Source organism: Cornus florida, unplaced genomic scaffold (genome assembly GCF_030987335.1).
Source record: "Cornus florida cultivar Cherokee Brave unplaced genomic scaffold, ASM3098733v1 CherokeeBrave_3.0.0_Hap2_Chr02, whole genome shotgun sequence".
In the NCBI taxonomy this organism is placed as follows: Eukaryota; Viridiplantae; Streptophyta; class Magnoliopsida; order Cornales; family Cornaceae; genus Cornus; species Cornus florida.
Window position 1 is genome coordinate 51,674,524 of NW_026775572.1, and position 144,179 is coordinate 51,818,702.

General features: G+C 35.8%; 3 protein-coding genes, 1 non-coding gene and 1 pseudogene across 4 annotated transcripts; 3 read left to right on the plus strand and 2 right to left on the minus strand.

Moving 5' to 3' along the window:
• The first annotated feature begins 4,977 nt into the window (after window positions 1–4,977).
• LOC132297850 (small nucleolar RNA R71) lies at window positions 4,978–5,084 on the plus strand. The gene has a single exon (XR_009479431.1). It is a non-coding gene; the product is annotated as a small nucleolar RNA R71 (small nucleolar RNA).
• Window positions 5,085–9,584: 4,500 nt separating this feature from the next.
• Window positions 9,585–10,867, minus strand: LOC132296234 (uncharacterized). The gene is made up of 2 exons (XM_059794446.1): window positions 10,859–10,867; window positions 9,585–9,893 (listed from the first exon to the last, which is right to left on the minus strand). The coding sequence occupies exons 1-2, from the start codon at window positions 10,865–10,867 to the stop codon at window positions 9,585–9,587; spliced, it is 318 nt and encodes a 105-aa protein (XP_059650429.1).
• A 16,614-nt stretch (window positions 10,868–27,481) lies between these two features.
• Window positions 27,482–75,737, plus strand: LOC132296235 (uncharacterized). The gene is made up of 2 exons (XM_059794447.1): window positions 27,482–27,937; window positions 75,576–75,737. The coding sequence occupies exons 1-2, from the start codon at window positions 27,482–27,484 to the stop codon at window positions 75,618–75,620; spliced, it is 501 nt and encodes a 166-aa protein (XP_059650430.1). The 3' UTR covers window positions 75,621–75,737.
• Window positions 55,232–55,330, plus strand: LOC132297747 (small nucleolar RNA R71; annotated as a pseudogene).
• A 1,547-nt stretch (window positions 75,738–77,284) lies between the features above and the next one.
• On the minus strand, window positions 77,285–78,606 carry LOC132296236 (transcription factor bHLH168-like). The gene is made up of 2 exons (XM_059794449.1): window positions 78,262–78,606; window positions 77,285–77,353 (listed from the first exon to the last, which is right to left on the minus strand). Exons 1-2 carry the CDS (start codon window positions 78,604–78,606, stop codon window positions 77,285–77,287), a joined length of 414 nt encoding a protein of 137 aa, XP_059650432.1.
• Window positions 78,607–144,179: the final 65,573 nt, after the last annotated feature.

Genomic DNA, 144,179 nt, shown 5'->3' on the forward strand with positions numbered 1-144,179 from the left:
TCTCCTCTATCTCGAGCTCCTCAGCTGCTAAAATTGCCTCCTCTTACAAACTCTTGATAAGAGTATTGTAGTTCTTATCCTAATCCTGCTTGCCAAAGTGGCAAGCTTCTACCTCTGCACGCTCATCCGTACGGATAGGATAACGCTGATCTCTGAGGATCTGAGTGACAAGATAGCCAAATAGTAGAAAAGTGGCTCGCCTAGGCTTAGCCTTGCTAATGTAAGTGGAATATAACTTCATCATGACACTCCAGTAGAGTGCTGGCATAGAAATACAATGGCCTGTGTAGAATCCATATAAAGCAACTAGAAAATCAGGCCACATCTGGATCTTATGGCCTACCATAAATACATTTCGGTATAGGACCGAATCGTAGAACCACAGCTCATCAGGCAGATAAGTTCGAGTGGCGAAAAGCTCGCCATCTGCATAGTGGCCTGTGAGTGCCACAGCTATGTCTGCGTAAGAAGGCCTCCTATCTAAAATAGGATAATGAACATCAGGAGGGAAGACATGAGGACATCGAAATGATCTCGCTAGAATATCAACTGTGATCCGGATGGGGTAACCATCGATAGTGGTCTGCAACTCTGATAAGTTACCCGGGGCCGGACGGAGATACTGGTAGAATAACCAAACAAGCTGCGGATAAACTGGATAAGTGACTGGGGCAAATATAGCTGAAAGACCCCTCCGGTCAAGATCATCGTAAGCTGGCCGGGTTAGTAAATATCGGGAGAAGAAAGAAATTTCGAACACCGACTCATGCGCCACCTGAAGGCGTGAGTATCTCCTGTCAGGTCTCTCAGGGACCAGGTTTGGCTATACTGATGGTGGTGAAGGAGATGGTACATGCTCAGCCTTAGCTGATGAAGATGATGCGGCAACCAAAGACAGTAGTCTAGAGTCAGCGGATGGGACTGAGTTGTATCTGCCTCTGACTGGTCCTGTATCTGCTCTGGCTGCTCAGCCTCATCCTCTTACTCTGGCTCTGGCTTAGGAATGGAGTCTTGGACGTGAGATGGGCCTGCCTGGTCGTCTAATCTCCGCCTGACTCTGTGATGATAATGTCCACGGGCAACAGTCTTGACCCTAGCCATGGCCTGCAAAATAAAAGGAAAGCTTGCAGAACAGGTTAGTAGCTGAATAAGGAAATAAGGCATAACATATAGAAATATGAATGTCAAATAAGATAGACAAAATAGAATAAATGACATGAATCTATGCAAGTCATAAGAAATAAGTGACATTAAGTGACTCATGCTTAGACAGTATAAGTATGGAATGCATCCAATGTGGAAAACACAGGTATTAGGCATGTATGAGATAGCATGGAATCACAAAAGATGGTATGTAAAGTGTATATGCAAATCTATGAAGTTCGATCGATCACAAAAATGTGAGATCGATGCATTTTCGATTGATCTGAGAAATACCGAGATTGATCAAACTCTGCAACTGATGCAAACCGTCACAGATCTGTGACTTTGATGATACGGGGGCACCTAAACAAGTTTGTGGGACCCACAACACAACAACCACACATGAATAAACAAGCATCTTGGCCCACAATCTTAAAATTGAAATCAAAATTCAAATTTATACAAAAATATATACACATATATACATATATATATACACGCATGCTCAAAGCTTCAAATATGGAAAGAGATTAAGCATGAAACTTCAGATCTAATATAGTAACATCAAAATCATGTGATTTGTAACTCGAATCAACATTAAAAACTCAAAACTCACCTTACCTGAGGAGAGAAGTGGATCGAAGGAGAGATAGATGAGATCTGAGATGAGGGAGAGGGAATCGAAGCTCGGGAAGCTTGCCGGAGTCTTGCCGGAAGTTGGGAAGATTGGGTGCAGTGGCGAGAGAAGGGATGGGTCTTAGTTCGATCTTTGAAATCGATCTAATGACCTTAGGGTTTTGTTTTTAAAAACTGGTCCTGACAAGTTCAATCGATCTGAAAAAAAATCTCAGATCGATCGAACATAAATCGATCTTGAAGAAAGAACAAATCGATCTATGCTTCGAAAGGAGAAAATATTTTTGAAAATTTTGGAGTTTTAACAATAAAATAAAATTAAAAACTTTTTGGAATTTTTGAAAACATTTGAAAAATAAAAATAAAAATAAAATATTTTTGGATTTTTTGAAAAATTTCCTAAAATTAAAAATATTTTTGGAATTTTTGAGGTTTAAAATAAAATAAAATATTTTTGAGGTTTTCTCTCTTTTTAATTAACGTAACTTAAAAATTAAAAAGAGTAGTCAAATCATGGTCAATAAAGGATACAGATCGATTAATCCCAGATCGATCTGAAATACATTTCGATCTATTGAACAGGTGAAAAACCTGCAGACAATTTGAATGATGCATAGAGAGGCCTTTTTCATGGATCTCAAAATATTTTCTAAGTGTGGAGTGAAGATCGATCTAAGAAAAAATTGGATCGATCTAGGGACTTTCAAGTCGATCCAAGAAAATTTTCGATCGATGGAACAGATAGATGATTGGATGCAGGAATGGATGTTCGATCGATCGAACATCTTTTGAGATCGATCGAACAGGAACAAAATGCCTATTTTTAACATGAAAGTGCATGCATTCTCAATCATAGTTCCTATCAATGTGTGTGAACCCTAAAACATATCTAGACAACGCAAGAAATGAAATTTAAAATAGAAATGAGGGAGGAATAGGGTTGTGAAACCCTACGAAATGCACTAGTCTTTAACGTCTTTAGTAAGACATTGGGCTCTTTTAGCCTGGATCAAATATCTTGTTATGCATCCCCTCCTTGACGGGGTGAAAAGCACTTTGAATCCCACCCAACGAATGGTTCCATAAAGAACTCATTGGATTTGATTCAAGCGATGTTGATAGTCTTTGGTTAAAACAACTCTTGGGCTTCCATGCCCTTGGATAATTTATCTTTGAAGCAACTTTCTTTGAATTCTCTGTGGTAGACAAAGCATGGAAATGCTCAACATCAAGTAAAGACTCTATTCTTCCACATTCATTATCAAGACATTTTTTTACAACACAAATATCTTCATACTTATCCATTGAATTCTGGGTTGGATTGAAAATATTCAACTTCACCTTCATGTGGCCAAAAGAGATTTTCATTATCCCCGTCCTACAATTGATGTTGGCATTTGCGGTTGCTAAGAAAGGACGGCCAAGGATAACAGGAATTTGGCTCTTGGGATTGGGATCGGTTCTGTGTCAATGACAACAAAATCAATAGGGAAGAAGAACTTATTAATCTTAATCAAAACATCCTCTATGATACCCCTAGGTTTTTTGAATGATCGGTGGGCAAGTTGCAAAACTACCGACGTCGGTTTCAAGTCTCCTAAGCCTAATTTGACATATATCGAGTGTAGAAGAAGATTAACACTTGCTCCTAAGTCTAAGAGAGCTTGATTGATGATATGGTCACCAATGACACAAGATGTAGTAGGTGAACCGGCGTCTTTGAACTTTGGAAGAGTGTTATGTTGCAAAATAGAGCTCATTTGCTCGGTCAAGACCACTTTCCTAGGTGTTTGGCTTCTGTTCTTCCTCTTTTGGGTGCAAAGATTTTTTAAAAACTTACCATAAGCTGGAATTTGCTTGATTGCATCAAAAAACAGAGGGTTAACCTTCACTTGCCTAAACACATCAATGATTTCATTTGTCTTTGTCTTTTGCTTGTCAAGATAAATGGATCCTTTTAAGACATCCGGAAATGGAGCTCTTGGCTTAAAAACTTTTTCAAAATCCTTCTTTGAAATATCATCAACACAAGAATTTTTCAAATCATTTTTCAAATCATGCTTTGATTCATCTTTCAAATCATTTTTGAACTCACTTTTCAAATCACTTTTTGACACTTTCTCACTTGAATGATTATGCATATGCAATGAAGGAGGAATATGATAAGAAACGGGACGGGTGTCAACTTTTGGTTGCACCAGTTCACTCTTTTTATTGGACACACCTACTTGGTTGTCAGTGATTCTCCCACTTCTCAAGGTTGTCACCGCATTGACATGCTCTATTATAGGACTTTCCGATGAGGAATGAGTCTCCACAACACATTATTGCTTTGGTGGGGCATTCAAAGGCATTTTCCCTTTCTCTCTAGCATTTAAAGGACTAGCTATTTGTCCTACTTGGGTTTCTAGCTTAGCAATGGATTGAGAAAGAGAATGAAGCAATTGAGTGTTCACCTCTAGAGTGCCTAGAGCAGTCAAAATTTTCTCTTCAAAGGCGGGACTCCTAGAGTTTCCTTAAGAATAAGATGGTTGATTAAGAAAATGAGAATTAGAAAACTGATTACCATGGGATTGAAATGATGATCTAAAACCTTGGGAACCTTGGCTTTGCAGCTGAGGTGGAACATACTTCCTTTGAAAATCACCTTGGGGAGGGTTTGAGCCTTCCCCTTGGCTTTTCCAAGAAAAGTTCGGATGGTTCCTCCAACTTGGATTGTAATGATTGCCATAGGGATTACTCCCTTGGTTAGTAAAAATAGCATTGGCTTGCTCATGGTTGTCATTTTGCACATGTCCATGGGGACAATTAGAAGTAAAATGCAAGACACTTGAACAAGTCATACATGATTCATTAAATACACGATGATGAACATGATTTGGGGCGGAAGATACTTGATTCGCCGAGTTTTGGTTAATCAAGAATTGATCAAACATTTGAGATAAGGATTTCATCTCGGCGGCTATATCATTGGAGTTGTCAACTTGATACAAGCCAACATTCTTCCTTCCTCCTAGATTTTTACCATTTTTAGAAGACAGAGATCTATGCATGGAATTTTCACTCATACTTTCATACAATTGCCATACATCATTTTCATGCTTATCAAGATAAGAACCACCCATTGATGCATCAAGCATACCCTTATGATTATCTGGTAAACTTTTAAAGAAATATTGAAGTAGTTGCCACTTAGGTATGTCATGATGTGGGCATTTTCTTAGCAAATCATTAAACCTTTCTCATGCCTCATGAAACATTTCCCCATCCCCTTGAGAAAATTCACGAATGGAATTTCTCATGGCGTTAGTCTTTGAAATCGGATAATACTTTTTCAAGAACTCTTGTTGCATTTCAGCCCAAGAAGTTATCGAAAAAGGCCTAAGATTGTCGAACCAATATTTTGCCTTGTCTTTAAGGGTAAAAGGAAAAAGTTTAAGCCTTAACACTTCTTCCTGCATGTCCATGTATTTCATGGTGGAACACACTTAAAAAAACTCATCCAAAGGCTTATAAGGTTCTTTACTAGGAAGTCCATGGTAATTTGGAAGCATTTGAATAGTTTGTGGTTTAATTTCATAGTGATGTGTTCTAAATGGAGGCAATTGAGTGCAAGTGGGTGCATTACATTCATTAGGCACATAATGGTCTCTTAATGCAATGGGAGGATTCACAATTGGTGGTGCTAGACAAACACCTTGATTAGCTTGAACTATGGGGGGTTGTGGAGCAAATATTGGCCTAGGCATTCCCAATGGAACTTAGTCTTGTTGTTGTGGGTGAATGAATGATCTAGGTATGCCTAATGGTACTTCAACATTTTCATGATGCATATTAGGGTGGAGATTGCCTTGTTGGTCTATGTGACCAAGGTCCTCCACATGGTCGTCATTCAAATCATCCATTGGTGAAATAGAGTGATGAGAACTCCCCCTTCCCTAGGATTATGAACAACCGATTCAAGATGCAAATTAGGAAGGACCAGAGTAGGATTCAATGACCTACGACCATGCATACACTAGAAAAGTAAATAACAAGCAAGTAACAATTACTTCACCCCCGTAACAAATAAATCACAAATCTCCACATTCAATGATCCCATACTCCCACGCTTAAACAACATGCAAAGAAAAGTAAATTGCCTCCACGCGGGCTCACGATTTATCTAAGAAATGGAAAACAAGCCTCCATGCGGGCCAACGATTTAACTAGAGCTTGAGTTAGAAAGATCTTACAAAGGGTTCTTAAGCAACTTCAATTCATTTTCTATTTCCAAGCTTTGTTATGCTTCGCATTTTTTAGATTTTTAGTCCTTTTTGTGCTTAGCTTAGCTCCTTGTTTTGAAGTCTCCTTTGCTTAACCTCCTTACTCAATTTCACCTAGCCAAATAAGAACAAACACAATAAGTAACCAAAAATAAAATAAAGAAAAGACACGATCAAAAGAGTAGTAATCCCTAATTGTTTCCAAAACACGACGTTGCCAATTTAATCCCCGGCAATGGCGCTAAAAACTTGGTGTGCCATCACACCAACGCTTAAAAGATGTTCGAAAGATAGTGAATGTGCAATGTGGACAAGTTTTAAATTTATAAATGCCACTACTACCTCTTAACTAAAAATATAGCAAGGGTGAGTAGGGATCGTCCCAAGGGATTAAGGGTGCACTAGTAGTGGAAACTAGGCTTAGGGTTAATAGGTCGAGTGATCAAAGGTAGGTTGTTTGGTTGATTAAACTACAATTAAAACTAAATAAGTTCAATATCAAGCAAATAATTAAAGGATAGAGAAAACAAGAGACAAAGGTCTTGGGATTTAGAGATCACCACTAAGCATCACTTTTCTCTATACTCAATTCACAATTAATGAGGGGAAGGCATATGTTGCAACAAGAGTGAGTGTGTGTGGTTGTTTCAACAAATATGGATGACCAATTAAGTGTATGTTGTCTAGAAAACACAATGAATAGCACAATATATCAAAGTAAGCCATTAATCCTTCTTTAAGCTCACAATCCAAACATATCACAAAATTAAAGAAATATACTACTTGTATTCATAAGTATTGAACATCAAACGACAAACATGGATTGTCCTCCTATTTAACAACTAAGGTAACTACACTACATCTAGACTAATGACATGAAAATTAAACTAATTAGACTAAGGGAGAGGCACAATCCATCAAGAAATGAATATAAACCATCAAATAAATCACAAGAGCATTATATTAAGTACTATGTCTTGACAATCTCTAGATCTATCGCATTAATACATATAGACATGCATCAACAATACAAGAAATAGAGATAAACACATGAACATCTATTCTAGCATACATAGACATATGGATAGAATGAAATGGTCACTTGGAAGAATTAAACCACACAAATTATTGAATAAATGAGATCTATGTGTATAAAGATATCTAAACATGTATTACAACACAAATCCCCTCAAAAATACATGAATCAAGATAAAAAAAAAAAAGCATGTTTGGCTAACTCTAGCCCCAAGAAGATGTCTAGCCACTCATGAATGGTGTCCTCCAACCCTCAAGGGCTATCTCCATGGTAGAAATTCTCCTCTTCTTTAATTAGATGGAAAACCTCTCAAGAATGTCTCTAGCCTGCTCTCCAAGAATATGTTATACAATATGTAAGTTTTGTCAAGTATGCTCTCAGGAATGGCTCATATTCCTTATATGGGTAGGTTAAAATATCACACCCAATAGTCTGGGCTCACACATCAATATTCCTCCAATGATTACACCACGAGCCAACCTTTAATGAGCTGGATTTTGTCTTTTTTCGGGCTTGAGGAAGTTCGGTTGATCGAACTTGTGGTGAGATTGATCGAATATGGCTGAGATCTATCAAACTTTGGCTGGATCGATCCTCCCATGGCGGCGCCTTTTTGGATAAGGACAGATCTGAGATATTTTGGGGAAAGAGACAAAAGTGGTAGGTGGGGTGGTACAACAGGATAAGATGAAATCTTTTCGATCGATCTAAGAATTGTTGGATGGATTGAACTTTGTGGGATCTTTGGATAAGGACAAAAGAGCTTGGATCCATCTTGAAATTTCTTAATCAATGAACTTTCGATCGATCGAACCTGCTGAATTCCATACTTTGCTTCAATTTGCTTCCACTTTGCTCCTTTCTTCCATCCAGCTTGAGTTAGCTTCTTTTAGGCTCTTATTTGACTGAATTAGCTTAATTTGGGGATAAGCATCTAAAAAGGGCTATATCATGAAATTATAGTTCTAAATTATTAAAATATCTTATCAAAAAGAAAAATAAAATCAAATTCTTCTATGCCTTAATTTGAAATTGTGTAATTTTATAAATTCTGTTATTTAAAAAAATTATTATTTGTTGACATGCATCTGTATATATAGCCTTCTATATTTTGATAACTTTTCACTTCTCAAAAATTATATATATAAAGCTTTCTATACTTCAATTTCGGCCAACATGATTTCAATTGACTTGGATTTTTAAGCAACAATTATACTACACTGAGTTTAATAATTGTAATTTGAACAAATCTCAGAAAAGTGAACTTATTTTATCCATAAATATATTATTATGAAAATTTTGCAATTTTTCTCTTACAATCAGAAGTTGGAAAATACAGATCTTTCGATCCATGAGTGTGGACAATAACTAAACACAAAAAAATTATATAGTAAACCAAGTGACATCTACATATCACATCTCTCACTCTCTATGCTGCTAAGTGAAGAATGTGAACAAGCAAAAATAATACATAGTTCAGTACACAAGTTTCTCTAATTTTTCTTGCAGTCGTGAAGTTTCTATGCCAATTCTTGGCCAAATAGCCTGAAAAAGTATATATAAAGTGTTATTACTCTTGTAAATGAGATATGATAATAAATACATTGTGATTTGTGAGAATTTTGATGTGATTTTGATAAGAGGTAGTCTAAGTGTGTACTTCAAGGAATAAAATAATTCACCCTCCAAAGAGCTGAAGAAGTCAACCTAGTGGACATAAGGAGTTTAAATAGAAACTTCTTAGAACAACAAACCAAAAATAGCACTTGCAATTTTTTTTTTTGTTGTTTACAGAACTGAAAAGATCTTTCCAATAAGAATAATCAACTTTAAAGGTAATAAAAAAAAATGTGTCGAATTAAAAGAAAATTAGGGTGTGCCTGATTTGTCATTAAAAAAATATTTCTTTAATTTTTACAGAACTGAAATAAAAAAGATTGTACAAAATGTTTTCTTGGTTTAGTTGTTTGGAAACTGAATTATAAAAAAAAAAAAATAAATAAATAAATAAATAAAAATTATTTTGAAAAAATTATCTTTTATAGTTATTTAAAAGTAATTTTACTCTTTTCTGAATGACAAATCTTGCCGTTCCTTAAATTCTTCAAATATGCATGTTATTTATGGAATAAAAATTTTAATCGAATCAGCATAAACATCATTTTACTAAAAGGAGATGATAAATGCACTCCTCTTAACTAAATATACTTCTTTTACTGTACTTTTTTAATAGAAATAACAAATATACATTTAATTTTTGATTTTGTAAGAACACTTAATCATTTAAGTAAAAATTTTAAATTCCACATCATTTTATTGTTCAATGTATTGCTTCCCAGTTCACTTTAAGCCAAAGTTGCCCTAGCTAGTACTTTTTTTAAAAATGAACAATACTTCTATGAGGATGAACTTCATTTCAAAACACGTCATCTATGGTAGGAGTCATAGTAGTGTATATGATGATTGTGTGAATGTATGTATAAATATACCTGTGAATGGATGCTTTATAAGATCTTGTCACCCTTAGTAGTGTAGATTGCACTCAAAACTTCAACACATTCTTCTTCGAGAACATCTAGAACTTCATGCAACATGAAATTTCTGTTCATACCAGTAATCAATTTCACCTCCAAAGTTGATCCCATTTCTTCAACTGCAAGTACCGGTAACACCGGCGAGGCTTCCAAGCTATGCTCAATCTGATCACCACCCGTGAGTTGTTCCTTCCTTCTATGCAGTTCTTGTATGCTTTCCTTCAGTCCTTTTATGTAGTTAGTCGCTTGCTCCAACAAAACAGGCAATGCTATTCTTTCCTGATCACAAAACAAAAGGCATTAGTTCATTTTGTTTGTGTTTTCATTTTTGTGTGTTTGTGTGTGTGTATATATATATATAGAGAGAGAGATACGTTGGATGTTTGGGTAAAAATGAGAGAGGAAAGGATGGAAAAAAGATTATTCATTTGCATTCTTCTCTTTTTCTCCAATATTGCATTTCTGCCTGCTTTAAGGGAGCCGTAGCCGGGCTGCATTTTCTTTTTCCCTCGAGAATTAAAACCCAATGCTTGCTTGAAATACCGTTTACATATATATATATATATATGTATATGCTTGTATGTGTTTATGCATGTATAGGACTTGAATTCAATTGATTGATCAAGACGCACATCACAAGTTGCACCCAGCTGGTCAATTTTTTGTGCACCTATCCTTTGACCTTAGGAATAAATTGAATAATCGTGCATTAGCTGCGTAAAACTATAATCAAAGTCAAACAAATGTTCTTGCATCATTAAATGTTTGTGACTCAAATTCTTTTTCATAACAACTTTTAGAACAAATATTCTACGTCATTAAATGTTAGTGACTCAAATTCTTTTTCATCACAACTTTTAGAATTTTATGACGGACCTATTTATGTGATTAATTTGAAGTTGAATATCATTAAATTCACGTAAAATTAAGCTCATCAGACTCTTTATTAGTATTACTCTTTCACTACAAAATAGTGAAAATTTGTAAGCAAAGAAGATTTTGATTCCAAATGCTCATGTAATTACTCTAGGCAATATATATATATATATGTGTGTGTGTGTGTGTGTGTGTGTGTGTGTACATATGTATATGTGTATTTGGTGAAAAAACGTTATTTTGGGTCAAACTTTTTTGGGCGTCTCCCCATCCATTCCCATATTCAATTACTTTATTATGTGGTTGGCTACAAATTAGACAATCTCTGCCTTCAATAGGTAGCATTTGCTGTAGCGTTCTTGGTGTACCTTGTTCATTACTGACCTAGAGTCTCATCATCACTTATTTTTCTCATGTCATTTCTCTCCCGAACCTTGTGTTGGAGAGAGAGAATTTTGCAATGGTGGAGTTGGGATCATTAACTCCCTCAAATATTTAATTGAATCCATCATTCACATTCTCTTTGCATAACTCAATAAAGGACATTAATTGTCACGGCAAGGGTGGCGTATATTAATTGAATTCCATCATTCACAATTGTGGGTATTTTCTTTATTAAGAAAAAATAAGTCTTTTGACCTTAATTATCGGCTCTTTTTCTGAGTATAACGTGATTGGATCACATTGGAACTCTTAAAAAAATTCTGTAAATATCTCTTTCTCTTCGACTCATTCCCAACCACGTCTCTTTCTCTTCGACTCATTCCCAACCACGTTGTCTTCAGAGAAAAGTCGGCAATTGAGATCAGAAGGCCTATCACTTCTCTTTTCTCTAATATTCTCTTTGCATCTTTCACATTTGTTGTTATTTTCTCTCCTATTCTTTTTGCATAACTCAATAAAGGACATTAATTCTCACGGAAAGGGTGGCATATACTAATTGAATTCCATCTTTCACGTTTGTTGGTATTTTCTCATACATGTACACCAGAATTACATATACTTTCCTCTCTCCTCACAATATTCACCTTTAAATTCCGTTTATCTTAATTTTCTCTATTTAAATTAGGGGTGGTAAATTACGACACGACACGACACGAGTTAAAAGGGTTTGAGTTTAACATAAACGGGTTTAAGTCATAAAATGGTCGACACGATTAACCCGTTTACTTAACCGTATTGGATTAGGGTTGAGATGGTCAACCCGTGTAACCCGTTTATGACTCATTTAACTCAACATGTTATAACCGTAAATATGACCTATGTAATATTTTACCTGTTTAAACTTAATTACTATAAATAGTTAAGTCATTTCAACATAAACCTTATCTATACTTTATAATTTTCTTTTTATTTTAAATATTTGAGTTAATTAGGACAATTTTTTTTTTATTATTCAGTATTTGATTAAATATTAAATGTCTCGTTATGATAAATAGGTCATTAAATTGGTTAACCTGTTTAATAAATGGGTTGGGTCAGTATTGAAGATTATTGACACGATTATTAAATGTGTTGAGTTTGGGTTTACCTATTTAGTATAATACTTTACCTTGACACGACACAAACACGACTCACGAACATAAATTGCCACCCCTATTCCAAACCTATATCTATTTACAAAGTCTTTAAAACTCAGTTCTTGTCAAATTTTATTATTTGACAAGAATTATACCACTTGCCTGCAAAAAAATTACCAAATTAATGTCAACGCTAAAATAGAAACCGAACAAGATCATTTCTCTTAAAAATTTTGAACCAAAAACCCATAAGGTGAATCTCACCCGTTAAATAATTAAACAGCCGGAGACTTCAACGGTACAATATGGGGTGGTGTTGGCATAGTTAACGTACTCGCTCAAATATTTAATTGAATTCCATCTTTCACATTTGTTGGTATTTTCTCTCACATTCTCTTTGCATAACTCAATAAAGAACATTAATTGTCACTTAATTTGCGACACTTAATCCCTTTGGGGCGTGATGGTGGCAACCTCCATTGCTATTGATGGTTTTGCATGCCTGTTATACCAAACATTTATGGTGTTTTAATTAAATGCGTTACATATATAATTGGTGAATTATATTTTTCGTGGATTCGGAATTTGAATTGCGATTACGCATGTGATTTGTATTTACATGAAAGGTTCTTATATTGGAATATAAAAAATTATAGAAATAAAGAAAGGACCCTTTATCAATAATTTAATAAATAAACTGAAAAAATAATAAGTTAAGCCGATTCTGATAATCATTGTAACAATTGCTCTTTATCATTCTCAAATGATTCTCGATCATCAAAGCCATATAGATTATCGTATTAATTAATAATTAGTTTGATTTATTCGGTAGGTCTCAGTAGGTGATGGGCTAATTAAATTGAGTCCATGGAGATTGACCGAATTGGCGCTACGAAGAAATAGACCTAATTAATTACAGAAGGTGAAAGCAAAGATGAAATCGACAAGGGCAAGTATTTTAGGTCTGCATCTTCATCTCTATTGTTGAACAACAGGTGCTGATTTATTATTATTATTTTTTTTAATCTTTGAGGTTTAGGTTTCTATATCTTATACAAATATATCATTTATCATAAATCTTAATATATAAAATTTTCATTAGACACAAACAAGGGTGTCTGAGATATTTCAAGCTTTAGAAAAAAAAAGAAATTTAAAGTCATTAATTTTAAAGTAAATAAGAGTTAAACTCTCTCCTCTTCTTTTCTATCAACTTCTTTAATCTTAATCCAGTAATTGTTAAAATTGAAAGTAATATTACAGCATATGGAGTGACAATATATAGAAAAAGTGCCATGTATATTACTAGCTACATGCAAGCATGAGAACACACATTCAGTTCAAACGTAGTCATAGTTTACGCAAATAATGTGAAGTTTAAGTTTGTAATCACCAACGTTTGTGCTAACATTTTTTCTTTTGAAAGATCAGATTTTATAAAAAAGGGGACCAACCAAAGGCTAGCCCAATGCTAACCAAAGCGGCCAAACAATACAGCCCAAAAACATTTGTGCTAACATGAGAACACATATTGGTGTTCAAAAGTGATCTTTGTTTATTAAAATAATGTGGGAAACAATTAATTAATTAATTATTATTATAATTATTTTGTGTGTCAAATTTCCAGTAATTAATTAATGTCACCTTCAGATATTGGAAAACAATACCATTTGTGGGGCTCGCCAATTATTTATAGATAAAAGTCGGTTCGTTGAGTTCACATTCTACAAGCTGGGATTTATATTATCACATTTTGTTTTGACAAAAATAGCATGTTGGTTTTCAGTCATGCACTGATATTTTTTCTGTCACTTATTTTGGGACCGCAAGGTATTTTTTTTTCTGTCCAATCAATTTTTTGGAGGGTAAGTTAACTGATGGGGCCGGTGGCCACAGCCCAGCACCACACTATCTAGTACTCATAGACGACTAAAAAGTGGTCGCTTTCCAATGGACTGTATGGTAGACTGAAGTGTCTGTCACAGCAAGGGTGGCATATATTAATTGAATTCCATCTTTCACAATTCACATTTGTTCGTATTTTCTCTCACATTCTCTTTGCAAGTCAAAATCGTGGCATTAACAGTCAAAGTATCAGTCCTTCTGCTGATATACGAAATGGGGGACCGTGGCCCAGAGATGGGAATTTTAGTTTTCAATGCTTCAAGTGCAATGTAGCAAGATGACAATCTGCCCAAATATGTGAGTTACGTCATTGTATTTTGGCTAATTTCGTTATAAAATCAAGTTCGATTGACTTGTAAATTTTTAGTTTGATTTGTTAAGATTCAAGATCAGAAGCAGAATTGAAGTTTGATCATGTTCATAATTCGATACACTCCTTGATGATGAGAATAATACATTTTATTTGAAATGAACAGTGTATATGTAATAGTAATAGTGGAAATGTTTTTGCTCAACAGTATCGAAAATATGAGAAACACTTTTTTTTAATTTTTTATTTATTTATGTTTTCTCCTTTCTTCACAAAAATGGAAAACGTTTTTTGTTTTAGAAAAACAAAATTATATTATTAAACATGTTTTTTTATTTTTGTTTTGCCTTTTTAGGAGCTGACAACAGAAAACAGAAAATAGAAAACGTTTCTAGTTACTAAACGCAGCCTAAGGTAAGTGAGTGTGTGAGGACATTTTCATGACTTTGAAAATTAGGTGTTGAGTCAAAAAATTTCTAAATATTTTTCAAAAGTTTAACTCACCAACTTGAATTGGTTGAGCCCTTTTGAACCGGTTTAACTTTCATAAGTTAATTTTCAAAGTTTTGCTTCTAGCCAACTTGAATCGGTTGAGCCCGGCCCTCTGAACCGGTTCAAGTTTTGTAGACACGTACCTTTTAGGTTTGGCTTTCTATTTTGGATAGACTTTTTCCATAATAATCATGCACAAAATTGACTTTTTTCTAACTAAAATTAGAGTTTCTAAAGTCTATAAAAACATGTTTTTCTCACTTAGGTAGATACAGCTTTTTGCATCAAAATTCTAATTTTATTTGAAAGCCTATTTTGTGAGATTTTTCTGAGAGTATATATACACACTATACACATGAGTGATTTTGGGTGTCATTCTTATTTTGACCGGAATTTGAGCATTGAAAATTGCATCAATATCAATCAAAGAAAGCAGATTTCATTCTTCTATATATTTTGATTTGAAGGGCGATCACACTTTGTAGGGGTTAAAGCATTCACGGAGTGTTGTTGATCTACCAGTAATCTTTCTATAAGGTTCAAGGAATAGTGTGAAGTTGAGAACTGTTGGACGGGAGGTTACAAAGCAAGGGATGTTCAGCAAGTTGGATCTTGGTAGAATAAAAGGGTGTGAGCTTAAGTCAAAGTTCAGTGTATTTTACTTCAAATATAGTGGATCGTATGTTTACGCTCAGGATAGCGCAAAAAGTCTCTAAAGTTTCCAATTGGTTTCTACGCTAAAATTTGGCACCACTGTAACTTTACTTGCTTATTATTCTGTTGTGTGATTGTTAATCAATTGGTAATTTTAATTGAGTAAAATAAAATAAAGAAACACGTGATTAAATCCCTCTAAAAGTATTTCAAAACAAAAATATACCCAACACAAAACAAAAATATACCCACTTGTTCAAAAGCAACAAGGATGAGAAACAAGAGAGCCTAAAGGCTAAGGCAAGGGCCATAAATATGAAATAGGTTTAGAGAAATGGCTGCTGTGTAGGGTCTTCCAGTATAGTCAACTAAGGGCATTTGCATCTTAAGAAAGTAAAAACATTATTTTACTTTCAGAGTGAAAGTAAATTCAAAAATGACGTTTATAAACTTATATCATTGCCACAATTTTATTGTTTAGTAATAAACGTTGAAAAAAGTAGTGTCTATATGTCGTAAAACAAGAATTCACATGTAAATTTACCAATAAGACTCAATCGATCCGAGCCGAGTTGAGCTGAGTAAGGGTTGGTTTGGGCTCTGCTTGACCATATAACAAAGGTGTCCGAGCTTGACTCGAGCTTCCTCATGAATGTTAGAGCTCGGCTCAACCATGCTCGAAGAAGATTGAGCTTGGTTGGATAGCTTTATTACGTAAACAACCTAAAAAAGAAGGTGATTGTGTGCGTAAACTATGAACTATGTATATCCACACACATACATAGTGAGAGAGGGCAAGACATTATGTGTGTAAATATATAAATATATATCTATACACACACACACACACGGGCAATACATTATGTGTGTAAATATATAAATATATATCTATACACACACACACATACATATACACTGGAGAGTATAAATTCATACCTGAAACGATAAATATATATCGCAACTATCTTCCACTCAATTTGATTATTGCTTCAATATATTCACTTTTGGTTCAACCATCCAAATGGATAAATGGAGAGAAGCAATATAATCGAAAATATGACAAAGATAGAGATAGAAACTAGAAATAGAGAGGGAGAGTTAACTATGTGTGTCATCGTCGTCTTTGCTGACGTTGATGAACAAGTTGTTAGCATGGCAGTGCTCTTCTCAACTGCGTAGAACGCTGCCATAGACACGCAACAAAGGTTAAGATTTGATATGAGATAAGAAATGAGGGTTAGAGTTATTCTGGTGGGCTTGAGAATATAGGCCTAGTGTCACAGGCTTAGAGTTTTAGCACCACTCTAGCTGCTCCCGTGCGGCACCAAGAAGTTGCTTCTATTCTCGCAAGTACTTTGTCAGCCTAACTCCCGTGCACACCTTAGCCAACACACTCCCCTCGTGCGCTTACTAGTGTTGTAATTGCCCTCGCCCTCTCCTCACTTGGCTTGCACACTCACATACATTAAGGCACTTCAGTTGGCAAGGATAGAACACTTCTATTACTTCAAAGAATGCTTTGTACAAGGCTAGCACTCAAACTCTCTACAAGGCTCTCAAGACTCACTCTAGGACTTGTTGGCTACAAAATGAAGTCCTACTCCTATTTATAGGCATCCCTATCCCTAATGGATGGCTAGGATGCATTCTAACCAACGGTAGAGATCGATTCTCTAGAATCTTCTCCCACCTTCTTCACACTTCCATACTTATCGACAAGTATCTACAATATTCTAGAACTCTCTATACTACTCCACACAATTCTGGAGAACTCTGGAATATACTACACATATCTAGAATCATCCACACAACTCTAGACAACTCCGAAAGACTCTAGAAACTCCACTCACCATGCAGTTGCCATATAGCGTCCTCCTCAGCGTCTGCGTGTCGCCTGCATGGCACAACCTCCATAGGCGGGGCGTGACACTAGGCTATTTTATTTTGTAAGGGATTTATGTTATATTTTATATGAATTGGGTTGGGATGGGTTAAAATGGGTTTTCCTTGAGGTAAAAATTAAAGAAATGGGCCTATTGCATACATACACATGAAATATATATATATATATATATATATATATTCATCTTTACGAACTCAAAACGAGCCAAATTACAATACTTTCACTTCGATTAGATCGACGGAACATTTTCTACTATAGTCTTTTCATATTATTTTATTTTACTTGAAAAACAAGTTCTCAAACTTAGAGAACAAGTTTAATTGGAGACCAAGATCATTACGTGGGAAGCAAGTAATGTTCTCTATATGTACAGGGTTTGAAAATGTAAATTGTGTGCTAAAAAGTGTCACGAAGAATCCAAAGTGGTATCTCTAAAATACTATATCCCTAGAGTGTGTATACAACTGCATAAAAACATTCTTTGTTTATTTATTTATCCAGGAGTGTTCTGTGTGAGAATTTTACTTGTGTGTATCCATAAGAGAATCGATGTGAGAGATTATCTTATGAAAGTTGAGGGCACCATACTTAATACTTTATACCTTGTGTTATTTTATTTTGTGCATCTTATATACATATCATTCTACATTGGAAATGTTGATTATAATGTTATCCTTGTGTTGATATATATTATTGCAGTATGAGCTGAACGATCAACATCAACATAAAGCCATAAAATGCCTACAAGCCAAATCAAACCATACTGTGAAGTGGTGGACATATTCATTATCGAAACGATTCCAAAGTGAAGAAGCAGTGCATAATGGAATTGATGTGGATCAATGGGATTCCGTAGCTGTTAGATGGATTGGCTGGAAGACACCTGAAGAGATCCTCAAGAGTGCGTCTAGTAGAGCAATTGGGTTGAAACTGACCATGGAATAAATCAATTATGGTGAACCAACATTGAAAATTTGCTGTATTACTGATTCTGGAGATAGATTAGAGTCTATCGTGTTGATCTAGACTATTTGTAATCTCTTTCTTTATAGTGATTTTTTTGGCCGAGCCAAGTCCCATGGTTTTTTAATTTATGGTGTGCAAGTCTCTTTTCCTTTTTACTTTACTGCGCGCACATATTAGTTACTTATTATATTATGTGTGATTAATGAATGCTTAGATGATTATCACGTTTAAATCAATTTTCATATGTGCTCAAGTGGGCAAGCAATTAACTTGATATTGTTAACCACTCAAGCTAGTAAAATCAAATAGGGGTTGAATGATTATTTAATATATTTAAACAGATTTAATTTTTTATTTGATTAAGGTTTAATTATTTTAAATCTAATTTTATTTATTTGGGACATACAAATAGAATTTATAAATGAAAACGGGGTAATTAAAATTCACCAATTGGTATCCTAATAAATATATCAAGTTGATATATTACCTTTCGCACATAATTGAATTAAGTATTATGTATATTTTTAATGAAATCCAGAATTGGAAATCGACCTATTCAACTCCAGAATTGGGAATCGACCTATTCAACCCCCTCCCCCTTAGGTTATATACCAAGGTCATGTTCGCTGCATTTTTTATTGCAATTTTAGTTAGACTCATTTATGAGCTATTTGATAAAACCAGTTTTCTGATCAAGTGGCATCAAATCAGATTATATTTATTTACTGTTAATCTAGTTTGCTTTTTTGAAGTATTGTCTTATTGATAGACACTTTATTAATTAGTATCAGAAAGGGTTAACCTAGTATTGATATACACATTTCAAGTGATATCTAAAGGATTTTTATTTAGCGAATTGCTTTTGCCTATTTGCTATATTTGTTTATTTGTGATATATATTTGTTTATTAGAGCATAGGTTTCTTATATTCAATGAATTTTTCACAAGAAGGAAACTTTATTATGAGACCCATTAGGTTCGATGGAACGAATTATACCTATTGGAAAGTAAGAACACGTATGTTTTTGAAATCCATTAATGAAAAATTTTGGCAGATGGCTGAGGAAGGATTTATCCCTCTTACAGCTAAATCTGTTATTAGAAAACATATTTCTTACCATATTAAGAAAGAATTGTCAAAAAAAAAAAATGTTAATTCTAAATCCTTGAAATCCATATCTTCTAACATATTACCTTCTGAATATAATAGGATCATGCAACCATGAAAGAAGCATGAGACATATTAGGAAAAAACACATGAAGGTACTAAATCGGTTAAAATTGCTAAGGTACAAATGCTCACACATAAATTTGAAAATCTTAGTATAAATGATAATGAAACCCTTAGTGCTTGTTATTCCAAAATAATGAAAATAGTTAATAATTTTTTCATGCTTGATGAACCAATTCCCAAATATAAGGTTGTAAGAAAAATTATAAGATCCTTACCAAAAATGTTTAAAACTAAAGTCACTATGATTAAAGAAACCGGAGATACGGATTCAATAAAAATAATTGATTTAGTAGGTTATAAGTGTCGAATGTTGCACATTCAAACCATCTTATTTATGCATGTTAGTTAGTTTTATTTAATTTGTTCCTTTTATGCCATTTGTGTGTTTTCACCATTTTCAGGCACTTATCCTCAAAATCAAGTTAAATCTGAAATTTCGGAACTTCAAGCAATGCATCCAACCAAGCGAGTCCTCGTTGAAGGCTCTAAATACTTTTTCCACATCTATATTCAATGCCGAGCCCAAGAGCAAAGTCGGAATGGAGAAAGATTGAATTCAAAAAAAGTTGAGCAAAACACCAAGGATGGGCAACTGGTCGCCCACCCATAGCCAAGTCTTGCAAAGAAGAACCAAAGAGTTAGATTTTGGACGACCAGTCACCTGGTCACCTAGTTTCTGCCGCCCAAGTCAGCGCCCACCCCCGTGGCACCTGGCAATTGGTCATCTTTTTGTCTGCATTTTGGCACTAAGTGGTTGAAAAACAACCTACTTTCCCTATTTTGGTGGATCTTGTAGCAGACCATGTGGTCACGAAATTAACCTCTTGGAGGACCACACAAAGCATATATTTGAGTTTGTCTTGCATAGGAGACCTTATCTTCAATTAGAGATAAAAAGGAAAGAGTTTTAGAGAGAAAAAAGGGCTTATTCTTGAAGCTTAAAGCTCATCCATATATTATAGCTTGGAGATGATGTCTTCTTCCACCAAGGAGGTCTCCACCTTGACCATGAGCAACTAAATCTCTTCCTAGGGAGTTGATGTAGCCATCTCCAAGTAAATATGTCTTGATTTATTTGTACTTTGGGAAAACATTATGTTAATGCATAGCTTGTTGTATAAATTTGATTTTGCAAGTATTTTATACTTTGTAATGAATTTCAATGTTTATATTCTCTCATGATAAAACTCTTCTCTTGTGTTGGAAAGAATTTATTATGTTTAAGTCAAGATCATCTTCATAGTGACAATGGAAATGACAAGTTATACACGTGTTTATATGGCATACAAGGCAAGAACTTTGATATATCATACATAGGGAAGACAATTCATGCTACATATGAGCTTAATTTAGATAGGTAGATGGGTTGTGTCAACCAAAGATGAGCTATGCTTAGTTCTTGAATTGTTTGTGCATTCATATTCTTGAAGAATTTGTTGTGAGTGTAACCCACACTAATTCATTCTATGCTTAATATAGTTTTCCCTAAAGTAAATATAATCGAAAATAGTTACAATGGGGTTGGTGAAGTCAATTCCCTAGCCGCCTCTCCATTTGGAAGCTTAATCATTATAATTTCAAGTCTAGTATTTACTTTCAAGCAATTTAGATTACACAAAAATCACCATCCAATCATTCTCGAATTAAACTGGAATTAATTTTGAAAAATTAACGGCCATAAACTTTGCAATCCTCATGGTTCGACACCTTATGTAGCCGTATCCTACAAGGACTCATGCTATTGCGAGTGATTTTAATTGAAAAGAATATCATGTTTTAGAACACATCAGTAGGATCACAAGAGACTTATAAGTAATCCTCCATTTAAGAAAGGCAATAGTCTTACTCTTAAAGTTTCAAGAAAGGATAGTGATTTGAGTATTGACTAATGACGAAGCTTCCAATAAAGATCAATTGTCTAGGCTTATAAATTTAGAGACATTACATGCTTAAATTGTGGAGATTAAGGTAATGTATCTACAAAATGTCTAAAGATTTTTTTTTAAAAAAAAAGGAAAAGAAAAATGAAGAAGGATAAAGGTAAAGCCTTAAGAGCCTCACTTTTTGAATCCTCAATCAATTAGTGATTTTTCTTCTAGTGATGAGGTCAATCAACTTGCTTTGGTAGGAATAAAAGACCTTCACAACACTTCTAAGACTTATACTTCTGATTTAGACACCGATACAGAAGATGATCCCGAAAGTTATATTGAAAGTAAAGTTGAGAATGATTTACATGCATTTTCTAAGTTGCAAACTATTTTTAATATTGAGTTGTTTAAAGAAAATGTTCAATCTAGGAACGCAAATAATGCTTTAAAAAATAAAATTGTTAAGTTTGAATAGAATTTAGAAAAACTAAGGAGATTTTAGCGAAGGAAAAAAATTTACTAGAAGAATTTGAAAGATTAAATACTGATATGAACGGAAAGATAAATTTCTTAGTTAATGAATAGTGAAACATATAATCTATTAAAGACTTTGAGTCTGAAAATTTAAGGTTTAGAAAAAAATCATAAAATGTCTAAATAAGTAGCTACGAAATTCGATTCTAGTACATGCCAACTAGATAATTCGAACTACGCTAAATCTTTGTGTTCTTTGTATGTGACGTGTTTATTTTCTATTGTGTTTTCTTGGTTGTTTCTTGGGTTCGTTGCGTATGTTGTAACAGTAAGCTAATTCAGACAGACTTAGTTCAATTAGCACAATTGTGTTTCTAATTCAACTTCATATCTATCAGTTGAAGATATGTGGTTCAATTACTACAAAGTGGACAGAGTGTTCGCAGAGTATTTGTGTTCTTCTAGTAACCTGTCTACAAGAATTAAGTAGTACCCCTAGCTAGATTCTATAGCAACTGGACGAGGAATCATTAGATAGTCATTGTGTAACACTGCTTCGAGATAGTAAATTGTTTCGCATGAAAAAGTTAAGTCTCTATGTTTTTACTTCATGTTTCCACGTAAAAATATTCCTAGTTTCATCTCTCACTTTACTTTATTTATAGCTCTGTATGGTTGATTTAGTTTTAATTTGGTAAAATTAAATTAATTTAAAAATTAATCAAAAGAGCAAGCTAAACATATGGACAAGATTTGCCTACTTATCGGTGTGTAGGTTAACCTTACTGACTATTGATTTTATCCAATCATAATTGCATAAATAATCTGTAATTACAAAATTAGGAAAGTGATAGATGCGAGTGTGCTTGGTACGGGACTACGTGTCCAGTGAGGTTCAGTAGGTTGATAAATGGATCCTTGGATTATGTTTAAGGGGTTATTTTTTTAGTACCTGCTGGTACATTTGGCGGGTTGGATGATTTGTCCCAGTTACGGTTGTTGGTTGGTCGTTCTTCCTTATCTATTTTGGAAGGCAATGAATGCTTGGATTGTTTGACCATGCGGTTGACTACCACTGGTGTGGTTATGTGTCGGTGTATCTGTGCGGTGGATGACGAGACTAGTGTTGTTGGGAACCTGCTGTCTCGGGTTTAGAATGTGTCGTGTCGTGGTTAGGATTCACTGTCTTAGATTATACATATTCTCTTAAGGACTAAATGAGGTTTAGTATTGACGTGTTGAGCGGCTCTGTGACCTCTATCCTTGTGAATTCTCGGTACATTTTGTACGATTGTGTAGAGTGCATTCGATGTCAAAGCCAAACCTGGTGAGAAGTCCGTTGGTTTAATGCTGAGATGTTATATGGTAAGCACCTGTGTGGGTTGATGAGTGTTGCGCTGGTGGTGATGGAGGGCTGAGGCCGTTTCTTATTTTTCCTGTATGCTGGGCAACGATGTTTATGAGGTGTTGTCTTTAGGGTTTTGTGGTGTGTCCCTTGAGCAAGTGACCGTTGGGTTCCTTTCTTTTAAGGAGGATAGATTTTGGTGAACAAATCTTTTTAAGGATGATAGATTGTAACGTTTGAATTTTTTTTGGATTTACCCGTTATTTTTATTTTATTAATTTGACGTATTTCGATTTACGCACCGTATGGGTCCCGATATTTTCCTCTACATTATTCCATTTATTTATTTATTTTACTTGGGGATTATATGTGAGATATTCGATGTTAAAACAAGTCGTAGTCGAGTTGTAATTCAAGTTACCATATTAGGATTGACATCGACTTTGGAATTGGAAAGTTGTTCGTCAGAAAAATACTGAGATCATTGCAAAAGGAAAGAACAACTTTTTAGGAAGTCGTTTCTTACTTAGGACAAATACCTACAAGGTATATTTTTCAAGTTACCAAAAACAGAATTTTTCCACATTCTATTTGGATTCTATCAAGTGGGAACCGGTACCACAAGTTAGGAACCGGTTCAAGAAGCTAAGATTTGAAAATTCAATATTGTTCTTTGGGAACCAATACCAACATCCTGCTACCAGTACCACTGTTGTTTCAGTTTTAGGAAACTTTGTCCTAATTAGTTTTGAACTTCCTATTTGGTTTCCAAAAGTCCTATGCACGAAATTTCTTTTATTTTTAGAAGTATAAGGTCTTTGAAAATTCTATATAAACACTGAAACACATTTAGGTTTATTCATGGCTTTATCACTATAACTTCATTATTCATAAAAGCCTTAAAAAGATTATTTTTGCAGAAAATCTAAGAGATTTATCTGTCATCTTTCTAGAATATACATATAAACACATAATGAGTTTAGAGTTGTGTTGTTCAAAATCTTGATTGTGACCATACAGTCGCATCTACATTGATCAGAGAAAAGCAGATATACTTTTACATCGAATTCAGATATTGAATAACAGAATTAAAAGCGATCATACTTCGAAGGGCCAAAGCATTCGAGGAGTGTTGTTTAATCTACCTGCTACTTTTCTACAAAGATCAAGCATAAACCTGAGGTTAATTTGCAGTTGGACGAGACGTCGTAAAGCCAGATGATTATCTGCAATTGGTATTTGGTAGAATGATAAGGTGTGAGCCAGAGTCAAAGTTCAGTGTACTTTGTTTCAAACATAGTGGATTAGTTTACTTAGGACTGCACAATCCACGAGGGTTTTCCCGGAAACAGTTGACATATTTTATTAACTGGGGTTTCCTTGCTAAAAATCCTAGTGTCATCTCTAACTCTTTACTTTGTTTAATTTTATCTTGCATGATATTAATTTATTAATTGCTAAAATAAGAAAAGTTAGAAAGATACAGATTTGTTTCAAAAAATACAAAACTTTCTAAATATTCCGTTGCGTATAACTCTCAAATTGGTATCAGAGCCAATCTCTACATAATGAGTTGATCCTTGTGGAAAGTTTTGATTGATTTCAAAATTTTGTTTTAATTATGTCTTATACATTGAAAGAAGGTGGTTCTAATCAACGTGGTCCTTTACTTGAAAAAAATAATTACAATTTTTAGAAATCAAGGATGAGAGCTTATTTGCAAAATTCAAGAGGTAAAACTTAGGTTATTGTTGAATCTGGCTATACACCACTTACAGAAGATAAAACTGTGAATGGTGAAGAAGTCAAAGTTTAAAAAAATATTTTTGCTTTTACTGCTGTTGAAACTTAGTATAATGATGCTAATGGAAAAGCTTTATATGCAATTATTAATTTTGTTGTTCCATCTGAATATTTTAGAATTTCTTATTGTAAAACTGCTAAAGACACTTAGGATAATTTGCAGGTTACTCATGAAGAAACTTCAAAAGTGAAGTTATCCAAAATCCAGATGCTTTCTCATAACTTTGGGAACATCGTGATGGAAGAAGATGAATCATTTTCTAATTTTTATTCTAATTTTCTTGAAATAATTTCTGAACTACGTCACTTAGGCAAAAGGGTTAATGATAAGAAAATCTGTGAGAAAATTTTAAGGTCTTTACCTAAAAGATTTCAAATAAGGGTAGAAACTATCACTGAATATTGGAATTTGTCTAAATCTAAAGTTGATGAAGTTGTATGTTCATTGAAAAATATTGAGATGCAGAATTTTGGTGTGGTCAGTACCTAGTTGCACAAAAGTGGTAAATGTAGTGTGGCCAAGTTTGAATTTATAGAATGCCACTACCACTACTAACTATTAATGTAGTTAGAGTAAGTAAGGATCGTCCTAAGAGAAATGAACGACACTTTGGAATTAATGTTGAATTAGTAGGCCGAATGATCAAAAGAGAGTTTGTTGGTTGAATTATACTACACTTTAAACTAAAGAAATGCAATGTAAAAAAATTAAAACAAATGAGGTATAGAGAATATGAAAGAGGAGTCTTGGGTCATAGAGTTCACCACTAAGCATTACCTTCCTAGACATTTAATATTTGATGGATTAGGGGAATCGTGTGTTGTAAATGAAAGTGTGTGCCATTAATTGAAATATTAAACATGGATGGCTAAGTAAACATGCATTGTCTAGTCAATCTAGTAAATAGCACAATATATCAAATTAAGTCATTAATCCTTCCATAAGTCTACAATTAATGCACACTCATTAGGTTAGAGAAATATACCACTTGCATTCATAAGCATGAAACATCAAACAATAAGAATGGATTGTCCACCTATCTAAGAAAGTAAGGCAATTATACTACAACTAAGCTAGTGACATGAATATTAAATTAATTAAACTAAGGAGGTGGCATAATCTATCAAGAAATAAATATAAACCATCAAATAAACCACAAAAGTAATCCATTGAAGCACCCTGCCTTGACCATCACTAGATTCATAATATCGACACACATAGACATACATTAATGTCACAAAATCTAGAGATAAACACATGAACATTCATTCTAGCATACAAAGACATATGGATATAATTAAATGATTAATTGGAAGTATTAAGCTACACAAATCATTGTAGAAACAAGATTTATATAAATAAGATGTTAAGATAAGAAATACAACACAAATCCCCATTAATTACAAAACATCAAAGTCTAGGAGGCATGCTTAGGGCTATCTTTAGCCCCAAGAGAATGGTTTAGCCACTCATTGATGTTGTCATCCAACCTTCAAAGGCTATCTCCATGGTAGAATTCATCTTCCTCTTCTTGTGTTCTTGATAGAAACCTTAGATAAGTGGAAGAACTTTCCCAAATTGTATGTTTGTCTCTTTAATCTCTTACCAAGTCTCTCTTTCTAACAAACCTTCTTTACTAAAAATAGCCAAAATCCTTATATAGGTAGCTCAAATGTCACACCCAATGGTCAGACCTCGTGCACTAGGACCTCTAAATGATTGCACCACGAGCACACCTTTAATTTTGCTTGAACTTTATTTTTCACATAATTTGAGGTAGTTCGATCGATCACATGGTTGCTCGGATCGATCGAACCATGGCGGCGCACTTTTTGGATAAGGACAAGGTTGAGATATTTTTGGAAAAAGGACAAAAGTGGTAGGTGAGGATAAGATCAAAACAGTTCGATCGATTGGAGGAAAGGTTGGATCAATCGAATAGGAAATTTTCTTGAGGATAAGGACAAAGGGCTCGATCCATCATGGCAGGGTTGGAACGATCATAGTGTGAGCAATCGTAGGTTGGTTCGATTGATCAGAGAAGGCTTTTTCACCACTTTGCTTCCATTTTGCTCATTTCTTCCACTAGGCTTGAGATTGCTTCTTTTAATGCTCTAATTCAGCTGAATTGACTTATTTTGGGGATAAATGCCTGAAAAGGGAAATAACATGAAATTAGACTAAAACGGGAAAATAAGATAGAATAAGGTCCTAGAATATTTAAGATTAAGGGATTTAAATGCGCACTTTTCAGCGCTTATCAAATTTTGATTTAAATCAGAAGGAGAAGAATCCTATTTTAAAATCAACACAGGTTGAGAATTCTGTCGATGACAACTTTGATGATGATTTTGCTTTTCTATTAAGGAAATTTAATCAGATCTTACAAAGACAAGAGAGGAAAAGGAATGGGAACATGGCCAATCCTCAAAATTTTGACAAGTTGTCAAAATTTAGGTTTAATGAAAAGAAAGTAGAAGAATAAAAAGAAACTGAATTCACTTATTAGAATTATGGTGGCGGCATCCAATGTTTATCTTAGTCTTAGGAAAAAGCAAAAGGATAGGAATAAAGGAAAAGTAATAAAAGTTTCTAGTGCTGAAAATTCTGTTTTAAGTGATAATGATTCTCCTCATGATGATTGCAATGATTTATCTTATGTCGCTTTTCTCGAAAAAGGTCCTCATATTGTTACTTTATCTGACTCTGATATTTCAGTTAATGAAGACAATGAAGTTTGTGATGAACATGTACAAGAGGATGAAAAGGATAATGAAAGATTGAAGAAGATGGTCGAAGAAACCATTGAAGTCAAACAGGCTATCAAAAAGTTAACAAAGGAAATTATCCAAGCAAAAGGGGAGAATGAAGATCTAAGAAAACATATTAATGAGGGAAAAAGAAAAGCTTTTGAAAGCAATTCAGTCATCACTGAGCTTAATGATAAGATTATTATTCTTGAAGAGAAGGTAAGTAGTTCTAACTATATGAAAGAATATATTGGAATGAAAATTGAGGATCTTCAAACTGATTTGAAAATTGCATAATATAAACTACGGGGGTTTACTTCAAGTCAAGGTAGTTTGAATAAAATTATAAACATGGGTAAAGATGTGAATGACAAAACTGGGTTGGGATATGAAAAAAGATCATCTAGTAAACAAGGTAAAACAATATTTGTTAAACCTGCTAATGTTTGTATGCCTAAACTATGTTTGCCTGATGTATTACATTTTGATATGTCATATGTGTCTAAACTGTTGCATTACACCTTTTGTGGTAAGAATGGACATAAATATCATTCATATTTTTACAGGAAAAAGAAAGATTTTTCTAAAATTCATTCTCATGATGTTCATGCTAAGAAGAATGTGTATTCTAAGAGGAAAAAGAATTTGTGTCACCTAAGACTTCTAGAGCTTAAAATTTAACTAAGAAATAGGTAAAATATGAAATAAATTTCAAAGAAGTGAGAGTGAAAACTGTATGGATCAGAAAAGATGATTTGATCAAGTATGTGTCTGTTGAGTCCATGGAACTAAGTTCCAACAGGACTTTTACCTTTAAACTGAGTCCTAAGATAATTAGTGACCATGGTTTGTGCTTAAATGAAAATTTTGTTGCCATTGGATCACAAGTTAGGGTTTGGTTAGGGTTCTGAATTTCTGATTATATTCTTCATGATATATGTGTGAAAATTCTTTCAAAGAATTTATAATCTATGTTTGAATGTAAATTGTGACACATGATAAATTGATTAAAATTATATTCTTGGTTTGTAATTTATTCAATGAAAGTTAATTTGCATTGATTAGGAGATTTTTATATTTGAATCTTTTAAGTTCATAAGTTTTTTATACACTAGTCCATATCTTAGAAATTTGATTGAAAATCATTGAATTGTTGACTAGGGTATATTGATTACAAAAGCTATAAAGGTTATTGTCTGAAAATAATAGGAGCTTAAATAAATAAATAAAATGAAAATATTCAGTTTAAAAAGAAAAGAAAGTTTTGAAAATTGCTGAATTCTTAGTTTAGGAAAAGGCTATCTATTGAGATGTGACCAAAAGCTCCCATTAGACTTTGAAGAGGAGTTAATGAGTAAAAAGAAAGGTGGAGAGGAGCTAAATGAGTAAAAATAAAGGTGGAAAGAAAGGTGGAGAAAAGTTGAATTGGGGAATTTTTATTCATAGACAATTTTATCTTGATGTTTCGATCAATATGGTCTGGACAATGATTTAGTAAAAATTGATGAGATTGGATTGCACACACACACATGAACTTACTAGATTGATTTCTAAATGTTTCTATAATATTTGCAAGTTAAATTTCGTGTTGTGATAATTTTTCTAAGAATTGAAATTAATTGAATATTCTAAGGAGTCGAATTTTTTTCGTTCACAGATTTCTCTAAATTCTTTTAGAAATTTGAACATATGTGGACTTGAAAGACTTTGGTTAAACTGCTTAATGATATGTTCTTTTTTTTGTTTTAAAAAAATAAAAATAAAATAAAAACTACAAAAAAAATTCGAAAAGATTTTTTATCTTAGTTTATAGTTTTTATTTGTTTCTAGCATTGATCATTGAGTGATTCTAAAAGTTTGAAAGAAAATTATTTTTCTGAAAAATTTTCAAGTCCTAAAAAGTAATCTGACGGTGAAAGCCGCTCCTATACGCCAAAATAATGTAGTGAATGCGCGGTTCAAGAAAAGCCTTTTGGGTCAAGTTTAAATTTAAAAAAACCATTACCAACACTACTACTAACGTAGCAAGAGTGAGTAGGGATCGTCCCAAGGGATTGAGTTGTCGTACTAGCTTGTGGAATCACTATTAGGGTTAGTAGGTCGAGTGATCAAACAAATAGTTGGTTGGTTGATTAAACTAGAGAGCAAAATAAACTAAATAATTGAATACAATAAAGAGTAAGTAAGAGAGAGAAATCTTGGGGTTTCGATGTCACCACTAAATAATACTTTTCTACACCCTTAACAAGTGACTAATGAGGGAAATGTGTATTGCAATATTGATGTGTGTGTGTGTTTGGTTGATTCAATTAGCAAAGATGACCAATTAAGTATATATTGTCTAAGCAACATGTGAAAAACACAATATATCTAACAAGTAAGTATATATTATCTAAGTAGCATGTGAAAAGCACAATATATCTAGCAAGTCATTAATCCTTTCATTAAGCTCATAAGCCAACTACACCACAAGGTTAGAAACATATGCTACTTGCATTCAAAAGTATGAAACATCAAACAACAAGCATGGATTATCCATCCATCTAACAACTATACTACCACTATACTACAATTAAGCTAATGACATGAAATTAAACTAATTAAACTAAGGGAGGGGCACAATCCATCAAGAAATGAGCATGAATCATCAAGAAAATTACAAGAGCATTCCATTAAGCACTATATTTTAACAATTTCTAGATCTATGGCATTAATACAGATAGACATGCATCAATAACACAAGAAATAGAGACAAACACATGAACATCTATTCTAGCATACATAGACATATGGATAGAATGAAATGATCAATTGGAAGCATTAAACCACATAAATCATTGAATAAACAAGATCTATATATATAAAAATGCCAAAACATGTATTACACCACTAAACCCTCAATAATACACAAAATCAAGATGTAAAAAGCATGCTTGGGGCTAACTCTAGCCCCAAGAGGATGTCTAGCCACTCATGGTAATGCTTCTCCAACCCTCAAGGGCAAAATACATGGAATAAATCTATTCATTGGTTGATGAAGAGCTCCCAAGCTTGTGTCTCTAGCCTTCTCCTCATTTCTTCCTCCCTAAGAATAGGCTCTATTGTGATGGATGGATCTCCCTCAAAAAGTGTATCATATTCTATATATAGGTAGGTCAGGTAACACACAAAATGAGCTGGGGTCGTGCACAAAATATTCCCCAATGATTGGATAAGGACAGTTTTCAATGAGCTGGAAATTTAACTTTTTCGCACTGAAGGAAGTTCGATCGATCGAACTTTGGACTTGGATCGATCGAACATAGCTGAGATCTATCGAACTGAAGTTGGATCGATCCTCAATGGCGGTGCCTTTTTGGATAAAAACAAATCTGAGATATTTCGAAGATAATTTTGGGAAAAGGACAAACGTGGTTGGTAAGGTGGTACAACTGGATAAGATCAATCATTTGGATAAGGACAAGGTAGTTCGATCGATTGAAGAATGATATTGGATCGATCGAACTTTTGAGATCTCTGAAAATGTTATCATGGCTCAGATCCATCTTAAAGTGCTGAGATTGATTATGTTGGATCGATTGAACTATGATATGAGATCGGTCGAAGATGTTGAATTCCATCTTTTGCTTCCACTTGGCTCCTTTCTTTGATTCATCCTAGAATTGCTTCATTTCTGCACTTATTTGGCTGAGTTAGCTTATTTTCGGGATAAGTGCCTAAAAATGGAAATAACACAAAATCAATCTAAAGCGGTAAAGTAAGATAGATAAAGGTACTAGAATGCCTAAGCCTAAGGGGTTTAAATACGCACTTTTCAGCGCTCATCACACCTCTAAACTTAAATATTGCTAGTCCCTAGCAATGAACTAGAAAGTAAAGGAATGAAATGAATAACTATACAACTATGAACTGGAAAGCAATAAATGGATAACGCCACTTTCGTAGGGAACACGATTGCACTTAGCATATGTAACAAGCCTTTTAAACCCCTAGGTTACCCCTAGTGGACGAGTGAAGTCTCGTGAGGGTTTCCAGAATTGATACCCACAAACATTAAGCTCATTCTTTCAAAAGAGACACCAATATTGCAACTAAGCATTGGGAGAAAACTACTTCAAGTATGCAATTTTTTAAACATTTCCAAGCAATCTCCCAAAATTTCAACACCAAGCAAGCAAATATGATCCTCCGCACATCAAGAAAATGATGCAAATCAAAACAACTCTAGAATCCTTTTTGAGTGGACCGGCATCAAATGTGTTGCTATCTAAGCCAATTAAAGAATTAATCACATCCTTACCCTCAAACTAGCACACAAGTCTAGTACCGATCATCAAGATAAAAAGTGAACCTTTTATTAAAGCTTTATTGTTCTAGGTGCGCTTATTCTTTTCACTCGATTTTTTTTTTTTTTTTTTTTTTTTATAGGATCAAAGATAGAGGTATGGTGCAATGTGTTGATCTATTAAGCTTTCTAGTGATTCATGAGGTCGAGCGTTAGGCCAATGACTCCCAAACCAGACGGCTTTAGGGCATTAGGTGTTCAAACACCCCTACAGACTTACAAGCTCAAATCAACAAGGCTACAAATCAAGACAACCTCCATCTAATCATTTCCCACTTCTCACCTTTTGGTAGAAATCCTCACTTTTTTATTGCTTTTGCAACTTTTTCTTTTTCTTTTTATTTTTTATTTTTTTAGATTCAATTTTTTTTTTTTATTTTTTATATTCAATTATTAACCTAGAGTTTGGGCCCTCCACCTTTCGGCGCGAGAAGTTCAGTGCTTGATGAGGCTAGAATCCCGGTTACTTAGTGAAAAGGGATTGTTATCCACCTTTATCAAGAATGAAATTTTTCAATGCACTACTAGCTTAATTGGGAAATGACCAATTCAATAGTCAACAAAGCATATACCCCACAAATGAATGCTAGTGTGCGCCTGTGCTAGTGTAGAATCCTAGAGTGAATCTCAAAACAATCACAAAATCATGATGATGTGGACCACAAATGTAAGCATGATATCAATTTTTTGAAAAATTTACTCCTAAATGGTATCCACAAGGCATACAAGGAGTATTGGACTCTCAAGTCAAGCAATTTTTAAATTTTAAGCAATAAAGTCCTCAAAAGATCAAAATCATAGCTAGATATGGACCAATCATGGAAAATTTCTCAAATACACAAGTCATGCTCAAAATTTTGAATTTAAAAGCAAACACTATAACATACACTATTACCCCCAAACTTAAATGGCACAGTGTCCTCAATGTGAAAAGAGAACAAAGGAAAGAGTATATCGGTGTAATTAAAGCAAATAATGGCTAGGACTGAAATATCCAAAGTAGGTGGCATAGCCCCCCCCAAACTTGGGATTAACTATGGTCCTGAAATTTGGCACTCGGATAAACTTATCAGATAACAAAACGGGATAATCAGTCCACAGTGGACATGTAAGTGTAAATGAAATAAAGCAGTGAGAGGGGTATAAGGGTGGTCCTGAAAATTATGTAGCATTCTCTCTCACTGTAGTCATGGGATACACCAGATGGAGTCAAATAGATAGATATAAGAACAAAATAGATGACATCCATAGCAAAAACATATATAAAGAAAATAAAGTATAGAGTACATCAAAAGATCAAAGCCGACATATCCGGCTGTAAATAATATACAGTGATGAAAGTAACAGATATGAATCAGAGAGATGGAGTACAGAAAGATAGAATGAGTGAGAATCCTAAGTAGCTGGGGTAGGACTTGGAGGGCGAGCTCCGCGAATATCATGAGATAAGTCTCGAAGTGCAGTCATGACATCCGTGCGAAATGTAACAAAATCAGCTCGGTAGGCCACAACATCGGCTCGAATGGCAGCAGTATCAGCTCTGATAGCAACCACTGCATCCTTCAGAGCCTGAAGACGCTCTTCAAAGCCGGGGGTCTGACTGGGAGCGTCAGGTACATAAGAATCTGAAGAATGAGAATCCTGAGTCTGCTCCTCCATGTGTACTACCGACCCAACTGGAGAGTGCTGCTCTGCGTCATCTACAGGTCATTCTAAATCAATGTCCATACGCTCGACAGCCGGATCAACTAGTGCATCATCCGCTGCCGGGTCTGCTGCTGCTGCTGGCTCCTCAGCCTCTAAATCCTCTAAATCTAAGTCTTCTGCCACCTGAGCTGCATCCTCTGTGATCGGGCAATAATAGCATTATAGCTCTTATCCCAGACCTTTTTCAAGAAGTAATAGGAACCTCTCTCAGGGTGCTCCCGAGGATGGAAAGGATAGCGCTGATCAAGCAGGATATGGGTTATGGGGGTGGCCAAATGGGAGAGACTTAGCCCATTTGGGCCTCTCTTTGCTGATATGCTCATCGTAAAGCTTCCTCATCATGTTCCAGATAAGCGCGAGGATAGATACCCAGTGGCCCGTGTAGAATGCGTAGAGGGCTGTCAGATAGTTTCCTCGCCGCTGAATCTTGTGCTCGGCCATATATATGTTCCGAAAGAGAACGGAATCAAAGAACTATAGGTCATCTAGAAGATAAGTGCGGGTGGCGAAAGTCTCGTCATCGGCATAGTGACCTATCAAGAAAACTGTCATGTCGGCATAAGAAGGCCTGTATAGCCTAGGATAAAGCTCTTGTAGCTCCAGAGGGTATCAGTGTGGACAATGGCATGATCTGGCTAGTGTGTCCATAGTAATAGTAATCTGGTGGCCATTTATGGTAGTGACCAGCTCTACCGTGGTACGCGGGGATGGCCGGAGATTCTGGAAGAACACCCAAACTAGCCGCGGGTAGACTGGCTCAGTAATTGGGGCAAGAATAGCTGCAAGGCCCCTCTAGATAATGTCATCATAAGCGGATCGGGTCATTACCGATCTGGAGAAGAAATCTGTGTCGAAAACTGACTCGTGGGCCACTGACATCTGTGCATATCTAGGCAATGGCCTGTCACGCTCTCGAGCTAGCTGAGGTGGCTGGTGTGGTCGAGATGGTGATGGTGTAAACGCAGCCTGAGCCTCATCCTGTGATGGAGTTGGAGTGAATGCAACCTGAGCCTGAGAAGGTGACTGAGGTGGAGTAAGCTCTACTGGCTCATCCTGTATATGTGAGGGCTCTGCTGGCTCCTGTATCCTATGTCTGATACGTCTCTGAGGCCCGTGTCACCACCTGGCAACAGTCTTTGTCCTAGGCATGGACAGTCAAAAGAAAAAGAAAAACTTGCAACGGGAGTTAGTGCTAGAATAAAGAATTGAAAGCACAAAATAGAGACATGTATGTCAAATAAGATAGACAAAATAAATATGACATGAATCTATGCAAGTGAGAGGATGTGAACATGCTAAGCAGTGTAAGTGTAAAATGCATCAAATGTGGAAAATCACTAGCATTGGGTATGAATGAGATAACATAACACCAGATAAGATGCATGGAATGTGTGTATAAAATTTGTGAAGTTCGATCGATCACAAAAATTGTGAGATCGATCTCAAAACTTTGATCGATCTGAGAAACTAAAAAACGGAGTTCGTTCGATCTCTCAAGATCGATCTGAGAAATAAGTTCGATCAATTGAACTGTACGATGTGAAAATCGAAAAGTCACAGATCTGTGACGTGGATGACGCGGGGCTTTCACGACATGGTCGTGGGCCCATTAACACAACATACAATCAATCCTACTCACTTTACAAAGCCCATACTCCCAAAATCAATTCAAAAATCAAATATACAGAAAACATATATATAAATATATATACATATATGTACACAATGTTTCAAGCTTCAACAATGGAGGAAATCATCATCAATATATCATGGATTCAACATTTAAAACATGTATTTAACAACTTAAAGCTTGAAATCAAAGATGGAGCTTGGATCTTACCCAAAATCGAGGAGAGAAGATGAGATGCGAAGAGGTGAAATCCGAGAAAAGAGAGAAGAGAGAGAGAGAGTCGAAGCTCACTGGATCTCGCTAGAGCTTCGCCGGAGATGGAAAAGATGGATGGATGCACAGTGGCGAAGATGAGGAACAAGGGTTTTGAGAATGAGAGAGGGTGAGATCGATCTAATGAATCGATATTGAGACCCTCAGTTTCTATTTTTAAAAACTATTTCCGTCCAGTTCGATCAATCAAACTGAGATTTCAGATCGATTGAATTGTGATGATCTCTCTTCAAAGTATTTTTCGAATTTTTGAAATTTTTGAAAAAATTTAAAACTAAAATTAAAAATTGAAAACAAGAAAATATTTTTGGATTTTTGAAAAATAAAAATAACAATAAAAATAAAAATAAAAGAAAATAAAATCTTTTTGGATATTTGACATAAATGAAGTAAAATCTTTTTTTTTTTTTTTTTTTTTTATTTGAAAAATTAAGTAAATAAAAGAAAATAAAAGAAAATCTTTTTGGTATTTTTGGAAAATAAAATAAAATAAAAGAAAAATATTTTTGGATTTTTGAAAATTAAAAAGTTAAATAAAGTCAAAGATAGTGAGATGAAGAACAGAGATCGATCTGAACAAAATGTTCGATCGATCAAACAGAGAGCAAAAATATGCAGTTTTTTGGGTTCAAAAATTTGTCTAAGTGTTGTAACTCAAGATCGATCGAACTTTAGGTTTGGATCGATCGAAAAAGTTATGATCGATCTGAGAACAAGTTCAAACGATGGGACATAGAGGTGATTTGGATGCAGGTCGAAAATTTTTCCAAGTGTTGGATGCAGGTAGAAGTTCGATCGATCGAACTCTTATTTGAGATCGACCAAACTAATGCAAAAATGCTCAACTCCAACATGAAAGCTCATGCAATCCTAACCACAGCTCCTAGCAATGTATATGAACCAAAAACAAGCATCTAGACTTCGCAAGAAATGAAATTAAAGATAGAAATGAGGGAGGAATAGGGTTTTGACACCCTACGAAATGTCGTGCTAGTCTTTAACGTCTCTAGCAAGACATTGGGCTCTTTTAGCCTGGATCAAAGATCTTGTAATGCATCCCCTCCTTGTTGGGGCTGATAAATGCTTTGAACTCCACCCAACAAATGGTTCTTTGAAGAACTTGTTGAATTTAGCTCAAAAGAAGGTTTTGATCCCTTGTCAATGCAATCACAATCTTTGGGCTTCCATGCCCTTTCAAAGCAAGAATTTGAAACAACACTTTGAGAATGCAAGATTGGAGATGATCCCTTTGAAGTTTTGGTCTTACACAAAAGCTCAATTCCTTGACATTGAAGATCATAGCATTTATCTACAACATTAACCTCTCCTTCATATTTACTAAATGAGCTAGGTGTGGGATTGAAGATATTCAACTTCACCTTCATGTGGCCAAATGAGATCTTCATTATCCCCTTCGTACAATTGAAGTTGGCATTAGCGGTTGCCAAGAAAAGACGGCCAAGGATAATAGGAATTTGGCTTTTCGGATTGGGGACCGGTTCCGTGTCAATGACAACGAAGTCAACGGGAAAGAAAAATTTGTCAATCTTTATCAAAACATCCTCAATGATACCCCTAGGCTTCTTAATGGATCGGTCGGTAAGTTGTAAAACTGCCGACGTCAGTTTCAATTCACCTAGGCCCAATTTGACATAAACCGAGTATGGAAGAAGGTTAACACTTGCTCCTAAGTCAAGAATCGCCCAATTAATGATATGATCACCAATGATTTGTGATGTGGTAGGTGAACTGGGGTCCTTAAACTTTGGTAAAGTGTTATGTTGCAAAATTGAGCTCACTTGCTCGGTTAAAACCACTTCTCTTGGTGCTTGGCTCATGTTCTTCCGCTTTTGGGTGCAAAGATCTTTTAAGAATTTGGCATACGCCAGAATTTGCTTGATTGCATCCAAAAGTGGAAGATTGCCTTTCACTTGCCTAAACATTTCCATGATTTCATTGGTTTTTGCCTTTTGCTTGTCTTTTGAAATGGATCCTTTTAAGGCATCCGGAAACGGAGCTTTTAGCTCAAACACTTTTTCAGCATTTTCTTTTGAAAACACTTCAACATAAGAATTTTTCAAATCACTTTGTTTCAAATCATTTTTCAACAAAACCTTTTCAAATTCATTTTTCGGCAAATCTTTCTTCAAATCATTTTCAAAATCATTCTTCAAATCACATTTTGACGTTTTCTCATTCACAAGATCTTGTATATGCAATGAAGGAGGAATATGATATGAAATGGGATGGGTGTCAACTCGTGGTTGCACCGGTTCACTCTCTTCATTGGACACACCCACTTGGTTGTCCACAATCTTTCCACTTCTTAAGGTAGTCACCGCATTGCCAAGCTCAATGGTGTGGCCTTCTGATGAGGAATGGATTTCTACAACACATTATTGCATAGGTGGGGCATTCAAAGGCATCTTTCCCTTCTCTCTTGCATTAAGAGTGCTTGCTATTTGCCCTACTTGGGTTTCTAGCTTCGCAATAGATTGAGAGTGGGACTGAAGCAATTGTGTGTTTGCCTCAAGAGTGCCCAAAGCATTCAAAACTTTTTCTTCAAAGGTGGGACTTCTAGCATTTCCTTGGCAATAAGATTGGTTGGGAAAATGAGAGTTAGCAAATTGATTCCCTTGTGATTGATAAGGTCTATAACTTTGGGATCCTTGGCTTTGAAGTGGAGGTGGAATGTATTTCCCTTGAAAACCACATTGGGAAGGGTTTAAGCCCTCTCTTTGGTTTTTTCAAGAGAAGTTCGGATGATTTCTCTAATTTGGATTATAATGAGTACCATAAGGATTGTTCCCTTAGTTCTCAAAAGCTATATTGACTTGTTCATTCGGTTCATTTTGCACTTGTCCGTGAGTTCAACGAGAAGTAAAATGAAGAACACTAGAACAAGTCATACATGATTCATTCGATGCACGATGAGAATGGTTAGGGAAGGAAGATACTTGGTTCGCCAAGTTTTGGTTAATCAAAAATTGATCAAACCTTTGAGATAAAGACTTCATTTCGGCGGCTATTTCATTTGAGTGGTCGACTTGATGTAAGCCAACACTCTTCCTACCATATGAATTTCTACCATTCTTGGATGATAATGTTCTATGCAAAGAATTTTCATTCATGCTCTCATAAAGACGCCACACGTCATCATCATGCCCATCAATGTAAGAGCTACCCATGGAAGCATCAACCATGTCCTTATAATTTTCCGATAAGCTCTCAAAGAAATATTGAACTAATTTCCATTAGGGTATGTCATGATGTGGACACTTCCTAAGAAATTCATTAAAGCGTTCCCATGCCTCATGAAATGTTTCTCCATCCCCATATGAAAATTCTCGAATTAAGGTTCTCATGGCACTGGTCTTAGAAACCGGATAGTTTTTCTTCAAAAACTCTTGTTGCATTTCTGCCTAAGAGGTTATTGAAAAAGGACTAAGATTGTTAAACCAATATTTTGCCTTGTCTTTTAATGTGAATGGAGAAATTTTGAGTCTTAAGACCTCTTCCGGCATGTCCGTATATTTTACGGTGGAACATACTTGAAGAAACTCATCCAAATGCTTGTAAGGTTCTTCACTTAAAAGTCCATGATAGTTAGGAAGTATTTGAATGGTTTATGGCTTAATCTCATAATGATGTGCTCTAAATGGAGGCAATTGAATGCATGTGGGTGCATTATATTCATTAGGCACATAGTGATCTCTTAAAGCAAGTGGAGGATTATCAATTTGAGGTGCAACATGGACACCTTGATTTTGATTTCCTTGAATGATGGGAGGTTGTGGAGCATACATTGGCCTTGGCATTCCAAATGGAACTTGGCCTTGTTGTTCTTGTGGTTGGTGAATGAATGACCTAGGCATGTCTAATGGTACTTGAATGTTCTCATGATGCATATTTGGATGGAGGATACCTTGTTGGTCTATGTGACCAAGGTCCTCCACATGCTCTTCATTATGGCCTTCCATTGATGTAATGGATTGGGTAGAACTAGAACTTCCTCTTCCCCTAGGATTTCTAACTACGGATTCAAGATGCAAATCAAGAGGGACAAGAGTTGGTCTTAGTGATCTACGACCATGCTTGCACAATGTCAAACACACAAACACAATGAATGAACAAGCACTTCGACTTCACAACAATTCAATGAAACTTCCTCCACAAACACTTAACCTTTTTTTTTCCTGAATGGGGTAATTTTTTTTTTTTTTTCCATAAATAAAAATCAAAACAGTACAATTACAAAAAGAGTTAAACTCCAAAACATAAAAGTAAAATAAAATAAAATAAAATAAAATAAAAAAGGAATGGATAAACTCCACTTCTAGCCTAAAAACTGAACAACCTAAATAAAAGCTTATTAACTAACTAAATTGATCATCACAGTAGTCTGCAACTTCTCTCTAGTCTTCAAAAAGACTACAACATCAAAGAAATCTGTTATCACATCTCTGAATGTGCAACAGGTGAATTGCCAATTCAACCAAGCTTAAAACCAAGCAGATATCTTCATTTTCAATCACAAATAAGTAACAAATCTTCCATTCTAAAATTGAGGTATGCAAGCGCATCCCAAATTATTGTCTTGACAGTATAAGCAAAAGAGTCCTTTATTCCATTATGTAAAGCTGAATTTATGCTTGATCGGATTTTCCAGATTGTAACAGCAAAGAAGGCACCCAGCACCTTTGATTTTGTGCTTTTGACATTTGTATTCACAGTGAACCAATCTGTCAATTACAGAAAAGAAGAAAATCTAGGCAATTCCAACTGAAGAATTGAGTTTATCTCATGCCAAATTGCAGCAGCATAAGCACATTCATAAAAAATATGATCATTAGAATCAATATTTGCCCAGTAGTTATGATAGATGGAAGGGAGAATCAAACCACGTTTCTGTAGATTAACAAAACTGGGGTTTTTATTATGTAAAATTATAATAACTCCCACAACAATTTGAGGTCTACAGCAGCCCCAAAATAACTTACTCCGTGTTATTTGCTGTTTTCTAACCCTACAGATGCTCCAAGCTGACTTCAGAGAGAAACGACCATGTTTCCAAACAATTGTATCAGCACCTGCATGTAGCTCCAAATTTTGAATAGTAAGACAAACTTCATTAGGCAAATCAAGTTGAAAAAGTCAAGTACCATTTTGAATAATTTCAGAAACCAAGATACTTCTGTCAATGTGCAAAGAGAACAAAGGAAAGAGTATACCGATGCAATTAAAGCAAAGAATGGCTGGGACTGAAGTATCCAAAGTGGGTGGCATAGCCCCCCCCCCCCCCCCCCCCCCAAAACTTGGGATTAACTGTGGTCCTGAAATTTGGCACTTGGATAAACTTATCAGATAACAAAACGGGATAATCAGTGCACAGTGGACATGTAAGTGTAAATGAAATAAAACAGTGAGAGAGGTAAAAAGGTGGTCCTGAAAATTATGTAGCATTCTGTCTCACTGTAGCCATTGGATGCACCTGATGGAGTCAAATAGATAGATATAAGAACATAATAGATGACATCCATAGCAAAAACATATATAAAGAAAATAAAGTATAGAGTACATCAAAAGATCAAAGCCGACATATCCGGCTGCAAATAATATACAGTGATGAAAGTAACAGATATGAATCAAAGAGATGGAGTATAGAGAGATAGAATGAGTGAGAATCTCAGGTAGGTGGCGCAGGACTGGGAGGGCGAGCTCCGCAGATATCGTGAGATAAGTCTCGGAGTGCAGTCATGACATCCGTGCGAAATGTAGCAAAATTAGCTCGGTGGGCCACAGCATCGGCTCGAATGGTAGTAGTATCAGCTCTGATAGCAACCATTGCATCCTCTATAGCCTGAAAACGCTCTCTAAAGCCGGGGGTCTGACTGGGAGCCTCAGGTACATAAGAATCTGAAGAATGATAATCCTAAGTCTACTCCTCCATGTGTACTGGCAACCCAGCTGGAGAGTGTTGCTCTACGTCATCTCCAGGTTGCTCTAAATCAATGTCTATACGCTCGACAGCCGGATCAACTGGTGCATCATCCACTACCAGGTCTGCTGCTGCTGCTGGCTCCTCAGCCTCTAAATTGTCTAAATCTAAGTCCTCTACCGCCTAAGCTGCATCCTCCTGTAATCGGGCAATAATAGCATTATAGCTCTTGTCCCAGGCCTTCTTCAAGAAGTGACAGGAACCTCTCTCAGGGTGCTCCCGAGGATGGAAAAGATAGCGCTGATCAAGCAGGATCTAGGTGATGAGGTGGCCAAATGGGAGAGACTTAGCCCTTTTGGGCCTCTCCTTGCTGATATGCTCATCGTAAAGCTTCCTCATCACGCTCTAGATGAGCACAGGGATAGATACCTAGTGGCCCGTGTAGAATGCGTAGAAGGCTGTCAGATAGTCTCCTCGCCACTGAATCTTGTGCCCGGCCATATATATGTTCCGAAAGAGAACGGAATCAAAGAACCATAGGTCATCTAGAATATAAGTGCGGGTGGCGAAAGTCTCGCCATCAGCATAGTGACCTGTCAAGAAAATTGCCATGTCAGCATAAGAAAGCCTGTATAGCCTGGGATAAAGCTCTTCTAGCTCCAGAGGGCATCGGTGTGGACAATGGCATGATCTGGCTAGTGTGTCGACAATAATAGTAATCTGGTGGCCATCTATTGTGGTGACCAACTCCGCCGTGGTACGCGGGGATGGCCGAAGGTTCTAGAAGAACACCCGAACTAGCCGCGAGTAGACTAGTTCAGTAACTGGGGCAAGAATAGCTGCAAGGCCCCTCCGGATAATGTCATCATAAGCGGATCGGGTCAGTACCGATCTGGAGAAGAAATCTGTGTTGAAAACTGACTCATGGGCTACTGACATCTGTGCATATCTAGGCAATGGCCTATCATACTCTCAAGCTGGCTGAGGTGGATGGTGTGGTAGAGATGGTGATGGTGTAAATGTAGCCCGAGCCTCATCCTGTGATGGGGATGGAGTGAACGCAGCCTAAGCCTGAGAAGGTGACTAAGGTAGAGTAAGCTCTACTGGCTCATCTTGTATATGTGAGGGCTCTGCTGGCTCCTCTATCCTAGGTCTGATACGTCTCTGAGGCCCGTGTCGCCTCTTGGCAACAGTCTTTGTCCTTGGCGTGGCCTGTTAAAAGAAAAAGAAAAACTTGCAACGGGAGTTAGTGTTAGAATAAAGAATTGAAAGCACAAAATATAGACATGTATGTCAAATAAGATAGACAAAACAGATATGACATGACTCTATGCTAGTGACAGGATGTGAACATACTAAGCAATGTAAGTGTAAAATGCATCCAATGTGGAAAATCACTGGCATTGGGCATGAATGAGATAGCATGACACGAGATAAGATGCATGGAATGTGTGTATGAAATCTGTGAAGTTCGATCGGTCACAAAAATTGTGAGATCGATCTCAAAACTTCAATCGATCTGAGAAACTGAAAAACGGTGTTCGATCGATCTCTCAAGATCGATCTAAGAAATAAGTTCGATCGATCGAACTGTGTGATGTGAAAATCGAAAAGTCACAGATCTGTGACGTGGATGACACGGGGCCTTCACGACATGGTCGTGGGCCCATCAACACAACATACAGTCAATCCTACTCACTTTACAAAGCCCATACTCCCAAAATCAATTCAAAAATCAAATATATACAAAACATATATATAAATATATGTACATATATGTACACAATGTTTCAAGCTTCAACAATGGAGGAAATCATCATCAATATATTATGCATTCAACATTTAAAACATGTATTTAACAACTTGAAGCTTGAAATCAAAGATGGAGCTCGGATCTTACCCAAAATCGAGGAAAGAAGATGAGAAGCGAAGAGGTGAAATCCAAGAAGAGAGAGAAGAGAGAGAGAGAGTCGAAGCTCACTGGATCTCGCCGGAGCTTCGCCGGAGATGGAGAAAATGGATGGATGCACAGTGGCGAAGATGAGGAACAAGGGTTTTGAAAATGAGAGCGGGTGAGATCGATCTAATGAATCGATATTAAGACCCTCGGTTTCTATTTTTAAAAACTGTTCCCGTCCAGTTCGATCGATCGAACTGAGATTTCAGATCCATTGAACTTTGATGATCTCTCTTCAAAGTATTTTTGGAATTTTAGAAATTTTTGAAAAAATTTAAAACATAAATTAAAACTGAAAATTAAAATTAAAAAATAGAAAATATTTTTGGATTTTTGAAATATAAGAATAAGAATAAAAATAAAAATAAAAGAAAGTAAAATCTCTTTTTTTTTTTTTTGTTTAATTTGAAAAATTAAGTAAATAAAATAAAATAAAAATATTTTAGGATTTTTTAAAATTAAAAAGTCAAATAAAGTCAAAGATGGTGAGATGAAGAACAGAGATCGATCTGAAAAAAATATTCGATCGATCAGACAGAGAGCAAAAATATGCAGTTTTTTGGGTTCAGAAATTTGTCTAAGTATTGGAACTCAAGATCGATCGAACTTGAGGTTTGGATTAATCGAAAAAGTTATGATCGATCTAAGAACAAGTTCGAACGATGGGACAGAGAGGTGATTTGGATGCAGGTTGATGCAGGTCAAAATTTTTTCTAAGTGTTGGATGCAGGTAGAAGTTCGATCAATCGAACTCTCATTTGAGATCGATCGAACTTATGCAAAATGCTCAACTCCAACATGAAAGCTCATGCAATAACCACAGTTCCTAACAATGCATATGAACCAAAAACAAGTATCTAGACTTCGCAAGAAATGAAATTAAAGATAGAAATGAGGGAGGAATAGGGTTTTGACACCTAACGAAATGTCGTGCTAGTCTTTAACGTCCCCAGCAAGACATTAGGATTTTTAGCACAGATCAAAGATCTTGTAATGCATCCCTTCCTTGTTAAGTGATAGATGCTTTGAACTCCACCCAACAAATAGTTCTTTGAAGAACTTGTTGAATTTAGCTCAAAAGAAGGTTTTCATCCCTTTTCATTGTAATCACAATCTTTGGGCTTCCATGCCTTTCAAAGCAAGAATTTGAAACAACATTTTGAGAATGCAAGATTGAAGATGATCCTTTTGAAGTTTTGGTCTTACACAAAAGCTCACTTCCTTGACATTGAAGATCATAGCATTTATCTACAACATTAACCTCTCCTTCATATTTGTCAAATGAGCTGGGTGTGGGATTGAAGATATTCAACTTCACCTTCATGTGGCCAAATGAGATCTTCATTATCCCCTTCGTACAATTGATGTTGGCATTAGCGGTTACCAAGAAAGGACGGCCAAGGATAACGGGAATTTGGCTTTTAGGATTGGGGACCGGTTCCGTGTCAATGACAATGAAATCAACGGGAAAGAAAAATTTGTCAATCTTTATCAAAACATCCTCAATGATACCACTAAGCTTCTTAATGGATCGGTCGGCAAGTTGTAAAACTACTGACGTCGGTTTCAATTCACCTAGGCCCAATTTGACATAAACCGAGTATGGAAGAAGGTTAACACTTACTCCTAAGTCAAGAAGCGCCCGATTAATGATATGATCACCAATGATTCATGATGTGGTAGGTGAACCAGGGTCCTTAAACTTTGGTAAAGTGTTATGTTACAAAATTGAGCTCACTTGTTCGGTTAAAACCACTTTTCTTGGTGCTTGGCTCTTGTTCTTCTGCTTTTGGGTGCAAAGATCTTTTAAGAATTTGGCATAAGCCAAAATTTGCTTGATTGCATCCAAAAGTGGAAGATTGACTTTCACTTGCCTAAACATTTCTATGATTTCATTAGTGTTTGCCTTTTGCTTGTCTTTTGAAATGGATCCTTTTAAGGCATCCGGAAATGGAGCTTTTGACTCAAACACTTTTTCAGCATTTTCTTTTGAAAACTCTTCAACATAAGAATTTTTCAAATCACTTTGTTTCAAATAATTTTTCAACAAAACCTTTTCAAATTCATTTTTCGACAAATCTTTCTTCAAATCATTTTCAAAATCATTCTTTAAATCACATTTTGAAGCTTTCTCATTTACAAAATCTTGTATATGCAATGAAGGAGGAATATGATATGAAACGGGACGGGTGTCAACTCGTGGTTGCACCGATTCACTCTCTTCATTGGACACACCCACTTTGTTGTCCACAATCTTTCCACTTCTCAAGGTAGTCACCGCATTGACATGCTCAATGGTGTGGAATGGGTTTTCACAACACATTGTTGCTTAGGTGGGGCATTCAAAGGCATCTTTCCCATCTCTCTTGCATTAAGAGTGTTTGTTATTTGCCCTACTTGGGTTTCTAGCTTCGCAATAGATTAAGAGTGGGAATGAAGCAATTGTGTGTTTTCCTCAAGAGTGTCTAAAGCATTCAAAACTTTTTCTTCAAAGGTGGAACTTCTAGCATTTCCTTGGGAATAAGATTGGTTGGGAAAATGAGAGTTAGCAAATTGATTCCCTTGCGATTGATAAGGTCTATAACCTTGGGATCCTTAACTTTGAAGTGGAGGTGGAATGTACTTCCCTTGAAAACCGCCTTGGGAAGGGTTTGAGCCCTCTCATTGGTTTTTCCAAGAGAAGTTTGGATGATTTCTCCAACTTGGATGTTTATGAGTACCATAAGGATTGTTCCCTTGGTTCACAAAAGCTGGATTGACCTGTTCGTTAGGTTCATTTTGCACTTGTCCGTGAGTTCAATGAGAAGTATAATGGAGAATACTAGAACAAGTCATACATGATTCATTCGATGCACAATGAGAATAGTTAGGGAAGGAAGATACTTGGTTCGTCGAGTTTTGGTTAATCAAAAATTGATCAAACCTTTGAGATAAAGACTTCATTTCGGCGGCTATTTCATTTGAGTGGTCGACTTGATGTAAGCCAACACTCTTCCTACCTTGTGAATTTCTACCATTCTTGGATGATAATGTTCTATGCAAAGAATTTTCACTCATGCTCTCATAAAGACGCCACACGTCATCCTCATGCCTATCAATGTAAGAGCCACCCATGGAAGCGTCAACCATGCCCTTATAATTGTCTGATAAGCTCTCAAAGAAATATTGAACTAATTTCCATTTGGGTATGTCATGATGTGGACACTTCCTAGGCAATTCATTAAAGCATTCCCATGCCTCATGTAATGTTTCTCCATCCCCATATGAAAATTCTCAAATTAAGGTTCTCATGGCATTGGTCTTAGAAACCGGATAGTTTTTCTTTAAAAACTGTTGTTGTATTTCTGCTCCAAGTTATTGAAAAAGGTCTAAGATTGTTAAACCAATATTTTGCTTTGTCTTTTAAGGTGAATGGAAAAAGTTTGAGTCTTAAGACCTCTTCCGGCATGTCTGTAAATTTTATGGTGGAACATATTTCTAGAAACTCATCCAAATGCTTGTAAGGTTCTTCACTTAAAAGTCCATGATAGTTAGGAAGCATTTGAATGGTTTATGGCTTAATCTCATAATGATGTGCTCTAAATGGAGACAATTGAATGCATGTGGGTGCATTATATTCATTAGGCACATAGTGATCTCTTAAAGCAAGTAGAGGATTAGCAATTTGAGGTGCAACATGGACACCTTGATTTTGATATCTTTGAATGATGGGAGGTTGTGGAGCATACATTGGCCTTGGCATTCCAAATGGAACTTGGCCTTGTTATTGTTGTGGTAGGTGAATGAATGTCCTAAGCATGTCTAATGGTTTTTGAATGTTCTAATGATGCACATTTGGATGGAGGATACCTTGTTGGTCTATGTGACTAAGGTCCTCTACATGCTCTTCATAATGGCTTTCCATTGATGTAATGGATTGGGTAGAACTAGAACTTCCTCTTCCCCTAGGATTTCTAACTACGGATTCAAGATACAAATCAAGAGGGACAAGAGTTGGTCTTAGTGATCTACGACCATGCATGCACAATGTCAAACACACAAACACAATGATTGAACAAGCACTTCGACTTCACAACAATTCAATGAAACTTCCTCCACAAACATTTAACCCTTTTTTCTCCTGAATGGGGTATATATTTTTTTTTCCATAAATAAAAATCAAAATAGTACAATTACAAAAGGAGATAAACTCCAAAACATAAAAAAAAAAAAAAAAAAAAAGGAATAGATAAACTCTACTTCCAGTCCAACAATTGAATAACCTAAACAAAAGCTTTTTAACTAACTAAATTGATCATCACAGTAGTCTGCAGCTTCTCTCTAGTCTTCAAAAAGACTACAACATCAAAGAAATCTGTTACCACATCTCTGAACGTGCAACAGGTGAATTGCCGATTCAACCAAGCTTAAAACCAAGCAGATATCTTCATTTTCAATTGCAAATAAGTAACAAATCTTCCATTCTAAAATTGAGGTATGCAAGCACATCCCAAATTATAGTCCTGACAGCATAAGCAAAAGAGTACTTTGTTCCATTATGTAAAGCTGAATTTCTGCTTGACCAGATTTTCCAAATTGTAACAGCAAAGAAGGCACCAGGCACCTTTGATTTTATGCTTTTGACATTTGTATTCACAATGAACCAATCTGTCAATTACAGAAAAGAAGAAAATCTAGCCAATTCCAACTGAAGAATTGAGTTTATCTCATGCCAAATTGAAGCAGCATAAGCACATTCACAAAAAACATGATCATTAGAATCAATATTTGCCCAGTAGTTATGACAGAATGAAGGGAGAATCAAACCACGTTTCTGCAGATTAACAAAACTGGGGTTTTTATTATGTAAAATTATAGTCACTCCCACAGCAATTCGAGGTTTACAGCAACCCCAAAATAACTTACTCTATGTTATTTGCTGTTTTTTAACCCTACAAATGCTCCAAGCTGACTTCAGAGAAAAATGACCATGTTTCCAAACAATTGTATCAGCACCTGCATGTAGCTCTAAATTTTAAATAGTAAGACAGACTTCATTAGGAAAATCAAGTTGAAAAAGCCAAGTACCATTTTGAATAATTTCAGAAACTAGGGTACTTCTGTCAATATGTAAAGAGAACAAAGGAAAGAGTATACCGATGCAATTAAAGCAAGGAATGGCTGGAACTAAAGTATCCAAAGTGGGTGGCACAGCCCCCCCAAACTTGGGATTAAATGTGGTCCTGAAATTTGGCACTCTAATAAACTTATCAGATAACAAAATGGGATAATCAGTGCACAGTGGACATGTAAGTGTAAATGAAATAAAGTAGTGAGAGAGGTATAAGGGTGGTCCTGAAAATTATGTAGCATTCTCTCTCACTGTAGTCATTGGATGCACCTGATGGAGTCAAACAGATAGATATAAGGACATAATAGATGACATCCACAGCAAAAACATATATAAAGAAAATAAAGTATAGAGTACATCAAAAGATCAAAGTCGATATATCCGGCTGCAAATAATATACAGTGATGAAAGTAACAGATATGAATCAGAGAGATGGAGTATAGAGAGATAGAATGAGTGAGAATCTCAGGTAGGTGGGGCAAGACTGGTAAGCTGAGCTTCGCGGATATCGTGAGATAAGTCTCAGAGTGCAGTCATGACATCTGTACGAAATGTAGCAAAATCAGCTCGGTGGGCCACAACATCGGCTAGAATGGCAGTAGTATCAGCTCTGATAGCAACCACTGGATCCTCTAGAGCCTGAAGACGCTCTCCAAAGCCGGGGGTCTGACTGGGAGCCTTAGGTACATAAGAATCTGAAGAATGAGAATCCTGAGTCTGCTCCTCCACGTGTACTATCGACCCAGCTAGAGAGTGCCACTCTGCGTCATCTCTAGGTTGCTCTAAATCAATGTCCATATGCTCGACAGCCGAATCAACTGGTGCATCATCTGCTGCCGGGTCTGCTGCTGCTGCTGGCTCCTCAGCCTCTAAATTGTCTAAATCTAAGTCCTCTACCGCCTGAGCTACATCCTCCTGTAATCAGGTAATAATAGCATTATAGCTCTTGTCCCAGTCCTTCTTCAAGAAGTAACAGGAACCTCTCTCAGGGTGCTCCCGAGGATGGAAAGGATAGCGCTGATCAAGCAGGATCTGGGTTATGAGGTGGCCAAATGGGAGAGACTTAGCCCTTTTGGGCCTCTTTTTGCTGATATGCTCATCGTAGAGCTTCTTCATCACGCTCCAAATGAGCACAGGGATAGACACCCAGTGGCCCGTGTAGAATGCGTAAAGGGCTGTCAGATAGTCTCCTCACCGCTGAATCTTGTGCCCGGCCATATATATATTCTGAAAGAGAACAGAATCAAAGAACCATAGGTCATTTAGAAGATAAGTGCGGGTGGCGAAAGTCTCACCATCAGCATAGTGACCTGTCAAAAAAACAGCCATGTAGGCATAAGAAGGCCTATATAGCCTAGGATAAAGCTCCTGTAGCTCCGGAGGGCATCGGTGTGGACAATGGCATGATCTGGCTAGTGTGTCCACAGTAATAGTAATCTGGTGGCCATCTATGGTAGTGACCAGCTCTGCCGTGGTACGCGGGGATGGCCGGAGGTTCTGGAAGAACAACCGAACTAGCCGCGGGTAGACTGGCTCAGTAACTGGGGCAAGAATAGCTGCAAGGCCCCTCCGGATAATGTCATCATAAGCGGATCGGGTCAATACCGATCTGGAGAAGAAATCTGTGTCGAAAACTGACTCATGGGCCACTGATATCTGTGCATATCTAGGCAATGGCCTGTCACGCTCTCGAGCTGGCTGAGGTTGCTGGTGTGGTGGAGATGGTGATAGTGTAAATGCAGCCTGAGCCTCAGCCTGTGATGGAGATAGAGTGAACGCAGCCTGAGCCTAAGAAGGTGACTGAGGTGGAGTAAGCTCTACTGGCTCATCCTGTATATGTGAGGGCTCTGCTGGCTCCTCTATCCTAGGTCTGATACATCTCTGAGGCCCGTGTCGCCTCCTGGCTACAATCTTTGTCCTAGGTATGGCCTATCAAAAGAAAAGAAAATTTGCAACGGGAGTTAGTGCTAGAATAAAGAATTGAAAGCACAAAATAGAGACATGTAAGTCAAATAAGATAGACAAAACAAATATGACATGAATCTATGCAAGTGACAGGATGTGAATGTAACGACCCTCTCCCTAGCCAGATACAATATTGTCCGCTTTTGGCTCACCTGGACCAGAGACTTCCCAAGGGGTCACCCATCCTGGTACTACTCCAAGTTAAGCACGCTTAACTACAAAGTTTTGATGGGTTCACGGCCATCACGGCTTTAAAACGCGTTGTGTAATAGAAGGGTGTTGAATCTACATATGGCACTTGCCCCATCCACACCCAGACGGTGTGGGATTGTGCACGTGTAAGTCGCCCAATGTGGTAGCCTACTGGTGCCACTTGCACACGCTCACACACACCCACCCACAAGGTCACCACAATTACCCCCCCCCCCCCTTTGGGGCCCAACGTCCTCGTTGGTCACACTTCCGGCTGAACTTGGCTCTGATACCATTTGTAACAACCCACTCTACGACATGGTATGATATTGTCCGCTTTGGGCCTGAGCCCGCAAGTTTTTGCTCTTGGGCTTCACCCCAAAAGGCCTCATACCAATTGGAGGTGACACACTTACATATAAGCACTTCACATTTCCTCTACCCAGGCGATGTGGGATTTGTGCACCCGTAGCTCGCCAGCGTGGTAGCCTGACAGTGTCTGTCGCACCCGCCCACGACACACCCTCCCACAAGGTCATCACAGTGAATATGCTAAGCAGTGTAAATGTGAAATGCATCCAATGTGGAAAATCACAGGCATTGGGCATGAATGAGATATCATGACACGAGATAAGATGCATGGAATGTGTATATGAAATCTGTGAAGTTCAATCGATCACAAAAATTGTGAGATCGATCTCAAAACTTCGATCGATCTGAGAAACTGAAAAACGGAGTTCGATCGATCTCTCAAGATCGATCTGAGAAATAAGTTCGATCGATCGAACTGTGCGATGTTAAAATCAAAAAGTCACAGATCTGTGATGCGGATGACACGAGGCCTTCACGACATGGTCGTAGGCCCATCAATACAACATACAATTAATCCTACTCACTTTACAAAGCCCATACTCCCAAAATCAATTCAAAAATCAAATATATACAAAACATATATATAAATATATATACATATATATACACAATGTTTCAAGCTTCAACAATGGAGGAAATCATCATCAATATATCATGGATTTAACATTTAAAACATGTATTTAACAACTTGAAGCTTGAAATCAAAGATGAAGTTCGTATCTTACCCAAAATCGAGGAGAGAAGATGAGATGCGAAGAGGTGAAATCCAAGAAGAGAGAGAGAGAGTCAACGCTCACTGGATCTCGCCGGAGATGGAGAAGATGGATGGATGCACAGTGGCAAAGATGAGGAACAAGGGTTTTGAGAATGAAAGAGGGTGAGATAGATCTAATGAATCGATCTTGAGACCCTCGGTTTCTATTTTTAAAAACTGTTCCCGTCCAGTTCGATCAATCCAACTGAGATTTAAGATCGATCGAACTATGATGATCTCTTTTCAAAGTATTTTTGGAATTTTTGAAATTTTTGAAAAAAAATTAAAAACAAAAATTAAAAATTGAAAATTAAAATTGAAAAATAGAAAATATTTTTGGATTTTTGAAAAATAAAAATAAAAATAAAAATAAAAATAAAATAAAATAAAATCTTTTTGGATTTTTGAAATAAATAAAGTAATATCTCTTTTTGTGTAATTTGAAAAATTAAGTAAATAAAAGAAAATCTTTTTGGTATTTTTGGAAAATAAAATAAAATAAAAATATTTTTGAATTTTTGAAAATTAAAAAGTCAAATAAAGTCATAGATGGTGAGATGAAGAACAGAGATCGATCTGAACAAAATATTCGATCGATCAGACAGAGAGCAAAAATATGCAGGTTTTTGGGTTCAGAAATTTGTCTAATTGTTGGAACTCAAGATCGATCGAACTTGAGGTTTGGATCGATCGAAAAAGTTATGATCGATCTGAAAACAAGTTCGAACGATGGGATAGAGAGGTGATTTGGATGCAGGTTGATGCAGGTCGAAAATTTTTCTAAGTTTTGGATGCAGGTAGAAGTTCGATCGATCAAACTCTCATTTGAGATCAATCGAACTTATGCAAAATGCTCAACTCCAACATGAAAGCTCATACAATCCAAACCACAGTTCCTAGCAATGCATATAAACAAAAAATAAGTATCTAGACTTTGCAGGAAATGAAATTAAAGATAGAAATGAGGGAGGAATAGGGTTTTGACACCTTACGAAATGTCGTGCTAGTCTTTAACATCTCTAGCAAGACATTGGGCTTTTTTAGCCTGGATCAAAGATCTTGTAATGCATCCCCTCCTTATTGGGGTGATAGATGCTTTAAAGTCCACCTAACAAATAGTTCTTTATTGAACTTGTTGAATTTAGCTCAAAAGAAGGTTTTGATCCCCTGTCAATGCAATCACAATATTTGGGCTTCCATGCCCTTTCAAAGTAAGAATTTGAAACAACAATTTGAGAATGCAAGGTTGAAGATGATCCCTTTAAAGTTTTGGTCTTACACAAAAGCTCACTTCTTTGATATTGAAGATTATAGCATTTATCTACAACATTAACCTCTCCTTCATATTTGTCAAATGAGCTGGGTGTGGCATTGAAGATATTCAACTACACCTTCATGTGGCCAAATGAGATCTTCATTATCCCCGTCATACAATTGATGTTGGCATTAGCGGTTGCCAAGAAAAGACGGCCAAGGATAACGGGAATTTGGCTTTTAGGATTGGGGACTGGTTCCGTGTCAATGACAACGAAATCAACGGGGAAGAAAAATTTGTCAGTCTTTATCAAAACATCCTCAATGATACCCCTAGGCTTCTTAATGGATCGGTCGGCAAGTTGTAAAATTACCGACGTCGGTTTCAATTCATCTAGGCCCAATTTGACATAAACCGAGTATAGAAGAAGGTTAACACTTGCTCCTAAGTCAAGAAGCGCCCGATTAAAGATATGATCACCAATGATGCATGATGTGGTAGGTGAAACGGGGTCCTTAAACTTTGGTAAAGTGTTATGTTGCAACATTGAGCTCACTTGCTCGGTTAAAACCACTTTTCTTGGTGCTTGGCTCTTGTTCTTCCGCTTTGGATGCAAAGATCTTTTAAGAATTTGGCATAAGCCGGAATTTGCTTGATTGCATCTAAAAGTGGAAGATTGACTTTTACTTGCCTAAACATTTCCACGATTTCATTAGTTTTTGCCTTTTGCTTGTCTTTTGAAATGGATTCTTTTAAGGCATCCGGAAATGGAGCTTTTGGCTCAAACACTTTTTCAGTATTTTCTTTTGAAAACTCTTCAACACAAGAATTTTTCAAATCACTTTATTTCAAATCATTTTTCAACAAAAACTTTTCAAATTCAATTTTCGGCAAATCTTTCTTCAAATTATTTTCAAAATCATTCTTCAAATCACATTTTGAAGCTTTCTCATTCACAAGATCATGTATATGCAATGAAGGAGGAATACGATATGAAACAGGACGGGTGTCAACTCGTGGTTGCACCAGTTCACTCTCTTCATTGGACACACCCACTTGGTTGTCCACAATCTTTCCACTTCTTAAGGTAGTCACCACATTGACATGCTCAATGGTGTGGCCTTCCGATGAGGAATGGGTTTCCACAACACATTGTTGCTTAGGTTGGGCATTCAAAGGCATCTTTCCCTTCTTTCTTGCATTAAGAGTGCTTGCTATTTGCCCTCCTTGGATTTCTAGCTTCGCAATAGATTGAGAGTGGGAATGAAGCAATTGTGTGTTTGCCTCAAGAGTGCCCAAAGCTCTCAAAACTTTTTCTTCAAAAGCGGGACTTCTAGCATTTCCTTGAGAAAGATTGGTTGGAAAAATGAGAGTTAGCAAATTAATTCCCTTATGATTGATAAGGTCTATAACCTTAGGATCCTTGGCTTTAAAGTGGAGGTGGAATGTACTTCCCTTAAAAACCGCCTTGGGAAGGGTTTGAGCCCTCTCATTGGTTTTTCCAAGAGAAGTTCGAATGATTTCTCTAACTTGGATTATAATGAGTACCATAAGGATTGTTCCCTTGGTTCACAAAAGCTGCATTGACTTGTTCATTAGGTTCATTTTGTACTTGTCCGTAAGAACAATGAGAAGTAGAATGAAGAACACTAAAATAAGTCATACATGATTCATTCGATGCACGATGAGAATGGTTAGGAAAGGAAGATACTTGGTTCGCTGAGTTTTGGTTAATCAAAAATTGATCAAACCTTTGAGATAAAGACTTCATTTCGGCGGCTATTTCATTTGAGTGGTCGACTTTATGTAAGCCAACACTCTTCCTACCTTATGAATTTCTACCATTCTTGGATGATAATGTTCTATGCAAAGAATTTTCACTTATGCTCTCATAAAGACGCCACACGTCATCCTCATGCCTATCAATGTAAGAGCCACACATGGAAGCATCAACCATGCCCTTATAATTGTTCAATAAGCTCTCAAAGAAATATTGAACTAATTTCCATTTTGGTATGTCATGATGTGGACACTTCCTAAGCAATTCATTAAAGCGTTCCCATGCCTCATGAAATGTTTCTCCATCCTCATGTGAAAATTCTCGAATTGAGGTTCTCATGGCCTTGGTCTTAGAAACCAGATAGTATTTCTTCAAAAACTCTTGTTGCATTTCTGCCCAAGAAGTTATTGAAAAAGGCCTAAGATTGTTAAACCAATATTTTGCCTTGTCTTTTAAAGTGAATGGAAAAAGTTTGAGTCTTAAGACCTCTTTCGGCTTGTCCGTATATTTTACGGTGCTTCAAGAAACTCATCCAAATGCTTGTAAGGTTCTTCACTTGGAAGTCCATAATAGTTAGGAAGCATTTGAATGGTTTGTGGCTTAATCTCATAATAATGTGCTCTAAATGGAGGTAATTGAATGCATATGGGTGCATTATATTCATTAGGCACATAGTGATCTCTTAAAGCAAGTGGAGGGTTAGCAATTTGAGGTGCAACATGGACACCTTGATTTTAATTTCCTTGAATGATGGAAGGTTGTGGAGCATACATTGGCCTTGGCATTCCAAATGGAACTTGGCCTTGTTGTTATTGTGGTTGGTGAATGAATGGCCTAGGCATGTCTAATGGTACTTGAATGTTCTCATGATGCATATTTGGATGGAGGATACCTTGTTGGTCTATGTTACCAAAGGTCCTCCAAATGTTCTTCATTATGGCCTTCCATTGATGTAATGGATTGGGTAGAACTAGAACTTCCTCTTCCCCTAGGATTTCTAACTACGGATTCAAGATGCAAATCAAGAGGGACAAGATTTGGTCTTAGTGATCTACGACCATGCATGCACAATGTAAAACACACAAACACAATGAATGAACAAGCACTTCGACTTTACAATAATTCAATGAAACTTCCTCCACAAACACTTAACCCATACTCCTATGCTTTAACAACAATGATGTAAATAACAATTAAGAATGCCTCCACGCGTGCTCACGATTTATCGAAGAATTTAAAAACAAGCCTCCACGTGAGCCGACGATTTAACTATGGGATTAAGTAAAAAAAAGGTCTCACAAAGGTCCTTTAGCACTTCAACTCCAAATTTTTAGCTTAGCTTAGCAAATTTTTTAATTTTTAGCCTTTTTCCTTGCTTGCTTAGCTCATTTGCTTGAATGCTCCTTTGATTGCTTCCTAACTCAATGCTCCTTGTCAATCAAGAACAAACACAATAAGTAACAAAAATTAAAAATAAAGTAAAGACACGATCAAAAGAGTTCTAATTCCTAATGAATTCCACAAATACGACGTTGCTTAATCCGCGGCAACGGCGCCAAAATTTGACGGTTGGAAGCCGCTCCTTGACGCCAAAATAATGTAGTGAATGTGCGGTTCAAGAAAAGCCTTTTGGGTCAAGTTTAAATTTATAAAACCACTACCAACACTGCTACTAACGTAGCAAGAGAGCAAATTAAACTATTAGGGATTGTCCCAAGGGATTAAGTTATCGTACTAGCTTGTAGAATCACTATTAGGGTTAGTAGGTCGAGTGATCAAACAAATAGTTGGTTGGTTGATTAAACTAGAGAGCAAATTAAACTAAATAATTGAATGCAATAAAGAGTAAGTAAGAGAGAGAGATCTTGGGGTTTAGAGGTCACCACCAAACAATACTTTTCTACACCCTTAACAAGTGACTAATGAGGGAAATATGTGTTGCAATATTGATGTGTGTGTGTGTGTGTTTGGTTGATTTAATTAGCAAGGATGACCAATTAAGTATATATTGTCTAAGCAATATGTGAAAAACACATATAACTAACAAGTAAGTATATATTGTCTAAGTAGCATGTGAAAAGCACAATATATCTAGCAAGTCATTAATCCTTTCATTAAGCTCACAAGCCAAATACACCACAAGGTTAGAGACATATGCTACTTGCATTCAAAAGTATGGAACATCAAACAACAAGCATGGATTGTCCTCCCATCTAACAACTATACTACCACTACACTACAATTAAGCTAATGACATGAAATTAAACTAATTAAACTAAGGGAGAGGCACAATCCATCAAGAAATGAGTATGAACCATCAAGAAAATTACAAAACCATTCCATTAAGTACTATGTTTTGACAATCTCTAGATCTATGGCATTATTACACATAGACATGCAGTAATAACACAAGAAATAGAGACAAACACATAAACATCTATTCTAGCATACATAGATATATGGATAGAACGAAATGATCAATTGGAAGCATTAAACCATATAAATCATTGAATAAACAAGATCTATAAATATAAAAGTGCTAAAACATGTATTACAACACTAATCCCAATAATACACAAAATCAAGATATAGAAAGCATGTTTGGGGCTAACTCTAGCCCTAAGAGGATGTCTAGCCATTCATGGTAATGCTTCTCCAACCCTCAAGGGCAAACTCCATGGAAGAAATCTACTCCTTGGTTGATGAAGAGCTCCCAAGCTTGTATCTCTAGCCTTCTCCTCATTTCTTCCTCCCTAAGAATAGCCTCTATTGTGATGGATGGATCTCCCTCAAAAAGTGTATCATATTCTATATATAGGTAGGTCAAGTGACACACAAAATAAGCTGGGGTCGTGCACAAAATATTCCCAATGATTGGATAATGACAGCTTTCAAAGATTTGGAAATTTAACTTTTTCGCATTGAAGAAAGTTCGATCGATCGAACCTTGGACTTGGATCGATCGAACATCACTGAGATCTATTGAACTGAAGTTGGATCGATCCTCAATGGCGGCGTCTTTTTGGATAAAAACAAATCTGAGATATTTCGAAGATATTTTTGGGAAAAGGACAAAAGTGGTTGGTAGGGTGATACAACTGGATAAGATCAATCATTTGGATAAGGACAAGATAGTTCGATCGATCAAAGAATGATGTTGGATTGATCGAACTTTAAAGATCTCTGAAATTGTCATCATAGCTCAGATCCATCTTGAATTGCTGAGATCGATCATGTTAGATCGATCGAACTTTGATCTGAGATTGATCGAAGATGTTAAATTCCACATTTTACTTCATTTTGCTTCCACTTGGCTCCTTTCTTTGATTCATCCCAGAATTGCTTCATTTATGCACTTATTTGGCTGAGTTAGCTTATTTTCAGGATAAGTGCCTGAAAATGGAAATAACACGAAATTAATCTAAAATGGTAAAGTAAAATAGATAAAGATACTAGAATGCCTAAGCTTAAGGGGTTTAAATACGCACTTTTCAGCGCTCATCATGATCTGCCTAGTTCCTACAGGTACAAGAACCCCCTACCAGTTCAGAAATGCTGGGTAGCAAGGCCAACTTCACTGGCCATGTACTACCGGTACCATAGATTTGGTACCGATTCGAAAATCTTCACCGTTTTACGACTAAGGCACTGCCTTGTGGGAACTGATTCCTAAATGGGCTACTGGTTCCTGGCAACGTAAAAATGGCTTTAAGAAACCCATTTTTGCATTGTTGGGCATTGATACATACTCTCATTCTCTCTTTACAATATCTCTCTATATTGTTCACATAATTTCTCACATCTCATATACATCTTCAAGTGAAATACTCTCTTAATATTGTTCCATACATTTAATCAAACATTATGATCATTGTATTAACATCAAGAAGTGAAGATTGAGGATCGGAATTTGAAGAAAATTTTGAAATTGAAGAAGAGTTTGGGTTTTTGATAAAAACTTAGAGGATTTGGTTGAGATTGAATCTTTGGGTTACCTTGTTGAAGATTGAGACTTGTTTGGGTTGTGATTGAAGCTTTGAGCTATATTTTTGTTGATTTTTGGGGTTTTGAAGATTCAAACCAAGTTTGTTCAAGAATAAGTGTTGAAGCGCACACCAAGTGTTCGTGAAAATTACCAAATGAAATTCGGGGCTTCAAACCAAAATTGTTTGAACATCAAATGGCTCTAAAACTATCCAAGAAGGATAAAGGAAAAGGAATTATGATTCTTTTACCTCCCAAAAGAGCAAGAACGACGATTTCCATCCGGGAACCACAAGAGGGTTCAAATGTTCCAAGGAACGAACCGACTTCTCCTATGAGTTCTAGCTCACCTTCTATTAAGGTACCACCTGAGTATCCTTCAATTTCTGATATTGGTAAGGTTAAGTTTGTGAGAGAACACTTTTACAATGACCATGCGTGGAAGGTGTACAACAAAGTGTACAAGGGCGGTTTGATAAAGTCGGAAAGGAATGTTAACTTGAAAAAGCTAAGAGATAGTCCAGGTAAAAAGCTTGTTGACTACATCAAGAAGAAAAACTGGCTTTTCTTCACAAGGATGGAATGTAGCTACAGTCCAGAAATGGTACATTACTTTTACTCTGATATCCGGAAAGTCTATGACAGTAGATATTTCGAGGTTTCTTTATTTGGCAATGACTATATTGTCAGTGAAGATATTCTTCGGGATGTTTTAGGCGTTCCAAAGAGAGTAAGCAGTACAGGGTATTGGCTTCCACTTGACAAGTCAGGGCTGAAGTGGGAAGAAATTTGCAATACTTTATGTGTTCCAGACTCACCAAGATACCCCGATCACATTCCTTCTTACTATCTCACAGATGAGGCGGTGTTTCTGAATTTCTTTGCAATAGCAAATCTTGGTTACTTCTGGAAGAAGGACGTCATATCTTCAGACCATGCAAAGGTATTATTTCTTCTATCTACTGGTGCACAGATTTATCTTGCAGCTTTTATCTATGGTTTGATGGTTGCATATTATAAGAGAGATGAGGTCCCAAGGACATTGACCTAGATTGTTACTGTGTCAAAAAAAAATTAGATTTTTTAATGTATCGTAATGCATCCTTTTAAAAAAAAAAATTAAAATTTTTTTTAAATACTTTTGAAGTTCAAAATAATTTTAAATCACTTTTATATTCAAAATCTTTATTTTCAAAAAGTTCAAGTACTCATTTTTCAGACCAGCCCCTCCAAATCGAGCAGTCACTAACAATCTAGGTCAGAGTAAAAGATAGGTAGTACATCAAAGGATATCTACAGACCAGCCCCTCCAGATCGAGCAGTCACTAAATACTGAGGTTAAGAGAGATGAGGAAGATAAGACAGATGATGATGTTGAGGATGATGAGGATGGTAGTGGTAGTGACAGTGATGGTGGTGATGATGAGGATATATCAACTACTAATGTTCCTTTTGAGGGCAATGATGCTTGATATTTTGGATATCATACATACATGCATCATATTTTGTTCAGTTTTTACTTGTCATTGATATTTTTGGATATTATCTTTTGATTTGTGACATGTAATAAACTGTCTGACTGTTTCTCTTTTAGTTATTTTTCTAGTCTATTGACCTGTTTAATTACTTGGTCAATTTTGTTCCAAAAAAGGGGGAGAACAATGGTTAATTTAAGGGGGAAAAATACTGAAAAATTGGATAATTTATTCAGGGGAGTTTTTAAATTGTTTTATTAAACCTTCATTGGTAGTTTTGCTTGATACATGTGCAGGAAATCAGGTGAAATTTTGTCCAAGAGAAGAAGAGAACATAGAAGAAAAAATTCAGTGTTTTCTTAAACAATTGTAATTTACTTTTTTGCTTGGGTAGATTATTTAATTATTTTTTAGGGTTTTGTCATGAAATTGCCAAAGGGGGAGATTGTGGGATATAAAATTGTAATTGGCAATATTCAATGTCAAAACAAGTCCTAGTCGAGTTGTAATTCAAGTTACCATATCAGGATCAATATCAACTACGAAATTGGAAAGTTGTTCATCAAAAAAATACTGAGATCATCGAAAAGGAAAGAACAACTTTTTAGGAAGTCGTTTCCCACTTAGGACAAATACCTACAAGGTATATTTTTCAAGTTACCAAAAACAGAATTTTTCCAACTTTTATTTGGGTTATGTCAAGTGGGAACCGGTTTAAGAAGTTGAGATTCAAAAATTCAATACTGTCCTTTGGGAACCGATACTAACATCCTGCTACCGATACCACTATTGTTTCAATTTTAGGAAGCTCTACCTTAATCAATTTTGAACTTCATAATTAGTCCCATGCATGAAATTTCTTTTATTTTTAGAAGGATTAGGTCTTTGAAAATTCTATATAAACCCAGATACACATCTAGATTTATTCATGGCTTTAGCACTACAACTTCATTATTCATAAAAGCCTAAGGATTATTATTTTTGCAGAAAATCCAAGAGATTTATCTGTCATCTTTCTAGAACATACACATAAACTTATAGTGAGTTTAGAGTTGCATTATTTAAAATCCTGATTGTGATCATACAATTGCATCTACATCAATCAGAGAAAAACAGATCTACTTCTACATCGAATTCAGATATTGAAGAATAAAAGTAAAAACGATCACACTTTGAAAGGGTTAAAGCATTCGAGAAGTGTTATTTGATCTACCTGTTACTCTTCTACAAAGATCAAGCATAAGCCTGAGGTCAAGTTATTATTGGTCGGGATGTCACAAAGCCAAAGGATTGTCAGCAATTAGTGTTTGGTAGAACGATAGGGTGTAAGCCAGAGTCAAAGTTCAGTGTATTTTATTTCAAATATAGTAGATCGGTTTACTTTAGAATACACAGTCTACAAGTTTTTTCCCACAAACAATTGACGTATTTTATCAACTGGGATTTCCTCGTTAAAATCCTGATGTCATGGTGTGTCACCGCACCAACGCTTAAAGATGTGCAAAAGATAGTGAATGTGCAATGTAGCCAAGTTTTACATTTATAAATGCCACTACTACCATTAACTAAAAATATAGCAATGGTGAGTAGGGATCGTCCCAAGGGATTAAAGAGCTACTAGTAATGGAAACAATGCTTAGGGTTAGTAGGTCGAGTGATCAAAGGTAGGTTGTTTGGTTGATTAAACTACAATTAAGATTAAATAAGATCAATATAAAATAAGTAATTAAAGGATAGAGAAAACAAGAGAGAGAGGACTTGGGACTTAGAGATCACCACTAAGCATCACCTTTTTATACACTCAATTCACAATTAATGAGGGGGAAAACATATGTTGCAACAATTGTGAGTGTGTGTGGTTGTTTTAATAAGCATGGATAACCAATTAAGTATATATTGTCTAAACAACACAATGAATAACACAATACATCAAACTAAGTCATTAATCCTTCTTTAAGCTCACAATCCAAATACATCACATAATTAGAGAAATATACTACTTACATTCATAAGTATGGAACATCAAACAACAAGCATGGATTGTCCTCCCATTTAACAATTAAGGTAGCTACACTACATCTAAGCTAATGACATGAAAATTAAACTAATTAGACTAAAGGAGATGCACAATCTATCAAGAAATGAGTATGAACCATCAAATAAACCACAAGAGCATTCTATTAAACACTATGTCTTGATGATCTCTAGATCTATAGCATCAACACACATAGACATGCATCAACAACACAAGAGATAGAGATAAACACATGAACATCTATCTTAGCATACATAGACATATGGATAGAATGAAATGATCAATTAAAAGAATTAAACCACACAAATTATTAAATAAACAAGATCTATGTATATAAATATGTCAAAACATGTATTACAACACAAATCCCCTCAAAAATACATAATCAAGGTAAAGAAAGCATGCTTAGGGTTAAATCTAGCCCTAAGAAGATGTCTAGCCACTCATGAATGGTGTCCTCCAACCCTCAAGGGCTATCTCCATGGTAGAAATGCTCTTCTTCTTGAGGAAGATGGAAAACCTCTCAAGAATGTGTCTCTAGCCTCCTTTTCTCTTTTCTTCCTCTCTAAGAATTGTATCAAGACTATTAAAAATCTATCTGTAAAAGTGGCTCATATTCCTTATATAGGTAGCTCAAATGTCACACCCATTGGTCTAGGCTCGTACACAAGGGCTCCTCCAATGATTGCGCAATGAGACAACTTTTAATGAGCTGAAAATATATTTTTTTCGGATTTGAGAGGGTTCGATTAATCGAACCTATTCTGTGATCGATTGAACATGGCTGAGATCTATCAAACTTTGGCTGGATCGATCCTCCCATGGCGGCGCCTTTTTGGATAAGGATAGATCTAAGATATTTTAGGGAAAGAGACAAAAGTGGTAAGTAGGGTGGTACAACAGGATAAGATGGAATCTTTATGAGAATTGTTGGATCGATCGAACTTTGTGGGATCTTTGGATAAGGATAAAAGAGCTTGAATCCATCTTGGAGAGTCTAGATCGATGAACTTTCGATCGACCAAAGTATTCTTAAGATCAATCGAACCTGCTAAATTTCCACACTTTGCTTCAATCTGCTTCCACTTTGCTCCTTTCTTCCATCCAGCTTGAGTTAGCATCTTTTAAGCTTTTATTTGGCTGACTTAGCTTATTTTAGGGATAAGCACCTAAAAAGGGTAATAACACGAAATCAGTCTAAAACGGGAAAGTAAGAAAGATAAAGGTCCTAGAATACCTAAACTTAAGGGATTTAAATGCGCACTTTTTAACGCTCATCATGTCATCTCTAACTCTTTACCTTGCTTTATTTTATCTTGCAAGATATTAATTTATTAATTGCTAAAATAAGGAAAGTTAGAAAGATACAGATCTGTTTCTAAAAATACAAAACTTTCTAAGTATTCCGTTACGTACAACTCACATTATATTTATGTGATGGTTATGTATGTATATATATGTATGGTTATTAGTGTAGTTATGTGTGAGGGAGATATTTTGTGACATTATTGTGATTGAGGGGTAGTTAGACGGGCATTTTAGTCATTTAGGTTTCTTTGACTTTGGACTTGGAGGGTTCTAGAAGCTAAGGGGTTTGGCTACAATATTTTGGTCCACCCCTTTCTTTTCCTCTCATTTTGGACCACATACCTCTCTCTCTCTCTACACTTCTCTTTATCTCTCTATATTTCTCTCTTAATTTTCCTCAAGTTAGAGGAAAAATTGGTTTAATCCATTGTAATCAAAGTTGTAGATCTCTTTAAGGGCTACGTTTTAGTACCAGTCTTGCAAGCTTTTGGAGGATTTCAAGTTTGGAGCTTAGAGCTTTGGGCTGCTTTCTTGAGTTAGGGGAGTCTAAACTACAAGCACGTTCTATGGTTTTTGTGAGTTTCTATGTGTTTCTTAATGAAATCTTGATAATATATAATATGCTTAGCTTTGTAAAGTGTTGGTTGTGATGTTTAAGCATGAGATATTGTTGATCTACTTGATTTGTGGTGTGAATAAGATGATCTATGCTATTTGTGCAAAACATGCAATTATTCTTTGATGAAATGTTAATATATAACTTGTATATTTGATTTCATATTTTGGATAATATGATGTATCTCATAGATGGTTTTTTGATGTGTAATTGTATGATATGCATTTATTTTCCATTGGGGTGAGTTTGAGGAATTGAAGTCATGAGGTGGGTAAAGTGGATGAGAAGTGAGTTGATGACATGGTGTAAGTTGGGTTGAGGATTGTGGATAGGGGCGGCAATTCGTGTTCGTGGGTCGTGTTCGTGTCGTGTCGATATAAGGATATTATACTAAATAGGTAAACCCAAACCCAACCCATTTAATAATCGTGTCAAAATTCTCAACACTAACCCAACCCGTTTATTAAACAGGTAAACGTGTTAACCCGTTTAATGACCTGTTTATTAAAATAAGACATTTAATAATTAATCAAATACCAAATAATAGAAAAAAAAATTTTATAATTAACCCAAATATTCAAAATAAAAAGAAAAATCATAAGGCATAAACAAGTGATCGGTTGGTCAATTAACATCAACCTTCGCAATAGCACGAATCATTGTAAAATAGGGCTATTGGTCGGGTAAGTCGAACCACTGGGACTGCGCTAGTCTAAGGCAACCTAAGTGTCTAGAGTCATTCTTAGGATGATGAAGGGGTGTTCGTAGAGGTTTTGTTTGTTGTCACTTAAATTAGGAATTCAAAGTGCATAAAACACTAATTTGCAAGGAATTTAGGATGAAAAGATTAAGAAGAGGAGACTAGGGAAGTGAATCCGCCTCCATCCCTATACATATGCTAGATTAGACCTAAATTGGGGGAAAAACAACATATGATGGTCAAGAGTTACATAGCAACACATGGTTGCCATATAAGTAATCAAGAGGTACATTAGGTCTCAAACAAGTATAATCCATCAAAAGATAAACATGCTTAGACTACCTAACTAAGGTGTAGCTTATACACATTTACTTAAATGAGAGACTATCAAGTTCTTGACAAAATGATAAAGCACATGGAGTTAGAGATTAAGCATACACCATCAAAGGATTTCCTAAGCAATGGTCTATCAAAGTCACCTATCAACATGCCATGAAACCATTTCATAACCTTGCTTCCACTCTCACCATGAAAAACTCAAGCAATATGATTACTCTAAGACATCATCTAAGACAAGATAATCAACTTAAAGAAATCATCCATACATGTATCAACATTCATTACAACAAATGAGGTGCTCTTGGTTATGAAAAGACCATAAAATATACATGGCAAATCCCCAAAATAGACTATCCTAGGACATGCTTACAAGGGAGGGACTTCATCACCTCCCTAGAGAAAGAGTTAGTTACCCATTGCTAAGCTAGAAGAAGGAAGAAGCTCCATCCAAGACTCCATTTTCGTGCTCCTACTGTAGCACTCAAGAACACCCTCCTCCTTGCTCTCTTCTCTCTCCTATATCTTGCTAGAATATAGGATAATGATATGTGTGGCCTTCCTTGCCTTATCTCCTTCAACAAAGCTCTCTCTCTCCTCCAAAAAACATCCCCAACCACCTCATAAAGAAGTAAGTAGAAAATGAGGAAACCAATGCACAAGTGGCTGCCAAAATGAAAATTCCCAAAGGCAATTCTGCCCCAAATTTGAGCACTCTAAGCAAGGCCTCGAGCACTCGAAAATGGAGCAGATTGCTCCATGCTTGCTTTGATTCGCCCGGACCTACTTTGGTAAAACAGCCATAACTTTGCGCTCCGAACTCCGAATGACGAACCGTTTAAAGATTTGGAGAGCTCATTTAGAGCTTTAAAAACTTCACGTTTTGATGAAGACCCAAATCTCAAGTCTGGTTGGTCGAAAATGGGGAGAAAGGCAGTACTTCAGTGCTGCCAGGCAGTTCTGCGCACCTCTGGTAACAAGGCCATAACTCTCTGGTCCGAGCTCCAAATGATGAACCATTTGAAGATTTAGAAAGCTAATACAGAGCTCTAAATGTTTCATGTTATGATGGAAGTCCAGTTCTCGAGCTTTCTGGGTCAAAATGGTGAGCAAAGTCCTGACTCCACTGCTAATCTCGTGAAGCAATCTGCCCTAATTTCGAGCACTCGAAATAAGGCCTAGAGCACTCGAAAATTGGCCAGAATGCCCTATGCTTGGTTTGCTCCGCCCGGACCTACTTTGGTAAAACGGCCATAACTTTGCACTCTGAACTCCAAATGATGAACCGTTTACAGATTTGGAAAGCTAATTTAGAGCTCTAAAAACTTCATGTTTTGGTGGAGATCCAATTCTCAAGGATGGTTGGTCGAAAATGAAGATCAAGCCAGAATTTCATTGCTGCCAGGCAGTTCTATGCACCTCTGGTAACAAGGCCATAACTCTCTGCTCTGAGCTCCGAATGATGAACTGCTTGAAGATTTCGAAAGCTGATTCAGAGCTCTAAATATGCCATTTTATAATGGAAGTCCAGTTCTCGAGTTTACAAGGTCAAAATGGCGAGCAAAGTCCTGACTCCACTGCTGCCAGAAATTCAGAATTGTGCCTTTTGATGGCCAAAACTCCACAAAGCCTTGATTTTGCTCCTTTTTTTGGCAAATGGACCTGAAAATATATACATACACACAAATGAAGATAATCTACTTAAATAATCAAACGATGGACTTAACTAATGCAATTTAGGGCGCTTGAATATACAATATTCGGCGCTTATCACACCCCTAAACTTACATTTTGCTAGTCCCTTAGCAAAACTACAATGAAAAACATAATGAAAAGACAACCATGGGCATGCTACTACAAAAATATCATCCATGGTAAAATGAGATAGATACATAGCTCAAATACAACTTGAAACAGACAAAAACTGGAGATGGGGTCATTGGGAAAACTACCTTGCATATATAAAGCATTGATACAAAAATTGGCTAAATACATTTCCACATACATGCATCAACATCATCGTCCATATAAATAACTCAATTGTCATCTCTTAAATGGAAATCAACTTTACTTCAGTGAAAGTGAATTGGATTCTCAACATGCGGCTTTTACTTTCTTTTCCAATTCCAAGGCACAAGTTTTCAAATCATTGAATTCCCCTTTAAATGAGGTCCCTAAGGCATGATTTTATTTACAAGACAACTTTTATTGCTTGTTGACAATTTATTGTAACTCATAAACGAAACATAGAATGGTTGTGCAATGCTGAAGTCCCTTAAGCTTTCTAACCAACTTATGTAGCAAGCGTTAGGCCAACAACTCCCAAACCAGATGGCTTTAGGGTGTTAAGTGTAGAGACACTCCTAGGGCTTAATAGCTCAAGTTGGAAATGTTACGAACTCCAACGAACCATGTTTATTACTAGTTTATTTTTTTGAATGACCGTGCAATGTTTAAGTCCCTTAAGCTTTCTAACCAACCCTTGTAGCAAGCGTTAGGCCAACAACTCCCAAACCAGACGGCTTTAGGGTGCTAAGTTTAGAGACACTCCTAGGGCTTAATAGCTCGAGTTGGAAAGGCTACGAACGTCAACTGGTCATTTTTTTCTTTCTTTCTCAATTTTTTTTTTTTTTTTTTTTTTTTTTTTTTTTTTTAGACAACTTAAATCATGCCAAAGATATTCATCTATCAGGTTCATCAAATCAAATTAACTAGGCCAAGGTCAAGGTCGATCAAGTGGCATGCCTCACAGTTTAGTTTCCAATGTGCATATGTGCATTGTGAAGCTTAAAAGAGTGTCAAATCCAGCAAGAATCTAATTGAGACATTTATACAGACTAATTTGAATCCACATGATCATTTCAACTTAAATTTTTCTTTATTTTCAAAAATGTCAATTGCTTCTATACACAAGGTATTAAACATATGCTTCATCTCCAACTAGTGTCAAGTTATACTATCATTGCTTAGCAAAAATGCAAAACCAAAAATGCATAAATGCACCCCCAAACTTAAATGTCACATTGTCCTCAATGTGAGAAGACAAGTAAATCAAAATAAGAGCAAAAAGGGGGGAAAGGAACAATAATACCAAGTGGAGTGACACAGGCGAAGATGTTCAGCTATGTGAGTGCGCAACTGCGTCCCCCAAACTTGGACATGAAGACCTATCAAAATACAATGAATATATACAGGTAAAAGCATAGGTCTCTTAAGAAAAATCAAAACAGAAATGAAAACACTAAGATGAATGTTATTGCAAGGTAAAAATCCATACAAAATACAAATTGGCACACATGAGTCATAAGTTTAAAATGGAAAACAAAATAATGCCAAAAGCCGTGCATTTAGAGAGATAAAGTTGGCTTAGGCAATTCGTCAAACACGTGGTGTGCAAGACAACAAGGAAGAGGGCCAAAGGTTGATATGGTTGGTGCATGGTGAGGGGCATGCATGCATGGGGCTTGGGAGTTGGTTTGGTTGATGTGGTGGTATACAAAGATGCTGAGAGGGGATTGTTTGCTGTGAGGATTGGGTTGGCATGGTTTATGGGTGGATGCCGAGAGTGAGTGGTGTGCAGGTTGGTGGAGTTCGAGCATGGTTTGTGAGGTGGGTTGGTATGTGGAGTTGTGGGTGGTGGCTTGGTGGTGGGTTAGTTTAGTGTGTGCAAGGTGGTGTGCCGAGGGTAGGTGATGGTTTGTGGGTGATGAGAGGGTGGCCGAGAGGTGTGGCTTGGAGTGTGGGATGAGTTAAGAGGGACGAGTTAGTGGAGATTGCATGGTGGTGAGGGTTGCTAGGGCTCGGCGGTTTGTATGGTGGATGAGTTGGTAGATGCCGAGAGTGAGTTCGAGGGCTCGGGATTTGTGGGTTGAAGGCTTTTCGAGCACTCGAATGGGATCTTCGAGTGCTCGAAGATCCGGCAGTGGGTGCAGCACTTGGAAGAGGGCAGCTGCGAGCACTCAACATGGAGCTGAGATTGCTCGAAATTGAGGCAGAGGGTTCAAAATTTTGGGTTGGAATTTTCAAGCACTCAACTGGACTTTGGAGTGCATGAAATTGGCATCAGTAGGTGCGGAAATGAAGTTGCACACTATGGAAATTGAATAGTTGCAATGTGAAGGTAGTGAGCTTGCATGGATGCATCGTGAGCTTGCATGATTGATGGTTCACATTTAGAGCACTCCAAATGGGAGCTAGAGTGCTCTAAATGAAGGCAGTAGCTTGGGATGAGATTGGTTCACATTTAGAGCACTCCAAATGGGAGCTAGAGTGCTCTAAATGAAGGCAGTAGGCTCAGCATTGTGGTTTGAAGAATTTGGAGCAATCCAAATGGAATTTAGAGTGCTCTAAAATTGGGCAGTGGTGCATGCAAGATTGGTTCACATTTAGAGCACTCTAAAATGGAATTAGAGTGCTCTAAATACAAGCAGCAGCCTCGGAATGATGGTGGAGAAGTTTAGAGCAATCTGAATGGGATTTGGAGGGCACAAAATTGGCTCAGTAACTTGGAAATGAATTCGCATTTGGAGATTGAATGTTTCAGCCAACTTGAATGCATGGAAGATCTTGCATGGATAGATTTTGAGTGCATGGATGAAATGGATTGAAATTTTTGCATGGATGGAAAAAAAATTTCAAACTTTGCACTGCACACAATGCATGTATGAGTTTAAGAAAATTTTCAAGCTTTTTGCAACATGATGCAAAATGGATAGAATTCTCAAAAATGAAAATTTTAAGCATAGAGAATTTTTGAAAATTTGCATGTCAGTCCTAAATTCAAGCCATGCATGGAAAATTTGAAACTTGACACATTATTCCAATCCAATGCATGGATGGATTTTGAGAAAATTTTCAAGCCTTGGAACATCTCTTCAATGCATGGATGGGATTTGGTCTCTTCAAATGCATGGATGAATGTAGGAAATTTTTTTTTAAAACCTTGCACTTCATCACACAATGCATGAATTAATTTCAGAAAATTTTTTAAAAACTTTGCAAATTCATTCCAATGTAATGCATGGATGGAAAATTTTGAAAACTTTTCAACTTCTTTCTAATGCATGGACAATGTTTAAACTTTTGAACTTTAGTCCATTCTAATGCAAGGAGGGAAAAATTGAAATTGCGCATCATCTCAAATGCATGGAAATTTTTTTTTAAAAAAAAACTTTGCAACTTCATTTTAATCCAATGCATGGAAAATTTTGAAAATTGTTCACAAGTTGCAATTTTTCTCTAATGCATGGAGAATATTGAAAAAATTTCAAACATTGCAAATGCATGAAAAAATTTTAAACAGTGCAAGAGTTTCAATGCATGGATGGAATTTGGGAAAATTTTTCAAAAATGCATTAAAAATGAGACATTATGCACATGAGTAGCATTCCCAAGATGCGGTGAAATTGCTAGGAAGCGATGGAAATTTCCGGGAATGAAAATTAGAGTTGAGAAGGTCTAAGAAAAATAAAATTTTTGGCTTTTCTAAACCGTTTCCCAGAAAATTTTGCAAGGCACGAGCAATTTCAAAGAGAAGGAAGCTTGGAAATTGAAAGAATTGCTTCCCTTGCTTTGCTAAATTTAATGTCGATAGCTAGACGAAGTTAGAGCAGGTACTAATCCTCAAAATTCTCGATAGCTAGACACACCGAGATCAGGTTAGTCCTCCTTACCCTATACCATGTCTCTCAAGAGATTCAAGCTTCCCCAAATAGGATAATTCTTTTAAAAGCGAAGGAGGAAGAGCTTGAAGACAAAAGTGGAAAAGAGGTAGCGGAAAGACCTCAACCCACTCTTCATCCTCAATGAAGAACTTTGGATTATGGGGCTTATTTGGATTATGGGAAGATGGATTAGGTGAAGGTGCACCAAGCAACGACTTATGAAGGGTCATATTGAGCACGGGAATGCTCAACAAGTTATCCTTCAGACTTTCAACATCCTCCTCACACTTATCCGGCGGTTCGGGCTCAATAGCTTGAGATAACTCAGGAGAAGGAATGGGATGAGATGCAAGCTCCCAAGAAAGAGATACATTTGATGTTGACCAAGGAAGAGAATGAATAGGTGGATGAATATTAAGCAAAGAATTCACCTCCGAAATGGAATTGTCAACATTAAAATCCTCACAATTGAAATGAGCCAAACAAGCTTTTAGAGGATCCTCCATTGAAGGAGGTGCATCAAGCAAAGGATTATTTAGGGGTTGTTCTGGAGTTTTAAAGGATGCAATCTCATCATCTTTTTCCTCATTTTTAACCACAAATTCTTCCATTTTATGAGTGGCAACAATTTGATCTTCAACCACCATTTCAACATTTTCACATGTAATAACCACTTGATCATTCTCATGATGAAAGTTACTAGGAGTAATCTCATCATTCATAGAATTTTCTTTTGGATTGGCCATAAATTCAAATGAAAATGTTTCCTCCTCTTCATGATTTTTAGCATTAATCCTTTGTTGAATTTGAGATATTTGGTCATCTATCATTGCACTAACTTGGGACTGGTGATATGGTACCACTTGATTGATAGACTCTACTGTGGATTGCATGCTAGCAAGGGAGGCCAATAGTTGATTGTTGGAGTCCATCATTTGCGTGTGCATAGACTCTATCATTTGTTTGTTAGCAACAATTAGCTCATCCAATGGAGACGGTGGAAAAGGAGAAGAGGGCGGGAAAGGATGATCATTGGGTTGAAAAGGTTGCATATGAGATTGTGGGGTTGAATTTCCTATGTCATGCCACAAGAAATTTTGGTGATCTCCCCTACCCGAGTCATAACCATTAAAGTATGGATCACTACCCGGTTCAGAGAAATTTGCATTTGGTTGTTCTAGATAAAAATCCGAGAATTGTCTCGTTGGAAGACAATCTCTTGTATGATGTGAATTACTAGAGCAAAAAGCACAAAACGCATGTGATGTGTAGAATTGAGTTGGAAGATAACTACCCTCCATCTAGGACTTAAACATCAACAACACACAACATAATCAACACAACAATTCTTTATCATCAACTCCACATACAATGATATTCTCTTTCTCCTCAATTATCAAGACAAAAATTAAAATGGCCACAACAAGGACCGATGCTTGGAATTGAAAATACACAATTGAAATAGTCTCGACAAGGGCTTGCAATTTATCTACTTCTAAGCTTAACACATGCACGATATCCACAATTCGAAACTAGAAGTCACGAGACTTACCTGGGGTCCTCTAGACTTACAATTTGCTAGCAATCCCACGGCGAGCTTCGAGTCCCTAGAATCTTACAACACGAAGATAATCAAAACACACAAGGAATATTCACAAGACACAATATTCACAATCAAACTAAAATTAACCCTAAACTTTGGTTGCTAAACCGTTTGCAGTCCCCGGCAACGGCGCCAAAAATTGATCGGTTGGTCAATTAACATCAACCTTTGCAATAGCACGAATCATTGTAAAATAGGGCTATTGGTCGGGTAAGTCGAACCACTGGGACTGCGCTAGTCTAAGGCAACCTAAGTGTCTAGAGTCATTCTTAGGATGATGAAGGGGTGTTCGTAGAAGTTTTGTTTGTTGTCACTTAAATTAGGAATTCAAAGTGCATAAAACACTAATTTGCAAGGAATTTAGGATGAAAAGATTAAGAAGAGGAGACTAGGGAAGTGAATCCGCCTCCATCCCTATACATATGCTAGATTAGACCTAAATTGGGGGAAAAACAACATATGATGGTCAAGAGTTACATAGCAACACATGGTTGCCATATAAGTAATCAAGAGGTACATTAGGTCTCAAACAAGTATAATCCATCAAAAGATAAACATGCTTAGACTACCTAACTAAGGTGTAGCTTATACACATTTACTTAAATGAGAGACTATCAAGTTCTTGACAAAATGATAAAGCACATGGAGTTAGAGATTAAGCATACACCATCAAAGGATTTCCTAAGCAATGGTCTATCAAAGTCACCTATCAACATGCCATGAAACCATTTCATAACCTTGCTTCCACTCTCACCATGAAAAACTCAAGCAATATGATTACTCTAAGACATCATCTAAGACAAGATAATCAACTTAAAGAAATCATCCATACATGTATCAACATTCATTACAACAAATGAGGTGCTCTTGGTTATGAAAAGACCATAAAATATACATGGCAAATCCCCAAAATAGACTATCCTAGGACATGCTTACAAGGGAGGGACTTCATCACCTCCCTAGAGAAAGAGTTAGTTACCCATTGCTAAGCTAGAAGAAGGAAGAAGCTCCATCCAAGACTCCATTTTCGTGCTCCTACTGTAGCACTCAAGAACACCCTCCTCCTTGCTCTCTTCTCTCTCCTATATCTTGCTAGAATATAGGATAATGATATGTGTGGCCTTCCTTGCCTTATCTCCTTCAACAAAGCTCTCTCTCTCCTCCAAAAAACATCCCCAACCACCTCATAAAGAAGTAAGTAGAAAATGAGGAAACCAATGCACAAGTGGCTGCCAAAATGAGAATTCCCGAAGGCAATTCTGCCCCAAATTCGAGCACTCTAAGCAAGGCCTCGAGCACTCGAAAATGGAGCAGATTGCTCCATGCTTGCTTTGATTCGCCCGGACCTACTTTGGTAAAACAGCCATAACTTTGCGCTCTGAACTCCGAATGATGAACCGTTTAAAGATTTGGAGAGCTGATTCAGAGCTTTAAAAACTTCATGTTTTGATGAAGACCCATATCTCAAGTCTAGTTGGTCGAAAATGGGGAGAAAGGCAGTACTTTAGTGCTGCCTGGCAGTTTTGCGCACCTCTGGTAACAAGGCCATAACTCTCTGGTCCGAGCTCCGAATGATGAACCGTTTGAAGATTTAGAAAGCTAATTCAGAGCTCTAAATCTTTCATGTTATGATGGAAGTCCAGTTCTCGAGCTTTCTGGGTCAAAATGGTGAGCAAAGTCCTGACTCTACTGCTGATCTCGTGAAGCAATCTGCCCTAATTTCGAGCACTCGAAATAAGGCCTAGAGCACTCGAAAATTGGCCAGAATGCCCTATGCTTGGTTTGCTCCGCCCGGACCTACTTTGGTAAAACGGCCATAACTTTGCACTCTGAACTCCAAATTATGAACCGTTTAAAGATTTGGAAAGCTAATTCAGAGCTCTAAAAACTTCATGTTTTGGTGGAGATCCAATTCTCAAGGATGGTTGGTCGAAAATGAAGATCAAGCCAGAATTTCATTGCTGCCAGGCAGTTCTGTGCACCTCTGGTAACATGGCCATAACTCTCTGCTCTAAGTTCCGAATGATGAACTGCTTGAAGATTTCGAAAGCTAATTCAGAGCTCTAAATATGCCATTTTATAGTGGAAGTCCAGTTCTCGAGTTTACAAGGTCAAAATGGCGAGCAAAATCCTGACTCCACTGCTGCCAGAAATTCAGAATTGTGCCTTTTGATGGCCAAAACTCCACAAAGCCTTGATTTTGCTCCTTTTTTTGGCAAATGGACCTGAAAATATATACATACACACAAATAAAGATAATCTACTTAAATAATCAAACGATGGAATTAACTAATGCAATTTAGGGCGCTTGAATATACAATATTCGGCGCTTATCAACAAGGTTTATATTGATATGACTTAACTATCCATAATAATTGGGTTTAAACAGATAATATATTATATAGGTCATAATCACGATTATAACACGTTGAGTTAATTGAGTCATAAACGGGTTACACGGGTTAAACTCCTCAACCCTAACCCGACACGATTAAGTAAACGAGTTAATCGTGTCGACTCTTTTATGACCCAAACCTGTTTATGCCAAGCCCAAACCCTTTTAACTCGTGTCGAGTTCATGTCGTGTTGTCGTGTCATGTCGTAATTTGCCACTCCTAATTGTGGATGTGGTAGTAAAAATTGGGATGGAAGAGGAGAAGAGAGCATTTGCATTTCATGTGTATTGCAATGGTTGTGAATTCATGAAATTCATGTATGTTAGTATTATTCATATCCCCATGATCCCTTCTTCTTATTCTTCTCTTCTTTGGTTGTGGCTCATGAAATTTTTAGGAATGTATTTTAGGCTTACTTTACTAAGTTGTTGCATGTGTTCACCTTATTATTTAACATTTTCAGGACTTCGGAGATGTTATAGCAAGAGATGTGCATCCACAGACATAGATGTAGTTAGGATTATAATTTTTGTTAAAGCTATGTAGTCATGGTCATGGATGCCTTACTTTTGTAATCGAACTCTTTGGGAATTATATGTAATGAGCATGTATGACTTGATCTTCAAATAATTTATAAACGACTTATTGTTAATGATTTTGTGCAAATCTTATAGCATGTAATGTCTCTAATCTTATGTTTAGCCTTACATTGTCTTGGATTATGTTAAAAATGGAGTACATGTAACCGGTTAGATGAGTTATGTAACCGGTTAGATGAGTTATGTAGGATGAGACATCTAACCGATTAGTTGGTCTTGGCAAAATGTATGTTCACTAGACTAGACCATCTAACCGGTTAGATGATCCAATGTAACCGATTAGTTGCTCTAGTATTTGTAATTTGACCCCAGGTTTTGGTATAATTACCTAATTACCCCAGACTTCAACCAAATAATAGAATAGCCATAGTAAATGACAGATCTACCCCGGATGAGTTTTGAAACTATAATAAACGTACTAAATGACAATTTTTTCCTTTTGAATTCTAAACTGTTATTTGGCCATAATAAATGACCGTTATACCCCTATGGACTCTTGAACTAGTATAATGACGTTAAATGACCATAGTACCCTTGTGTGACCTCGGGTTTGGATAAAGACCTGGTTCGTGATCCGAATCCCTAGATTTGAGTCGTTACAAATCTCAAATGTAAAAATTATCTGTAATTACAAAATCAGGAAAGTGAAAAGTAAGAACAATAACTTTTTTTGGAGTAAATTCAATCACTCTTTCTGATTTATTACTTTCCAGATTTTTTAATTATAGACTATTTGTGCATTTGTGATTGGACCATATCAGTAGTTAGTAGGGGTGACTTTCACCGGTGAGTATGCAAGTCTTGTCCTAAACATATGCACCCCCTCTAAGTCTAGCTTTTAATATGAAATCAAACTTTCCACGTCACTTTTACACCACGTAACTCACATTTAAGATATAATTTTTCAAAATTATATTTTATTTAATTTGGACTAATGATTGGATGTAGATGATTGCATGGTTCATTGAGGGTCCTACTCTCAGACAAATAGATTGTCAAATCTAGAATTCTTAAGTTAGTGTTGTCATTTTTATGTTTATGAGTATACCTCATAAATGCTTCAACTATCTTTAAATTGTTAAAATATCTTATTAAAAAAAAAATTCAAATTATTCTATGCCTTAGTTTGAAATTGTGTAATTTTATAAATTGTGTAATTTTAAAAAATTATTATTTGTTGACACGCATCTGTATATATATATGTATATAGCCTTCTATATTTTGATAACTTTTCACTTCTCAACAATTATATATATAGCTTTCTATACTTCAATGTCGGCCAACGTGATTTCACTTGACTTGGATTTTTAAGCAACAATTATATATAGAAATTCTACTATAGTGAGTGTAATAATTGTAATTTGAACAAATCTCAGAAAAGTGAGCGTAATTTATCCATAAATATATTATTTTGAAAATTTTGCAATTTTTCTCTTACGATCAGAAGTTGGAAAAAACGGAACTTTCGATCCATGATTGTGGACATAGTAAACCAAGTGACTTCTACATATCACATCTCTCACTCTCTTTGCTGCTAAGTGAAGAATGTGAACAAGCAAAAATAATACATAGTTCAGAAGACAAGTTTCTCTAATTTTTCTTGCACTCGTGAAGTTTCTATGCCAATTCTTGGCAAAATAGCCTGAAAAAGTATATATAAAGTATTATTAATCTTGTAAATGAGATATGATAATAAATACATTGTGATTTGTGAGAATTTTGATGTGATTTTGATAAGAGGAAGTCCAAGTGCGTACGTCAAGTAATAAAATAATTCACCCTTCAAAGAACTGAAGAAGTCAACCTAGTGGATATAAGGAGTTTAAATAGAAACTTCTTAGAAAATGACACTTGCAATATATATATATATATATTTACAGAACTGAAAAGATCTTTCCAATAAGAATAATCAACTTTAAAGGTAATAAAAAAAAAATGTGTCGAATTAAAAGAAAATTAGGGTGTGCCTGATTTGTCATTAAGAAAATATTTTTTTTTTATTTTTACAGAACTGAAAATAAAAAAAGAATATACAAAATGTTTACTTGGTTTAGTTTTTTAGAAACTCAATTATAAAAAAAACTTATTTTGAGAAAATTGTCTTTTATTTGAAAATAATTTCTCTTTTCTGAATGACAAATCACACCGTTCCTTAAATTCTTCAAATATGCATGTTATTTACAGAATAAAAAATAAATAAATCAGTCAGCAAAAACATCATTTTACTAAAAGGAGATGATAAATGCACTCCTCTTAACTAAATATACTTCTTTTACTGTATTTTTTTTTAATAGAAATAACAAATATACTTCTAATTTTTGATTTTGTAAGAACACTGAATCATTTAAGTAAAAATTTTAAATTCCACATCATTTTATTGTTCAATGTCTTGCTTCTCAGTTCACTTAGCCAAAGTTGCCCTAGCTAGTACCTTTTTTAAAAAATGAACAATACTTCTATGAGGATGAACTTCATTTCAAAACACGTCTATCTATGGAAGGAGTCATAGTAGTGTATATGATGATTGTGTGAATGTATGTATAAATATACCTGTGAATGGATGGTATATAAGATCTTGTCACCCTTAGTAGTGTAGTTTGCACTCAAAACTTCAGCACATTCTTCTTCGAGAACAGCTAGAACTTCATGCAACATGAAATTTCTGTTCAAACCAGTAATCAATTTCACCTCCAAAGTTGATCCAATTTCTTCAACTGCAAGTACCGGTAACATCGGCAAGGCTTCCAAGCTATGCTCATTCTGATCACCACCCGTGAGTTGTTCCTTCCTTCTATGCAGTTCTTGAATGCTTTCCTTCAGTCCTTTTATGTAGTTAGTCGCTTGCTCCAACAAAACAGGCAATGCTATTCTTTCCTGATCACAAAACAAAAGCATTAGTTCATTTTGTTTGTGTTTTCATTTATGTGTGTGTTTGTTTGTGTGTATATATATAGAGAGAGAGATACGTTGGATGTTTGGGTAAAGATGAGAGAGGAAAGGATGGAAAAAAGATTATTCATTTGCATTCTTCTCTTTTTCTCCAATACATTTCTGCCTGGTTTAAGGGAGCTGTTGCCGGGCTGCATTTTCTTTTTCTCTCGAGAATTAAAACCCAATGCTTGCTTGAAAGACCGTTTATATATATATATATATATATATATATATATATGCTTGTATGTGTTCACAAGTACTTACACAGAGCTGGTCACTTTTTTAATACCCGTTTTTTTTGAAAAAAAAAAAAAAAAAAATTAATTAAATTGATTGTACCCACAATATTGTGGAATAAAAAGTCCGGTTTGAAACTGTTTGTTTGAAGTTCGAACTTGGAAATGCGTAGTCAATGGAAATGCGGGCGCCGAAATATATTTGTAATATTTCGCATGTTGTCCTTATAACTTAAGAATAAATTGAATAATTGTGCTTTAATTGGGTAATATTATAGTCAAAGTCAAATAAATATTCTTCCATCATTGTGACTCAATTTTTTTTTTATACTGTAACTACTTGTAGAATTTTATGGCCGACTTATTTATGTGATTTGAAATTGAATAGACCTTAGGAATAATTGTGCATTAAGTGGGTGATATTATAGTCAAAGTCAAACAAATGTTCTGCCATCATTAAATGTTTGTACTCAAATTCTGTTATATTTAAATAACAGTTTTTAAAATTTTATGACAGACCAATTTATGAGATTTGAAGTTGAATACTCATTAAGTCTTAAAATAAGTATTTTATTTTAAGAACCGTGACTCACATTACATGTCACTTATCCTAAAACGAGGATGTATCATTAACATTCACATAAATACTATCTACTCAAATAAAATTAAGATTGTCAGACCCTTTATTATTACTCTTTCACTACAAAATAGTGAAAATTTGTAACCTTAGAAGATTTTGATTCCAAATGCTTATGTAGGCACTATTTTATTTCGACGTAAAATACTCTTTTTGAAAAATATTTTTATTTTTTAAATAAAATATATTTTTTATTTTTACTTTGTCAGTATTTGACAAAGATCTATATTGAAATTGAAATCGAGTTCATCGGATGTGATATGTAAAATAACTTGTCTAAAATTTATAAATAAATTATTTTTATTAAATTTTAATATATAAATATTTTTTATAAATATTTTACGATAATTAAACACCAAAAAATAAAAAATATTTTTTAACAAATATTTTACATTCAAATAAATGAAACCATAATTACTAATTGCTCTGGGCAAAATATATATTGTAGTGAAAAAATGTTATTTTGGGATCAACGTTTTTGGTCGTCTCCATCCATTCCCTATTCAATTACTTTACCATGTGGTTGGCTACAAATGAGACAAATCTCTACCTTCAATAGGATGCATTTGCTGTAGATTCCTTGGTGTACCTTATGCAATACTGACCTAAAGTCTCACCATCACTTATTTTTCTCATGTCATTTCTCTCCCGAACCTTGTGTTGGAGAGAGAGAATTTTGCAACGGTGGTACTCGGTACCAGCACGCTATTTAGATGTGATGGTGTTGGAATAATCAAATCTCTTCAATTCACGAGAGCTAAATATCTCCTTATTCACCAATAATATCATCATGGCTCTGATACCAAATAGGAGAAATATGAATCGATATATTATACAAATATGAAAAAGGAACAAAGTTTGAACAGACTTACAGAAAACTTTCTTTAATCGTCCACAAAGGCTAATAGGGGAAATATGGATCGATATATTATACAAATATGAAAAAGGAACAAAGTTTGAACAGACTTACAGAAAACTTTCTTTAATCGTCCACAAAGGCTATTACAGAGAAATATTACAAAAGAGAGGAAAGAAAATTGAAAGATTGAAAGATACATTGAAGGGAAACATTGCCTTCTATTTATACATAAATTGGACTTAAAATGAACATTTTGAAGTCCGCATAGTGCATGGGATCGTGTGCTAGAATAATGCAGTCGGTTGGCCCACCACTAAGTGCTGTCTCCTTATCGGATAAAAAGTAGACATCTGATAAAGGAAATACTGTTGAATCAAAGACTTTTGGGAAAAGTTCTTTGTCTTCTTCTGTCGGCAGGATAAGAGGAATCTTTACTTTTTGGGTGGATTCATCTTGTCCTTCAAATGTCCTGTGAGAGAGTCCCAATAATCTGCTATTGAAATCTCGTCTTCAGAATTAAGATCTTCATTGGGATCTTGAGCATAACCTGTGAGACAGGAAAACTGATTTCCGTCTTGACTGTTCTGGCTAGAGACTGATACCATGGATGCATCATCTCTTACTGTAGGAGTGGAGGATTCAAAGGATTTAACAAATTTATTCCTCATAAAATCCATGCATTTAACCATTAAATCAGCTTCGGTAATTAATGGTTGTTGTTTTCTGATCATATCTTTAACAAGTTCAAACGGGTCAAAGATTTCTTGTTCCGGAATAGTTAACGTTGGAATTTTATCCATATATTCCATTGTTTTCTTTCTGATTTGATGGAGGAGGGCTTGGATAGGTTCTTGAGTCATGCCTGACCACCATCTGTAATAAAAGATCCTCTGGAGGACCGGTAACTTGTCAGTGGTATAACCACATTGGAAATCCCATTTCCAAATCCAAGGGATTCCAAATTCAGTAAAGAACAATAGGGTGGATTTCCCTACAGGAATATTATCCTGTCCTCGTAATTGAGGATGAAATTGTTGCCATGGTAAATATAATTGACCAATTGATTCGGGCAACATATCCAGATCAGGGCCAAATATAGCCCACCAGGGTATAACCCAGTTGGGGAAATCAGCCTTAACTGATTGAGGGCATATCTTGAGAAACCAAGAATGCTTATGCTTCGGATTTTGATAAAAGAACGAATATGTCCAAGCTGAGATATAATCCCAATAATTATAACTGTGACCATAGGATATTTTTCTTGGCAAATTTGGATTTAATCCCCAGTCACTAGGCCGAATAAGCCTCTTAAAGATAGCTTTACTATAAGTAAGAGGACTATCTTTGGAATTCGGAAATTGCTTCGTGTGGTTGATCTCCACAGAGGAAGTTTCAGTAAGAATGGCTTCATAGATATATCTATGGCGACCATCCGGTGCAGCATATTGTTGAGTTTGGAAATATCTGGATTTTACTTCCCAAGGATCTGGCATCCATTGCTCATCTTGAGAATCCAGTACCAATACTGTTTGAATATACCTTTGATTAGGTATCCATGGAGTTTCTTGTTCAAGAACCTCTTTCATGGTTGGTTTCTGTTGTTGTTGCTGAGAACTACTGCTTCTTTTAGAAGGAGTTTTGAGCAGATCAGCAACATGCTCCAAATATGGAAATTGATCATCAGTAAGTGGTATAACCACTTTGGCCTTAGCCTTGTTTTTGCCACGAGCCTTTGGAGTATTACCCCGGCCCTGCCCATGGGGGGGCTGATTCATGAACCCTGCAAAAATTCACGAGTTAGAAAATCCGGTAAAGAATTAGAACTGCCTTTAATATATTCAATAGAAAAATCAAAAGCAGATAAATCAGCTTGGCATCCAGCAAATATCTGTTTGGAAACTAGATTTTTGACATCTTTTTCCAGTACTTGTTTAGCAGCACTACAATCAATGCGTAACAAGAATTTCTGATTGATTAAATCATCTTGGAATTTATAAATGCATTTAACCAAAGAAAGAATTTCCTTTTTTATGGTTGAATAATTTAATTGTGCATTTTTCCAAGTTCCTGAAGTGAAGCGAACCAGCTCCTCTATTCCTGTATTTGGATTTTTCTGTTTAAGAATACCACCATATCCAATATTGGAGGCATCTGTTTCCACAATTTTGAACCATGAAGAATTGGCTAGAGCTAAGCAAGGGATTTGTTTGGCTCTAAGTTTAATCTTCTGGACTGCCTTGGTATGATCCAAAGTCCATGGGGAAGGAGATTTCCTTAACCTGGTGTACAAAATTGCTGTGTCCTGTGCAAGATTTTTGTAGTGGCTTCGAATATAATTCAAGCTACCCAGAAATCTTTGAAGTTGAGTTTTATCCTTGATTTCATCTGGAAATTTAGAGGCAAACTCAATACTGCGATCAATAGGTCTAATTTTCCCATCACAAATTTCATGACCAAGAAATCTGACCTTAGTTAAAAACAATTTTAGTTTAGGAGCAGAAACTACTAAGCCACTTCGGTAAATGACATCCTTGAAAATTTTCAAGTGTTTATAATGCTGATCTATTGATTTTGAGAATATGAGAATATCATCAATATAAACAATAGAAAATTCAGTAAAAGGATTAAATATGTCATTCAAAATATGTTGAAATTCTGAAGGGGCATTTTTTAACCCAAATGGCATTACTGTCCATTCGTACTGTCCAAAGGGTACGCAAAAGGCTGTTTTGTACCTGTCTTCTTCGGTAATTTGTACCTGGTAATATCCAGATTTAAGATCAAATTTAGAAAAGATCACAGCAGATTGTAACCTATCTAAAAGATCTTTGATGTTGGGAATTGGGTATCGGATCCAACTTAAAGTAAGATTAAGTGGCCGATAATCAATAACCAATCGAGGAATTCCTCGTTCCTTTTCAGCATTTTTATTGACATAAAAAGCTCTGCAACTCCAGGGGGAGTAGCTAGTAGTGACAAGCTTTTTAGCCATTAAAGAGCTGATTTCAGTTTTACATAATTCCAAGTAGTCTGCTTTCATGTGGCTGGGACTAGCTTTAGAAGGAATCATGCTATCGGTAAACCCCTTTTCATAGGGTAAAGAAACAATATGCTTCTTTCTGGCCCAAAAAGCATTAGGAATCTCACTACAGATTTCTTTTAGAAAGTGTTGCCGTAGTGACTCAATTTTCTGTTGCTCAGTGGGTTGTACCAATCTTTGATTAATTGCTAAGGAGGATACCTCCTTTTGCAAATAATTCAGTTGCTTTTCCTTAAAGATAATGTTATCTTTAAGAGCATTGATATGCTTTTTTACTGGTGGGGTCAAGAACTAGAAAGTAATTGACTGGCCATGTAAAGTAGAGCATATTCCATGAGAATCAATTTTCCCAATTGGCATAATCAAAGCTAAGAAGGGAGTGCCCAAAATAACTTGTTGTGCCATGTTTCTGATGAGTAAGAAAGTAGATGGTAGACAAATACCTTCTTTACAAATGAAAACATGATTAAGTTTATACTTAATCTGCATCTTACCTCCACTTGCACTGGTAAGACCTTGAGTGGTTTTCTCAAAATATTGAGTAGGAACCAATCCTTCCTGTATGCAGTTCATGTCTGCACCACTATCAACTAAGGCAATTGCATTAGTGATTGTGTACTCCTGATTAATTACCAAATTGATAGATATATACCATTTTTGGTAAGTAACTTGATTCAAGAGTTGAAGATAATTAGTACCTTCGGATTGAGGAACTTCATCATTGGATGATGAAGATGGAATTGCAGATTTTGCTTTTAAAAGAGTAATTTCTAAATCCATCGTAGTCTGATGAGACTTTAATTGACGAATTTCATCTTTTAAAAGGTTAATCTCCATTTTAAGATCAGGGAGATTAACAGGACGAGAATTTTGTCCTTGGTGTTTTAATCTGCTTAGAACTTCTTTCATGCTGTAATGATTTTCTGCTCGCAGAAAATCTGGATTATCCGTATCCTCATTAGATCTTGCCAGAGCAGAACCTATTTCAAAGACTTTCATCTTGATTTGAGGATCCTGGATATGATCTATAAGATCCAATAAGGATTGTTGAGTTGAAGTTAAAACATTTAAGCTTAACCCATTCATCTCAACAATTGCCTTATAATAATCATCATGCGAAGGATTACAGGAACATCTAGGGTTTTCAATCTCTGCTTCAGAGGAAGAAGAAGACTGTAATTCCATGACAACATCTCCGTAATCACTTGATGATTCTGGTTCAGAAGAACTAGTATTAAGTAACAATTTACTTAATTGAAGTCTCAGTTCCTCTTCTATGTGAAGACTACTGAGTTTCTCCTTAGTTCTACATTTGTTTGCATAGTGGCCAATACGTCCACATTTGAAACATTTAGCCTCAGCTTTGGGCTTTCCTTTACCCTTTGCTTTAGGAGTATATTTCCTTTTAGGCTTAGTATACTGTCTAGAATTATCCTTTTCCTTTGAATAATTCTTTCGTTTGGAATACTTCCTTTTATAAGGTTTTTCAACCTTATTTCTTTTCCTAGGTTTAGGATAAGATAAGGGAGTCTGATAGGCAAATTGATCACAAAATTCACCTACTTCCTTTCGACCAGTTAATCTTTGGGATTTTAACTGGGATTGTAACTTCAGATCATTACAGAGAGCTAGACCTTCCTGGATTACAATGTTGACTAATCCGCCATAGGTATAGTTTCTGTAAGGGATAGAGATACCATTATTCATATCTCTAAGCTTTTTCCTGATTCTTTCAGCAAAGAAGGTTGGTAAACCATCTACAAATTTAGCTTTCCAATGCTCATGATTTGCATCATTGAGTTGGAGAACCTTTGCCAAGAATACATCTTTATACCACCGGAAATGAGTTAAAGATGGACATCTTAGATTCTGTAGAAGTTCACGACTCCTTTCACTATTAGCACCTTCAGGGCCAACAAAATGTTGGATAATAGTGGTAATGAGTGTATAAACCGCATCAGGAGCAGGGCCTGATTGTTGAGTAGCTTCATCTTTAACAATCTTGGTAGCAGCAAAGATTTCAGCTTTCTGAATGTCAGTGAGAACATTATCCCACCATCCTTTAAGGATTCCTGTAAAACCAGCAACAACAAACTTAGCAATGATTGGGTCAGTATTGTGGTTGATTTTACAGACTTGGCTATACATCAATATTTGATGAATAACCTCGTAAATCTGGTAATCAGATTTACCATCTATGTTCCATTCATAAATGGTCTTGCCATGAAAAGATTTCTGTGTATGAAAATAATCTTCTTCATACAAGATATCTTGAGGTGTGGGTCTAGGATAATAATATCGACTCGGAGCCGGAGCGGTATTAGAGTGGATATTCTTATCATAGACAATTCTGTTGAATTCAGGCATCTGAGAAAATTCATTTTGGAATACCTCAATATGAGGTAACACATTTTCAGAATCAGAACCAATTTCAGATTCATCATGGGATAAAGTCTGAATTTTGAGTCCTTGAATTTTCTGAGTAAGAAGAGTAAGAAATTCTTCATTCTTCTTAGGATGTGTCAGATTGAAGCCTTGAACTTCAATTGCAGGTTTCACCAATGCTGTGGATAAGGAATCTTCTGGAGGAGAAGTTTGTACAGAAATACACTTAGTATTAATTGTATTTAATACCGTGTCTATTCCCGTTTCAATTCTCCCAAGCTGGGACCCTATCGTTTGTAGGCAAACATTAGTGTAATTGTTCTGCCTGTAAACATGAGTAATGTCCTTTTTAGTAGCATTACAGGATGGATCAAGTACTCGAGGTTGGCTATAAGCCTTGGTTTCCACTTTAGAACCACTGTCAGGGTCAATTCTTTTCAGAATTAAATGTTCAGGGGGAGGATGGACAGAGTGGAGAACCTTATCTTCAGATGTGGTCCATGGTTTAAGGAAATCATCCAATATGTTGATATTAACAAGAGAATGATTGGTCATGTAGAACCAAGAAACAAAAAGTATAACCATTTTGCGTTCTTGTAGAAAGTCATAAAATTGGGTTTTAAAAAGTTGTAATTGATGTTGGTCAAAACTTTTGAAATACCAATTTCTGAATTCTTTATATTGATCCTGTTGAAATTCAGTATTAATGGCGATTCTATCAGGGACAAAATCCATTAAAACTAATATTCATGAGGGTCATTGATGTCTGTGGGATCTTCAAACTGATCCTTGACAGATTCATTTCCGATTCCCATTTCAGATGGAGTTGGGCTGAATTCAATTCCAAATTGGCGACGAGACATACCTATTGGTGCTTTCTCGTATACTCCTCTTGGAATTTGATTCTGAGATTGTTGTATTCCTTTCAGCTTGAGCTTGGAATCAACCGCTTCAGGGAGTCCTTCCTTACGGTAATCTGATGAGATCGAATGTCGAGAAGGAGGACAAGAAACATGATAAGGAAGATGACTTCCTTTAGATGATGTAGATCTGGATAGATCTATGGATTTTCTGAAGTTCAGAAAAACATCACCATCTTGGTCCTGAATAACACAGTCTAAGCTATGATTAGCAATTGGCTGTGCTGGGACGGCATTAGAAATCGTCCAGTGTTCAGGAAATGTTATCTCACTCCAAGGAATCATCCTTTTTGTGGCAACATTTGATGTGTACATGTTGGTATCCCATAACGCTGTTACTCCTTTAGAGTCTTTGCGTATGGCATTGGGACACATAGTATCAAGTACTTTGTAATGGATGCGATAAATAACAGTTATCACTTCCGATCCAGGTAAGTAATCATATCCATAAGTCTGAACCCTAAGACTAACTGCCTCATGGATATTTTTATCTGTTAAAGATAAATTTAGACTAGGATAGACATTAAAATAAACCGGTCCATGACATAGACTGGTTTCCAGTGCACCCATTAAGGAAGGGTGAAATTTCAGACATCGAGCATCCCTAAGGGTTGCTTGAATACAGGCATCCATACCTAACAAGGTTAAAGGTTTAAAAGCAATTTGAATTAAACCTATATGGATGTACTTGTATTTATGCATGTGCCTCTGAAGGTCACGGGAAGACAATAACTTAATTATTGTATCCTTTGTGCTTAATTGCATGGTCTGTTCCATGGTCTTAATAGTCCATAGATCAGCTAAATTAAGCATTCCGATTTTGTAAATGCTTTTTGCACTTACTGGAGGGATAGTCCATCTGTTCAATTTATTTTGAACATTGGTCCATTCCACTACTTCAGTATTTTTGACCAGTTCTGAATCCTGGTTGTCCTGTAGTCCTGAAGAGGAAGACGAAGATGGTTGTAACATGTCTGTTAATTATTGTTAATGCTTTAAGGTCTGAGCAGTATAAATATTATGATATTATATAATGAACAGTAAGTTACTATTCTGTCGTCCTTCTGCTTAAGAGAGATTCTATTACTCGTCTGTCAACGATTTACTGGAAACAATACCCTATGTAGCAATTTAATGCAAAACGGGTTAAACATTCCAACGCGACTTTTGGACGACCCATAATTGAATCTGGGATAAACATAATTTGGACAGAATAATATTCATATTGTTCAGAATATATAAACGAATAAAAATAATTATTTAATACGTGATAAAAATGGTCAACCACGTCAATTCGATATTAATTTGGTTCCTTTTCGGTTCCCCTATTATTACTCTATACAAATACATTTCAAAATCTCACTCATTCACTCATCTTTTCTTTTGTAGCTACATGCATACGGGACTTACACATACTCTCCTCTATCCTCACAACAGTAGCGTAGCCACACAGAGACTAGTGGGGGCAACTGCCCCACCGAATTTTTTATTTTTTTAAATTTTATATGGTAAGATTTTTATATTTGTATAATTATACCATCTAAAATTTGATAGTGCACATATATCAAAATTATTTTTGGACTTGTTGTTCTTTCAAAATTTAGTTTGTGTAATTGCGTTACTAATTATTATTCTCTATATAAGATTTAGATATTTTTTTTTCTTTTATTTGTAGATCAAATCAATTAAATCACAGATTCACTAACTCTATCAAATTTTCTGATTGATTGAATTATCTGGTTATAACTTATAAGGTTAGATTTGGTTATTATGGATTTTTTTTATTATTTATTACACATGTGATATATTAGAACAATTAGTAACTATGTTATTTTTTTTTCATATCTTATTCTTGATTCATTGAATGTGATTTTTTTTTAGTATATTTAATTTTTTTTTTTCTTTAGTTGGTATTCATACACCTATGCCTCCACTGAGGCTAAAACCCCTGACCTCCCTATGAGAAGTAGGAACTTGGTACCGCTAGGTAACTTGGCCGTTGTTCTTTTAATATATTTAATTGAATGAACTCAATTTTGAAACAGTAATGAATAATCTGAAAATTCTTTGTGAATGTACTGAATAAAAATATTATGTATCGATAACATTCACCTTTAAACCTCTTATATCTTAATTTTCTCTCTTCTTTTTCTATCCAAACCCATATTTACTTATAGAATCTTCAAAACCCGACTCATTGTTTGACAAGAATTATATCACTTGTCTACACAATAAAAAAAAAAAAAAAAAATTACCAAATCAATCTCAATGCTACAATAAAAACCTAAGAAGATAATTTCTCTTATAATTTTTGAGCCACAAACCCATAAGGTGAATCTCACCGAAATAAATCAGCAGGAGACTTCAGCGGTACAGTATGGGAGTTGGTTAAGGCTACTGTCATTCTTAGCCTGTCCTGTTGATGGCATATCCAAAACAAAATAATTTTAAAATTTAAATTTCAGTACTACCCTTGGCATGGTTAGCCATAGACTTGGTGAAACAAGACATAAACTAGGGCTCAGTGTCCATATCGGAGATCTCTTGTAGTCTTTGACTATATGGCCTCCCCATGTGACTTGAAGCTGGTAAAATAATTGAGAGGGAATTGAGTAGATAGTTCAAACTTGTGAAGCACGCATATATACTTTGAGTCTTCACTGTACTGAATTGTTTGTCCTAATCAATTGGTTATATTTGTCAATCTGACATTGTAGGCCAGACCAACATCAATTTAGTTTGAAATTCAGTGAAGCATTATTTGAAATAAGTTGAATATATATATATATATATATATCGGAAATGATATGTTAAACGAGAAATTTATTTATACCAAACATATTAATTGTTTGATATGATTGTGACTATCATGTTTTTTACTTGAATCATATACCACGGTCGTTATGTTTAATGTGAATTTTTTTTTTGTTTATCGGTACATAAGAGATCCTTTACATGTATATATTATGTACAATTTAGGATCTATTTCCTTTCCTTATTGCTGGCATTTACGGAAAGAACTTGTTTCAATCAAGCATTCATTGAATATTTGTGGTATACATATCCATCTACTCACTAATTAGTTTCAATGAATTTGTATAAATTTTTATTTCTGGCAGCCTAATTAATCAATGTGTTGATGAGGCTAGAGATTAATATGTGTATGAAAAATATGAGCCTACTAAAATAATGAAATATTTTAAGCTTATATATTGTCTATTTGTCTTGTATTACATTTCGTCTCAATGCATGCTAAAACTTCTAATAGCTTGACCACCCAATTATACAGTCCTCGCTATGCCCTTGCCCTTGATATATTGTTTCGATAGGTCTGATTATGATTGACTTGGGAATTCTAAAAGAGAAATACTTTAAATAATCATACATCACATTGTGAAACCTAATTCATGTGATGGACAATCAAAGTTCATAGCACCTACTATTTTTTTATTTTTATTTTTAACATGCACAAGTGCTTTGGGGACCAATGAGTTTGGAAATCGAGTTGTCAAGGAAATAGAGAAGGCGGCACAAATGAATGCAAAGTTGGTGTTGCTGGATAGACTATACTTTCTCAAGGACCCATCCCATATACTTTCTCAAGGCCTCATCCATAAGCATACATCACTTTAGTTCCCACAGTCAAGTAAATATTCGTTGTCACCCATCCGCACATCAAACGGTTGTGATGTGCCCAATATTTACTCAACTGTGAGAGCTAAAGTGATGTATGCTTATGGATGGGGCCTTCAGAGTGCACTGGCACATTACTCCCCAAATTTCACCACATTATTCATTCTATCTCTCTCTTTTGGTAAAGAATTATATATTTATTTTTCTTAACGGGTCATATAGATCATATACAATGCATTATTTCAAAAAAAATTAGTCCACCTACGTATAAAATTGTTGATAATAAGATAATATGTTATATTTGATTGAATAAATATACTAATGACATGTTTACCACAACACCTAATTGTGAGATATATTTTGTAATCGGCTAATTTCGGTGTCAAAATAAGTCCAATTGAATAGTTTTTTCAAGTTTAAAATTCAAGATCGAGATCAGTTGCAGAATTGAAGAGTTGTTCATGTTTGATAGTTTGAAATCTACGAAAAGATAAGAACAACACTTTAGGAAATTGAGTTAGAAGGTTAGGACACTTACATGCAAGAGTTGCTTTTCAAAAACTACAAAATTTTCTGAGTGTCAACTTTTTGTTTAAGTCTAGTCAACTTGAACTGGTTCCATGCAGCTGAACTAGTTCAAGATTCAATAACTTGAATTTTTTAATACTGGCCAGCTTGAACTGATTCAAGGTCTTCGATCAGACAATTTTGGTAACTTAGTTTCCTGATTTGTTTATACTTCCTATTTAGTTTCCTGATTTGTTTATACTTCCTATTTGGTATAGACTTCTTTCCAAAATACCTTTGCACGAATTAACTTCGTTTCCAAGCATATCTAGGTTTTTGAAAGTCTATATAAACATATTTTCTCATCTAGGTTTGTGTGGCTTTTTGTATTAAACTTCTGATTTCTTTAAAAGCCTTTTTGTGAGATTTTTAAGAACATACACACTATATACACATGAGTGATTTTAGGGTGTTGTTCGATCGTGTTTAAGTCTATCGAATATTGCATCTACAACGAATAATGCATTTATTCGTTCTTCATCAAATTCAGAACTGAAGAAAAGGGGTGAAACGATCACAATTTGAAGGGGTTAAAGCATTCGTGGAGTGTTATTTGATCTACCAGAAATCCTTCTACAGAGATCAAGTGTAAGCCTGGAGTCGAAAGCTGTTGGACGGAAAGTTGTAAAGCCAAAGATTGTTAGCAATAGGTTTTTGGTAGAACAATAAGGTGTGAGCCTGAGTCAAAGTTCATTGTATTTTGTTTCAAACATAGTAAATATTTTTACTCTGAACTGCACAGTCCACGAGGTTTTTCCCGCAACAATCGGTCTCTTCTGCCAATCAGGATTTCCTTGCTAAAAATCCTAGTATTATCACTAAACTTTACTTGTTTTTATCTTGCATGTGATTGTTTGATTATTCAGGTAATTTTAATAGAATTAATTGAATAGTGAAGCACAAGATTAAATCATCTATAAGATAAAAACTTATACTTTCCACAATTTATTCCGCTGCACAACTCACATTTGGTATCATAGCCAATCTTTACATATTAAGTTGATCCTAGTGGGAACTTTTGCTTATTTTCAAAAAATTATATCATCTTGTCTTATGTTTTGAAAGAGGGTGGATCTAATCAACGTGGTCCCTTATTTAAAGGAGACAATTATAATTTTTGAAAATAAAAAATGAGAGCTTATTTGCAAAATTTAGGAGGTAAAGTCCGGGCTATTGTTGAGACAAGCTATACAACTCTGATTGAGGAAAAAATTGTGGATTGTAAGGTTGTTTAAGTTTTAAAAGATACTTTCACTTTCACTGAAACTTGAAATTGAGCGTAGTGATACTAATGGAAAAGTTTTGTTTGCAATTATTAATTTTGTTGTTCCATCTGAATATGCTGAATATTCTAATTGTAAAACTGTTAAAGTTGTTTAAGGTATTTTGCAGGTTACTCGTGAAGAGACTTCAAAAGTAAAGCTATCCAAAATTTAAATGCTTTCAATTGACAAATGGCAGACCAAAATCACAAACTTTCATATATCATTCATGCAGAATACACAGACCTATTTAAGGTAAGTCAATCATACAATTAAATTGACAGTTAATACATTAATTCTAATATACTAACTTATAGATAAATAAGGAAAAAACCTCAAGTTGGTGCATAGATATTGCACATACCCAACTTGGATAGTGATGTATGAATCGGACCACTAGTAACACCATGAGTCATCATATCAGCCAGTTGGTCCGCACTCTTAATGTAAGGAAACTCTATTACACCAGAATCCAGGTTATTCGACATAGGTTTCTTTGGACCAAACCCAAGCTCACTTAAGAGAATCTACAACCAAGTAGAGTGTGTTTGGGGGTGTTTATTGCACTTTACCCTTATAAATAAGAAACCTTAACAGCATAAGAAACCCAAAAAATATAACAAACTGCTCAAAATTAAACTTTCTCCAAAAGTTTCATAAAAATAAGAGAATAAACCTAATTACTAAAAAAACTACTAAATGCCTAAAAGGAAGGTAACTTGAATTCGTTTAGACTTTTAATAAAAATCACAAAATATTCAAATTTGAAAAAACTCAATTTTCGAGCCTTAAATAATTAAATTTGACCAAAAAACACCCTCCCTTAGCAATAAGGCTACTGATATTTGTGAGTTAGGTTGTTTTCAATCAAACTAGCCAAAGCGGACTAGTTAAAATTATTCCAAAAAACTGTATCAATCCAACCATATAACCTTTTGACAATCCAAACGAGTTCAAAATCATCAATAATCTTTGTACGTAATACATCATTTAACATTAACTCCTACACATAAATATGATCTAATTTATCACCGTAAAATTCTTAACAGCCCCGTCAAAATGATTGTCCCCTAAGCAAAGCCTTCGTCCCTTTCCCACTCGTTTACGCATTTGATTACTCGTGCTTCTGTATATAACACATTTTATGGATAATTACAAGAAAAGATAATCAAAGATTTGGTATTACATATTATATTTGATATATTTTAATAATAAATTCAAAATAAAATGATATCAACATTTTTTTTTTTTTTTTGGTAATTAAAATAAATAATATCTTATTAATTTAATACATAATGGAACGGATGGGAAGGAAACTCCTTCAATCTCCACCCGGACTGTTCAAATTTCCCTTTCTTCATTTTAATCCCATTTAAATTGATGCACTTGGAAGTGTATTAAAGAGAATCTGCAATAAAAATAAAAACCAGGCAATTGGAAGTATATCAACGATTAAATAATTTTTCCACTACAAAGTCTAAATCATTTACCTCATCACCAACACCAATGAAAGATAATAAAGCACCAAGTGTTGCAAAATTAAACGGAAATAAACAGATCAAACACACCAGAGCACATATAGATTTTGGGTAATTCATCTAAAAATTAGGATTATGCATGTCTACGGGTTACAAGAAATTCAGTATGACAGATAAAAAATAAGATATACTCGCACTAAGGTAACATAATAAAGTTGAATTTACCAAATACCCTTCCAAAAAGTACCTATCTTGCTTGCATGAGCCGCAACCATCGCTCCCTTGGTAATTTTTCACGAACCACTCACGAAGTTAATTGTGTGCCCGTCATTAAGTTGTCCTTTCCTTTTAGGTTTTCTTTTCCTTTTAATTAAAAAAAAAAAAAAATTAGAACTTGAAGAAAATTTAAAAATTACACTCCATCAAAGTGATGTTATAATATGACGGAAAGCCCCATAATATAAATTTAAGAAACTTAAGTTTTCCTTAAAAAAAATAAATAATAATTAATTTTAGGTTTTCTTTCCCTTTATAATTTCTAAAAATAAAAATTTAAGAAAATTTTAAAATTTGTTCCAAGGTTTTTATTTATTTATACACGCACCATTAATGTTTTTTTTCAAAAATATTTTTTTTAATAATACTAAGGTGTCTGAAAAAACTGAAAATTGTGTGCTAAAAATTTTAAGAATTTAAAACATCTTTTTAAATTTTAAGTGTTTAGTGATAAGTAATGTCTCTGTTACTTAAAATTTTACCTTATTTTAAGTTGTGCTTGTCATTTGTAGTGATATATAAATGGACAATACTTAGGACCTCACTAGTGAGGATTTACAATATACTCACCGCTTATTTCGATCAATAATAAATGGATACGTCCTATTTTAATTATCAAATCATGGATCAAATCACTATCTCTGATTTGGTAAAATATCTACTCACCATCTTTGATTTGGTAGTTAAAAATCATATATCAATTTATTATTAGTCCACAACAGCGGTGAGTATGTTGTAAATCCGCATTAGTGAGGGGATCTAAGTGTTGTCCTATATTACTTGTGTTATCAAATGCACATAATTGAATATGTGCTTTATTTGTTGAGAATTAATCGCTAAATTGAGTTATCAAACAACACCTAAGCCAAATGAGTTATTTGCACTAAATTTAATCTTATGTATTAGGGGCACAATTTGTTTAATTTTATATTAAAGGGCATTTTTATCATTGTAACATCACTTTGCAACAATTGGATCATTGAGGGGAAGTTTTAGGAATAATTTTATTTTTATTTATTTATTATTCTTATTATTATTATTATTATTTTTGTAGGGCAGTTTTGTGCCCAAAAGTGAAAGCAAAAGGGGTTTATGCAATTGGTGCACAAAAATTTGATTCACTAAGTTCTTTAGAATAATACAAACCATAAATCCTTCTCTCAACCCGAGTGTTTCTCTCTTACAAATCTAATGGTTCTCACTTCTATCTCCAAGATACTTTAGTGTAATTTTCTAAAACCTTTAAATTTGCACAAGTTCACACTTTAGTAATTTCTCTAGGTAAAAAAGGGACAGTTAAGTTTGTAAATTTTTAATCTCAATTAGCATCCTTCCACAAGAATTGATAAGAGTAAATTAGTGTAATTTTTTAAAACATAAAGGTCATTGTATTTTAAAAGGTGAGTGGAGGTCAAGGTGAATCTTGCAAATTTGATAAAATAAAATACAATATTGGGTACTATAATTTTATATTGGAATTGTAAGTAAAATAATTTTTATTTATTGTTAACTTTGATGGTTCATTCCCCGCCCCCAACCGGGAGTGAAAATTTAGTGAGAGTTGTGAGAGCCATGTACATCATCACGCGGATTAATCTTAAACATGTAATTTAATTAAATAAAAGGTTTCAAAAGCTAACCAAATATTCTAAATTAAATATTTGTGAAACTATGTGACATGTAAGTTAAGAATATCAAGTCGGAATTTAAATAGAGTGAATAGTGCAGTCGGGACAAATTAATTAATTAAATTAATTAATAATTACTAACTTTCAAAACACATCCAATCACTTTCAAATTCAACTATGTTGGAGAGTATGCTAAGGCCTAATTTAATATGCTAACACATATTGATTTTAAGCTAGTTAAGGCCATGTGAATTAATCTTTCACGTAAGAATATTAAATAAAATCTTTAATACTTGTTCAAATTCCCTTAATTTAATATATGTCAATGACCATATTATAGAGTATTATATTACCATACTACATGTTTAAAACAAATCATAAGCAACTGGGAAAATCAAATCCAATACAAGAAAATTAAATAATAAAATCTCTAGATTTCATATTTAAGCATGCAATCAAGTTGTATAAGCATCAATAGCATGTTATATAACAAGAATTAAACCTATAACACCTCCTACCTCAATTTGAGATGAAAACCTCAAAGGCCCACCGAAAAAAAAGTGTTCCAAATCCGCCGAAACCGAAGGGTTTTGTCGGGGACAACCCGATCGATATGAATCCCCAAGAAGCCCCATGAAAATCAAAACTTGACTCTTAACCCAAACTCAAGAAATGGTAGGAAATGAATTCTAATAAGGGGGAATGGTAGAGCACGTCGAGGGGAGTGATAAACGTAAAGGCCGAACAGATTTCACTTAGGAAATCAAGTGGAGGAGAAGGTCAAAGGGTGGCAGCCAAGGAGCTTCCATGGCTGCCGGCCAAGAGGTGGAGAAGAAGAGTGAAAATCTGATTTTTCACTTTAGGGCATCCTATTTATAGTAAGTCTCAAAAACTATTCCGAAAGGGCCCCGTCAGGTCCGGAAAAGTGGATTTTGAGCAGACGCGCTCAAACGGAAAAACTCCATGAACGAAAAAGATTCAAAATGAGAAAATATGGACAACGGAAGAAACGGCATCAAAAACTGAGTAACGAGAAAAAAGTTATGCCGCGAACAAGTTCGGCAGCAACCGGGGTCCAGTAACTCTGAAACTGGAGAAAACGACCAGAACGGAATTCTAAGAATCCACAACTCGACGAAATGTGAAAATGAATCCCATACGAGGATCCAGGCTCCAGATGAGACATTTTGCAATAACTTTCGTTAATTACACAATGACCCCTACAAAAAGGGTTAACTGCGAAACTGCCCCAGAATGAAAATATCTTCCAAAAGATATTTTCTTAGATAACCCTGAAATAAAATATCTTCAAAAGATATTTACGAAAAACACCCCAAGAAATGAAAAAGATTCTAAAGAATTGTACATCCATGCCCCTGTGGGCACCTGGAGCAACCAGAGTACTTTCTTGCAAAAGTAAAGATACGTATTTCGAGAAAACCACTCAAGATGAAGGCACGTGAAGTCAAAAACCAACTCCGAGCATGAGAAGTGAGGTTGTGCTAAAATCTGACAAACGGAGATAAGACAGAATAGGGAAAATGACAGAATAGGGAAAAGACGAAATAGCGCATAGTGTCCAAAAACGAAAAATGCGAAAATGACTCGGTCTCCAAAGGAAGTTGTCAATTCACATGAAAGAGTCTCAGAAACCAATTCCGAGCACACGGGATGACACTAAGCGGCACGAAATAGAGCTCAGAAAAGAAAATTAAACGAAAAAAATTCATTCGTAAAATTTCAGGAAAAAGGAAAGGAAGGCAAATGACCGGGTCATTACAACCTACCTTCCTTAAAGGAATTTCATTCCCAAAATTAGGAACTTACTAGAGAGAACAGAATAATGACCGAACAAAAGGTCAAATCAAAGGATAGCTCACAACGCATTGAAGGACAAATCTTGAAGTCTAAAGATCAACTAAAGGAACGCGAAACCATGAACTGAGATAATACCTTATACGAACAGGTATGTTAACTCAACGTCAACTACCGAGAGAATCCCAAGAAAATGAAACGTCAAAACGCGATGAAAGAAACGAGTGATAAGACAGTACCAACTGCGACCAGAACCTTCCCATACTTACTCGTCAGTAAGGTAGCATGACGGTATAAGGCACTAGTTCATATCCTGCCCCAGAAGGGAACTTTTTGATACAAATAACATCAATATCAGAAATGATCATTACCAAAAGCACCGCGAGAACCAGGCACTGCGAGAGTTGGGGAAGCTAATCTCAAAACTCTAACAACAATGACACTGGCACCATTACGCTTAAGGCCTTAGATCTAAAAGGCACGAAGGAAAAGGAAATGAAACGGTGCCTCCTTGGCACACGTCTCACTCCTGCAGACAAGGAAATGGAACGAATCGCAGTCCTCTACGCTCATATGAGCCTTACTCGCATCAATCGGCAGAACAGATAAGAAAGTTCCCGACATGGGTCCTTACAGAATGAATTTCCCGATCCAAGGAAGAAACTCGTAAAAAAAGAATGCATCCAAGGAATACGACAAATCCTATGAGACAATGTCACAAACCTGACATAAAGGAAGTAGCTAGCATGCAACATAGCAATGGACTATCTACTTAAGGTGCCTCATAAGCAAACAAACATGTTATCAAATCAAAACATGTTATCAAGAGCATATATACACATAAAGTATACTTAACAAATAATAGATGTCTCAAAACACCAAAGCATGTGAACATGTTATCATACAAGACATGTTATCAAAGAAGGCATGTTATCAAGAAATAAATGATACATCAAAGCAAAACAACATGAGCATGATATGCACCCAAAACCCGTCGTCCAAAGCATTCAAACCCAGACGCTCTGATACCACCTGTGGCGACCCTGGTTTTTAGGCCAGCGTGTTCTGTAATGAACCGAAGGTTGACCCGATAACAGATCCGAATGCGGAAGCGAAAATAGAAAACAAGACTCTAAGAAGTCAAAGTGACCTTCCATGAGGTCGTGGAACTCAATAAGAACTAATGCGGGAACAAATGATCAGAAAAAGACCGAACAGGCCCCTAAAGGCAAAATGGTCATTTCTGAAAATATAAAATCGGGTGCTACTGAGCACACCACTAGAAAGACAACAAAAATTTAATCAAATTAGACCCAAGAATCACTTAATTCGGAGTCCGGATGAAGAAGATATAAAATTCCAAAGGTTCATAAAAATAACATTTTTGGGTTTGGAATCAATGCAACATGGGTACTTCGCAAGGGGTAAAAAGGTCTTTTCAGACAAAATTGGATGCAACTGAGCATACCGTTAGATAGACCAGGAAAAATTAATGAATCTAGACTCAAGAATCACTTGATTCAGAGTCCGGACGAAGAAGATATGAAACGTCAAATTTTCGTAAAAACTAACTTTTGGATTTAAAATCAGTGCGGCAAGGGTACTTTATAAGGGGTAAAATGGTCTTTTTAGATATAATTTGATGCAACCGTGCATACTGTTATATAGACCAGCAAAAACTAATAAACTTAGACTCAAAAATCACTTGATTTGAAGTCCGGATGATGAAGATATGAAGCCTCAAAGTTTAAAAAAATTAGACTTATTTTCAGGGTAAGAAATCTGGGCAGGAATAGTGTTTTAATAGCAAGCTCCAATTAAATTTTTTTTCTAGAACCGAGGCTAAAAACGAACCCTTAAACGAGTTTTTCTGGAAAAACACGAAGAAGAAACCTCCCTTAAAATCACATTTTCTACCCGACTATGCAAAATAAACCAAAAAAAATACGATGTAAAGTCCCTAAAATGCCCCTTGAACAGCCTAGGTCAAGATGGACCCAAAAAGCAGCTACAAGCATTTTTTTCCAGAAATAGCTAGAACAGAGAGTAAAAACGGGCTAGTAGATGAATTTTTCTGGAAAAACACAAAGAAGAAATCCCCCTCAAAATTGAATTTTCTACGTGAATCACGAAGAATTAAAAAAAAAAACGCAATGTAGAATGCCCGAAATGCCTCTCCATGAAATTTGGTCATGAAGGTCCAAAAAGCTGCTAAAAAAAAACAGAAAACTGAACTTTGCGATCGATTTCCAGCACCAAAACGACATTTTCTGGAAAAACACGAAAAAGAAACCCCCCCTAAAATCATGTTTTCTAATCAACCACATTGAAAGAAGGAAATAAAAATGAATTGAAAAGTCTAGAATGCCCCAAGATCAGAATATGCAAGAAAAACGCAAAATGAATTCGTAGGAGGCTCAAAACACAAACGATGAGGATTTGCCCGAAAACGACTATGCATACAAACGTAACTTACCTATTTAGACGCGCTATAATGGTCCATGGCTTAAAAATATGGCCGATACAAAATCCGACCCCCCAACAGGCAAAAAGGCAAAAATGGACTTGGAATGGAAAACATGGAATCCAAAAATGTAAAATGGAGTCAAATGACCGTTTGGCACTTGGCCACACTTCACATAAGATTAATAAGACCCTATGAAAGAATGAAAATGGAATTCCCACACCCGATACAACCATGGTGAAGCAATGACTTGCGATTTTTTATGGTTTTCATAACATTTCATAAAGTTAAAAAGTTGTATAGAATACAATACACATGTCATTGGCGTCCAGCCTCATCTCATACATGTCAAATACATTGAAAGGAGTGCACTTATGTACACATTACATACATGCAATCAAGTATACATATTTTGACATATAAGTCTACAAAATGACATTTCGTGCTAATATTTGCATGAAATGGAAAGTTGAAAGCTACACGACATCCAAGGAATGGTAGGCTTCACGAACCAAGTTTTCGTACCTAAAATATGCCCTAGTATCGTAGGGTGAGTAACATAAAGCTACTCGTAGGAGATGAGCATGCATCGACCTAGCATTTTACAACTTTATCACCTTAAGGTGAAACATGTTAAAGGGGTTCATGACACCTAACGTCTATATCGGAATGAGACTCAGGGAGCATCCTAAGCTACCTTAGAGTGTTTCTAGCATAAATCATATCATCTATGCCATTTAAACAATATGAAAGCACGTTATACAAAGCAACAAGATATAGATTCTTAAAGGTATTAACTTGCAATCTCGAATACAGAAAAAACTAAAGTGATCATGTCACCTAACGTCTATGTTCTAAATAAGTCTAAGGAATCATCGTAGGCCATGCTGAACAATCAAAAAGCAAATTACAACTTCAATGCAATCTAACCACACAAAAGCATATTATACAAGGCAGCAAAATACAATTTCTTAAAGCTATCAGCTTGAAATCTAAAGTACGAAAACAATAGAAGTGGGTCATGCCACCTAACGTCTAAGTTATAAATGAATTAATCGGATTAATCCTAAGCTTTGTTAGAACGTCAAAACACAATTTTCAATATCGATGCAATTTAACCAACATTGGAACTTCCAAGACAATGCATAAAGCACAATTTCGCAAAGTTAACATCATGTAACTTAAAATGAAACGACAAATAAGGAACAACAAGTTACAATATCATCTAGTTATCAACTTGAAAATGAAATGCGAAATCAAACAAAGTGGAACTCGGACGTCACGCCGGATCAGACCGACAACATAGTTACTTTAGGGTTACTAGCCCATGGGTAACCTCCCTATGTGTGTACTAGACTATATTGAGGGACTATCCCCCGTACTAGAACCACATCCTAGCCATAGTCAAACAACGACATTCCCAAGTTTCCAAAATCAACAAGTTGTGGAACAACGCATATATCAACAGGAATATGCAAGATAATCAACTATCTACAGAGCACAACCAAATTTGGAAACCTATATAATACATGCTCTAAATCCACAACTAATATGATATGATGAATGTCGAATCTTCAGTGTGTGATTTGTTACACGCTATGCATGAAAGATGTTAAATACGAAGTGTACAAATCATTACACAAGGCAACAATATATTCAATAAGGAAAACATATTCTCATGAGTACAAACATAGCGACTATGTTATCCAATGTTCAAAACATAACCAAATGAATATACAACAAGTGTAAGTCCATGATTTGAATATAGAAACCACTTCTAAAACACAACTAGATCATGGAGCAAATTGATAGAATTTAAATAGATAAACACAATTAAATTCTCTAGATTCGGATTCAATTTCAATTAACCTCAATTTAATATATATTAAAGGGCATGGCAAGGTCATCACTATATCCATTCTAAAACTCAATTAGGTTGTTAGAACTACAAAGTAGAATTTTGATTAAATCATGCTAATTTAAATCCCAAGGTTCTAAAACAACTTCAGATAGTCCCAATTTAATATATACTAGTAAACAAGTCATTGCCAATACAAATATTAAGTTAAAACCTTAATTAAGCTAATGGGACCATGAAATAGATTTTAATTTATTCTTTTAATTAAAATCTCTAGATTTTCAAATTTAACCAAATGCTCTCAATTTAACATATCTTAGAGAATATGCCAAGGACTAATATAATATCACATTACAAATTTATTTCATTTAATTTAAGACCAGGTGATTTAACCTTTCACTAAAGTTAAATATAAATTAAAAGTTGTAATTCTCATGCAATTAATCCCAATTTAATGTATGTGAACAATTATACCTAAGCTTAATTTCTAGCATGCCACACTTCAATTCCAAATTGTATATCACCATGAGGATTAATCTTAAACATGAAATTTAATTAAATAAAAGGTTTCAAAACCTAACCGAATATTCCAAATGAAATATATGTGAAGCTATATGGCATGTAAGTTAAGAATATCAAGTCAGAATTTAAATAGAGTGAATAGTGCAATCGGGGCAAATTAATTAATTAAATTAATTAATAATTACTAACTTTGAAAACACCTCCAATCACTTTCAAATTCAATTATGTTGGACAGCATGCTAAGGCCTAATTTAATATGCTAACACATATTGATTTTAAGTTAGTTAAGGCCATGTGAATTAATCTTTCACCTAAGATAAATATTAAATAAAATCTTTAATAGCTGTTCAAATTCCCTCAATTTAATATATGTCAATGACCATATTAATAGAGTATTATATTACCATGCTACATGTTTAAAACAAATCATAAGCAACCGGGAAAATCAAATCAATACAAGAAAATTAAATAATAAAATCTCTAGATTTCATATTTAAGTATGCAATCAAATTGTATAAGCATCAATAGTATGTTATATAACAAGAATTAAACCTATAATACCTCCTACCTCAATTTGAGATGAAAACCTCAAAGGCCCACCGAAAAAAAAGTATTCCGAATCCGCCGAAACTGAAGGGTTTTGTTGGGGACAACACGATCTATATGAATCCCCAAGAAGCCCCATGAAAATCCAAACTTGACTCTTAACCCAAACTCAAGAAATGGTAGGAAATGAATTCTAATAAGGGGGAATGGTATAGCACGTCGAGGGGAGCGATAAACATAAAGGCTGAAGAAATTTCACTTAGGAAATCAAGTGGAGGAGAAGGTCAAAGGGTGGCAGCCAAGGAGCTTCCATGGCTGCCGGCCAAGAGGTGGAGAAGAAGAGTGAAAATCTGATTTTTCATTTTAGGGCATCCTATTTATAGTAAGTCTCAAAAACTACCCCGAAAGGGCCCCGCCGGGTCTGGAAAAGTGGATTTTGAGCAAACGCGCTCAAACGGCAAAACTCCATGAACGATAAAGATTCAAAATGAGAAAATATGAATAATGGAAGAAACGGCGTCAAAAACTGAGTCCCGAGAAAAAAAGTTATGTCCCGAACAAGTTCGACGATAACCGGGTCCAGAAACTCTGAAATTGGAGAAAACGACCAGAACGGAATTCTAAGAGTCCACGACTCGACGAAATGTGAAAATGAATCCCGTACGAGGATCCAAGCTCCAGATGAGATATTTTGCAATAACTTTCGTCAATTGCACAATGACCCCTACAAAAAGGGTTAACTGCGAAACTGCCCCAGAATGAAAATATCTTCCAAAAGATATTTTCTTAGAAACCCCTGAAATAAAATATCTTCAAAATATATTTACGAAAAACACCCAAAGAAATGAAAAAGATTCTAAAGAATTGTGCATCCATGCCACTGTGGGCATCGGGAGTAACTAAAGTACTTTCTTGCAAAAGTAAAGATACGTATTTCGAGGAAATCACTCAAGATGAAGGCACGTGAAGTCAAAAACCAACTCCGAGCATGAGAAGTGAGGTTGTGTCAAAAACTGACAAACGGAGATAAGACAGAATAGGGAAAAGACGATATAGCGCATAGTGTCCAAAAATGAAAAATGCGAAAATGACTCGGTCCTCAAAGGAAGTTGTCAATTCACATGAAAGAGTCTCGGAAACCAATTCCGAGCACTCGGGATGACACTAAGCGACACGAAACAGAGCTCAGAAAAGAAAATTAAACGAAAAAAATTCTTTTGTAAAATTTCAGGAAAAAGGAAAGGAAGGCAAATGACCGGATCGTTACAACCTACCCTCCTTAAAGGAATTTTATCCCCAAAATTAGGAACTTACCAGAGAGAACAGAATAATGACCGAACAAAAGGTCAAATCGAAGGACAGCTCATAACGCATTGAAGGACAAATCCTGAAGTCTAAAGATCAACTAAAGGAACGCGAAACCATGAACTGAGACAACACCTTATACGAACAGGCATGTTAACTCAACGTCAACTACCGAGAGAATCCCAAGAAAACAAAACGTCAAAACGCGATGAAAGAAATGAGTGATAAGACAGTACGAACAGCGACCAGAACCCGCCCACACTTACTCGTCAGTAAGGTAGCATGACGGTATAAGGCACTAGTTCATATCCTGCCCTAAAAGGGAACTTTTTGATACAAATAACATCAATGTCAGAAATGATCATTACCAAAAGCATTGCGGGAACCAGGCACTACGAGAGTTGGGGTAGCTAATCCCAAAACTCTGACAACTATGACACTGGCACCATTACGCTTAAAGCCTTAGATCTAGAAGGCACGAAGGAAAATGAAATGAAACGGTGCCTCCTTGGCCCACGTCTCACTCCTGCAGACAAGAAAATGGAACGAATCGCAGTCCTCTAAGCTCATATGAGCCTTACTCGCATCAATCGGCAGAACAGATAAGAAGGTTCCCGACATGGGTCCTTACAGAATGAATTTCTCCTATCCAAGGAAGAAACTCGAGAATAAAAAATGCATTCAAGGAATACGACAAATCCTATGAGACAATGTCAAAACCTGACATAAAGGAAGTTGCTAGCATACAACATAGCAATGGACTATCTACTCAAGGTGCCTGATAGGCAAACAGACATGTTATCAAATCAAAACATGTTATCAAGAGCATATATACACATAAAGTATGCTTAACAAATAATAGATGTCTCAAAACACCTAAGCGTGTGAACATGTTATCATACAAGACCTGTTATCAAAGAAGGCATGTTATCAAGAAATAAATGATTCATCAAAGCAAAACAACATGAGCATGATATGCACCCAAAACCCATCGTCCAAGGTATTCGAACCCGGAAGCTCTGATACCAACTGTGGCGACCCTGGTTTTTAGGCCAGTGTGTCCAGTGATGAACCGAAGGTTGACCCGATAACAGATCCGAATGCGGAAGTGAAAATAGAAAACAAGACTCTAAGAAGTCAAAGTGACCTTCCATGAGGTCGTGGAACTCAATAAGAACTAATGCGGGAACGAATGATCAGAAAAAGACCAAACTGGCCCCCAAGGGCAAAATGGTCATTTCTGAAAATATAAAATCGGGTGCTACTTAGCACACCACTAAAAAGACAACAAAAATTTAATCAACTTAGACCCAAGAATCACTTGATTCGGTGTCCGGATGAAGAAGATATGAAACTCCAAAGTTTCATAAAAATCACATTTTTGGGTTTGGAATCAATGCAGCAAGGGTACTTCGCAAGGGGTAAAAAGGTCTTTTAAGATAAAATTGGATGCAATTGAGTATACCGTTAGATAGACCAGGAAAAATTAATGAATCTAGACTCAAGAATCACTTGATTCAGAGTCCGGACGAAGAAGATATGAAACGTCAAATTTTCATAAAAACTAACTTTTGGGTTTAAAATCAGTGCAGTAAGGGTACTTTACAAGGGGTAAAATGGTCTTTTCAGATATAATTTTATACAACCGTGCATATTGTTAGATAGACTAGCAAAAAATAATAAGCTTTGACTCAAAAATCACTTGATTTGGAGTCCGTAAGATGTAGATATGAAGCCTCAAAGTTTAAAAAAATTAGACTTATTTTCCGGGTAAGAAATCTGGGTAGGAATAGTGTTTTAACAGCAAGCTCCAATTAAAATTTTTTTCCAGAACTGAGGCTAAAAACGGACCCTTAAACGAGTTTTTCTGAAAAAATACGAAGAAAAAACCCCCCTTAAAATCACGTTTTCTACTCGACTATGCAGAAGAAACCAAAAAAAATACGATGTAAAGTCCCTAAAATGCCCCTTGAACAGCCTAAGTCAAGATGGACCCAAAAAGCTGCTACAAGCATTTTTTTCCAGAAACAGCCAGAACAGAGAGTAAAAACGAGCTAGTAGATGAATTTTTCTAGAAAAACACAAAGAAGGAATCCCCCTCAAAATTGAATTTTCTTGTGACTCACATGAGAATTAAAAAAAAATGCAATGTAGAATGCTCGAAATGCCACTCCATGAAATCTGGTCATGGAGGTCCAAAAAGCTGCTAAAAAAAAAAACAAAAAGCTGAACTTTGCTATCGATTTCCGGCACCAAGCCGACATTTTCTGGAAAAACACGAAAAAGAAACCTCCCCTAAAATCACGTTTTCTATTCAACCATGTTGAAAGCAGGAAATAAAAATGAAATGAAAAGTCTAGAATGCCCCTAAATCAGAATATGCAACAAAAACGCAAAATGAATTCGTAGGAGGCTCAAAACACAAATGATGAGGCTTTGCCTGGAAACGACTATGCACACAAACGTAACTTACCTATTTAGATGCGCTACAATGGTCCAGGGCTTAAAAATATAGCCGATGCAAAATTCGACCCCCAAAGGGCAAAAAGGCAAAAATGGACTTGGAATGGAAAACATGGAATCCAACATTGTAAAATGGAGTCAAATGACCGTTTGGCCCTTGGCCACACTTCACACAAGATTAATAAGACCCTATGAAAGAATGAAAATGGAATTCCCACACCCGATGCAACCATGGTGAAACAATGACTTGCGATTTTTCAAGGTTTTCATAATATTTCATGAAGTTAAAAAGTTGTATAGAATATAATACACATATCATTGGCCTCCGGCCTCATCTCATACATGTCAAATACATTGAAAGGAGTGCACTTATGTACATATTACATACATGCAATCAAATATACATATTTTGACATATAAGTCTACAAAATGACATTTCATGCTAACATTTGCATTAAATGGAAAGTTGAAAGCTACATGACATCCAAGGAATGGTAGGCTTCACGAACCAAGTTTTCGTACTTGAAATATGCCGTAGTATCGTAAGGGTGAGTAATATAAAGCTACTCATAGGAGATGAGCATGCATCGACCTAGCATTTTACAACTTTATCACCTTAAGGTGAAACATGTTAAAGGGGTTCATACCACCTAACGTCTATATCGAAATGAGACTCAGGGAGCATCTTAAGCTACCTTAGAATGTTTCTAGCATAAATCACATCATCTATGCCATTTAAACAATATGGAAGCACGTTATACAAAGCAACAAGATATAGGTTCTTAAAGGTATTAACTTGCAATCTTGAATACAGAAAAAACTAAAGTGATCATGTCACCTAGTGTCTATGTTCTAAATAAGTCTAAGGAATCATCCTAGGCCATGTTGAACAATCAAAAAGCAAATTAAAACTTCAATGCAATCTAACCACATAAAAGCATATTATACAAGGCAACAAAATACAATTTCTTAAAGCTATCAGCTTAAATTCTAAAGCACGAAAACAACAAAAGTGGGTCATGCCACCTAACGTCTAAGTTATAAATGAATCAATTGGATTAATCCTAAGCTTTGTTAGAACGTCAAAACACAATTTTCAATATCGATGCAATTTAACCAACATTGGAACTTCCAATATAACGCATAAAGCACAATTTCGCAAAGTTAACATCATATAACTTAAAATGAAACGACAAATAAGGAACAACAAGTTACAACATCATCTAGTTATCACCTTGAAAATGAAATACGAAATCAAACAAAGTGGATACTCGGACGTCATGCCGGATTAGACCGACAACATAGTTACTTTAGGGTTACTAGCCCATGGGTAACCTCCCTATGTGTGCACTAGACTATATAGAGGGACTATCGCCTGTACTAGCACCACGTCCTAGCCTTAGTCAAACAACGACATCCCCAAGTTTCCAAAATCAACAAGTTGTACAACAATGCATATATCAACATGAATATGCAAGATAATCAACTATCTACCAAGCACAACCAAATTTGGAAACCTATACAATACATGCTTTAAATCCACAACTAATATGATATGATGAATGTCAAATCTTCAGTGTGTGATTCGTTACACGCTATGCATAAAAGATGTTAAATACGAAGTGTACAAATCATTACATAAGGCAACAATATATTCAATAAGGAAAACATATTCTCCTGAGTACAAACATAGCGACTATGTTATCCAATGTTCAAAACATAACCAAATGAATATACAACAAGTCTAAGTCCATGATTTGAATATAGAAACCACTTCTAAAACACAACTAGATCATGGAGCAAATTGATAGAATTTAAATAGATAAACACAATTAAATTCTCTAGATTCTGATTTAATTTCAATTAACTTCAATTTAATACATGTTAAAGGGCAAGGCAAGGTCATCACCTATATCCATTCTAAAACTCAATTAGGTTGTTAGAACAACAAAGTAGAACTTTGATTAAATCATGCTAATTTAAATCCCAAAGTTTTAAAACAGCTTCAGATAGTCCCAATTTAATATATACTAGTAAACAAGTCATCGCCAATACAAATATCAAGTTAAAACCTTAATTAAGCTAATGGGACCACGAAATAGATTTCAATTAATTCTTTTAATTAAAATCTCTAGATTTTCAAACTTAACCAAATGCTCTCAATTTAACATATCTTAGAGAATATGCCAAGGACTAATGTAATATCACATTACAAGTTTATTTCATTCAATTTAAGACCATATGACTTAACCTTTCACTAAAGTTAAATATAAATTAAAAGTTGCAATTCTCATGCAATGAATCCCAATTTAATGTATGTGAACAACTATAACTAAGCTTAATTTTCTAGCTTGTCACACTTCAATTCCAAGTTGTATATCACCATGAGGATTAATCTTAAACATGGAATTTAATTAAATAAAAGGTTTCAAAACCTAACCGAATATTCCAAATCAAATATATGTGAAACTATATGGCATGTAAGTTAAGAATATCAAGTCGGAATTTAAATAAAGTGAATAGTGCACTCGGGGTAAATTAATTAATTAAATTAATTAATAATTACTAACTTTCAAAACACCTCCAATCACTTTCAAATTCAACTATGTTGGAGAGCATGCTAAGGTCTAATTTAATATGCTAACACATATTGATTTTAAGCTAGTTAAGGCCATGTGAATTAATCTTTCACCTAAGATAAATATTAAATAAAATCTTTAATACTTGTTCAAATTCCCTCAATTTAATATATGTCAATGACCATATTATAGAGTATTATATTACCATGCTACACGTTTAAAACAAGTCATAAGCAACCTGGAAAATCAAATTCAATACAAGAAAATTAAATAATAAAATCTCTAGATTTCATATTTAAGCATGCAATCAAGTTGTATAAGCATCAATAGCATGTTATATAACAAGAATTAAACCTATAACACCTCCTACCTTAATTTGAGATGAAAACCTCAAAGGCTCACCGAAAAAAAAGTGTTCCGAATCCGCCGAAACTGAAGGGTTTTATCGGGGACAACACGATCTATATGAATCCCCATGAAGCCCCATGAAAATCAAAACTTGACTCTTAACCCAAACTCAAGAAATGATAGGAAATGAATTCTAATAAGGAGGAATTGTAGAGCACGTCGAGGGGAGCGATAAACGTAAAGGCCGAAGAGATTTCACTTAGGAAATCAAGTGGAGGAGAAGGTCAAAGGGTGGCAGCCAAGGAGCTTCCATGGCTGCCGGTCAAGAGGTGGAGAAGAAGAGTGTAAATCTAATTTTTCACTTTAGGGCATCCTATTTATAGTAAGTCTCAAAAACTGCCCCGAAAGGGCCCCGCCGGGTCTGGAAAAGTAGATTTTGAGCAGACGCTCTCAAACGGCAAAACTCCATGAATGAAAAAGATTCAAAATGTGAAAATATGAACAACGGCTGAAACAGCGTCAAAAACTGAGTCCCGAGCAAAAAGTTATGTCCCGAACAAGTTCGGCGGCAACCAGGTCCAGAAACTCTGAAACTGGAGAAAACGACCAGAACGGAATTCTAAGAGTCCACGACTCGACGAAATGTGAAAATGAATCCCATACGAGGATCCAGTCTCCAGATGAGATATTTTGCAACAACTTTTGTTAATTGTACAATGACCCCTACAAAAAGGGTTAACTGCGAAACTGCCCCAGAATGAAAATATCTTCCAAAAGATATTTTCCTAGATAACCCTGAAATAAAATATCTTCAAAAGATATTTACGAAAAACACCCCAAGAAATGAAAAAGATTCTAAAGAATTGTGCATCCATGCCCCTATGGGCACCGGGAGCAACCAGAGTACTTTCTTGCAAAAGTAAAAATACGTATTTCGAGGAAACCACTCAAGATGAAGGCACGTGAAGTCAAAAACCAACTCCGAGCATGAGAAGTGAGGTTGTACCAAAAACTGACAAACGGAGATAAGACAGAATAGGGAAAAGGACAGAATAGGAAAAAGACGAAATAACGCATAGTGTCCAAAAACGAAAAATGCGAAAATGACTCGGTCCTCAAAGGAAGTTGTCAATTCATATGAAAGAGTCTCAGAAACCAATTTTGAGCAATCGGGATGACACTAAGCGACATGAAACAGAGCTCAGAAAAGAAATTTAAACGAAAAAAATTCATTCATAAAATTTCAGGAAAAAGGAAAGGAAGGCAAATGACCGGGGCGTTACAGTATCAGAGCTTCTAGGTTTAAAAACCTTATGATGAAGGGTTTTGGGTGCTTGTCATGCTTGTGTTGCTATGCTCTATAATTTTCTGTTACTTCATGATAACATGTTTACGTGCTTATGTTGACGTATGTTTAGAAGTTTATTTTAACTGCTTTAGCATATTGTATATGCTGTCTGCCTGAGTACAGTGTATATGTTTAGCTATCTTAGCTTGTTATTTTATGCTTATCTGCTTAGCATGTTGGATATGCTTGTTTGCTTTAGCGTGTTATACGTGCCTGTTCATCTTAGCATGATTGTATGATGCATACACTAACATGCTTTATATGATTCTTTACTACTTGTGTAAGTATGTGGTCTGTTACTATGTTACTTGGTAGCTGTTTATTTTTATATCTTGTTTAGGCATTGCGGGTTGTTCCAGCTTGGTTGGTAGAGATTTATGCTAGGGCATTGTCTTTTGAAGTTCGTTGTATCCCTTGGATATATTCTTGTCTTGCGGAGTTTCTTCCTTGGGTAGGAGAAATTCATTCTGTAAGGACCCCGTGTCAGGGAACCTTCTTTTCTGTTTTGTTGGTTTGGGTGTTTCGAGATCTTAGTCTGACGGTTGATGTGAGTAGGGCTCACAGGAGCAAAGAATTGCAGTATTTGTCTGGTGGAATGAGACGTGGCCAGGAGGCACCGTTTCATTTCCATTTTCTTTCATAACTTCACGACGCGGTCAGGGAGTGTCTGGGTGTTGGTATAATCTTTTAGGGGTTTTGTGGTGACCTTGATATGGTGACGTCATTGGGGTCTTATTTCTAGCGTCATAGGACGATAAGTCGGGATTGACTCGAGTCTATCCTTGGGGATTGGGAGTTTTGTCTTTGTGGGCCTCAACGGCGACGTTCTTACGTCTTTTCTCCTTGGAGTAGTGGTTAGGGATTTGATAGGTGTGTTGACCTAGGATTCTTTTGTCTTACATTGGACAGCTCTTACGAACTTAGGTTGGGGTGTGCGTGGTTCCATATAATTAATTGCATTGGTGTAATTAATTACTCTCCCTCGTGATCGAAGACTTAGGGTTGTGTTTAGGATTCTGATCGAACTCATCGGTGTCTTGGGTAGTGTTCACTTGTTGATGTCTTGCAATGGCTAGTATTGGAACTATTCATTACAGCGTTGGTTTGTTTTGAGTGGCATTAGAACTCCACCTTGGGTTTGAGTCAGTCTCAAGAAAGACTTGTAGGCTCTTGTTTCAAGAACCTTAGTGTTCATTCTGGGGAGATGATTCATTTCCTCATGGTAAGAGATCGAACTCATCCGGGTTTTTGAGATTTCTTTTTATGAGTTCATCCTTTTGAAAGGTGTTTCAACCCTTCTTGCTTTTGTTTTTATGGGGTTGTTATTTGCATAGTCACTCTTGCGTGTTTAAATGCCTTGTTGTTTTGAACATGCCTTAGAAACATGTTAGGGGATGTGAATATTTGGTAGTTATGTGATGATATAGATAATATGTTTTCCATATACTATATCTGCTTACCATGCTAGTATCATAGGTGATGTGTAGTGTGTCTCTGATGTTTGACCCCTATGTGATAGGTAGCATATTTGATTGCCCTTGTATACTATGTGTTTAGTTGTTTGTGCATGGAATTTCATTTACGTTTAGTGTACTTGTACCTAGGATGCTTGCGTGTTGTTTATTTCAGTTCGTTTTGGTTTAGTATACTTAAGCCTGCATACTTGTCTACCATGGATTTAGTACTGCTTAGTATATTTGTGAATGTATACTTGTACATAGATATATATTGCGTTTCTGTTTCGATATTTTTTAGTATACTTGTGAATGTATACTTGCATATTATGTATATATGTTTCATGACTAATTGCCTTATTAGTTCATTCCTTTTTATCATTCCGTACTGTGCTTAAGGTTGTATGACCTTAGTTGTCTTGATTGTGTGTGTGAGCTTGATCTGATGTCTTGATTCCTAGGTATAGCCTTGTGGTAGGTTATCTTTTGGACGACGTGGAGGATTTTGGGGTGTATTGTCTTGTGGGAGTCGTTATGACTAGGGCGGTAGTAATGTTGTTTGATTTTGTAAAGTCCGATCTATTGGCTTGAGGGCATAGACTTGTCAGGCTTTGGATTCGTGACTGGTGTGGTTGACAATGGTATTTGAGACTTTGGGTTGTCAGATTCTAGTATTGAGAATTTAAAGCCTTAAGCGTAGCGGTGCCTATGACATTGTTGTCAGAGTTTTGGATTGGCCAGGATGGTCTGGCCAGACATCTTTGGACCATATCGCAACTCTCACAAAATGTCTGATTTCCGTGGTGCTTTTGGTAATGACCATTTTGACATTGATATCATTTGTATCGATAGGTTTCATGGGTAAGCTCGTTGGGGGTAGGTAACAAATTAGGTCTTTATACTATCATGTTACTGTACAAGTTGTGTGTGGTAGGCAATTGCTAGTTGCGGTCGATGCTACCTTGCATTACCTAGTCAGTAATGTGAGTGTGGACGGACACTTGATGCTGTCGATGTTACCGCACCTTGAGTACGTTGTGGGCGGGTTCTAGTCGATATCGTGCTGCTATGTTGTTTCTAGTTGTGTTCCTTGTTTCGATGTGTAGTTGCCTTAATCTCCTTTGGGGTGGTTGACATTGGGTTAGTATATCAATTCTTTTGGAGAGGCATCTCACTGTTTTTGGTTTCGTGTCCCTTCGTTGATCTTGAGACCTTTGGAGTTGTCCTTGGGTACTTTATGATCTGTTCTCTCGGTGTGACCTTGCGTACAGTCCTAGTTCGGTTCTTCTGGGAATGTTCTTGATTTCGGGGATGAAATCTCTTTAAGGAGGGTAGGTTGTAATGACCCGGTCATTTCCTTCCTTTCTTTTTTTTCCTAAGATTTCACGAATAAATTTTTTCATTGGATTTTCTTTTCTGAGTTCGGTTTCTCATCACTTAGAGTCGTTTTGAGTGCTCGGAAATGATTTCTGAGACTCTTTCCTCTGGATTGACAACTTCCTTAAAGGACCACGTCATTTCCACATTTTTCATTTTTTGACACTATTCACTTTTCATCTTTTTTCCCGTTTGTCACTTTGTTGGCATAACCTCACTTTTCATGTTTGGAGCTTAGTTTTGACTTCACGAGTTTCCATTCTATTTCATTTCCTCGAAATGCGTAGCTTTACTTTTGGAGAAAAGCTCGATGGTAGTTTCCTTTTCCCGCAAGGGCATGGATGAAAGGATTCTTCAGAAACATTTATGTTTCTTGGGGTATTTTTTGTAAATATCTTTTGAAGATATTAATTTCAAGGGTTTTTAAGAAAATATCTTTTTCATTCTGGGTCACTTGCGCAGTTATCCTTTTGTGTAAGTTCCTTTGTGCAATTAATTAAAGTTAATTGCAAAGTGTCTCCTTGGGGCTTGAATCCTCGTACTGGATTTATTTTCACATTTCGTCGAGCCATGTACTCTTAGAATTGTCTTGTGATCGATTTTCCCAGTTTTCAGGTTTTTGACTCTAGTTGCCGCCAAACTTGTTTGGGGCATATCTCTCTGCTCGAGATTCGCTTTTTGACGCTGTTTCTTCTGTTTATTCATTTTTTCTCATTTTGGTTCTTTTTTGTTCACGGGGTTTTTTCGTTTGAGTGTGTCTAGTCAAATTCCACTTTTTTGGACACTGTGGGGCCCGTTCGGGGCACTTTTAGGGTTTCTCTATAAGTAGGGGGTCCTAAAATGAAAAGTCAAACCATTTCATCTCTTTCCCCTCTCTTGGTCGGCAACCACGAAAGCCCAAAGGCCTGCCACCTTCTCTTTCCTCCTTTGGACTCCTTCCTTTTAGTAAAAAGTGGTGATGCCTTAATATTTATCGTAGGCCTTGGCGATGCGGTGCTTTCCCTCTAATTAGAATTCGTTTTCGGCCATTTTTTGAGTTTGGGTTTGAAGCCAAGTTTGGATTTTGGTATGACCTCCTTGGGGTTTAATGATCATTTTGTTGTCCCGAACAAAAGCCCGAAGTTTAATAGGATTCGGAACGGTTTCATTTCAGTGGGGATTTGAGATTTCATCTCAAATTGAGGTAGGGGATGTATTAGGATTATATTTTGTTGTATTAATTGTTTTTTAAACATATACAACTTGTATGCATGCTTTTGGTCAAATTCTAGAATTTAATTTAATTATTTTCTATGTATAAGATTTGATTCACATGGTTTTATTTAGCTTAGAATCAAATTGTGGCATGCTATTAAATTAGGCCTTGATATGTTTATTAACATATATTAAATTGGGAGTATTTGAATACGTAATGAAACTTTTATTTAATCTTTCAATTGTATGAAAGTTTAATTCACATGGTTGTAATTAGTATGAAATCAACTTGTAATGTGATATTAAAATAGGACTTGATATGTTCTTCAACCTATGTTAAATTGAGGACATTTGGAGTTGTTTAAAAATCTAGAGAAAATTAATTAATTAGCTTATTTTATTTTAAGTGTTTTAGTTATTTAAATTGATATTGAGTGTAATATATGTGAAGACCGTACTATGTCCTTTAACATATATTAATTTGAGTCTATTTAGAATTGATTTGAAATCTAGAGACTTTACATGTTAGGTTGATAACCTCTTTAGTATGTTTAATTACCTTGTGAGTATATTACTAATTAGATGTAGAATTAGTGCTTGTGGCCTCTTAAAATGGTAATTTGACTTAGCATGATATAGTATATTTTTACCCTTTTTCTCTCTACGATCAGACGATTTAGGGTTAGGGTTTTTGCATACGGGTAGTGGTTGGTAGGGGTGGCTCATGATGGAGGAGGCTTCTACCTCCTCCCATCCGCTGGCACAGGACCGGCCATCCCTTTTACCAGTAACTCCTCATCTCTCATGGAGAAGCTATTTTGAAGAGAGTGAATCTAACTCCTTCATTAATTTACGTTATATTGCACCCGAAAGTGGTTCGAAGGTTACGATAACTGAAGAGGATGTTGCAGAAGAAATAGAGTTTTGGATATCTTCAGTGGTAGGGTATATGATGGGCAAGCGTCCATATTATCCTCATTTCAAAGCATTCATTGAGAAGCATCGGTCCAAGGATTTTACGCTGGTATACCTGAAAAATGGTTTTTTCATGGTACGATTTCAGCATGCAGTGGATGTACAGAAAGTATTGTCACGCATTCATACTATTGAAGGCCGAGTCATTATTATTAAAAAGTGGAGTAAGAACGTGGTTCTTCAGAGAGAAGATTTTGATACGTTGCCAATTTGGATTCGAGTGTATGATCTTCCTATGCACTGCCGTAATTCTACCTCAATTTCGAAGGTATGTTCCCTTTTCTCGACACCTATCTATATAGATGATCCAACTATACATCGTGATAAAAGTCAATTCGTGAGGGTTATGGTAGAGGCTGATGTGCGTAAGGAACTGCTAGAGAATTTGGTGGTTGATATTCATGGGGAAGACTGTGCAGTTTTTATTAAGTATGAATGGAAGCCTGCTATTTGCTCTCTATGCAAACGTGTGAAACATGTTGCTGAGAGGTGTCCTCAAAGAGTTTTGGAGAAGCCAAAGCCTAAGAAGCAAATGGTTGATAAGTGGATTGTTAAACATAAAGGGAAGTTGGTAGAGGCTGCGGCTGCACAACAAGTTTCTGTTGAAATGCCTGTGAAGCCGATCCAAACCTCTCAGGTGGTTACTCATAACTCTTTTGCACTGTTAGATCAGGTGGTTGTTGAAGAGATTGGTGAAGGTGAGAATCATGTCAATATCCTAGAGGATTTGACTCATGAAGAGACAGAAAACAATTTAGAACAGATGCTAGCCTTGTTGATGAGCAGGACACTACCAATGTGGAGAATATTGATACAGTGATAATTGGTGAGGGGAACACTCATACAATGGGAGTTGGTGTTAGTGTGCCAGCTGAAAATAGGAACCTGCAGGTGGATTCAATCATAGGTGGGGATGTACCTCAGGAGGTCACTAACATAGTGCAGAGTATAGATACAACGATAACTGGTGAGGGGAACACTCATATAATGGGAGTTCGTACTAGTGTGCCAGTTGAAAATAGGAACTTGGAGGTGGTGTCAACCACTGAAATTGATGGGGGTTTAACTCAGGTGGCTCCTGTAGGTACGAATGTTGACAGTAATTTACCTGACTCTCACATTGTTGCAGAGACTATTGACAGGAAGAAGGAAGTTTCAGATGCACTTGTTACCCCTTCTCATAGTGAAGGGGGAGTAAGTAAAAAATCTAGATATCGAGCTATTTTAGCCCCTGATAGAGTTACTAGAAGCCATGGAGGGGTTCCTGCCCTGCAGTCGAATTCTAAAGGATTGGTTTTTGGAATGCTAGAGGCCTAAATAAGCCTAAAAGACATAGAGAGGTTACTAACTGGATTTCTAAGAAAGCTTCTCATTTTGCCTGTTTTATGGAAACTAAAGTTCAGAAAAGTGCTTTTGCTTCTATTTCTAGAAGAATCAAGAATAGTTGGGACTGGGTTCGACATTATGATGCTCATGATTATGGTAGAATTTGGGTGGGGTGGAATCCACTCTTGTTTGATGTTCAGGTGCTGGATGTGCAGGTTCAATGTATGCTTCTTAAGGTAAGAGTTTTGGAGACTAGGGAGATTTTCTTCTGTTCTCCTGTGTATACTCTGAACTTGGCTAAAGACAGGATTGCTTTATAGAAGTTACTGGAATATTATTCTACTCTTGTAATTGGCCCTTGGATGGCCTTGGGAGACTGGAATGCTATAAGATTTTATAGTGACAAGAAGGGGGGGAAAAAAGTTCCACAAAGACTTCTCAATGAATTTAATGATTGTTTACACAAGGCTGGGCTAAGTGAGGTTCACCCTACAAATGGAGAATGGTCATGGTGTAATAGACAAATTTTTGCTAAGAGAATTTTTGTTAAATTGGACAGGGTTTTCTTGAATGAGAGATGGATGGATATTTTGCCTGGTACCAAAGTTTTATACATTGCAACTGCTTGTTCAGATCACTATGGTATGTTCATTCACATTTCTAAGGATTTTGCTGCAGGTCCTAAGCCTTTTAAGATGTTGAAGGTGTGGTGCTTATAAGGATGTGTTCAACCACTTGTGAAGAAAGCCTGGGATAATGAAATCTCTGGTAATCCTATACATATTCTTTTGAAGAAATTGAGATTAGTTAAGAAAGAAATCAAGGATTGGAATAAAAACTGTTATGGGAATATTGGTGAACACTTAATGAAGTCTGAGCATCAATTGGATCAAACGCAGTTGAAGCTTTTGAGTGACCCTTCTGAGAATAATTTCCAAGTTAAGCAAGAAGCTAGATTGGATTACCAAGCTGTTGTGGTGGATCAAGAGGTGTTGGTGGCTCAGAAATCCAGAGTTCTCTGGCTTAAAGATTCTGATAGATGCACTTCATATTTTTACAATAAAATGAAGAAACATAGGAACTTTAATGCTATTACTTCAGTTGAGAATGACAGTGGACATGTTATAGAGGATATGGGACAGATTAAGACTTGGTTTGTGGATTTCTACAAGCATTTGTTTGAAAAGAGAGAAGCCAGCATTCAAGAGTTTGATTCACCTGTAAGGAAACTGTGTTTTGAAGAGGTTGAAGGGTTAGATGGCCTAGTGAGTGAGGAAGAAATTAAAGGGGTTGTTACGGGTTTTACTCCTAATAATTCCCCTGGTCCAGGTGGTTTCCCAGCTCGTTATTACCAAACTTTTTAGTCTGTAGTGGGCAAAGAAATGGTTGATGCAGTCCAACATTTCTTCTCTTCCAGTGGTATGCCTATGGGGATTAGTAGTTGTTTCCTCATTCTTATTCCTAAGGTAGGAAATGCAAGAAAATTAGGGGATTTTAGACCTATTGCTCTATGCAATTTGTTATACAAATTATCACTAAAATTATGGCAAATAGATTGGCTAGGGTATTGAGTTCTTTGGTTGGCCCTGAACAAAGTGCTTTTGTTCAAGGAAGGAAAATTCAAGATGCTCTGATATTGGCTCATGAAATGGTCAAGGATTTTAAGGGATCAAGGCATGCATCTATGGCTGTGAAGGTGGATATTAAGAAAGCTTATGATTTAGTTTATTGGGAATTTTTGCGTAGGCTCCTTAAAGGTTATGGTTTCAGTGATGTGTGGATCAAATGGATTTCTTCTATCCTTGTCTCTACTAACTATTATGTTTTGATCAATGGCTCTCCCCAAGGGTTCTTTCAGCCAGGTAGGGGTCTTAGACAAGGTTGTCCATTGTCCCCTCTACTATTTACCTTAATTACTGAACACCTTACCTCCATTATCAATTTTGTTGTCCACAACAAGGAGCTTTGTATCACTCATGCTGCAGAAAAGGTTCGTCCTGTGTTAAGTCATGTCTTTTTTGCTGATGATTTGTTAATTACTTGAAAGCCTCAATATCAAATGCTAGAGTACTAGCAGCTTTGTTCAAGAAATTTGAGAATTTAACAGGTTTATAAGTCAGTGAACATAGGAGTAGTGTCATCTTTTCAAAGGCTGTGGGGAGAAAGTTATCAATGTTGAGAATTCTGAAATGCTCTGAAGAATATTTTCCAATTAAGTATTTGGGGCTTCCTTTGTGTCTACATGGTTTGAAGAAAGCTAACTGTCAAGGTCTGATTGATAGGGTTTCTCATAGAATAAAGTGTTGGACCAACTAGCTGTTATTAGTTGCCGGTAGAGTTGAGCTTATTAGATCCACTGTCACCCACATTTTTCTTACTGATGCAGCATTTATAATGTTCCTATTTATGTTATTAATCAACTTCAAAAGATGTGTAGGGATTTCCTATAGGGTAGCACTGATAATTCTAAGAAAATGCATCTTTTGAGTTGGGAAATGATCACTAAAACTAAAGCTGAAAGTGGCCTTGGTTTAAGAAAGTTGGTGGATATCCAGTTTGCTTCTAAGGTTGTTCTAGCTTGGGACTTTTTGACAAGCAAGGATAGGTTATGGGTTTCATGGTTTAAAAATAAATATACTCCTCATTCCTCTTTTTGGGCTGCTATTACTAAGATTTCTCACTCTGTCATTTGGAAATCTATTGTGGAGATATGAGATAGTATGCTACAACATGTTGGTTTTTATATAGGGGATGGAAGATCAGTCTCTCTTCAAGATCCTTGGTGTGATGGTTTGACACTGGCTAATAAATTTGGCCATAGGATTTTTTGAGCTTTAAATGTTCCCAGAACTGCTACTTTGGATATTCTTATGGCAAATGGTAGCTGGGATTTTAATCTTTTATAGGGACAAGAATTACAGCAGCTGAAGGATTATCTGGTGTTGCGGCCTATTCATAATTCTGCAGATAAACTTCTATGGAACAATGGTAAATTCTCATACAAGGAAGCTTGGAAAGTATGTAGATTTCAGGCAGAGGAAGTCAATTGGTATAAATTTTATTGGGGTCAAGCTAGACCTCGATGGTCTGTAACAGCAGTTTTTGTGATGTTAAATAGAATTCCTTCTATGGTGAATCCAAAGAAGGAAGCTCTGTTTGGTGCCTAGATGTTCATTGTGTCAGAATGCAAGTGACTCAACAGACCACATATTTATTGAATGTAGGTTTTCTCAAGAATTTTGGATATGGCTAGGAGAGACTCTGAAGTGGAATATGCATTAGTTTGCTGCAGCTGAGTCTTTAGTTGATCTATTTACTTGGTTCCGGACTGTTTCAACTGTGGGTTTTCATAAAACCTTATTTGCTGTAGTGCTTTGGGGAATTTAGCATAAGCGAAATGCTAGACTATATGGTAATGCTACTGCTCCAGAGATTGTGGCAAAGAATGTGTTGTTAGATGTGTTGGATATTCATAGCATCCTTCTCTCTGATATTACTGTTTGAATTGGTAAGTTGTTTGTGATTTCTCTCTGAACTTTTCCTTAATTTGCTGAATGTTGAAGGTTGTGACAAGAAGCTGTCAGTGGTGGTCTATGGTTTTCATTTGCTTTGTTTTGGAGATGGATATTTCCATTTTTCCTTGTTTTGATTTTCTTTTTGTTTGGTGAGTTTGGATGTTTGTATTCAACTCTCATTGGTGCTTTTACATTCTGAGGGTATGCCCTCTGTGGTTTTTGTACATATTTTCTTTTCTTTTATACAACCACAATTATGAAAAAAAAAAATTGATATAGAATATCATTGTCTTGCAAAGCTTGTTTAGGTATATAGCTTGTTAGAATATTACAATTGCTTACCTTGAAAGCTAGTTACTAAATTGTAACGTATTTAGTACTTGTGGCTTAGAATGGTAATTTGATTCAATTGTTGTAAAATATTCTTGTTTTGAATATAAATTGCATATTGAAGACTTGACATGTCATATGCTATTTAGACTTGAATTCTAGGATATGGTTTGTGTGGATTCAACCTTACTTGTGCATAGAATGTGGTAACTTGCATTTGACTTTGTATAACTTTTTGAACTTATTGATTTTGGAAAGCTTGTGAGGACATAATTTAGGTGATGGTTAGGGTTTGGCTTTAGTACGGAGACAGGAGTCCTCTAAGTTAGAAGTGCGCACTAGGTGGTACCTTGTGGGTCGTAATTACTTAAAAATACTTGCTTGGTCTAGCGACCGCATGTCCTAGTCTTTCCACTATTTGATTCCGCATTTAATTTCAAGTTGCAACGGATTACTTGTAGCATGAGAATTGATGCTTACTTTGGATATTTGAATCCTATTTAGCATACTTGAACTTGTATGCTTGCCCCGTGAGTTTAAATTTCATTTAGTATACTTGAGCCATGTATACTTGTATTATGTGTATTTCGTTTAGCTTAGTATACTTGTGTTGGTACTTGATTTATGAGTACTCTATATATATCGAATACTTGTGTATGTATGCTAGATATTGCTTATCTCGTTTAATATGATTTAGGGTACTTGAAAGTGTATGCTTGTATGTCGTGTATCATATTTTAATATGGTTTAGTGTACTTGAACATGTACACTTGTATGCCGTAGTTCATTTCAATTGCATGAGTAGCTTGAGATGATCCCTGAATCTTACTTTTGACATAGACGTTAGGTGGCATGACCTTTTTAAATTGTTTCACATTAATATGATAACCTTGTAAAATGTTAGGTCTATGCATGCTCATTCCCTACGAGTAACTTGTTTATTCACCCCAAAGTTATTGGGTTATTTTTCAAGTACAGATACTTTGATTTGGGATGCACAAATCCCTAGGTCATTTTGATGAATTGAATTTCTTTTAAATGTATTTTAACTAGCATTCAAGTATTCGTATGCATCGTTTTGTCATTTTAAGTTGTAATGCATGGCTAAGCCAAAATGTCATTTTTGTCTTGAAACTTGTAATGTATGCCTAAGCACACTTTTTGACATTCATTCGATCTATATGATAAGTGGCCAATGGCCAAACTTCATTTGAAATCCACGTATATTCATAAATGTAGAATTTCGCCTTTAATGTGAATAATATGAAAATCAAGGGTTTTAACATGTCATTTTTGCACCGGAGTGTGCATTATGTATGAAATTCATCAGTTGCCATTCATTTACCATATATGAGGTGTGGCTAATGGCCAAACACCATTTTGTTTTAGATTTTACATTCTAGTTTCACATATTGCATTTTTTTGGCTAAAATAAGAAAATCCGAGCCTTTAAGGGTTCATTTCCAAATCGGGTGGTGTAAAGTGTGCACGAGCACATTCACTAGGACTCATTTCGTATGTATGAGGTGTGGCCAATGGCCGAGCACCATTTCATTTGCATTCATATGCCATAGTGTTGTATTTCACCTTTTTGGGTAATTTTACGAAAAATTGAGGTTTGAGAGGTCATATTTTGCATTGGGACTATTTTGAGGCTGTGGGCCATTGGGACGCATCTTAAATGTCTTTTTACGTTTGTGTGCATATCCACATCTCAAAAAACTCTTGAATTTTAGTTTTGGAACTCTTATAGGGCGATTTATGAGTTTTTATGCAAAATTCATACATTGGAGTATGAATTAAAGTTTTCTCTTGGTTTATCATGTTGTGGATGCTTATATAAGACCATGAAATGTTTTTAAATTTGTTTTGGGACACTTGGGATGCATGTATAGCATTAGGTGTAGACCGAGGATCATTTCCACACTTTACAACAGCAGATTTTGTTGCTATCTGGTGCATCGGTCGACTGACAACTTCCGTCAACCGGCTGATAGCCTTTCGTAGTGAATTCCAGTGAGTTTGCAACCTTGACAGGTTATTTTGGCTGGCTGATCCTTGTTATCAGCCAGCTGATGATTGAGTTTCGGCTGGCTAATCCTTGCCGTTAGCCTGCTGATCCTCCTTAAAGCTTGATTTCTTTTTAGTTTCTTGGACAGCTTTCTTGAGCCAACTTTAGAGGGCTCACTCGTTTTTAATCTAAATCAGGTCATTCTTAAGCTTAAATTCAAGAGATTGAAGTTAGCTTTCCAATAGAACCAACTACACAGAAAAAAGTTCAACCGTAGTGAGAGTTATGACAGTTTTAGTGAGATAGGGTCGTGGTATCTCTTTATCAGAGGATGCCTCTTTGTTCTATTTTCATATCTTTTTCGTCCAAACTTTGAATCAGGTGATTCTTGACTCTAACTTCGTTAATTTTTTGTTGTCTTTCCAATAGTATGCACGGTGGCAACTATTTTTGGGCAAAATGACCATTTTACCTTTGGCCTATTTCTTGTGGAGTTTTGGAACCCTTGTTTCCTTCTTGCTTCTGTTGAGCCTCGGGACTCCTCAAGAAGCCACTTTTGTGTCTTAGGAATGATGTACATCTCTAGAGGCCATGTTTCTATTTAGCTTCCGCATTTTGGATCCGTTTAAGGTCACCACATGACACATTAGGTTTGTAAAATCCAGGTTCGTCACAAATATATAAATAAGTATATACATGGAGGCATGGTTGAATTATCAATGTATAAATAAATATACTTGTGGAGGCATGGTTGAATTGCCAATATAAATATATTTATAATGGCATGGTTGATTTGCCAAAGCGTAATTAAATCGCTATGTGTTAGATGATTAAAATTTCATCTATGGTTATTGTATGTGTAAGTTAGATTATGATTAGATATTCTTATATTAGAATAATCTAGTACTTACAGGTTAATCATTTATTTTATTATATTAATAAAATAATATTGGTGGAAACATGGATGATTTGTCAAAGCTTGGATATTGAATATATGATTTAAGTAATTATAATTATTATTAGGAATGGGATTAAATGTATTATTCCATTAATTATGTTTTATTATTTAAATGGTTTAATAGAATTAAGGTTTAAGGAACTTTATTTAAAAGAAATAGTGGATTGGTGTAGGTATGATTAATGTTTAATCATTGTTTATAAGTTTTGAAAATTATTGAACCTAGTGATAGATGTGGTTTTTGTATTATATATAATTATTTATATATAGCCGTATCATTGTATATTAAAGATAAAAACTTTATAGGTTTGGTTTTGGTCAGAGATGATCTTTTTATTGGTTTTCAGAGGCCTGGTAGAGAGAACTTGCTCGTGGGTCTAACTCACGATTTATTTTTCAGGTTTTTAGAAGTTCCAGTCTCGAGGTTGAGGATTCGCAGCTGGGAGACTATCATTCATCTACTCATCTTGTTTACTTTTAATGTAGTATTTGTTTATGAATTTTTTTAAAAGTTAATTTTGGTTAAGGGATCCTTGAGTTATGGGATTCTCGAGTTGTAACCATTGGAGAGTTATTAATGAAAATTATTAATTTACTAATTTTCTTCAGCAAATTATTTATTCTTTTTATTTATTTTTGTACTCTATGCTTGTTTGAAATACTTTAATTATTTTGATATCCTTTAATTTTGCGCACGGATTTGATCAACCCGTGTTCCGAAAGGAGGGGGTATCACACCACCTAACGTCTATGTCAAAAGTGAGACTCAGGGATCATCCTAAGCTACTTTAAAACATTTCTAGCATAAATCACAAAATTTATTCAATTATATAATATAAAAACATACTATACAACGCAATAAGATATAAATTCTCAAAATTATCAACTCAAAATATAAGATTCGAAATCAACTAAAGTGGTTCATGCCACTCAACGCCTATGTTCCAAAACGAACCAAGGGATCATCTCAACTACTTAAATGGCTAAAATGAAATACAAAATACACAAGTCTCTAAAGTAATTTTAGAACTTTAAATACCAAAATCACAAGTCACAATTAAACATTGGTTGCCGACTTGTTTTAAACGAGAAATTAAATAGCGGAATATCTTGGACATCGAATCCCGGAATAAAACCAAGACATAGTAGTTGATCGGGCTGCTAAACACCGGGAACAACCCAAGTGCGCACTTTATTTGTAGAGGAAACTCTTATTTCCCGTACTAGGACCTTGCCCTAGCCATGTCAAATTATGTGATGTCCCAAGTGTTTCCAAAATAGATTCAAAACTTGTACAAAATTAAATAATGCATAAAAACCGCCTTCCATGCATAAGTAGAGATGAAACCACACAAGTCATGTCCTAGAGTTTCAAGTCTAAAATGAAATTTAAAATGTCAAATCTTCAATGTCCGACTCGTTACACGCTATAACAGTATTATTCAATATTGAAAACATAATCTCATGAATATAATACAAGTCCGAAATCATGATATAAACATTCAATCAACGTCAAACACATGATTAAGTCATTAATGCAATAGAATTGAAATTTATTACATAAACTAATTAATTTTCTCTAGATTTCAAATCTCATCCAAATAATCCCTAATTAACACATGTTAAGCAACATAGCATGGTCATTACATATATCAACTCAAAAAATTAATTAGATCATTGAAACAATTAAATAGATTTTAAAACTCATCCAAATGCTCTCAAATTAAGATATAATAAGGAACATATCAAGGCTTAATTTAATATCACATTATAAGTTATTTCTATGATAGATACAACCATGTGAATTAAATTCATACAAGAAAATGATTATATAAAGTTTTCAATACTCATTCAAATATTCTCAATTTAATATATGTGAAAGATCGAACATAGCATGCTCATTAACAATATCAAGTTAAAAATTTAATTAAGTGATTGGAACACTTAAAATAAAATTAATTAACCTAATTAATTAATTTTCTTTAGATTTTAAAACAATTCCAAATATTCTCAAATTCACATATGTTAAAGAACATACCAAAGCCTAATTTAATATGACATTACAAGTTGATTCCATGGTAGATATGTGACAGCCCTGGTTTTTCAAGCCAATGCGTCCTGCGATGAACTGAAGATTGACCCGATAACGGATCCAAATACGGATGCAGAAATAGAAAAAAAGCCCATGGAGATGCAATGCATCTCTAAGAAGCCAGAGTGACCTTTTATGAGGCCACGGACCTCAACGAGAACAATGCGGAAACGAATGATCAGAAAAGACCGAATAGGCCCCCAAGGGCAAAATAGTCTTTTCACATGGAAGCAATATCCTTGGGAATTTATATCACTCCTAAGACACATCTGTGACTTCCCATGAAGTCACAGGACTCAAAAGAAAGTAGCGGAGACAAATTAAAATAAAACCGGACAAATTTAGTCCCAAGGGCGAAATGGTCATTTTTAAAAATATAAAACTGGGGACTACCGAGCACACCACTAGAAAGACTGCAAAAATTTAATCAAGTTAGACCCAAGAATCACTTGATTCGGGATCCGGATGAAGAAGATATGAAACTCCAAAGTTTCAAAAAAATTAAACTTTCCGGGTTAAAAATTAGTGCGGCAAGAGTACTTTACAAGGGTTAAAATGGTCTTTGTAGACTAAAATAGATGCAACTGAGCACACCATTAGATAGACCAAGAAAAATTAATGAATCTAAACTCAAGAATCACTTGATTCGAAGTCCGGACGAAGAAGATATGAAACGTCAAAATTTCAAAAAAACTAACTTTTGGGTTTAAAATCAGTGCGGCAATGGTATTTGATAAGGGGTAAAATGGTCTTTTTAGAAAGAATTGGATGAGACTGTGCATACCGTTGGATAGAAAACCCAAAACTAATAAACTTAGACTGAAAAATCACTTGATTTGGAGTCGGGACGAAGGAGATATGAAGCCTCAAAGTTTCATAAAAATCTGGGCATGAATAGTGTTTTGACAGAAAGCTTCTTTTGATTTTTTTTTTTCAGAACTGAGGCTAAAAATGGACTCTTTAATGAATTTTTCTGCAAAAACACAAAAAAGAAACCCCCCTTAAAATCACGTTTTCTACCTGGCTACATGGAAGGAAACAAAGAAAACAAGTTGTAAAATTCCTAACATGCCCCCTAGATCAGCATAGGTAAAGAGAGTCCAAAAAGCTACTACAAGATTTTTTTCAGAATCTGCCTACAACTGAGAGCAAAAAGGGGCTATCAAATGAATTTTTCTGGAAAAATACAAAAAAGAAACCCCTCCCGAAATTGAGTTTTCTACCCGGCCTCATGGGAAAAAATGAAAGAAACATACTGTGAAATGCCCAAAATACCGCTAGATCAGCAAAGGGTCAAAAACTCACAAAATGCAATTTTGCACCAAGTATGCATTTGGCCATAAATGCATTTCTAGGTTGAAACAAATGAGCATGCAAGTATAATAAATGATTCTAAGTGCGCGGAAATGGTTCGCGGCTCCCGAGAAGCCCCGACTCAAAATCCGACTCCCCGACGGCTAAAAATGAGAAAAATGGACTTGAAATGGAAAATTTGAAATCCAAAAATATAAAATGGAGTCAGATTACCGTTTGGCCCTTGGTATTCAAACCTAGGAGCTCTAATACCACCTGTGACGGCCCTGGTTTTTCAAGCCAGTGCGTCCTATGATGAAGCAAAGATTGACCCGATAACGGATCCAAATGCGGAGGTGGAAACAGAAAACAAGCTCATGGAGATGGAATGCATCTCTAAGAAGCCAAAGTGACCTTCCATGAGGCCACGGATCTCAACGAGAACAATGCAGAAACAAATGATCAGAAAAGGCCAAACAGGTCCCCAAGGGCAAAATAGTCTTTTCACATGGAAGCAATGTTCTTGGGAATGCACATCATTCCTAAGACACATCCGTGACTTCCCATGAAGTCATGGCACTCAAAAGAAAGTAGCGGAGACAAATTAAAAGAAAATTGGACAAATTTAGCCCTAAGGGCAAAATGGTCATTTCTGAAAATATAAAATCGGGTGCTACCGAGCTCACCACTAGAAAGACAGCAAAAATTAAATCAAGTTAGACCCAAGAATCACTTGATTTGGGGTCCGGATAAAGAAGATATGAAACTCTAAAGTTTCGAAAAAATCAAACTTTCCGGGTTAAAAATCAGTGTGGCAAGGGTACTTTACAAGGTTTAAAATGCTCTTTGCATACTAAACTAGATGCCACTGAGCATACTATTAGATAAACCAGGAAAAATTAATGAATCTAGACTTAAGAATCACTTGATTCAGAGTCCGGACGAAGAAGATATGAAACGTCAAAGTTTCAAAAAAATTAACTTTTGGGTTTTTTAAATCAGTGCGGCAAGGGTATTTGACAAGGGGTAAAATGGTCTTTTTAGAAAGAATTGGATGAAACCGTGCATACCGTTGGATAGACAAGCAAAAACTAATAAACTTAGACTTAAAAATCACTTGATTTGGAGTCGGGACGAAGGAGATATGAAGACTCAAAGTTTCATAAAAATCAACTTTTCCGGGTAAGAAATCAGGGCAGGAATAGTGTTTTGACAGAAAGCTTCTTTTGATTTTATTTCCAGAACTTAGGCTAAAAATGGACCTTTAAACGAATTTTTCTGGAAAAACATGAAGAAGAAACCCCCCTTAAAATCACATTTTCTACCCGGCTACGTGAAAGAAACAAAAAAAACAAGCTGTAAAATTCCTAAAATGCCCCCTAGATAAGCATAGGTAAAGAAAGTCCAAAAAGCTGCTACAAGATTTTTTTTCAGAATCTGCCTATAACTGAGAGCAAAAACGGGCTATCAAACGAATTTTTCTGGAAAAACACGAAAAAAAAAACCCCTCCCAAAATTGAGTTTTCTACCTGGCTACGAGTGAGAAAATGAAAAAAAAAACACACTATGATATGTCCAAAATACCCTTAGATCAGTAAAGGGTCAAAAACTCAGAAAATGCAATTTTGCACCAAGTATGCATTTGGCCCTAAATGCATTTCTAGGTTGAAACGAATGTGCACGCAAGTGTAATAAATGATTCTAAGCGTACGGGAATTGTCCACGGCTCCCGAGAAGTCCCGACTCAAAATCCGACCCCCCGACGGTCAAAAATGAGAAAAATGGAGCCAAATTACCATTTGGCCCTTGGCCACACTTTAAACATGATTAATAAGACCCTATGCAAGAATAAAAATTGAATTCCCAAACCCAATGCAACCATGGTGAGACAATGACTTAGCATTTTTCTATTTTTTTCATAATAAACCTTGAAGGTGAAAATACATAAAATACAAATTAGATGCCATTGGCCTATAGCCTCATCTCATACATGTCAAATACATTATAAAGAGTGTACTTATGTACACATTACAAAAATAGAATCAAATTTACACATTTTGACATATAAAGTTATAAATGGCATTTTAAGCCAACATTTACAAGAAATGAGAACTTCAAGTCTACAAATCATCCAAGCATGATGTGAGTCCCGAATCTTGATCTCGGTACGTGAAAAATGTCCCCACTATGTGGGTGAGTAACATAAAGATACTCATAGGAGATGGGCATGCAAAGACCTAACGTTTTACAAACCTATTAAGTTACTATAATTTAACTCAAATGGTCATGCCACCTGACGTCTATGTCAAAGGTGAGACTCAGGGAGCATCCTAAGCTGCCTAAAGTATTCATAGCATAAACCACATCATTCATGCAATTTAAATAACATAGAAGCATGAGGTACACGTAACAAGATATTCAATATATAAGTATAGTACACAAGTACACAATCAATATTGAAATGCACTTAAGACAAGTACACAAAACACAAGTATACTAGGTTATCTAGAAAGTAAATCATCAATATACAAGTGTAGATACCAAGTGCGCTAAGCAATATTGAAATAGAATACAACATATATATTCAAGTATACATTTCTAAGTATACTAAGCGATGTTGACATACATGGCATACAAGTATAAAAATCCAAGTATACAAAGCATTTTTGATATACAAGGCGTATAAGTATACAAGTACAAGTATACTAAGCAAGAAATGAAGCATCATGCGTCCAAGCACAAGTTAAAAGTAATCCACAATTACAACTAGGAATTGAATGTGAAATTAACCAATGGCGGAAAGACAAAGGACATGTGGTTTCAATGACCAAACAAGTAGCCCGCAAGGAACTACCTAATGCGCACTATATGTTGTAGAGGGAACTCTCATCCCCCATACTAGAGACATACTCTAGCCTTAACATATTATAATGTCCATACAAGGTTTCCAAAAATCATCAAGTTATGCAATAAGTATATGACATATACACAATCCACATTGTCAATTACCATGCACAACCAAGTCATGGAATACACACAAGATATGCTCTAGGCCTTCAAGCTACAATGGTATATTAAATGTCATACAAGTATAATGTGTGTGCAACAAGTTAAATCATAACTTCTAGTCATGGAATACCATCTTGTAATCATACACCAAGTTGCAAATTATAAATTAAGCAAGAATGTAACATCAATAATTAATTACCTCAATGAAAGCATACAAATGGAACTTAATTAAATTAAATAATTAAATTCTCAAGATTTCAAAGCAACTCCAAAAATTCTAAATATAATATATGTCAGAGGTCATAGCAAGGCCTAATTTAATTTCAAGTTACAAGCTAATTCTACCTTAATTACAATAAGGTAAATTAAGATCAATGCCAAGAAAATAATTAAATAAATTTCTCAAAACTCATCCAAATATTCTCTATTTAATATATATGAAAGAACATGTCAAGACATTGCTTAAAATCAAGTTGCAAGTTAATTCTACACTAGGTACAACTAGGTGAATTAAATTTCATACAAGAAAGTAATTAAATAAAGTTTTTCAAACTCATTCAAATATTCTCAATTTAATATATGTTAAAGAACATACCATACTCATTACATATATCAAGTCAAATGTCAATTTAAATGATTGTAACACTTGAATAGAAATTAATTAAACTAACTAATTAATTTCTCTAGAATTTAAATCAATTTCAAATGACTCCAAATAATTATATGCCAATGGTACTATCATGGTAACCACATATATCAACTTAAAAACTTAATTAAATAAGTGGAACAATTAAAGAGAGATTAATTAATTTTAAATAATTAAAACTCTAGATTCTAAAACAACTCCAAATGACTTTATACTAATACAAGTTATAGATCAAGTCATGGCCTTCAAGAATATTATGTCCTAGCTTAATTTCATGCAAGGTACTACAACTTATTAATTTAAAAATTAAGTATAAGACATGTAAACTATTTATTATAAGCTATAAAAACAATTAAAACACTTAGATTACAAACCTAAATCACCCCCTACCTCGCAAGAGGATTGTTTCTATTGAATCCAAAGCAAACAAATGAATTTTTGAATTTCCTTTAAGGGTTATATAGAGGAAGGTGAGGCAAGTATTTTGTGTTCCAAGCTTTTGAGTTTAAGATGAGTGGAAGGAGGTCAAAACCAAGGTTTTAAGCCTAGGTTTATGGTTTCCTTCAATGGTGGCTAGGGTTCTAAGTGAGGAAGAAGAAGATTAATGTGTAAAATGAAATAATTAAAACACTTTAGTGTATTCTTCCACTCACTTGTCAATGGAAGTCAAACACACCTAGTCTAACACCATCCCCTCACACACACAAAAGCTAGAGTTTAATTAGGAGCCTACACTTGTCATCAATCCAATGGTTCATTCTAGGCTTAATCTAAAGCCTACACTTATCAACAATCCAAGCCAACAAGTGCACCAATGCTAAGCCAACAAGTGGGTGAATCTCCACCCTCCACATATCATCATCCAAGGCTTCCAAGTGTGAACCAATGAGATGCTTACAAGTGGACCAATAAGAATGCGACACTTGTCACACTTTCGGTAATTACAACAAGGTCATTTTTAAAATTTCTACCAAAATAAATTGCAAAAAGGTCCCTAAAAAGAAAAATAATTATTTTTCATAATTACGAAAAAACCCTAAAAACAAATAATGTTACCTTTACGGAAAAGTAAGCCACTAGCATGCTTTTCTACAAAAAGTAAAAATAAAAATATCATGAAAATAACATATCATGGATGTATGCAAAATTGGAACCTAATCCGAGCACAAAAAGTGAGGTTACGTGAATGACCGGTCCTTTACAAAGGTCGCGATACCAAGTCAAGCTTGAAGAGTTGTGAATTTAGGAGGTGGCCAAGTTTTACATTTATAGAAAGCCACTACTACCTTTCTCTATATAAAATATAGATAGGGCGAGTAGGGATCGTCCCAAGGGATTTGATGGTGTATCGAATTGTGAAACTATGGTAATTAGGGTTAGCAGGTCAAATTGTGAAACTATCGTCCCAAAGGGGTTTGGACTCACAAGCATGGAACATCAAACATCAAGAGTAGATTGTCCTCCCATCTAACATTACACTACCACTACACTAAATCTACACTACTAGCATGAAAATAAAGCTATCTAGACTAAGGGAGAGGCACAAACCATCAAGAATAGGCATAAAACATCAAATGAACCAAAATAACATTCATTAAGCATATAATATTGATAATCTCTAGATCTATAGCATCAATACACATAGACATGCATCAAAAACACTAAATCTAGAGATAAGCACATGAATATCCTACTCTAGCATACATAGACATATGGATAGAATAGAATAGTCAATTGGAAGCATTAAACCATATAAACCATGAAATAATCAAGATTTATATATACATGAATATCAAGATGTATCATACAACACTAATCCCTCAATAATACACAAGATTAGAGTATAGAAAGCATGCTTGGGGCTAACTCTAGCCCCAAGAGGATGTCTAGCCACTCATGGTAGTGATGATCCAACCCTCAAGGGCTAACTCCATGGCTACTCCTTGTTGGTGAAGATCTCCTCCAATGGTGCTCTAGCTTCCCTCCTTCCTCCTCTCCAAGAATAGCCTCTAAGATCAATTTTTAATGTGTCACAAGAGACTCTCTCAAAAAGTGTATCATATTCCTTATATAGGTAGGTCAAATACACCCCATGATGAGCTGTGGTTATGCAAGGCATATTCTCCAATCATTGGATGAAGGACGGAATAAATGAGCTGGACTTTAACTTTTTCTCGTTGGAGGAAGTTCGATCGATTGAACCTTAACTTGGATCAAACGAAAATGGGTTCAATCGATCGAACTGCATCTTGGATCGATCAAAGTGGTCTGACTCCTCCGGATAATGACAAGGCTGGGATATTTTCAAGATATTTATGGGGAAAAAGACAAAAGTGGTTGGTAGGCGTATAGCAGTGGATAAGATCAATCATTTGAATAGGACAAAATAGGGTTCAATCGATCGAAGGTAATGTACGATCGATCGAACTTGGAATTTTAGCAAAGGCCAAGGTTGGATCTATCGAGAAGTACTGTAATCGATCATAGATGTTCGATCGATCGAACTCTAAGTTGGATCGATCGAACTTTTCAGCTGCACAACTTTGATTCCTTTTTGCTCCTTTCTTTCTCCACTTTGCTCCCTCCTTTGGTTTATCTCAGGATTGATTCAATTAAGCTCTTATTTGGCTGAGTTAGCTCAATTTTGGGATTAGTGCCTGAAAATATAAATAACACGTAATAAGTCTAAAACGGCAAAGTAAGATAGATAAAGGTACTAGAATGCTTAAGCTTAACGGGTTTAAATGCGCACTTTTCAGTACTCATCACACCCCCAAACTTAAATATTGCTAGTCCCTAGCAATGAACTAAGAAGTAAAGGAATGAAATAAACAACTATACAAGTATAAACTGGAAATCAAGTAAAATGATAACATCATTTTCGTAGGGAACACGATTGGATTTAGCATATGCAACAAGCCTTTTAAACCACTAGGTTACCCCTAGTGGACGAGTAAAGTCTCGTGAGGGTTTCCAGAAATGGTACCCACAAACATTAAACTCATTCTTTCAAAAGAGACACCAATATTGCAAACAAGCATTAAGAGAAAACTACCTCAAGTATGTAATTTTTCAACCGTTTCTAAGCAAACTCCCAAAATTTCAATATCAAGCAAGCAAGTATGGTCCTCCACATATCAAGAAAATGATCATGAAAATCGAAACAAGTCTAGAATCCATGTGAGAGGTCCGGCATCAAGTGTGTTGCTATCTTAGCCAACTAGAGAAGTAATCACATCCTTACCCTCAAACTAGCACACAAATCTAGTACCGATCATCAAGATAAGAGAGTGGACCTTTTATTAAAGCTTTATTGTTCTAGGTGCGCTTATTCTTTTCACTCTTTTTTTTTTTTTTTTTTTTTTTTTTATTTTTTATTGAGGATCAAAGATGGAAATATTGTGTAATGTGTTGATCTCTTAAGCTTTCTAGAAGATTCATGTAGCGAGCTTTAGGTTAATGACTCCCAAACCAGATGGCTTTAGGGCATTAGGTGTTAAGACACCCCAACGGACTTACAAACTTAAATCAACTAGGCTACAAATTAAGACAACAACCATCTAATCATTTACTACTTCTCACCTTTTGGGAGAAGTCCTCACTTTTATTGCTTTTTGCAACTTTTTTTTTTTTTTTTTTTCAATTATTAACCTAGAGTTTGGGCCCTCCACCTTTCGGCGCGAGAAGTTCACTGCTTAATGAGGCAAGAATCCCGGCTACTCAATAAAAAGGGGTTGTTATCCACCTTTATCAAGAACGAAAGCTTTCAATGCACTACTAGCTCAATTGGGATATAACCAATTCAATAATCAACAAAGCATGTACCCCACAATTGAATGCTAGCGTGCGCTGGTGCTAGTGTAGAATCCTATAATGAATCTCAAAACAATCACAAAATCAGGATTATGTGGACCACAAGTGCAAGCATGATATTAATAATTTTTTTTTTTTTTTTTTTTTTTTTTTTTTTTTTTTTTTTTTTTGAAAAATTTACTCCTAAATGGCATTCAAAAGGCATACAAGGAGTATTGGACTCTCAAGTCAAGCAATTTTTAAATTTTAAGCGATATAGTCCTCAAAACATCAAAATCATAGCTAGAAATGGACCAAGTATAGAAATATCCCTCAAATACACAAAACATGCTCAAAATTTGAATTTTAAAGCAACACTGAAACATACACCAATACCCCCAAACTTAAACTACACATTGTCCTCAATGTGTGAAGAGAACAAAGGAAAGAGTATACCAGTGCTGTAGACATGAATGATCGGGATAGAAGTATCCAAAGTGGGTGGCATGCCCCCCCCCCCCCCCCCCCCCCAAACTTGGGATAAACTGTGGTCCTGAAAAGTTTGCACTCAGATAAACTCATTAGATAACAAGATAGGATAATCAGTGCACAGTGGACATGCAAGTGTAAAATGGGATAAATAGAGAATAGAGAGAGAGGTGTAAGAGTGGTCCTGAAAAATTGGGTAGCACTCTCTCACTGAAGTCACTGTGGTGTACCTGATGGAGTCAAACATACAAATATGAGATACTAAGAGACATCCATAATCAAAAAGCAATATATAGAGAATATAAAGTGCAGGTACATCAATAAAATAATAAAGCCGACAGACTGGCCGCAAAGTATAATACAGTAACAGTGACAGTATAATACAGATCCAGAATAAAAGAAATGAAAGCATAGAACAACTGGAAGTGGAGTCTCAGGGGGCCTGATCGTGAAGATCGGCAGTGGCTGGAGGTGCAGGTGCGGGTGCAGGTGCAGGGAGTTGGCTGGAGAGATCGGCAAAGCAAGCCATGACATCCTGATAAGCGCCGAATACTGTATATTCAAGCGCCCTAAATTACATTAGTTAAGTCCATTAATTGATTATTTTATGTAGATTATCTTCATTTGCATGTTTTTGTACATTTTCAGGTTAAATTGCAAAAAGGAAGCAAAAATGATGCCTTGTGGAATTTTGAACAAAAAGGGTGCCAATTCTGAAATTCTGGCAGCAGTAGAACCTGACTTTTGTTGCCATTTTCGACCTAGCAAACTCAAGAACTGGACTTCCATCATAACATGAAAGATTTAGAGCTATGAATTAGCTTTCCAAATCTTCAAGCGGTTGGTCATTCGGAGTTCGGAGAAGAGAGTTATGATCTTCTTACCAGAGGTGCGCAGAACTGCCTAGCAGCACTGAAGTGCTGCCTTTCTCCCCATTTTCGACCAACCATACTTGAGAATTGGGTCTTCATCAAAACATGAAGTTTTTAAATATCTGAATCAGCTCTCCAAATATTCAAACAGATCATCATTCAGAGTTTGGAGCACAAAGTTATAGCTATTTTACCAAAGTAGGTTACTGCTGAGCAAGAAGAGCATGTTGCACATTACACTAATTTTGAGTGCTCGAGGCCACCCTTCGAGTGCTCGAAAATTGACCAGAATGCAGCTTGGGACTCCTCATTTTCAGCCACTTGATTCATTGGTTTCCTCAATTTGAATCTCCCTATTTTATGAAGTGGTTGGGAATGTTTTTGGAGGAGAGAGAGGACTTTGTTGAAGGATATTAGGCAACCAAAGGCCACACATATGCTATCCTTCATTTTTTGTACAAGATAGAGGAGAGAGAAGAGAGCAAGAAAGGTGTGTTCTTGAAGCAAAGGAAGGAGTATGAAAATGGAGTCTTTCTTCAAGCTTCCTCCTTCCTCTAGTGCATCAATGGGTAACTAAACTCTATCTAGGGAGGTGATGAAGCCTCCCCTTATTGTTCATGTTCTAGATTAGGTTCTATTTTGGGGATTTTAATGTATAGATTTTGGTCTTTTCATAGTTTAGAGCATATTACTTCTTGTAATGAACTCTATTATGTTTAAATTATTGATGTAAGTTATTTAGCTTAACTTGATGATTCTTACATTAATCTTATTGCTTGTATTCTCATGGTGACAATGGGGAGAAAACTTTGAAATGTTTTCAAGGCATGTTGATAGAAAAATGGATAGTCCATTGCTTAGGAACTTCCTTTGATGGGTTATGCTAGTTTCCTACTTCATGTGCTTTGTCATTTGCTTGAATGCTTGATGGTCTTTAGCGTAAGATAATATATTTGACTCTACATCCTAGTTTAGGTAGTTCAATGTGTTAGCTTTTGAAGGATCATTCTTGTGCCAATTTAATGGATCTCTTAACAAATATATGGTAACTAAGTGTTGTCATGTATTTCTTGACCATTGCGTATATTGTCCATCCCCAATTTAGACTTAATCTAGCTTGTACTTAGGGTGTAGTGTGAATTCATCTCCTTAGTCTTCTCTACCTAGATCTCTCTTTCTAAATTTCTTACAATTTTATTGTTAATGTATCTTTGAATTCCTAGTTTAGTGACAAACAAACAAACCTTTATTACCCCTTATCATTCTAAAAGTATTCTAGACTCTTAGGTTGCCGTAGACTAGCGCAGTCCCAGTGGTTCGACTTACCCGACCAATAGCCCTATTTTACAATGATTCGTGCTATTGCGAAGGTTGATGTATGATTGACCAACCGATCAATTTTTGGCGCCGTTGCCGGGGACTTGCAAACGGTTTAGCGACCAAAGTTCTAGGGTTAATTTTAGTTTGATTGTGAATATTGTGTCTTGTGAATATTCCTTGTGTGTTTTGACCATCTCTATGTTTTAAGTGTTGTAAGATTCTAGAGACTCGAATCTCGCCGTGGGAACGCTAGCAAAGCATAAGTCTAGAGGATCCCAGGTAAGTTTCTTGACCTTTTAGGTTCACATTGTAAGATATCGTGCATGTGTTAAGCTTAGAAGTAGTTAATTTATTTACAAGCCCTTGTTGAAGCTATATTATTGTTTTAATTCTGTGTATAAGCATCGGTCCTTGTCGTGGCCATTTATTTTCTGTCTTGATAATTGAGGAGAAAGGGAACATCGTATGTGGAATTATGGATAATGAATTGCTTTGTTGATTATATGCTATGCTGTTGATGTTCGGTTGTAGGTCACTCTCTCTACCCACAATCGATTCGCCCATTGATATCAATTCTCTTGAAAGAACTCTTAGAAGAAACCTTAGGGAATCTACTCTTACAAGGGATCTTGAAACTAAATTTAATACAATGGGAGATAATATAGGAAATCCGGGGAATGAAAGGGCTGAAATTCCTAATATCGAGCCAATGACTCTTAGAGATCATTTCATCCCTACCACCTATGCTTCTCCATCTTGCATAGTGATGCCAAACATCGATGCAGTTCAATATGAGATCAAATCTAGTACCATCCAAATGCTTCCATCTTTTCATGATTTTGATTATGAAGATCCATATAAGCATCTCGATGAGTTCCTTGAAATCTGTTCGACCATCCGGTTGAGAGGATTTCCTGAAAATGCACTCTACTTACATCTTTTCCCATTCTCCCTAAAGGATAGGGCAAAATATTGGTTGAACTCCCTCGCTCCCAATTTCATTACTTCTTGGGCTCAATTGCAACAAGAATTCCTTAAGAAGTATTATCCGGTGAGTAAAACCAACCAAATGAGGCGTTCCATTCTAAGCTTTTCTCAAATTGATGGAGAACAACTCCATGAGACTTGGGAAAGGCTACAAGATCTTCTTCGGAAATGTCCTCATCATTTGATCCCAAAATGGCAATTAGTGCAAGCTTTCTATGCCGGCTTGACCGAAACCCATAGATTCATGGTTGATTCTTCTTGTGGTGGGATGTTCATGTCCAAGAATGCGGATGAGGCTTGGACCCTACTTGAGAATTTAAGCGAAAATTCACTTCAACATAATTCTCGTGGGGCTCCGGCCTTAACCAATGCAAAGAACACCAACCTTTCTCAACCAAAATCTATAAGGGAGGAATCATCTCAAGTGGATGCCATAGCTCATAAATTCTACCAATTGATGGCACCACATCTTCCTCTTTCATTGTCTCAAAATTCGGCAAGTTCAGTTTGTGCTTCATGTACTAGTCCATTCCATCTCTCGGAAGATTGCCCCACACCGGAGCAATTTCCCAATCCCAACCAAGAGCAAGCTAATGCCATGTTCTCACGGCCCGGGAACAATCCATATTCCAACACCTACAATCCGGGTTGGCAAGATCATCCGAATTTCTCGTGGCGGCAACAAGCCCCACAAAATTCCCAATTCCAAAGCCAAGGGCAGCAAAATCAGCCCTCTTCTCAATATCAAGGTAGACCATTTCAAGCCTCTTCAAGCTACCGTCCTCCTTACAATCCAAATGTTTCCAATCAATCTCCTGTGTGTCCAACTGACGAGATAGTAGTTGTGTAATACCCCTAATTTCAAAAGGGATAAAAATAAAATTTAAATTCCATTTTTATCCCTTTTGAAATTAGGGGTATTACATTCTTCCCCCCTAACAAATGGAATTCCATCCTCGGAATTCACGAAATGTTGAATTATATTTTAAAATTCATTTCCGTTCCGTTGTGGACTTTGCCTCTGTGTATAGGCTCCACCACATTCCAAAAAAATAATATATATATATATATATGTCTGATATAAAGGACACACAAAAACTATCCAACACGTACTGATAGGTTAACTATCCCATCCCAAGTAGCATCCCATACTGATGCAGATCCAGGTCTAATAGATTGGCTAGAAATTTGCATTTCTACCTAATCCTATGACCATACTTTCCCAAATCCTAGCGTACATAGCGCTATTACCCATGTCATTAAAATAATAGTTGATTGATCACATACTTGTGTCCCTAACCAATCCATACTCCCAATCCGAACTAATTAACAAAAATAAAACATGTAATAACAAAACCAAAACACATAACAATCAAAGATGAAACACGTAGATACACACAACACATAAAACAACCAAAATATAATCCTTTTTTAAGATATCCTCCATTCCAAAGAAGAAAACCTCCTTTGAACTCAAGTTCGCAAAAGTCTGTTCCATAGTTTCGTTGGTAATTATCCAACCCTGAAACTGATCCATTAACCGTAGCTTAATTGCACAATCGTTTGCTTAAGCAAATATCCAATGGCTTAACCCTCATCCACCTAATACGCAAACCGTCTATCGTGGCTTTATTAAAGCAACTTAGCACGTTACATCCTAATTCCCGTACACTCTAGAATGTGATATAAAATCACATCTTTGTTCTGACAAGAACTCCATCCGATTCCCAAACTCCTAAAGAGTACTTTTCAATTAACTCCTTAGGACATGATACGAAAATTCATCCATATGTAGATTGGTTCACACCAACTCTACCAGTATCATTCACTATACTACTGGTGAATGAAAACACATTTGTGCGATTTGTCATCCTCAAATTTCAGTATCCCTTTTCTTGGATACGCCGAAATCTCCTACTTTAGGATCCTCTTCAGAATCCTACTCTTCGCTTCTCTCCTCTTTGAACACAACTGAAACTGTGTTGGTCCCAATAAACGGTGACCTACCACCTACACCTTAATCCTTCCTTGGCGTACACTTTCTAAGCAATGCTAATCTTAGAACTAAGCCTTCAATCCTAAGTTCTGTTTCTTGCAAAGAAATCGACAACATACTCCTTTACTCCGTTAGGTCCGTATCGCTTTCGTTGTGGACCCCATCCTCCTCCTAGTGTCAACCATTCCATAACTATGGAATAAAATTGACATCCGTTCCTCCTAACGAACCGTAAGTAGAGTACAACCAATCCTAATATGGCTCTAAATTTTAAGAGACGCAACGCGGAAGTCCTATAATGAAAACACTCCTAAGGACACTAGAACCTGGAGTGCTCTGATACCAACTGTGATACCCTCGGATTTCCGGATGCGGATTGGCCAGGCCCACGCCCGATTACCCGAGGATATCAAAACAATTAGCAATAATCGAACACAGAATAATTATATCAAAAGAGATAAATAAAATTTGCTGAAATGAAAACTAAAAGAGTAATCCAATATTTGAAAACCTCAGAAATAAAATTTCATTAATAAATAACCTTTATGCAACAACTGATCCTCTATATACAACTCAGGATTCCATCTAGTGGACCCCTATTCAAATCCCAACTGTATTCAAAAGAACTGGAAATAAAACTCAAGTCTTAACATGAAATAAAATCCTATGCCATCGGTGCAGTGAATAACTGTATCTGCTCAGCACGATCAAGCTCTACAGCTTGGACTGACGAACACCTGAAAAAAAATAATAGAAGAGTGGGTCAGGCCCACGAGCAAGTTCTAATCTAGCTGCAATCCATACAGTGACCCGATACGCAGATACACCGTAGATACCTCACAATATCTATCTAGTCCATACATATATATATCCACATATGGGACATTCACTGAACTACAATAGGGGTCTCAACCTGAATAGAAGGCAACATGCGAAAACGCACCCAAAGGTGGGCATGAGTACCTAGACCTAATAGGGTACACCTCAACCTACTATAGCTAGCTACGCATCCACTGCATATACGCGTCCTAACCAACAAGTCTGAGACTCAAGCCCATCTCGTGGTACCATAACCATATATTTGAAGTCCATTCAAATCCATCCATAGGAACTCCAATAAATCGTTCAGCTTATTCAGCTGCACAGACTTATAAGAGATCCAGTAAGTCGTTCAGTTTATTCAACTGCACAGACTTAAATATAAGGAGAATTATGGTTTTATAATTCGAACCCTTCTTTCCAAAATAGGTAGGACTGAGTATTTTGAATCAGTCTGTCCCTAGTATGCCACCGTCCCATACCGGTGCATATAATACACAAAATCCATATAATTGATAGAACAGGTAAAACTGTTCACCAATTAAAATCCATAAGGTAGGAATTAGCATTTTGAGCTAAACCATACCTAGTATGCCACCGTCCCATACCGGTGCATACAATCCTCCATATCCATGTAAATTGCAACATTCAAATGATAAGCAAGTAATTTACAATCCAAAGCCAAACCCAGATAATTGACAGAATTTTAATGTGATAATTCAGCAATTAAAATCCAATACATAATTCCAAATAATTGACCAAATTTAATATAAGAATTCAAAAATTATAATCCAATATATGATTCCAAGTAAATTACAAGGCATAAATAATAAGCACGTAATTTATAGTCCAAAACCAACCATCCACATCGTTGCAGAATAGTATTTAGTATTTCAACAACTTAAAACCAAAACCATGTAAATTACAGACTATGAATGATAGTACAGCAATTTAAAATCCAAAACCAATATTCAATTAATTACAGAAGATTTTTAAATGTTTCAGCAATTTAAATCCAAACAATTAACCATATAGTTGCAGGAGATGATTTAATAAATCAACAACTAACATCCAAAGCCTGCATAGATCACATCTAACACATCAATGACCCTATAATATATTTAAAACCATTTTATAAATATATTAAATCCCATTGGAATGCCTAAAAATAAGCTTAAGTATTTAAAACTTTATCTATCCACTAACCGTATACAATGTACATAAGTGTTATACAGTTTGATCCGTTAATTTAGAATTAACCTTAAATCAATTTAGGGTCTTAATAACACCCAAAAATTAACTATTTAATCCCTCCGTGAAGTCTCATTAAATTTCTAAAATTTAATCAAGCCATTTAGTTCCTTTCTTCTGTTGGTAGCATACACCGTTGTATATTTTTACACTGCTTCATCCTTTGTCTTAGAGACTTAAACCATACAAAAATAAGTTTAATAACACTTAAAATTAACTACTTAGATCCTCTGTTAAGTCCCTACAGTTCATTAGCATCACTCAGAAGCTCAAACAGTGCTCAAAACACCAAACAGAGCCCTAGAAAACACTTTCTGGACGTAAAACAAATTAGAGCCGGCTCTTGGAATGGAAGAGCCGGCTCTTCCCCTATTGGAGCCGGCTCCAATTCCCTAGGAGCCGGCTCTTGCTGAAGGGGAGCCGGCTCTTGACTTTCTAGAGCCGGCTCTCTCCCTCTTGAGAGCCTTCAGTTCATCTCTGCTCCGTTTCCGTCAATCTGCTCATTCTCTGATCAATTCCTACCCCTTTGCTTGTTTCTTAAACTGATCTAAAGGATCTAACACCCTCCTGATAGCATCCCCAAGGTTTGATTATAGTAATTTAAATTAATTACAAAGCTTAAGTTTGCTATTGAACTTACCAAGCTTTTAGTATCAAAACTGAAACTATATACAGATATAGAAACGGAACAGATTGCACACGTATTTAAAACAGAATAATAACATCCCTATGAGTTTTGTATAACCCCAGTAGAGTTCCTATATTTTGTCTACAAGAGTTGCAATCAAATACAGAGACTAAGGCTACGATAGAAACCACATGCTTAAAGTACAGAAAACTGAAACAACACTTACATACACTGTAACAGATATTGATTTCAACATATACAAACCAACAATATAACACATAATAAACATATCAATTCCAGTTTCTGCTTGATTAAACCCTAGAGATTATCTAGGTGCACAGAACACGGCCCAAAGGGAAAGAGGAAGATAGAATTTGCCTGAATAGGTTTGCAAACAAACCCTTGTTGCCGTTAGTCTCAGTTTTTTTCCGACATCCACTGAAACTTGTCTAACCTCTTAGAACCTCTGCTCCTTCCTTCTTCTTGGTTAAACCTTGGAACCCCAGCCGAAATTCTCACAAACTGCTCTGTTCTCACCAAAACTCCCTCTGTAACTCTCTCTATTTGGCAGACTTTTCCGCGTAAAAGCTATGACAATATGTAACCCTAGGTTTAACATATACTGAGGTATTTATAATTGCAAGATTAAAAACCTAATCCACAGAGCCCTAACTTCGTCGGCCCACAAAGTAACCCAGTTTAGATACATATCAGATGCTTATAAGACGGCTCCAAAAACCCTAACTAAAACGTATCTAAAACCCCAGTTAATGAGAATTACATAATTACCCTGTTCAAAAATTAAATACTTAATAAATAATTAATTTAATAACACCCATTAATTAAATCAAATAAGCAAGCAACGAAACACTTAAAACACATAAAATAAATAAAATAGTTAATTAAAATAAACAAACAAATAAAGAATTACACCCTTAATTAAAATAAACAAACAATTAAAAAAAATAACACAATGAATTAAAATAAACAAACAATTAGACACATAAGCATATAGATACAAAATCAATTCAAAA

Excerpts from the sequence above, each read along its gene's own strand:
- LOC132296235 (XM_059794447.1), top strand. The coding sequence starts at position 27,482 with ATGGTGGCGGCATCCAATGTTTATCTTAGTCTTAGGAAAAAGCAAAAG. Across the intron at positions 27,938-75,575 it reads TTATTATTCTTGAAGAGAAG|GACTTCGGAGATGTTATAGC; the intron begins GTAAGTAGTTCT and ends TAACATTTTCAG.
- LOC132296236 (XM_059794449.1), bottom strand. The coding sequence starts at position 78,606 with ATGCTTTTGTTTTGTGATCAGGAAAGAATAGCATTGCCTGTTTTGTTG. Across the intron at positions 77,354-78,261 it reads TATATACCATCCATTCACAG|GCTATTTTGCCAAGAATTGG; the intron begins GTATATTTATAC and ends ATACTTTTTCAG.